General features: G+C 35.0%; 3 protein-coding genes, 1 long non-coding RNA gene and 1 pseudogene across 9 annotated transcripts; 2 read left to right on the top strand and 3 right to left on the bottom strand.

The window, feature by feature from the left end:
• Positions 1-3,175: 3,175 nt before the first annotated feature.
• LOC126713548 (uncharacterized) lies at positions 3,176-13,660 on the bottom strand. Of its 6 annotated transcripts, none has more exons than XR_007651373.1 (4): positions 12,665-13,660; positions 9,575-9,711; positions 6,270-6,327; positions 3,176-5,953 (listed from the first exon to the last, which is right to left on the bottom strand). It is a non-coding gene; the product is annotated as an uncharacterized LOC126713548 (long non-coding RNA). The 6 variants fall into 6 exon arrangements; XR_007651376.1 differs by having other exon boundaries at positions 3,176-6,327; positions 12,665-12,725; positions 13,457-13,660; XR_007651374.1 differs by having other exon boundaries at positions 3,176-6,327.
• A 16,702-nt stretch (positions 13,661-30,362) lies between these two features.
• LOC126698457 (uncharacterized) lies at positions 30,363-31,247 on the top strand. Its single transcript, XM_050395691.1, has 2 exons — positions 30,363-30,551; positions 30,666-31,247. The coding sequence occupies exons 1-2, from the start codon at positions 30,363-30,365 to the stop codon at positions 31,245-31,247; spliced, it is 771 nt and encodes a 256-aa protein (XP_050251648.1).
• A 10,505-nt stretch (positions 31,248-41,752) lies between these two features.
• On the bottom strand, positions 41,753-61,192 carry LOC126698444 (laccase-14-like). The gene is given in 12 exon segments (XM_050395668.1): positions 41,753-42,079; positions 42,557-43,501; positions 45,680-45,808; positions 45,921-46,165; positions 46,254-46,405; positions 49,744-49,935; positions 57,742-57,917; positions 58,151-58,509; positions 58,890-59,098; positions 59,100-59,497; positions 59,794-59,919; positions 60,959-61,192. Coding segments are annotated over 12 exon segments (3,114 nt in total). The 5' UTR covers positions 61,011-61,192; the 3' UTR covers positions 41,753-41,948.
• A 12,797-nt stretch (positions 61,193-73,989) lies between these two features.
• Positions 73,990-77,277, bottom strand: LOC126698436 (protein FAR1-RELATED SEQUENCE 5-like). Its single transcript, XM_050395659.1, has 5 exons — positions 76,743-77,277; positions 76,433-76,670; positions 76,063-76,240; positions 74,123-74,173; positions 73,990-74,019 (listed from the first exon to the last, which is right to left on the bottom strand). The coding sequence occupies exons 1-5, from the start codon at positions 77,275-77,277 to the stop codon at positions 73,990-73,992; spliced, it is 1,032 nt and encodes a 343-aa protein (XP_050251616.1).
• Positions 77,278-93,062: 15,785 nt separating this feature from the next.
• On the top strand, positions 93,063-95,487 carry LOC126713547 (uncharacterized; annotated as a pseudogene).
• The last annotated feature ends 12,808 nt before the right edge of the window (positions 95,488-108,295 follow it).

Genomic DNA, 108,295 nt, shown 5'->3' with positions numbered 1-108,295 from the left:
AAACACAACTATTGTAAAAAATTTTACAATAGTGCTACGGTACAATTCTATCTTTAGAATTGTACTGTAGCACAATTGTAAAAAAAATATATATATCTTAATCCACCGCCATTTCTCTCTCTTCACTCTCTCTTTCTCATTTGCTCTCTCCACTCTCTTCACATTCTCTCTGCTCTTTCCTCTTCCAAACCCAAACATCATCTGCTCTCTCCGCTCTCTTCATTCTCTCTGCTCTTTCCTCTTTCAAACCCAAACATCATCATCTCTTTCTCATCTGCTTTGTTTTTTTGGCTGTGACCGGTGCTTAAAGGAAGTGGTGGGTTTCAAACCCAAACATCATCCATCTCTTTCTCATCTGCTTTTTTTTTTTTTTGGCTGTGACCGGTGCTTAAAGGAAGTGGTGGGTATGGCTGAGGTGAGTTGTGGGTCACGGAGATCGAAGTGGGTCATGGTGTGGGTCACGGAGATCGGAGATCGGAGTGGCTGAAGTGGGTCACGGCGCGGGTCACGGCATGGGTCGCGGAGTTGGAGATCGGAGTAGGCTGAAGTGGGTTGTGGGTATGGCTAATTGGTCACGGCGTGGGTCACGGAGATCGGAGATTGGAGATCGGAGTGGAGATCGGAGATTGGAGATCGGGTTCTGTTGTGATGCTGGTTTTTTTTTTTTTTTTTAATTGGGATTTTTGTTCTGGTGGGATTTTAGAGAAACTCATTTGTACATGTCGCCGGAATCAGTTAATCGAATCGCCGGCGGATATTTGGATTATGTGTGTTTGTTGCTCTGTTTAAGGTTTGATGGTTGTGTTTGTGCGTGTGTTTGTGCGTGATGGTTCTGTTGTGATGCTGGTTTTTTTTTTTTTTTTTTAATTGGGATTTTTGTTCCGGTGGGATTTTATAGAAACTCATTTGTACATGTCGCCGGAATCAGTTAATCGAATCGCAGGCGGATATTTGGATTATGTGTGTTTGTTGCTCTGTTTAAGGTTTGATGGTTGTGTGTGTGTGTGTGCGCGGTGATGGATTTGGAAAAGCGTAGGAAAACAGAAGTTACGGTTAGAAAAAAAAATAGTAAAGAAAGATTATAAAATAATATTTTAATAAAAATAGAGTTTTAGGATGTAGGAGGTATTGTAAAATGGGATGGTATAAGTAATAAAGTGACTTTTTGAGATGGTATAATAGTATAGCATAGCATTCTTTGATGCTAATGCTCCAGAGACATAGATCAGTGTTTTTTGCTTGCCCACTTGTCTTACTAGTTGCTACAAAAATTCAAAAGCTTTGAGTATGACATACCAAGAATTTAGAAAAATCTAACGATGCGTGATTCCTTTTGGTAATATACAGATACAGATACAGTTGACAGAAAAGACAAAAAGAATTGGCTCATCTATGAACTTTATTTGCTCTTAGGCTACTCCGGGCCAAGCCTTGAAAATTTTGAAACTAAGAATTCTTTTAGACTTTTCAAACTCAAGATGTTTGGTAAAGTAACAAAACGAGTACAATAAATCGCCTGTTCCACATGTGAGATTATTTTTCATCATGGCTAACGTCACAATCTGAAATGAATAACAGGACATTTGAAAAGTATCAATAACGTTATTTCTTTATTTATTGACTTGTATCAATAACGTTATTGGATTCTGAGTTTTGAAAGATACTAATCTCTTACTTACCGAAACAAACCTACGCAACCTGTTTTATAGCTTTTGTCTCCTATCTAAAAATCAAAAATCTTAAACTAGGCCTTCTATAAGATTGCTTAAAGGATCTGTTCTCTTCTCCCTTAAGTGAATTTGAAAAGCCTGAGAAACAAGCCTCCAGTCATGAGTTTTATAAGGTTGCTTTGTGGATCTGTTCTCCTCTCCCTTAAGCGAATTTGACAGAGCTGAGGTTGAAATTAGGCTTTGTTGTTTCTTAACCAACAATTTGGTATGCCTAGGCAAGAGGCTTATAGCTCACTAGCATTATAAAGTTGAAATTCTCTTGTGGGTTCCAAGCTAATCTACACTAAAAACTAATTTGATATCAAGAAATGGATGTCATTAGTTGATTTTTTTTTTTTTAATAGAAAAAATAGATTAAAATCCCGTATTTATTGTTACAATTGAATTATTATTATAAAAGAAAATACGGTACAAATGACTATGGCAGTCATATGAAGAATCCAAATTGGATTAACATTTGCTTCAATTCAAATTTGTCAAACAACAAACATGGAGTTCATAGTGGTGCACAATGAGGATTTTATTTATGACTTCTCTCATAGAGTTATTTGGTCATCATTATCGGAGACTAGTATGTAGCCCGTGCTACCGCACGGAAATAGATATATTATTAATCATTAGTTTATTCATGTTTAAAAGGCTCAGTTAAGTCTAAATTCATATTATTAACCAGAAAATTTCATTAACAAAACTTAGTAATATATATATTTGTTGATGAGAATGAGTGGTGGGGTAAGAATAGATGAAAGGAGGAGGGGAAGAGGTGATGATAATTAAGCACAATTTCAGTCGAGCAAGCCAGCAAACCTTATACGATATGGCTTATCAACTGGGGCTTTAGTTGTAAGTGCTTATAAATAATTGGCATAAGAGTGGTTTGTGTGCATAGGTGAATTGTGAGTTGGGCGTATAGGAAATGTTGTTTGTATTGTCTATTCTAGCTTAGATGAGTATATTTTGATTGGATTTGTATAATTTATTTGTGAGAGCTATGTGATGTGTCATTAGAGGATTGTTTACTTTTATTTTATTATATTGTGTGCTTCCACATGAGTATGGTTCACTCTCATCACAGTGACATAAAATATGCTTTGGACAAGAAAGATTGTGCTTTATTATTTAGCAGGTATTGTTTGGTAGATTGGATGTAAAAATGCAGGGATTTTTAGTTAGAACTGTAGGGATTTAGAAAGAGCTTACCAAACAAATGCAGAGATTTAGCAGGTATTATGCTTACCAAACACCACTTTATCTATTTTACCAACCTATTTTTAGAAAGAGCTTGCAACTCGTGCAAATGCACGGGATTTTTAATTAAAATTTTTTAATAATTTTTTTGTTGTATTTTTGTAGCATCTCAAAAGTATTTTTCTTTTTTATATAACATCATCAAAATTAAATCAAATCATACTTCATTATAGTAACATATATTAACACACTTTGAATAAGCGGGAAAAAATTAAACTTACAAAAGTGGAAAAACAAATAGTTTTCTTCATAACATCATAAAAATTTAGGTACATAGCTCAAAATAACATTTATAACCTTAAAATGAACCAAAAGTCAAATAGTTTAACCCCCTTAAAAGTTTATGGGTCTAATGTTGTGAGCAACCAAGCCATTGATGATCTTTTTGCATACCTGGACATATCAGAACTTTTAAAAAAAATATGTTAAATTGATTCCAAATGAAGAACACATATAGATGCGAAATTAGTTCTACCATCTCAAATCTAAATCACATGAATCAATGTTAGATAGCTTATCATTTCTTTTTCCTTTCAACACGTCTAATAAAAATCTCTAAATCGGAAAAAATAAATAAATAAATAATTATTTTTATGGTAAGCATTAATCCCTTGGACAATAGTATCATTAAAAGTACATAATCTAAGCATGAATCTCCATTAATACACCAAAGAAACCATGCATAGATTATGCAGTCCTCTCCAGTCATCTTAAGGGTCACATTAATATATATAAAAAAAAAAAAAAAAAAAAAAAAAAAAAAAAAAAAATCCTCTAATTTCCTTTTAAGTTGTAAACTTATAGTTATTTCTTTCTACAGATTATGCATGTGTGGTCCTAACAAAAATTAAAGGTTTAGAGATTAATCCAGAGAGATCCTAAACCTTCCTACTTTTTGAAAGGTATTAGAAATAATGCATTGAAATACTGAAGGAGAAAAAGGGCACAATATTGTAGTGGGTAAATAGACATTCCTCACTATGATTAAAAAAGCATCACATGGTCCAAAATAACGCTGAGGCACCCTGGCCAATAATTTTCCTTCAAATTAAAGTTTTGACTACTTGCAATCCACACAACATAACCCAAAAAAAAACACAATTAAATGGTAATAATCAAGCTGTATCTCTCTTCAATAACTACCTAAAATCTAAAAGATAGAACAGCAAGGAAACATCTTAAAGAAACAAACTTACCTTCTTCCTTTTTTCCAAACAGTTGCATAATTTTTTAATGGTGCATTGGTCAGATCCAAGGCAAACTTCACATATGCCACAAAATCTCTTTCTCGTGATTTGGCTTAGTTGCCCTCAATTCCTCACATAAATCAAGTACACTCAATTTGCATAGAGTAAGAAAATGTAAATATTAAGTATTCAAAATGGCACAATGGATTCTACATAGCCACCTTCCCTAATCATATCAAAATATGCCCAAAGGATCCAAAAGGCAAGACAAAGTATTCAAATTAAAAACTTTCACCCCTAACCATAACACTATTTGCCTTATAAACAACTTTTGCATGTCAATTCCCAATTATTAAGACTACGAATCTTGGAGCAAAGCAAATGAGGATGGCTATTTTTCAATTACCGATATACGTCTTAAGACAACTGCAGGTTTTTTTTTTATCAAATTTTATTGTTTCTCTTTCTCCTAATCTCCCACTAAGTTATGCATTAAAATATGAACTTTGATAGTTTTAGTGACATGTAATGCAGCGTCAAAATTGATTAAGAAATTTAATTGATTTTAAAAAATTACGTGTCCTGTTTTATTCAGGTCCAATTTCTTTGTCATATTTATTCCCTTTAAGAACAAAGAATGGTTTTGGGAAATGTTTATAGATTTTATTTATCAGAACCTATATTTGTTCTACGTATTCACTGAAAAATTTAAACAAACACACAGAAAAAACACAAAGATAACCAAGACAAAAGTTATTTTAAAAAAGTGCAGATAGTTATTCAAAACAGAGTAGATTTAATGAAATAGTGCAGTGCAGTGCAGACTTTTTATGAATCAGTGCAATGTAGATTTTGTGAAACAATGTAGCGAAGATTTTAGATGTGTAGCAGTGCAGATACTTTGTAGAAGAATAGTGCAGAAAAATAACATTTTGAAGAAGAAATCTTTTTAACAAATTGGATCCATAGAACAAATTTTGTTCACTGAGAAATTTAAACAAACAAATAGAGAACAAACACAAAGATAACCAAAACAGAACCTTCAAACTCACATTGCTCATTTTATAGAACTTGGCAAATGAAACAAAAATCCCAAAGCCAAAGCTTATTAGTAAAATCACATACCAAATAAAATGGAGGTTATAATGTGGTTTTGGAGAAGGAGATGGGCAGAGAAAAAAGAGCGGATAGACTAACAGAACACAACGTATTCAAGGCCTAGTGATACCCATTGAGAAGCTTCAAACAGGGCAAAAAAAATCCTTTGAAAAACCTTTCTTTTAAAGGTATAGATAATAGGTTATACAATATCAATTGATTTTTTTATATTCTAGATAAAATTTGATTTGTGGTCAATTATGATAAAATAAGCTTCAAGACCCCTTTATTTATAAACCACTTAAGTCAAAACGTAAATTCCCAAAGTCATAATCTATTCATTCTAAAGATAAACCACACACAAAGACATTTAATGTTCTTTCAAACATTACCCTAACAAAAACATGAGAGAGACAGAGACAGAGACAAAGACAAAAAGGGGGTAATTATAGAGAGACAATGTGAGAAAACTGGTGAATCTATTGGACAAAATTCTGTTTTGATTAGTATATTAAAGCCAATGAATGTTTTAGAAACCAAAGAATGTTGAAGGCTGATAGCAAAGGGGTTTTGAAGAGACCATTGTTGATTTATTTAAGTTTTAATTTTCTTTAAGAATACCTTACAAATTGGCTCCTTGACTAACTCTCCTCCCTTGCTTGGTTGAGTAACTATTCTTGCTGAAAGAAACTGATACAAAGGGAAAAATACAAAGGCGTTTACAATATAAAGAAAACAGGTTGAATAGCCAAAATTGATGATATAAACTTTGCAACATTTTCTAATATTGCAAAGCAATAAAACAAAAAAATAAACCAAAGAAAACTTAATTTTGCAGAGAACTATCCCAAATACATCAATTGGCAAAATGTAATCCAATGGATGAATCCAATGATACTGATATTGAGATAGAATAGAGAAGAAGTCCATTGGAGAAACAACAGAATCAACCTAATGGAAGTCATAGGATAGAGAATGAGAAGAATGATAGTTAGAATCTCCTAACCTGCCAGTTTTATCCAGCAATATTTCTTGAAAACACCTGGTGAACATCATAAATCTGTCTAAACAGAGGTAATTCAAACAACAAATACATAATGGATAGAATCTATTACAAAGTATAAGATAAACGAAAGAGAAATTAGTCTTTCATAAACAATGCTGACCTAATCTCCAAGTATGTTTGATCATATCTAAAACAAAATAATAAAGTACCAATATACCTCATTGTCATAGTCAATCTTTCTTTAAAAGACTGATTTTCAAATGGTAATCTTATCACTTCTATGATACCAATTCTATTAAATGCTCTTCAATTGGCATATCTCATCCACATATATATGTAAAGAAATCACACTGGGTTAATTTGCATATTTTAGCAAGTAGCAAATATTGATTTCGGAGTTTAATCAAACAAATTGGAATCAAAGATAGACTATATACCAATTATGAATAGCTACCACATTGAATTCAAACCCACAATCCCATTGATTAAATAGTACAAAAAAATTAATATTTTTTGGTCAAAGTAATTTCTCTTTCATGAACAACTTTTGTTATATTTTTTTGGAACATAGCTTTTTATTTATAACGAGAACATATAAACATTGTAAATACCAAGACAAAGAAGAATGTACAATAGAGGGAAAATGTGAAGTTACAGGCTATAGATTAAATTAGACAGATATTACAATTTTATAGGTCAATTCAATCCAAATACTTGAGGAAAAAAAACCTAAAATATGGAAAATAATTATACAACAAAAAAGGGCATGAGTAACAATAAAGAAAACCCAATTGGATAGCAAAGCAAAAAACCAATCCCGATACGCAAACAACACTGGTTACAAATCATATAACATGGAAAAATAAATAAATAAATGCAACTTATGCACAGGTTAGTGCTTTTTAATTAACTTTCGTATTTATTTGTTTCTAATTTCAGCACAAATGAAAGTCAATTATAAAGTCATCAAAGGATAAATATAATTAACAAATTAGTAAATAACAGAATACTGGAATTGTTCTTCCATGAAATCTAAAGACCAAAACCAACAAACACCAAAAAAGAATAAATGCTATAGAGACCACAAACCAAATATAAAACCTGATTTGAAACTGAAATTAATGATTACATAATCATCACTAATAGAAAACTCAAATCCTTCAAAACCAACACAATGTAATCATTGAGCTACACTGAATAGTAAAATTGCACAAAAACAAATAAGCCAAATTGATTGTAAAGCAGAGCAAACATAAAAATAAAGATCCATGGACTAATCAAAAACATTAATGTGTTCACAAGATTTTAGTTTCAAGTTTAACACTTTTACTACTGCTTTGGTATCAGTTTGGTAAAACTGCCATTATTTCCGATTGCTCAAAAAATAAATCATAGCAGTTTTAAATTGCAGCAGAGAAAAATGAAAGAAATATTGTAAAAAAAGCCTGAGAAAACATTGAACATATGGGTTGAATTGTCAACAACACACCATTTAATCAAATCTATGTCATTTATTTCTATGTTTCTATTTCAAAGAAGGCAGTAAATAAACGAAGAAAACAATAATTTCAATTTGGAAAAGATTATAATGTTACTAAAACAGGAAAAACAAATAGTATAATCTGAGACCAAATCATTCAAAGAGAGAGAATAAACAGCCGGATTTTAATTCAAATTTGAATAAGAAAAAGTACCAGTGAGCAGTTCCTGAGAAATTAGTGCATACCTTCTGAATACACTGGGTTTTAATACGCAATAACACCAATCAAGCAGCGACAACCAACAAAGAAAGCATACCACCTTTTAAGCTCGTGAAAAGAAAAAGAAAACACAGACACACACTCTTGTTTAGAGAATGACCAACCTGGCATCAACACATGATCTAGAAAAAATTATAATTGAAATCTCATAAGCTATAACTAATGCGGATTTGAAATAAGTAGAAGGGAAAATTGGCTAAAAAAATCAATTTGTAAAGAAAAAAGCTGGCTAAAGCATGCAAATCAGAGCCAATTGAAACACAAATACAGTAAATTGATAAAATCTAATACAAAGTATGAGATAAGTAGAAGGGAAATCAGACTATCCTAACCTATCAGTTTGTTCCAACAACGTTTCTTACAAAAATGCCTGGTGAACATTATAAATCAATCTAAACAGGACATTCAACATGTCACTTTTGATATATAACTTAAGTATTAAGCATATGTCAAAGCATAAAAAGGAATCTTCCACTCAAACCTGAGGCATTTAGTAATTTAAGATGCCCAATAAAAACTCACACACCGTGACTGTTGGGTCAATTGGTATCTCTTGATGTCCCTAACTTACACGTTTAGGATTTGCACCTCCTCTCCTCCTCTCTTAAGCTTAATGCAGAAAAGGAAAAAAAAAGTTCAAATCCCACATGGAAAAAAATAATCCAATCTCTCTCTATTAGTTAATGAACCACCAACCTCTCCTTCAATTTCACATACACTGTCTGTGGAAGACACTAACAAAAACTTCATAGACACAAAGGAACTGTTTGGGTTTAATTAATATCAGATCAAAAAAAAGGGGGAAAGATTTGCTCTAATTTAATCAAATAAAATATATGGCACTTGCGATTTGCAAATAAAACAGTAAAAGAGAGACCAGAGAAAAGAGAAAAGAGTTTGAAGTAATCGTTGTAAAAAACAGCGCCTAAAAATCTGTTGCAAAGTGTATAACATACTTTAGTTATCAATCTGTTTATTTGTTATTTTAAAATGCAGTAATTAACCCAAAAAATCCCATAATCCCACTTACAAAGAACTTAAAATTACTATACACTCTGAAGCATCCATGTTGAAATCTGTTTATAATCCCTAATGTATAATACAATAGACCAAAGAAAAATAACTGTTTATACCTTGTACAAAAGAGCAAGTGTATAATACAATAGTCAAATTTTGGCCGAATGGCTTTCACAAATGGTTTAATTATTCATAGCCCGTTGACCTCATGTAAACATTCCCAGCAGAACTCCATTCAAGCAAACTATAATAAACTGTAAAATGGTTTTATTTTTCAATAATCTTCTCAACGTTCCCCTTAAATTAAGAGATTGGTCTGATTTTTCAAGAATCACCATATCTAGATGTCAGTCTGATTTATATATAGCCATTATTATATATGTCCTTTGGAGATGGCCTCTCATGATTCTAGGGTTCTACCATTCTTGTCCATGCCGTAAGAATTAATATTGACAACAAAGCAACTAAAGAAAGAGAATAAACATCCAAATTTCAATTCAAATTCAAACACAAAGAAGTGATGTGTACCTTTCATCAGTCTGTGTTTATTTCCAATTATATTGGTCACGGAGTAGTGCTGATCCTCAATCTCAATCCCTATTGCTTACGGATTGTATCTATCTCTCTCTATTTCTGTCTCTCCATTTCTCTATATCTGCATCTCTCTATTACCGGTGCCAGTTAAGAGAAAAACCCAAAAAAATTGCAGCAACCACTGATTCAATATTTCAGGATAGCTAACAAACTTTAACAACAAAAATTATTCAATAATCTTAAACAGGTAAATATCATAAAATTATTATTTTAAAAAATTATCTCATTGGACCCATTATAATAGCTTGACATATCAATGGCCAAAAATATCATTCAGATGCAATTAATAACATATCAAACAAACATAAACACACAAATAATAATAATAATAATAAACAAACAAACAAAAAACAAAAACAAAAACAGAATTTCTTCTTTTTTTAATTTCCCAAATAGTTTTAGCCATGAAACTAAATCATGGTTTGAGCAATATTACAATAATAAAAAATTATTTTAAAAAACTCTTAAAAACTGCCAATCTAAGAACCAAACACAGAGGCAATTGTTTGACAGAGCCATCCGTAAATGGGTTAGGGGAAACGATGGGGAGACTAAGAAAATAAGGAGATAGAATTGTGTGAAGAAGAAGAAGAAGGTCATGGGAGTGCATTAGAAAGAGAGAGAGTTTGATCGGGTGGTTCTGTTATCCAAAAGAAAAACCAAATCTAACATAGATATCTGATATTAAAAACCATTCTATCCCAAATTCCTTACTCAAAACTGAATCTAAGCCAAAACCTAAATGCAATCCAATACATTCCAATCCAATACAATCAAAATACACAGACCTAGATCATATTTAAACCCAAATTTAAAGAACCAAAAAACAGAGACTAACCGATGGAGGATATGGATCTGATGGTCTTTTATAGTGAAGAACCCTAATTTCTTGTCTGCCATTGACAGAGAGAGAAAGAGCTGTCAAAGATTTTAGAAAGAACCCACCTCGTGGCGCAAGGTTTTCTTTTTTCTCCTTCCCTTTCTCTGTATCGCAGTGTCGCTAGGGTCTTCTAGTTGAAACGCTTTTTTATTTTATTTTAACCGGCAGAATGTTTTATTCAGCCAAATCCAAAAAAAAAAAAAAAAGAACCACAGCGTTTAATTGACTCTAATTTCATATTGAAATTTGTGTGTATACGTGGCACACCATTAGAGTTCTAATTGGAATTACAATTTCACATTCTCTCTGCTTCACCTATTATTTTATACTAGTGTTTAACCCGCGCGATGCGCAGGATCATTTAAAATCTTATAAGTAGAAGAAAATACAGGTAATTACTTTAAATATATATTATACATTGTTAAGACTCTTAGTCATTACAACTCTACTGTGTATAGCTATAAAAATGGTTTCATTAGAGGTAATAAAGTTGTAAGAATTAGATATCTTTATATTTCTTTTAAAATAAAAAGAAAGAGAGGAAAAGACATGGAAAGAGAAATTATTTAACTTATTATATTTCTTAGGTAAAACTCCATAGTGTTCCATTAAGCAATTGAGAAGGAAAAATAGCACAATTGACATTATAAGGAAAATTTTGATGTATTCAAGCAGATATATAACTGATCCAAACAGCCATAGTACAATTATATACACTATATTGACATACATAACTTTTTACTTTACAATAACAGAACAATAGGGGAAAATCCATTTATTTTAATAAAGCAAATACTGTTGTCTACATTCTTCATTCAGCTTATACACTTTGAAATCAACCATTTTGGGCCATACAGTGTCTAACATATCAAATTGTGAAATATAATTACATTTTATAGTATCACTGTTCTAGTCTGTCAGCTTTATTCAGTAAATTCAGTTTACTCTTCTAAAGGCAAAAAAATAATAATTAACAATACTATGAAATACATAAAGACTCGTAGAGTAAGGTAGTATATGCAATAGAGTTCAGTTTTTTTTCTTCTTTGTAGCAATTTGCTTAGTACTTTTTTGACGTTTTTGAAGCATTTGGAGCGGCATAAATTATGCAGATAATCCTGAACCTATTCTGCAGAAATCAGAATATGCAGCAACAGAAATACAACCCGTGGACATACATAACAGAAACAACAACAATACTTCTTAAACGAAATTATGCAGGAAAATTCCTGTAGAAATTTGAACAATCAATTTTCACAACAAAGCACCAAAAGGGGGAAAATGAACACAAAGAATTGATGCGTATATTTCGTCCAATTTTCACAACAAAGCACTCCAAAAAGGTAGAATGAACACACAGAGAATATTCCGCAAATTGACGGAAACAGGGGAAACTTATCCCGAAATCACAGAGAAGTTTCAAAACCAAATCAAAACAACAAAAACTCATACAGAGAAGGAGAGAAAGTGAGGTTATTCCAAGATTATATTCCTAACAGATTATATTCCAGCTCAAACACAATAAAATGGCACATTTATTCATGACCAATCTGCAGTTAGATCCTATCCAGAAAAGAAAAAAAAAATCTGCACTTAGAAAACATTGAGCAAAAGAATTAAAATTAAATCTATAGTCAACTAAAATTTAGCAAAAAAAAATTGCTATAAGTTTAAGAGAGGGGCTGTCAAGGCCCTTAAATGCCAACAACTGGCTCCTCTTTCATTTCCTAGTGAGTTTTCATTTTAATTTTTTGTACTCTTCCCTCACCTTCACTAATTAGTCACATAATAGATAATCTTCATTTTGATGTTGGCCCATATGCTTAATAAACTTTGTCATAAATCTATGTTTTGAAGTTTGGTTTTACTCCCCATTTGTTCAATTCCTTCCTCTCTCCCGACAATAGTTCCTCCAATGTTTTCTAACTTAAAAGTAAAACCTTGAATGTACCCATCTATTTTAAGTTCCAGTTAAGTACTCAAAATCTCTTTTTTTAAGATTTTCTTTTCCCATAAAACTTTTGCACTCATAGTTATATTAGTGTTGCTGTTAAGGAAATCTTTGTTCTAAATCAAAGCAATTGCAAATGGAAAAGGGATTTCATTGAACAATGAAACAAAGAGGAAAATTTAAGCTATCATACCTTTCATTTTATTGTAGAAAACCCAACGGTAATTCTTCTATTAGAGAACCCAGTAACTTTTCTGGTAGGGAAAAAATTAAATTAACAATTGAGATAAATGACATTTGAAAGTTTGAGAAGATATTCTAACTACCCATGAGGCGTTCAACAAAACCAAACGATGCCAACAAATTGCAGTTGGCAGTACTTACGAAGTTTTTTTTTTTTTTTTTTTTGAGATAAAGATAGAAATTTTATTTGATAAAAGGGAAATACATGTACAAACACAACAACCCTGTAAGCATAAATACAGGGGAACAAAGACCTGTTCTGCCGAAAACAAAATATGCAACAAAATAAATACAGCCCAAGGACATAAAATACAGAAACAGCAACAAATATTACAATTACCCCCTGTAAGCACAAATTATGCAGATAATCCTGAACCTATTCTGCAGAAAACAAAATATGCAGCAACAGAAATACAACCCGTGGACATACATAACAGAAACAACAACAATACTTCTTAAACGAAATTATGCAGGAAAATTCCTGCAGAAATTTGAACAATCAATTTTCACAACAAAGCACCAAAAGGGGAAAAATGAACACAGAGAATTGATGCGTATATTTCGTCCAATTTTCACAACAAAGCACTCCAAAAACGTAGAATGAACACACACAGAATATTCCGTAAATTGACGGAAACAGGGGAAACTTATCCCGAAATCACAGAGAAGTTTCAAAACTGAATCAAAACAACAAAAACTCTTAGAGAGAAGGAGAGGGAGAGGGAGAGAGAGAAGAACGTACCTGGAAAACTCAAAAGGGGATAGCGATGATCAATCGAATCTCCATTGTGGCGCAAGTAATTTTTTTTTTTTTTCTCCTAGCGGAGTTTGATGTGAAGAGATCGCCTCTATCGTAGTACGGCTAGGGTTTTTTTTAGAGAGAAAAAAAGTTAAGAAGACTGATGTGAAGAGGGTAGGATTTTTCCCTTTTTCCCTTTCTCTGTATCGCAATATTGGCATTTTTTTTTTTTAAGAAAAAGAAAATGTTAAGTGGTCTGAAGAGATCGGCAGATATTTTAAAATTTCTATGTTTTTTTTTTTTCTTTTTAACAGGTTTTTTTTTTGGTTAATATAAAAAATTACAGCCAAACGGTGTTAATATTTTGAAAACAATATAATGTATCGCTTTTTAAACTTATACATGTCTGAATTTTAAGTAGGGACTTTTCCTATTTGTCATTACCTCCTTAATTCTAGGAACTCATTTTCTCTCAGCTTCTGCTATTATATATAATATAGATATAGATATAGATTAAAGGCCCATTTTAAGCCAAACTTGTTGAACCATCTTTGAACCTTGTATTTTGCTAGGTTAGTAGCTTTGAATAAAACTTGATCATAGAGGAGTACCAAAAAAGTGGATCTAATTAGTTTGAAGAATTTGTGTGCGGATCAAGTTTGATCATATCATCTAAAGCAAACCTTGTAAGCAGGGGTACATGGTGGCTTAGTACAATCTCATTTTGTTGGGTAATAGATTGACTACAATTAATTAACCAATTATCCAATTTGAGGAGAAAATGGGCTTTTGCCCTTTAAAAAAAAAAAAAAAAACCAGCATTTTGCCACCTTTCCCAAACTAATTGGGGAAATGGCCCTCTTTTGAAACTCGATTTTCTCAAAATTGAGTTTTTTTTTTTTTAATTTGGAGTCCTATAATGGCGTTTTAAGGAGCCTATAGTGACGTTTTAAGGACCTATAGTGGCGTTTTGGAACTCGAGCTCCATGAACTCAATTTACATGCAAGTTTTTTTTTTTTTTTTTTCTTTTTACCTATAACTCGTGTTCATGGAGCTTGAGTTCCAAAACGCCACTATAAGCTCCTTAAAACGTCACTATAGGCTTCTTAAAACGCCACTATAGGGCTTAACTTGATTTTGAGAAAATTGAGTTTCAAAAGAGGGGCATTTCCTTAATTAGTTTAGGAAAGAGGACAAAATGCTAGATTGTTTGATAGAAAGGGGCAAAGGCCAATTTTGTCCCAATTTGATTAATTGAATCAAATTACATATAAATTAAATTATGGCACAATCAAATAACCAAACTAAATTAAGTGTAACAGAAAATAAGTTTGACATGGCAATTTGATCACGGTGGAGGAAACATTCTCAGGTAAAACCCCATCAGGTGAATTTTAAGTCACCACTCCTGAAGAATCCACTAACAAGAATAAATGTTACAAATACAATAAATCTCATACTATTCTGAAGTAAATACCTACAGTAGAACCTACAAATCTATGAGAAAGCTCAACTTCGGTCTCCAATCTATCTATATATATATAATCGAAATTTCTGCTGGCACCACAATTTTTCTCATCAGCATCATTTAAAAAAAAAAATCTGATTTTTTTTTTTCTCTAAAACCCGATAATACATAAAACCTAATAAACCTAAGAAGATTTAATACCCATGGTCCCAACTTGACCTATTATTTGACTCATTCTCTTGAGAGATTGATTGGAGATTGGAGAGCAAAATCTGAATCCTAGCGCTAAAATCAAAGAATTTGCAATTGAAGCCAGCCTTCTTTGAAGAGCAAATTCTGAACCCGAGGTAAGAATTTCAATTGAAAGACTATCTACATGTTATTATTTTCAGCAATCTTACTTATTTTAGGATAAGTGCTCCGCATATTAGGCCAAGAGCAACAACTTTTGTATTTAGTTTTTTTTTTTTTGAGATTAGTGTGGACTTATGCCTATGTCTTAGCTGTAAAGGATTAGGAGTTAAAGTTTTAATTTTGGAAGCTAACAACCTGTTGAAACACAAGAGCTCGTTTGGACCCCCAATTTAAATTACGGCTTGGTTGTTTTTACACTAACTTAATACTAAATGCGGAATAGTGTAAACGCAAGCAAACATGCAAGAGAGCTACTCTAATCCATATTTAAAGCAACACAGTAGTAAAATGAAATGAACAAGAGTAGGGAAGAGAGATGCAAACACGGATAACACCGAGACGTGTTATCGAAGAGGAAACTGAAGAACTCAGCGAAAAACCTCTTCGCCGCCCTCCAAGCGGTAATCGATCCACTAGATGATCAGTTGGGATACATGGGTAAGCAAGAGACCCTTTAAGCCTAATCTACCCTCTCGGAACCGTGTTTTGTCTAGCTCTCCGGATTCTGCAACAAGCACCATGTTGCATCTGCCATCGTTGGCTTCTTCCAATGTTTCCCAGCAACACCAAAACCTCACTCGACACTCTCAAAAGGTGTGGTAAGTGGTTGGGCTATATACCTCTCAATGATATCGAAATGGAGAGGTAGGAGATGAAGAAATTCCACAAACAAAATGTGTAGAGAATTGTTGGTATAACAATTTCTAACTCTCAAGTGTTTTAGCTAGGGTTTTCTCTTAGAAGCTCTCCTTCACATTTGTGGGTAATATAGGTATATATAATGAGGGTACAGAAAGCATGTATCAGGCAGTACAGACTGGCAGAACAAAATGTCTCGCAGGTGTCTCGCGGGAAGGCTTTACCCGCGAGATACTCACAAGACACAGCTGTCTCCATCTGTACAGACTCTTTGCATTTCAGTCATGTGTAGGGCACATGTATCTTTTCGCGGGATGCTTAGTTGCGAGATACCCACGAAAATCTTTCTTGCTTCAATAGCTTGAGTCTTCATACTCTCTCTCATTATCACACAACCCTTACAATAAATTCCCACAACAAATATAGGATACAAAAGATTGAATAAAATTATAATCAAATTTGGCACAGAATAAAAGCCAACAAAATACATATTTGTAAATCACAACTTTATAATCTCCCCCTTTGGCTATTCCATAACAAAACCCCTAAAACAGACTCTAGACTTAAATGTGAGTTTAGGAACAATGACAAAACTCACTCACACCTAATCTAGAAATTGTGAAGCACTTATAGTTTATTCCTGTAACCTGAAACACTTGCACACAAACAAAACTTTCATTAAGCTTATGACAAGTTGAACACAAGATATGAACCAGGGCAAGCATAGTACGATCAAGTATGTAAACAATAAATATCATGCAAACAAACACTTGATCAAACAAGGGCAGTCATTAAAGAATGACTCCAATGAACATATAACAAGTAAATATTCATTCGGACATGTACACCGAAGCAATCACTTATGATTACTTGCATGTCTAATCACACAACCAATGCAACATACACGAAGTATATGCATCTAGGAACAATCCTACTAAGGGCACAAATGTGAAGTACTCAAGACATTATAGCAATATCTAAAAGTACACAGAGAATGCTACACAAGCATTGAGAAAGTCACAAACACAATATACTAAAAAAAACGCTGAAATTAACTAAAACAACATGTGCTGAGGTTTTAAACAAAAGCAGTAAAACCATAAACATAAACCAGTAGTTGTAGAAGCTAAATATAAGCACAAGTAAACCAAACATTAGGTACTGTCTTCTTCTCCCCCTATTACTACACTCCCCCTAACAACGACATCTTCTCCCCCTTTTTGTCACGGGATAGCTAGTCTTCATGTTCCTCTAGCTTCCTCTGAATTTGGTCCAGTTGAGTTTGAAGAGATGTGAGCTTGGTGTCAAAACGATTTTGTTGGGAGTACATGATGGTAGCTAGTCCGGATATCTTAGTAGTAATCTCTTGGAGAGTATCCAAGATGCTGTCTAACCGTTCATCATAGACATGTGATGTAGAACTTGAGCTTCCCTGAGTAGCAGGAATTTCTTGCTTAGGATTCTTTTTAGTGTGACTCATGCTTGCATGGAGAGTGCGAATAGAAATTGGACTTGGCCTTGGATAGGGGTGCTCATTTTTTAAGGATAAACACCTTTGAGCTTCAAAATCCGTGAGATAAGGCGACAGAAAGGAATGCAATTCCTTAAGGCAGTCCGGTCAACTGTTTTTGCCAGAATGTGGAAGATATGAGAACACACATCAATCTCGACATTAGAGATTAAATCATGCAAGAATAGTGCTTGATCGAGATTCATGAACCCAGTGCTTGACAGAGGGTAGAGGTTGCTACACATGATTGTTGTAAGTAGTCTTAGTTCTGGAGAAAGAGATGCCACACTTATTGACATCCCATTGGAGGAAAATTCCAAATTATTTCCTAAGGCTTCTCCAAGAATCTCTTCATCCGGATTCAGCTCATCATATACTGGTGGTATGGGGAGTATTGGCCGGTTGATGTGTAGGATTTCCGCCAAGTAAATCAGTGACACTAAGAAACTTTTTCCTCTAACCCAACATTTAATCTCCTCTCCGTCAACAGTGGCATTGGCATAAAATTCTCTCACCATGTTCTCATAAGCATCCTCAAGAGTTGATAGAAGAAAGTTCCAATCCTTTGTGGCAAACCATATGGGAATATTGGTGTCACATAGAGATAGCTGGTCAACAGCTCTTTCAACCAACAGTGGAGCTTCCATAAAGTACTTCTCAAAGTTTTGAGATGCAGCATAAGATCTGAAATAGTTCTGATAAAAAATTCCTATTGATGATCAAGTCCTCTTTGGATTTGGAGAGAGATTATCAACATCAATCACATGCTCGTTTCCTTTGTTGCTGCCTCCTTTCACAGTTGAGCTTTTAAATGGAGACATCTGCACAAATGAACACAGAACAGGAACAAAACAAGTGCAAAAGAAACACAAAAACAGTGCACAAAAACTTGATTAGATTCAAGTTAGTTCAAAACAAAATTGACAACAACTCAAAACATATCAAAACATACGTATAACAGAGCACACAGACAAAAACAACAAGTTAAAGATGATAAGCCATGTAAACAAACTCACAATGCATTAGTGAAGTGAGTATAACAGTGTGTGCATATGTGTGCATGTGCTGATGCATGTGTGTGCATGTGCGTGCATGTGCTGATGCATGAGAAAAGCCTAGAGATGCCTAAAGTGTGCACAATTTATGCAAGGAATGGAATTTGAGAACAAAGCGAGTTAAACACATCCAAAACATGTGAAACAAGTTCAATCAGAGTAAACTCAAGTAAAGGAACTCATTTGAGACCAATACAACCAAGGAATGTCACTTGGACATTCTGTCAAGTACCTAGCATGCAACAATGCACAACAATGATGGAAAATGCATGAACATAGTGAAAATATGCCTCAATACATGTTAGAACTGCCACAAGGGGCCAACATAGATGCATAAACACCAAATGGGACTAAGCCCAATCAAGAGATTGAAAAAATTTTCACAAAAATTAGAATCCTAACCCAATTTTCGAAAATCCCCAATTTTCAAAGCCCTAAGCACAAATACCTCATAATCCCAAAATAAAAGATGAAAATGGTGTTAGAAACACATACCTTGAAAGGATTTTGCAGAGATTTTGCTTGAAAATGATGGGGTTTGAGTGAAATAGTGATTTGGGTTGAAAGGGGTTCGAGCGACTTATGTAAGGGAAGTGAAAGGTGTTGAAAAACTATCACATCTGCTACATAAAAACTGTAAACACGCGTTTTTCGCGGGTTAGGCAGTGGCGAAGCAGTCGCAAGACAGTAGCGAGAACGGCCATTGGAGCTCAAAACCTTTCGCGAGAAGCTTTAAGTCGCGAGACAATAGCGAGACAATCACGATAGCTTCTATGTGATTTTGAAAAAAAATTCAGTTTTTGCCTAAAAACCATTTTGCAAGAAGAGGGTAGTCATGAAATACCCGCGAGGAAGTAGCGAGAATTTCTGTATGAAAAATATGACTTTTGATTTCCCTCAAGCACATTTCACGGGAAGCTCTATGTCGTGAGCTTCTCGGGAAACAACCTCTGAACCAGTTTTTGAAGAAAAACACAAAAATGCATTTTGAACAAAAACTAAAAACACAAAAGTATAAAATCACTTTCAAAAACAAATAAAATACTCAAAAATCTTTTTGGGTTTGATCATCAAGTACTTGAGCATACACATCACATTTGAACATGTACAATCACACAAATGAGATAAGCATTCATTGAATCAAAGTCTTGTATGTTGTGGGTGAGTATCAAGTGTGAAATAGTCCTTAGACCAGAGTGAAACTTCAATGATCAATTCAATCAAGTCATACACAACTAGTACTAAGTCAAGTGATCAATCTCAATTATAGAAATGAACATATATGACCTCCTACAAATTGATTACACAACTTAGAAGATTTTCATTTGGCTTCTGCATAAATCATGACATTTGATCCTTTTTGGATGAATACATCTCTTTTTGAGGTTGGAGCTTGAAATTTTTGATATTTCAACATTGAGGATTAGATTTTGGCTTTTTGAGCACCATACATTTCAATACAAAAGTCGCTTTCCCTTTTTCCTAGTCAAATACTAGTATGTGCGACAGGCTTTTGCAGCTCAATATCTCTTTTTCACTTTGAGATTTACATTTGGAGAGCTCAATTGCAAAAAAAATAAAAAAAATAACGTGGGAAGAGATATAGGCACAAGTCTATGCAAGTATCAAGACCATCAAGACAATTGACCAATTATTCATGACAAGCTTGAAAACCTATTTACAACAATCACGCATAGTTTTCAAGATTTCTTCCACACAAATTGATGTGCATATAGAAACAAGCTAAACTCGTAAATGCACTACGCCATTAGTACGAAGGTACTAGGCCAAACTCACATGTGATATACACAAAGACAAGCGATCAAACTTTTTGAAGATTTTTCAATTTTTATGAGTTTTTGAATTTTGAACACACTCAAAAACAGAGCACGAATTGAAAGAACACAAAAAAAAAAAAAAAAAAAAAAAAAAAAAAAAAAAAACTTTTAAAAAAAAACAAGGTATAAACAGAAAACAATGCATGATATGATGCATGAACCTATGATCCTAAGCACTGGATGAGTAACAAGAGTAGAATAGGTTCACAGAAGTGATAGAGTTCAAGGAATGATATCGACACCAATGGTCTTACGCAAGGACTCAAACCTTGGACCATCAAGAGGTTTGGTAAAAATGTCTGCCTTTTGGTTGTCAATGTTGATGAACTCCAAATACACAGTCTTTTCCTCCACCAAATCTCAAATGAAATGGTACCGGATCTCGATATGCTTTGATTTTGAGTGTTGGACTGGATTTTTGGACAAATTTATCGCACTCATGTTGTCACAGAACACACACATAGTGTCTTGAGTGATTCCATAATCATGTAGAAGCTTTTTCATCCATAATAATTGTGCACAACAACTTGCCGCTACAATGTACTCAGCTTCAGCCATTGATAGAGAAACTGAAATTTGCTTTTTGCTCATCCATGACACTAAATTATTTCCAAGATAGAAGCAACCACCTGAAGTGCTTTTCCTATCATCAATGCATCCGGCCCAGTCAGCATCAGAATATCCAGCTAGGTACTCATTCGAATCTCTTGAATACCAAATTCCATAATCAGATGTGCCATTTATGTAGTGGATAATTCGTTTGACTGCTGTCAAGTGAGACTCTTTGGGTGCTGCCTAAAAACAAGCACATACTCCTACACTGAAAGCAATGTCCGGTCTGCTAGCAGTGAGATAGAGAAGACTACCGATCATGCTTCGATAAAGTGTTGGATCCACTTCTACACCTGCTGCATCACAACTCAATTTTGCTAAAGAACTCATGGGAGTGGACGTGTGTTTCTTAGAGTCTAGGCCGAATCTTTTTACTAGATTTTTGGCATATTTTTCTTGAGAGATAAATATCCCATCTTCCCATTGTTTCACTTGAAGCCTTAGGAAGTAGTTTAACTCTCCCACCATGCTCATCTCAAACTCCCTTTTCATTTCTTCTGAGAATTCATGAGCTAGGTGATCTGTTGTGGATCCGAATACAATGTCATCCACATAAACTTGTGCAACAAGGAGAGATTTCTCATCTCTTTTGACAAACAAAGTTCGATCGGTTTGACCTCTCTTGAAACCATGATCCAGAAGTTATGTGGTAAGGCGATCATACCAAGCTCTTGGCGCTTGTTTCAGCCCATATAATGCCTTCTTCAGTCTTAACACATGATCCGGAAAGTGAGTATCTTGAAACCCTTTTGGTTGCTCAACAAACACTTCTTCGTTTAAAAACTGGTTCAAGAAAGCACTCTTTACGTCCATTTGATATAACTTGAAGTTCATAATGCATGCTATGGAAAAGAGAATTCGAATTGACTCTAGTCTTGCAACTGGAGCAAAAGATTCATCAAAGTCTATGCCTTCAACTTGCTTATATCCTTAAGCCACCAATCTAGACTTGTTTCGAACAATTTCACCATCTTCATCAGTCTTGTTCTTAAAGATCCACTTGGTGCTGATTACATGTGTATCCTTGGGCCTTGGTACCAACTCCCATACATCATTTCTAACAAATTGATGCAACTCTTGGTGCATGGATTCTACCCAATTCTCATCCTTCAAAGCTTCCTCCACTTTCTTTGGTTCAAATTGAGCAAGATAGCAGTTGTATGTCACATGATTCACACTGTAGGCAGGTCCTTTTCTTAACCGAATTCCATCATCTCAATCACCAATGATATTACTTGAGGGATGATTGAGAATTACCCTTGACGATGGTCTTTTAGAGGTGGAAGGTTCCTCATCACGAGAGATTGGAGGTTGAACTTTAGGAAGGGTGAGTGGACTAGACGGTCCTTGAGTTGATCTGGTCTCCCTTCTTGATTTAGGAGGTGTAAACTCCTTGTCCGATGATTCTTTCTCAGCATCCTCACCTTGAGAAATGTTGTCATCACCTTCATTTTTCTTAAGATTCAGTTCATCACCATCATCAACAATATCCTTTTCAGAGATAGTGTCATCAATGACAACATTTATTGATTCCATCACCGTTTTAGTGCGCTTATTGTACACTCTATCTACTCGACTATTTGTTGAGTACCCTAGGAAAATCCCTTCATCACTCTTAGCATCAAATTTTCCAAGATTCTCCCTATCATTGAGAATGTAACACTTGCTTCCAAATACTCGAAAGTATTTCACCTTCGGCTTCTTTTCTTTCCAAATTTCATATGATGTCTTCTTTGTTCCTGCCCGAAAGTAAATCCTATTTCCAATGTGACACGAAGTATTCATTGCTTCAGCCCAAAACTTCTGTGGAATGTTTTTGTTTAGTAACATTACTCTTGTCATTTCTTGAATCACCCAGTTCTTTCTTTCAACCACTCCATTCTGTTGTGGAGTTTTCGGAGCTGAAAATTCCCTCTTGATGCTGTGTTCATTGCAGAATGTTTCAAACTTTGCATTTTCAAATTCCTTCCCATGATCACTTCTGATTTTAAGTATGGGAACTCCCTTCTCATTTTGCAGCCTTTTGCATAGCCTTTCCATCTTGTCATATGCTTCCGACTTCTCTCTAAGAAATTCCACCCAAGAATATCTTGAGAAATCGTCAACCACCACCATAATATAGCGCTTTCCACCCATGCTTTCTGTCCTTGTTGGACCCATTAAATCCACATGCAATAACTCCAAAGGGCAAGAAGTAGCAACCACATTTACCTTCGAATGGCTTGACTTTGTTTGTTTTCCCAATTGACATGGACCACAAAAGTTCTTCTCAATTTTTCCAAACTTTGGTAAACCAATCACAGCTTCAAGTTTTGAGACTTTTGCCACTTGTTTATAATTAGCATGTCCAAGTCTTTGATGCCACAACTCCAAAAGATTCACTCAAGCACTTCGACAGGCTATGCTTGGTTTGGGAATGACCCCATAACAATTGTCAGTGGTCCTAAGTCCCTTCAAAACCTAAACTCGTTCTTCATTTAGAATTAGACATCCTTTCTTTGAGAATTGGACTAAGAAGTCTTCATCACAAATCTGAGTGATACTCAGCAAGTTCACTTTCAATCCCATAATGTATAGCACATCAATTAACAAAGGCAGTCTTGGAATATCCACGGTTCCCTTTCCAAGAACTTGTGAGTGACTACCATCTCCAAATGTCACAAAGCCATCTTCCTTCTCTTTAAGAGTTTTGAACAAAGATTTGTCTCCAGTCATATGTCTTGAACAACCACTGTCAAGATACCACAAACATGAATTAAATACTTTCAATGCGGTATGAACAAAAAGACAAGCATGAGATAGGCATTCTTGACCATCAAAGTAGGATTCATTTTTCTTTACTTCATCCATCGATGAGTGAATCTTTCTTTTAAGAAAATCTAGTTTGTCACACAAACGTCTATTCTTTTTCTTATATTTGTCGATTAAGGCATTTGACTCGCACAAGCTATTATGAATATCATGATTCTTATGAACTAGTAATTTCAGCATGTGTATAAAGATTCTAGCATGTTTCTTTGACTTGAATAACTCTAAAAATTCATTGCTAGAACAAATTTCAACACTGCTCATAGAGTCATTTTCACAAACACCTTTACTATGCTTCATGTTGGCCTTTACCATATCACTTTCCATGGCAAGCCAAGAGGGTCTAGGATCACACTAAGGTATTTAAACCACAGTGAGTGTACCAGCTCTGATACCAATTGAAAGCTCGAAATGTGTAAAAACACAAGAGCTTGTTTAGACCCCCAATTTAAATTACAGCTTGGTTATTTTTACACTAACTTAATACTAAGTGCGGAATAGTGTAAACGCAAGAAAACATGCAAGAGAGCTACTCTAATCCATATTTAAAGCAACACAGCAGTAAAATGAAATGAACAAGAGTAAGGAAGAGAGATGCAAACACAGATAACACCGAGATGTGGGTATTCGATCCATTAGACAATCAGTTGGGATACATGGGTAAGCAAAAGACCCTCCAAGCCTAATCTACCCTCTATACCTAAGCCCTCCAAGCTCCTACTCCAACAAGGCTTCTCGGAACTGTGTCTTGTCTAGCTCTCCGGATCCCGCAACAAGCTCCATGTTGCATCTGCCCTCCTTGGCTTCTTCCAATGTTTCCCAGTAGCACCAAAACCTCACTGGACACTCTCAAAAGGTGTGGTAAGTGTTTGGGCTATAGACCTCTCAATGATATCGAAATGGAGAGATAGGAGATGAGGAAATTCCACAAACAAAATGTGTAGAGAATTGTTGGTATAACAATTTCTAACTCTCAAGTATTTTAGCTAGGGTTTTCTCTCAGAAGCTCTCCTTCACATTTGTGGGTAATATAGGTATATATAATGAGGGTACAGAAAGTGTGTATCAGGCAGTACAGACTGGCAAAACAGAATGTCTCGTGGGTGTCTCGCAGGAAGGCCTTACCCACGAGATACTTGCGAGACACAGCTGTCTCCATCTGTATAGACACTTCGCATTCCAGTCATGTGCAGGGCACATGCATCTTTTTGCGGGATGCTTAGTCGCGAGATACCCACGAAAACCTTCCTTGCTTCAATAGCTTGAGTCTTCACACTCTCTCTTACTATCACACAACCCTTACAATAAATTCCCACAACAGATACAGGGTACAAAAGATTGAATAAAATTACAATCAAATTTGGCACGGAATAAAAGCCAACAAAATACATATTTGTAAATCACAACTTTACAACAATTTTTATTTTGTAAGTTTCACTCAAGCCATAAATTCAACGTTTTTGTTTCTTTTGCAGGAAAAAAAAGTTTACATCATTGGTATTGATTTTTTTTTTTTTTTGGTATCATCCAACTTAAAATTCATTTAAAAATATGTAATATGCCATTTGATTTTGCATAATGATAGAGGCATTCATTAAAGCTTGCTATTTGTTAAGTCTCTCTCAACCCTCTCTCTGAATCTCTTCCTCATATTTATAATATCTAATACCATGCCCATCTTGCATAATCATATATAACTGAGTTATATAACTTATATTTTAGACTAAGTTACAATTTCAACAACAAATTAATACTGACATAGGAATTATATTTGTAGCCTTTTGTAATTTTCAGTGGCTGAATTATTTTAAAACAGAGTTCCAAACATGTTTATATCTGTAATTATTTATACTTATGAATTGATTTTCTCATGCTTAACCTTTACCACTTCGATGCAAATAATTATTGTAGTTCTTAGCCAGTATTGATCAAATCATTTGAGTTTTGCATTTGCCTTTGTCTCTGTTCTTCTGCTTGCAATATCCTAACTAAATATGGACATTTTTATTTCTCTGTATTACTGCAGTTCTTAGCATGAATGGATCATTCTTCAATTGGTTTATAATCATTTAATGCTTTCATAATTTTCTGCACACTTTGTGTTAGCGTCATTAGAGATGCTTTGGTGAGAAAGCATATAAAGTCTTTGGAGGTTATTTTCCTTACTTTGAAAAGAACAATGTTAGTCGAAGATGCATATCAGTTTTTTGATGAATTTATTGCAAGAGAATGGGTGCTCAATGGCACTAAATTAAGTGATCACATTATATTTTATGGATATGACTACCATCCTTTCACTTCTTTCTTTTCGCATGTGTGTGTGTGTGTGAATCATGTTGACAAAATTGTAAACCATGATATTACTAAGAATAATGTCCTCCTAGCATGCAGCTGAATCAAAATAAATTAGAGTTTTTTTTTCTTTTTATTCTTTCATTTATTGTAAAAAAAAAAAAAAATGTAGGAAATGCGGGCTATTTAAAAAGAGAATTTGTGATTTTGCTTATATGACAAAAAGCTTTAAGTTCGCTTTTGAATCTTTTGTTTTTAATCCGTGCAATTATTGATGCTCAGTTGAATTGTAATTCTAGTTAGAATTTTACGCATTAATTTTGTTTTAAAATCGTTCACTTCATAGAAATAACATTATCTCATGCTAATTTTGTTTGATGATGTGCAATGTTATAAGATGTCAAAATCCAAGAAAGTCTAAGGTGTTTTTATTTTTATTTTTCTTTTTTCTGCATGGTAAGAGCACACAACTACGAAAAGCAAAACCTACTCATGTGCATTTTAAAGAGTAAAAGTTTTGTGTATTGAGTACGACCTTTTAATGAGCAAGACGCTATAGTTGTAAAATGAAATTATAAGATTTTATTAGCTTAATTTTAAGATGTAAGGTGAGTTAGGTTGCTTAGATTTTGTGTAAATGTAATATTTGCTAGAAATCACTTTTGACGTGCAGGTTTAAAGGAAAGAAATGATATTTTAGAAGGAGAATGCTTAGGTCAAGATTGTCTAATTGTAGTTGCTATTGGCTTGTGTTTAAATTAAATGTCTAGAACAAAGATAGATTTGGCAATAGTGTTTATCGAAATTCTTGACACATTGAATGTTTAGGAGCATGATCTCCAAAAATACAGTAAAGCGAAAATTAGATTCGTGTAGTGAGGTTGATTTACAATTAATATGAAGTTGTATGTTTTTATTGTTGCAAAATTAAATTTGGGTTTTGGCTTTGAACCAAGCCAAGTAAACATACAAACAGTTGTAATTCTTTGTAGATAGTTTTCCCTTTCTTTTTTTCTTTTTTTCCCCCTTCTTTTAGGTTTTTTCTTGATGGACAAATCAACCTCTTATCGATTCTTTTAACCTTTTCTTTTACCGTGAGGTTGATTAATTATTTTTTTATTTAACTATCCCATGCATCACACGGGTTGGCGACTAGTTAGACTAATTCTTGTAATAGACTTCTTTGCACAAATTTCCAATTTGTAAATTTGTGACTAACAACACAATAGCCCTTTTGATTTTTGTAGCTTTTCAAAGTTATTTAATTCACACTTTGTTGAACCATTAACAGCTTGGTACAAAACGCTAAGTGCACAAATGTCACTGCAACTCCTATTATATGTGTTTTTCTATGTGTTTGTGATGACGGCTATAAAATATATATATTTTATATGCTCTGAAACCCTAGTGCACATTCTAAGGACAACCTAGATCTAACATGCTAGCATTCAAGAACATGTGAGGAACTAGGAATAAAATGCATACTTGATTCAAAAGAACTATAGAATAATTAAAAGATCAAAACTACTAACGCGAGAGAGAGAGGGAGGGAGAGAGAGAGATTTCATATTTTTCTTTGAAATTTGGGGAGTATGTGGAAATATGGTGTGCTTTGGTTTGATACTAGAGATGGGTATTTTATACTACATGCTAGGGGCCAGGAATGAGTCTCTAGGCAATGTGAAACTTCGAAAAATTTGGATTTCTGTGTACAAAACATTGGGATTAAGGTCAAATTGAGTGGGGAACAAGACAAAGAAAAACGGAAAGAAATTTGGAGGTTTTGGCCCAAGTGTCGATCGACATTTGGCTCCAAACCCTTCTAGATTTTTTCCTTTTTGGTATTTTTTTTTGGTTTTAATTGTGATATGATTTCCTCCGAATTTTGACTTTCTTTTCAGACTTCCTTGGTCTCCAAGCTTAGCAAATTAATTCCAAAGAATTTAATTAAATCAATTAAATTTAAATTAATCGATTTTAAGAAATTAATTAATAATTTTTTTCTAGGATTGAATCAGGTGCATACAACCCTATAATAAATCATATCCTCAACCAATAGTGTTATGACACATTGTTAAATTTGATTTAGAGTAAAATACTCTAATTAAAATCAAGAGTTAATAATCACGTGTGATGAGGATTTAATTCATGCAAGTGCATGTTATATTGTTAAAACTTGTTTTCTTTAAGTCTTTCAATCCAATGGTCCAATTAAGGCACGTGAAATGTTGTTTTAATTGTTATGACTTCAAGATTTATTTCATACAATGCAATTGAAAATCAAATGATCAAAATTATAGTTTTACCCATGTGATGTGATGTGATGATGATATGCACATGAGATGCAAATGAGGTTAAATGAGATTGCAAAATGGGATGTTTACACACGGCTGCCAAGTCACACGTCTTTTTTCTAGCACAACTTGTTGATTTATATCAACAAACAATTATAGTATAAACAACCATATATATTTTGAGAGGGTTTCAACTTATGACATTTCTTATTCAATTATTAGAGATTTTACCAGTTAAGCTAACTAGAACTCACAATTATTTTATTATATAAAAGTATTTTATCTAAGGGTTTCTTGCTATGGACCGTTTTCCAACAAAGGAACTTTGATTTTTTTAAAATGAAAGAGAGTTCGCTTATTAAGAGCTACAGATAATTAATGCAATACAACAATAAACTTGTTACATAAAGTTGATTGATGCATTTAGCTAAAAATTGATTCGTTATCTTTTACATGATCCGATCCAACATTGTTCTGAAGCCAAGATCTTAATGGCACTTTGCAAGACGGCATGTGAGGAGGGGGTTCGCGAATGCTTGTCTCAGTAGTGCCTCCATTCTTCACAATAATAACAGCAGCCATTCCCAAAGTTATATGTATATCTAAATGACAATGCCAAAACCACACACCTGCCACCAAATATGATGGGAGTGACGAGAATGCATTACCTTGACGAAGCCAACCTAGTGACGAGGTCATCCCTAGTGACGAGCAGCCATCACTGACGAGGGAAGGAAAGTCATTCAATGATGCCAGCAAGTAGCCTGGGCTACGAAACCAGCAAAACAGACTGTTGGGAGCCTAATAAAAGCCCCATAATTGGGCTGGAGGTGTTACTAAAGAGAGGCATTAACACCCCAACGGCTAGCAATCAAGATCACATATATAAAGCCCTTACATTGGTAGCACAAGGTACACACATACTGATGCTCTAAGAAAATACCTATTACTTTCTAGTTTGGCGAATTGCTTTACTGTTCTAACTTTGGCATCGGAGGCGTTGTGGCAGGCACCACACCGGTGACCTTTTTAGAGGATACATTGGTGTTGATAGGGAGTTCCAGCTGCCTACTTCGATTGACACGAGTTTACTCTTCGTCAGTTTGGCGCCATTTGTGGGGACGACATTCTCAAATTCATATTTGAAAACGTAGTTTCCATCAACTCTCTACATTTAGATGGAATCCAACCCAGATTCAGCAGCCTTGGCCCAGCAAGTCCAAGCCCTTGCAGCCACCATTGAAGAACTCACCAAACAAAACCAGGAAATGAAGTTACGGCTCCAGTAGTTTCAACAGGCTTAACAGGAAGAGAACCGGTCCAGGGGTAACTTGGAAGGAGAAGGGGATAGCCACATGAGAGGTACCCCTCAGAGGCCAACTACTCCAGACAAGCAGAACTCGGATCTCCTTCGAGAAATGAGGAAGGAAATGGACGAACTGAGGAGCGCCATTAAGTAGAAGACGGACCGAAGCGTAGACAAAACGGTAAGGGCTACGGATTCACCTTTCACCGCAGCGGTACTTGAATGCCTTGTACTGTCAAAGTTTCGCTTACCTCAACTTGAGCCATTCGACAGACTAAAAGACCCTCAGGATCATCTTAATACCTTTAAGACAACTCTAGGTCTTCAACAACCACCTGACGAGATACTGTGTTGTTCCTTCCCAACCACTCTCAAAGGAGCTGCAAGAGAATGGTTTACGAAGTTGCCAACCTTGTCCATAGACAACTTCGATCAATTAAGTAGTGCTTCTTGCGCCATTTCATAGGGGGGCAACGTCCAAAGAGGCCGGTAGACTACTTACTCACCATAAGACAGGGAGAGAAGGAAACTCTGAGGTCGTATGTCAAACGATTCACCCGGGAGACTCTGGAGGTGGACGAAACCGATGACAAGGTGCAGCTGACGACCTTCAAGGCGAGGCTGAGGTCCAGAGATCTCGTGGCCTCCCTCGCAAAGAACCCCCCAAAGACGATGGTGGAAATGCTCCTGAAGGCACAGAAGTATATGAATGTTGAAGATGCTTTAGCTGCCATAAAGGATGCCGAGAAGCCAGGCGACAAGGCCAAGAGGGAAGACGATCGTAGGGGGCAGAAGAGAGATCGACCAGATCGTCGGAACAATGACGGGAACAGGAGGAAAGATGATAAAAATCCTCGAACAGTAAGATTTACTCCTTTGGTTATGCCTGTTGAAAAAATTTTCACGCAAATCAAGGACGAGCATTATCTCAAATGGCCCAAACCATTGCACTCATCCCCCAATGTCTGTGACAAGAATAAGTACTGCCGGTTCCACAAAGATCATGGCCACAACACGGAGGATTGCAGAGACCTAAAGGAGCAAATAGAGGAGTTAATACGGAAAGGGAAGTTACAGAAATATGTGAAGAAAGGAGAATATAGCAAGTTCAGGGACAACAATAAAATCCAGCATGAATCCTTCTCCCAGGATGACGACCGTCCGTCCCAACCTCCACACAAGGTGATCGGGGAGATAAACACGATTACAGGAAGGCCGTTTTCAGGAGGATCATTTAAATCACTCAAAAAGGCATACCAGAGACAGGTGAACAGCGTCCACGCCATACCTCCGTCCAAGCACCGACGAACATACCAGGACATTTCCTTCAGTGAAGGAGACACCATGGGAGTGAAGCAGCCCCACAACGATCCCTTGGTCATAATGCTGAATATAGAAGGGTTCAATACCAAGAGGATCCTCATCGATAATGGAAGTTCCGCGGACATCATCTACCTCCCAACCTTCCAGCAGCTGAAACTAGATCCGAAAAGACTACGCCCTTTTGACTCTCCACTCATCAGCTTCAGCGGAGACAGGGTCTACCCAGGAGCATAGTGACATTGACGGTGACAGCGGGGGCCTACCCAGTACAGTTGACCCGACAAGTAGACTTACTGGTGGTAGATTGTCCCTCATCCTATAATGTCATCATTGGGAGGCCCACACGCAACAAGTGGAAGGCGGCGACGTCAACCTACTGTTTGAAGGTAAAATTCCCAACAGATAATGGCGTCAGTGAAGTGAAAGGAGATCAAGTCCTGGCAAGAGAATGTTATCAAGTCGTCCTAGTTGGGAAGGAGAACCACACATGGATGATTGAAGAAAAGGAAGAAGATAGGATAGAAGCCCTAGAGACGGTGGAATTGGTAGAAGGAGAAGCGAACAAGACGACCAAGATAGGAACGACGTTGAGCCCCGAGATGAGAACAAGACTCATAAGGTTCCTTAAAGAGAATCTAGATGTTTTCGCATGGAGCCACGAGGACATGCCGGATATCTCCAGAAGTCATCCAGCATAAGTTGAATGTGGACCCAGAACGGAAACCCATCCAGCAACGACGAAGAACCTTCGCCCCAGAACGAGATTAGGCAGTTGCAGAGGAAGTTACCAAACTCCTGACGGCTGGATTCATCCGGGAGGTGTATTATCCTGAATGGCTCGCAAACGTCGTCCTGGTAAAGAAAGAAAACGGGAAATGGAGGATGTGTGTAGACTTCACCGACCTGAACAAGGCATGCCCAAAGGACAGCTTCCCTCTACCAAGAATAGACCAGCTCGTGGACTCCACAGCTGGGCACAAGTTACTGACATTCATGGACACCTTCTCAGGGTACAACTAGATAAAGATGGCTGAGGAAGACCAGGAGAAGATCGCTTTCATCACAAGTCAAGGACTCTACTATTACAAGGTAATGCCTTTTGGGCTGAAGAATGCTGGAGCTACATATCAGAGGTTGGTGAACAAAATGTTTAGTCAACAGATTGGCAGGAACATGGAAGTGTACGTGGACGATATGCTTGTCAAGAGTAAGGAAGAGCTCACACATCTGGACGACTTGAAGGAAACGTTTGCAACCCTTAAAAAACACCAGATGAGGTTGAATCCAAGTAAGTGTGTTTTTGGGGTAGCCTTGGGAAAGTTCCTGGGATTCATGGTGTCCTAGAGAGGAATAGAAGCAAACCCAGAGAAAGTGCGAGCCATCATCGACATGGCCTCACCCAAAACCGTCAAGGATGTTCAAAAACTCACAGGAAGGATAGCGGCTTTAAACAGGTTCGTCTCCAGGGCTACAGACAAATGCCTGCCCTTTTTCAGGACCTTAAAGCAGGCTTTTACCTGGACCGACGAGTGCGAAGCAGCGTTCCAGGAATTAAAGCGTTATCTGAGCAGTCCACCTCTCCTAAGCCCGTCCAAAGAAGGGGAAAACCTATACTTATACCTGGCAGTGTCAGCCTCGGCAGTAAGTGCAGTCTTGATCAGAGAAGAGGGCAAGAAGCAACTCCCGGTTTACTACGTCAGCCAAGCCTTCTAAGGAGCTGAGTCCAGGTACCCAAGGATCAAAAAGATCGCCTTTGCGCTAATAGTAGCCTTGTGCAAGCTAAGGTAATATTTCCAGGCAAATCCCATTCTTGTAATGACGAACCAACCAATCAAGAAATCAATGAACAAGCCTGAAGCAGTAGGAAGAATGGTCCAGTGGGCAATTGAACTTAGTCAATTTGACACCGAGTACCATCCCAGAACGACGATCAAGGCGCAAGCTCTGGCGGACTTCATCGCAAAGTTCACTCTTCCAGACAAAGGCAGGATTACCGACGAGGTAGATAGATGGACAATACAAACTGATGGTTCGTCAGCCCAGAGGAATGGGGGAGTAGGGGTCGTCATAACCACCCCTAATGGAGAAGTGCTGAAATATGGGGTCCAACTAAAATTCCCAGCCACCAACAACGAAGCTGAATACGAGGGGATACTGACAGGACTGAGGCTTGGAAAGGCACTTGGTGCTAAAAACTTGTTGATCCAAAGTGATTCAAAGCTAGTGATCGGGCAGATTAGGGGAGAGTACGAAGCAAAGGAAGAAAGGATGCAGAAATACCTCAAGCTGACGAAACATCTAACTCAGGAGTTCGATATAGTGGAGTTCGTGCAGATCCCAAGAAGTCAGAATATGGGGGCTGACGAAGTATCGAAGCTAACGTCATCAGAAGAATAGGAGATTAGCACAGATCTGATGATGGAGGTCCAAAAACACCCTAGTATTGAAGAAATTGCAACATTCACCATCCAGAGCACAGACAGCTGGATGACACCCATAATATCCTACCTCCAGGACGGGCACCTCCCTCAGAACATAGAAGAAGCTAAAAAGATCAAGAAGAGGGCAGCCAGGTTCACGATCCTTAATGACGCCTTATACAAGAGAGGCTTCTCTATGCCTTACTTGAAGTGTGTCGACGAGGAGGAAGCTAGATACATCCTGGAAGAAATCCACGGAGGAATTTGCGGCAACCACGCTGGCTCCAGATCCCTGGTGAACAAGGTAGTACGAGCAGGATATTTTTGGCCAACTATGCAGGTAGACGCTGCTGAGATCGTCAAGAGGTGCGACAAATGCCAGGGATACGGGAATGTGCAACGGCTTCCAGCAAAGAGACTGACGACTATAGCTTCCCCATGGCCACTTGCACAGTGGGGAATTGACATCTTCGACCCGCTACTCCAAGGTAAAGGTCAGGTAAAGTTCCTACTTGTTGATATTGATTATTTCACGAAATGGGTTGAAGTAGAGGCTCTAGCATTGATCACTAAGGCTCGAATTCGGAGCTTTGTGTGGAAGAATATAATCTGCAAGTTCGGGATTCCCTTGACGATCATATCAGATAATGGGAGGCAGTTCGACAGCCAAGGCTTCAGAGAATTCTGTTCAAACCTTGGGATCAAGAATCAGTTCTCATCCCTAGGGCATCCTCAAGCAAATGGGCAGATGGAAGTAACGAACCAGACGCTGCTCAAGATTATCAAAACCAGGCTGGACGATGCGAAGGGAGCCTGGCCAGAAGAATTACCAAATGTCCTGTGGGCTTACAGAACTACAGCTAGAACCCCGACAGGAGAAACCCCCTTCAGGCTTACCTATGGCACAGAAGCAGTAATCCCCGTCGAAGTGGGGGTAATGAGCATCAGACGAGGAACATTCAACGAAGGGATCAATGACGATGAACTACGACTCAACCTGGACTGTCTGGACGAAGTAAGAGACAACGCATCCAGCAAGATGACGAAGTATCAGAAAAAGATGGCCGAGTACTACAATAAGAGGGTTAAACTCAGACAACTGGACATAGGAGACCTCGTCCTGCACAAGACCACCACAGCAACTAAAGACCCTACCTAGGGAAAGCTGGGTCCTACGTGGGAAGGACCTTACTCAAGACAAGGAAGTTACCACCTGGAAACCATGGACGGACAAAGGCTCCCTCGACCATGGAACATTGAGCATTTAAAAAATTCTAGTCAATCATAAGACAAACTAAAGTAACAAGATTCCGCCCTGACGGATGTAAGTTACTGACGACAACCCCAACGGATATAAGACTAACTAAAGTAACAAGATTCCGCCTTGACGGATGTAAGTTACTAACGACAACCCCAACGGGTATAAGGCAAACTAAAGTAACAAGATTATGCCTTGACGGATGTAAGTTACTGACGACCCTTATAACGGGTACAAAGTATATAAAAGCTAAGTGATAAAATTCCTCCAAGACGGATGTAAATCACTGATGAAGACTGAAGTGATGAGATTCCTTAACTGGATGTAAGTCACCAAAAAATGGCCAAGTGATAAGATTCCGCTTTGACGGTTGTAAGTCACTAACGAAGACATAAAAGAAGCAAATGTCCCTAGAACAAGCCGGTGACGAAGACACAATCCTTAAGCCTACGCAAACGGCAAAGTCCCGCTTGACGAACTCAGGATACTGACGAATCCACAAAAGAAAGGATAAAGAGAAAAAGAAGAAGGACAAGAACCCTCCTTAAGGATAAAGAGTGACGAACAAATCACTGACACAGCTAAGAAATTTATGCTAAGTACAAGGTATGGACGAACTTAAACATTACAAACACATGCATGGTCATAAGTACAAGCATAGTCATAAAAACGAGTAAGTACAAAATCATAAAAAGCCCAAAAACAGCGGGCAATTATCCTTGTTCTTCCTACAGGCCCATGAAACAGAGGGCCAAGAGACATTGTTCTGAAAATAGATAAAATATATATATATATATATATATACATCACCAAAAAACCCAAAACATAACGGGCATACATAACAGATAAAATTTCCTAAGTATCAGGTTCAGGTGTCAGGAGCGTCAGTAACAGGATCGTCGGCAGCAACAGGAGCATCATCAGCAATCGGGGCGTCATCAGCAACAGTGGCGTCACCTTCAGGAGCCGATGACTGAGCAGCCTCGTCAACAGCCATCTCTTGATCTACCACTTCTAGATCCAAATTCGGCAGATCAACCCCGGTAGAATGCTTGACGAGGTACCTACGTAGGAGCTCGAAGCCCTTGAAGTATCAGCTGAAGAGCACTGTGGAGTACTCCTCAGTTTGCTGAAAGGCTTCGATGGACCTAGCAGCAATCGTCTTTAGCTTCTCCTTTGCCGCCTGTAGCTGGTCGTCCTTCTCCAGGTTCAGCTGACGCTCGACCCTAAGATCGGAGTTCAAAGCCTTGACCTTCTCCTTCAAAGCGGCAGCCTCGTCCATCGACTGTATGAGGTCCTTCTTCAGTGTGGAGTTCTCCTTCTCCAAAGCCTTCATCCTGGACGCCAAAGAAGCCACCTTAGCCTCTTGAGTGAGACACTCTGAAGCAAGGCGAAGGCTCTCCCCCAACACCTGACAAAGTAAATTAAGTGCGTCAGTAAAAAGAAGGGGTGGGGAAATTTATGTGGAAAGAAACCAAGGAAAATGCATAAGTGGTCTTACCTGCACGATCTTATGAACATGCTGGCTCGCCACCACGTTAAGAGGCACTCCAGAAAAGACCTTAAGGTCCTCAGCCTTCACAACATTATGTGCCCGCTCCACGGCCACACCCTCGTCGTCCCAGACGGACGAACCCACTCTCTCCTTCTCCTTATCTTTGGCTGACGGTCTCTGCCTTTTTGATGACAGGGTGGGGATCTCCTCAACTGAAGTGGCCGGCGAAGCCACCTGTAGACTCTCAACTCCCGAGACGATGGGAGTGGCATCTGCAAAGGGGAGGATAGACGGACCTTTCCCCGTGATGCGAACTCCCTTTTTGCCAATGTTCGCCAAGGGTTCGTCCTTCTTGGACCTCATCTTGGTGTACATATCTTTGTTGAACCTGGTCATCATCTCTAAAAATAAAAAAATAAAATAAAAAAAAAAAGAGAGAGAAACTAAGAAATCCAAAGTACACAAGTGAAGGTCAGTACTGACGAGGTAAACACTTACTCTTCTTCTCCTCGATGTTAATGCTGCGCAAAACGTAAGGAGATGGGTCTGGGCTTAAGCAGTAGAAAGCAAGCGTCCGTGGGTCAAGGAGATCGTCCCAACTCTCAATCGACTTTGCATATTCAATAGCCTTCTCAACACGACCCTGGTACTTGCTCTTCAGTTTGGGGCGTCTTTTAACTGCAAAAGAAAGTGAACAAGTGGTTAGTGATGACCAAATATGCAAAACGAAAATAAACAGACGAGGAGAAACATGGACGCACCTAAGTTTGGGGTTCCCCACCGACGAAGTAACCTTGGGATATCACCCCAAGCCTCGCTAGAAGGGGTCTCAAAGTCATCCCCGAACACGAAAAAGAAACGTGATTTCCAGTACCTGAATGACGAGGCTAAACCCTTAATGATTCTAGTCCTCCTCGTCCAAGGGACTAGTTCATAATACCCATACTTTTTTGATTCCTTTAAACGGTAAATGTGGACGAGCTCACTCACCTTGATCATATCTTCGTTGGTAGCCAGCCAAATCTCCATACTGTTGATAACTATCCTCTAGGAGTTAGGCATGAGTTGCCCGGGGGCAATGCCAAAATAACCCAAGAGCTCCATCACCAAAGGATGGATCGGTAGCCTAAGCCTAGAAGTGAAAGCAGCCTCGTAGAAGCATACTTCACCAGGAAAGAAGTGGCAAGCCCGATCCTCAGGACTAGGCCGACGAACGCAGACTCGCGCAGGAAACTGGAACCTATCCTTAAACCTAGCCACGGTGTTGGCATCCAGCCCACACTCTTCGTTAAGAGCGTAAAAAGCCCTAACCTGACGAGGGGTGGAAACGGCCATATCACCCTCAACCAGGCCACCGCTAGACGACAACCCAGTGTCTAGTTCACTGGATCTCACCTCCGACATCCTCCTCGTCTCTCCCTCAAACCAAGCCAATGATTGGCCTAAAATTGGAGACAGTTCCCCTAGAACTACACTCAACCCACAACCTTCAAAAAGATAGTCCCCAATCAAAGGAAAAAAGTCCCCGGAAACACCAAAAGCCGCCCCTAAGCGAGCAAAAAAGAAAGAAACTGAGGGGCAAGCTACCCAAACCTCAGAAGAACTAACCATGAAAAGGGGTACACAATCCTAAATGCCCACATATCAAACACAAAAACAACAAAAGCAAAAGACAAAGGAAAAATCAGGAATTTATAAGGGGACCATTAAGAAAAAGTATCTGAAAGAAATCAAAGGAGTAGCGTACCTTGAACAGCGGAACGGTCGAAGCCGGAACAGCTGGCTGAAACTTCCTAGCTTTTTGTCATGTCACCTTAGCTTTATGTCACATGAGAAATGATGGAATTCAGCTTGGCAAGGAAGGGTTTAACCCCTGCTGGACACGTGTCCCTCTTTTGATCTAATTAGACATGTTGGAACTGATGGTTTAACCCATACATACATATTTAGAAACAAATAACAATAACTAAGATGAATTTATTTAATAAAAAATATCATATACAAATGCAAATGTGTAAGTTACAACCTAGAAAAAAAAAAGTGGGGTGAAAGAGTGATTTCTATTAAAAGATTAGTGGTGAATATATATAAGTTTTGAAATTTTTATAGTAGATTTTTAGTTGGAGTAGGATTTCAATTTTAGAAACTTAGATGATAAAGTTTTAGTTAAATTAAATTATAATAAAATCTTATCCCTCGATTTGAGGATACATATGCTAACAATTAATAAAATAATTTTTTTTAAACAATATATAATAAAAAAAAATGAAAAAACGTAAGATGCAACTTGAGGGGAAAAAAGCGTGGGGGGTTGTGTGGGATTCCGAATTTCGGTTTAGAATTTATTTATTAGTATCTGTTTCCACGGAAGGAAGTTCAAAAAAAATTATAATAGACTTTTAGTTTAAATAGAATTTTAATTTGTTAAAATTTAAACGATAGAAATTTACAGAAGTTAAACTATTGTTAATTTTATCCCTTAATTCGAAGAAATATGTACTAAAAATTAATAAAAAAATTAATTTAATAATTAATAAGAGTAGTTGTTTATTCCGAAAATAATTGTTCCAAAGAGAGAGAGAGAGAGAGTATCATATAAAATTATCAACTCTTATGAATATATACAATATGTATATCCTTCCAACACAAATACATGTGTATGTTGCAACTTGGAAAAAAAAAAAACAAACAAAAAACAAAAACGTGGGGTGTAAGAGGGATTCTATGGAAAGACCATTGGTGAATATATATATATATATAAGTTTTGAAATTTTGATAATAGATTTTTAGTTGGCGTATGATTTAAATTTTTGAAACTTAAATGCATGTTGCATGTTTTATAAAAATAGTTGTCGTTACTTAATCTAAAGAAATTAATAAGAACAAATAAGTTGTTGTCTTTATCAACTAAAACTTAGATGCATGTTGCATGTTCTGTTAAAAAACTTATTGTTACTTTATCTAAAGAAATTGATAAAATGATAAGAACAAATAAGTTGTTGTTTCTATCAACGAAAACTTAGATGTATGTTGCATGTTTTGTTAAAACATTTATTGTTATTTTATCTAAAATACATGTTACATGTTTTGTTAAAACAATTATAGTTACTTTATCTAAAGAAATTTATGATAACAAATAAATTATTGTCTTTATTAACTGAAACTTAGATGCATGTAGGACTGAGTAAGGGATCGACCCACCCGATAACCCGACCTAACCCAAGAGGTTTTGGGCGGGTCTGAGAAATTTGGGTCGGGTTTTAGGTCTAAATTTCGGGTTACTTTCAGTTTCGGGTCAATGTCGGGTATCTTATATATGCTACTTCTGAACCCCATTTTTTTTTTGAAAAAAATCCTACTCTTTGTTGGTCTCTCTCTGCCGCCCTCAGCTACACTCCCAAGTCTCAATCTCACCCGGTTCTATCTCTATGTGTGTAAGTCATCCTTCTCTTTGTTAATTTAGTGGGGTTTTTAATACTTTTAGATTTTGGGTTTTATTCTATGTGAATATCCTGTTTGGGTTTGATTTTCTTGTGTTTTGTGATGTGGGTTTGGCTTGAATTGTACTGACAGGTAGCAAAACTAGTTTTTTTAAGGACCCATTTCGATATTTTTTAGGTTTTTAACTAAAGAGATGTGTTTCTTTAACTAAAGAGCTGTGTTTTTTTTAAGGACCCATTTCGATTTTGTTTAGGTTTTTGTATTTCAAGGTTCCTGAAAGTGTTGGTAGTAAGAGGTTTGAGTCTGTAAATGAGAGAGAGAGAGAGAGAGAGAGAGAGAGAGAGAGAGAGAGAGAGAGAGAGAGAGAGAGAGAGAGAGAGAGAGAGAGAGAGAGAGAGAGAGAGAGAGAGAGAGAGAGAGAGAGAGAGAGAGAGAGAGAGAGAGGAACTAACAACTTCTGGTCATCGTCGATTTCAAGCTTCTTTTGGCACCCAATAGTTGGGTTTGCGATGTTGAACATAACCTTCATGTTGGATGTGAGAGAATGGGGTGGAGTGGAGCAGATGCGGTTGCAAATGAAGATGACACAAAAAGAGGAAGTGAAGCTTGTGCTTTCTTTAGAGTTTTGTATGATGCGCTTTGGAGAGATACTATGTGGGTTTTTTTTTTTTTTTTGGGTTTTGGGTTTCTTCCCAGACGAATGGGGCCAAGGCCCAAACCTTAACAAATGGAGTTTGTCTTTTAGAGAGATTAGACATCAATAGTGGACTCGGCCCATTTAAGGACCCAACTCCAATTTCAGCAGTAGCAAGCCCATTTGGGTGATCCCATGCCATTATCGTAAAAAAATAAAAAAAGAAGCCCAACCTGAGACCCAACTCAAGACCTAGAAAACTGGCCCGATTATAGACCCACTTTTTTAGGTCAGGTCGGGTCGGGTTTTAGGCAACCAAACCCAATTTCTATTAGGTCGGGTTTCAAGTCACAATAAACCCGATCCAACCAGACCCAATATCAATCCTAGATGCATGTTTTCTTAAAACACATATTATTATCTTATTTAAAAGAAATTGATAAGAAAAAATAAGTTGTTGTCTTTATCTAAAAAAATGTTTTTATCCAAAATATTGCTGTAAATTGGTAAAGTCACTTGGCACAACCACAACTTAGGAAAAATTGTTGCAATTTAGTAAAGCCACTTGGCGCAATCTCGACTTCTAAACCTAACTTTTATTATAAAAACATTTATTGTTATTTTATCTAAAATGCATGTTGCATGTTTTGTTAAAACAATTATTGTTACTTTATCTAAATAAATTGATAAGAATAAATAAGCTGTTGTCTATATCAATTGAAATGTAGATACATGTTGCATATTTTGTTAAAACACTTATTGTTATTTTATCTAAAGAAATTGATAAGAACAAATAAATTGTTGTCTCTATCTAAAAAAAATATTTTTATTTAAAATATTGTTATAATTTGGTAAAACTACTTGGCGCAACCATAGCTTAGAAAAAAATGCTACAATTTAGTGAAGTCATTTGCCACAACCTCGATTTATAAGCCCAACTTTTATTATATAGTATATGATATGATATCGATTTTTGACCACCCTAGCCTAAAAAAAAAAAAAAAAAAAAAAAAAAAAAAAAAAAAATCATGAACATCCTAAATATAAATTTGAGCCCATTAAAAATAAATTTTAATCTCTCCAAAATTTTTGTCGGTGAAAGGTTGAACCAAAAGTTGCAAAAAATGCTATGTTTAAAACACTTTTACAACATATTCATAAAACTTTCATAATAAATCTTAAGTGGCAAGTTGATTCTGGTAGACAAAAAAAAAAAAAAAAAAAAAAAAAATAGTAATAGGCTCAAATTAGAACCAGTAACAACTTGCGACTTAGACTTTGTTGTGAAAGTATTGCGAAAATATTGTGGATATTGCATTTTTCAAAAATTTCTCAAACAAATAGATTAATCTAAAAACCCAATTCAAATGTTTAATTGTAATTGTTAATTTTTTTAAAATAAAAAAGAAAAAAGAAATCAAGAAATTTATTTATTATATTATTGAAATGGTACTAATCACATCAATTTGTAACATTTTATTTATATAGTAATTAAAAAAGAAAAGCTGTCATTTCTTATTGATACAAATTTTTGGAACGCTTGATATATTGTAAGTTGCCAAGACCAATATTACAACTAAGAAACTTATCGATACCCACAATTGAACAGAAAGAAGAGAGATAATGAAAGCTAACAATCACAAGAATATAGTAAACGAAATCACGGATAAATAAATTCACTGCTCATTCAACATGGCGGTAAGTCTGATGGTGGAGGTAGCAATTGCGCTTCTGGGTTAGATCCATTTTTGACAATGAATGTCATGTCCATGCCCCAACTTAGGTGTCGTTCTAAATGGCAGTGCATGAACCACACTCCTACAATAAATTGAAACCGATGTCAGCTAAATGATGGCTAACAGCTGAATTAATAAAAATCATCTGTCTCACCTTTTATGTTCAACTTTATATATACCCCATTGTAGTATGTTAAGTGTCTAATTTTTTTTTTTGTTTTTTTTTTGTTTTAGGTTTTTCTATTTCAAACTTTACTTATTTTAATAAGAAAGAAAAAAAACATGGTAGATTATAATTGATAGAGTATAAAATGAAACATAATGAGTGAAACATTGTATTTTATCCTTAACAACAACAACAACAACAACAACAACAACAATATTAGCAATTTGTCTGAATTTTTTAAAAAAGTTTCTATTATTTTATATGGAAAGAAAAAAAAAAAAGCATATGGTAGACCGTGATTTGTAGGATATAAAATGGAATACAATGAGTGAGACATATGATTTATCTTCTTAACAGTAACGACAATAACTACATCAGTAATTTGCAATTTACCTGGGTTGTCTGCTTTGAATCTTATGGTAGCCCAGCCATTCTTAGGGACAGCAATAGTATTCTGAAGAGGAGGATCAACAAGATTATATCCCAATGGATCCTTGTCTTTGTCAAAATTCCCAAATCCCCAACCAACTACGTAAAAACTATATCCATGTATGTGAATGGGATGATCTGTCCCTGCAGCCAAGTTCGTTCCTTGCAAAACAAGCTCCACAGTTGAGTTATATTCAAGAACTTTCACTTCTGTGCCCCTTTTTGGTGTCTCTAGAGCCAATGGGAGATCCTCTGCTGTAAAATTAAATATAAAAGGTGGAAAACTTGGAAATTGGTCTCCATAGACGCCACTAATATGATTATAGTATGCTTGTAAAATGTCAATGGATGGGAACTCAAAGCTTATGTTGTTCACGCTTGCTGCAAGGCGACTTCCATTAGGGCCTTGACATGAATTAGTACTGCACGGAAAAGTGTTTACAGAAACTGTAAACATTAGTTGAGTGCTTATGTTTAAGGGCACATGAACAGGATGATTATCATCAGCTAAACTTCTGAGGCTACCAGTGAAGTTAGCTGATGCATTTGTGTCATTGTAGGAAGGAAGATTAGGTAATTGAGGTCTTGAAGATGCATTGTAGTTTTGGTTGTAGTGTACAATAGCAGTGGTGGTGGTATTATCGTAGAGTACTCCATTGGCACTGGAATATACTTTTGCAGCCATGTAATAGTCACCTAGTGCTTGGTTTGTTTCTAGCAAGACATCGATCGTTTGTCCAGGGGATATTGCAATGTAATCCGTTTTCAATGGCTTGGTGTAGCTAGCGTCTGTTCCCACGACTGTGATGTTGTGTTTTGCAATGGCAAAGAAAAGAATATCTTGAAGAGCAGCATTGATTATGCGGAGTAGATAGGTCTTTCCGTAGTCCACCATTAATTTGAAAGTTTCTACAATAAAAGGAGGAAAACTTCGTTATCAAAAAACATAGTAATATTCTATCTTTTATCTATATAAAAAAAAAAAAAAAAATTGCAATATGTATCATAATAAAAATTTTTCCCCACTATTTACTGATAAAAACAAATAATAGCATGACATATTGCCATATGTCATTTTTTTTTTTTTCATTTTTAACTTTTGATCATATATATATATATATATATATATAAAGGGATACATGACAAACTGTAATTGTGGAATATATGATAAAACACTTATTGTGGGATAAAGTATTTTTTATTCATTGTAGTCAAGATCCTCTTCATTTATATTAAATATGATATTTAAAATGTTATTTAAATTTTTAATTAACATGATATTATGTATATTTTCAGATCCAATAAATAATTTAAAGTAAAGTGGAAATAATTGTGTTTCTATTAAGGTAGTTCACCACAGAGAAATACATGGATCCCTATCAGTGGCGACTCTAGGAATTTTTCTCAAGGTGTTCCTTAGGTACGTGGTTTTTTTATTAAATATTTGTCCATAATTCTACCAAAAAAATAAACTATAAACTATAAATTTATTTGAAATATTAATAAAATTAATAATTATTGTTGTTTAGTTGTTTCATTAATTTGTTTGTCTTTTATAAATTATAATTTGTTATATTGTTATTTCATTAATTATAAAATTATTAATTGTTGTTTAGCATAACATAATTTAATTTGTTTGTCTTTTATAATGTATTGGTTAATTAAATTATTAATTATTGTTTATTAGTTGCTTCCTCCCATTAATTATTGGTTAATTAAATTATTGTTTATTAGTTGCACTAGCACATACCCCATGTGCATTTACTTCCCCTAATTCAAGTATCCCACCCCGGCCCCATGCCCCCATCCGCCCCCCCCCCCCCCACCATGGTTTTAAAAACCGGTACGGTGAAAAAATTGAAAAATGGACTGATTACAGGTTTTCTAGTCGGACTGGGGTCCGACCGGTGATCAAACCGATGACGTCATAAATAAATAATTATAAAAAATTATAAAATTAAATAAATAAGAATATAGCTACTGATATTTACTAAAAAAATATATAAAATTTTAGAAGTATTTTCATGTTAAATTTAACTCAAATTAAAAGAAAAATAAATTATCATTTTTTTAGAGGAAGAAAAAGAAGTTAACCTAAACAAACTACCAAAAAAAGAAAAAGGTTATGGTTTTGAAGTTTTATAATCATATATAATTTTCAGTTTTTTTAACAAAACCATTATTTAATTTAAAATATTTATCTATGTTAATATAATTTCATATCTAAATATTTCTTCTAAAAAAATTGTATTTATTATAAAAATATTTTATGCTTGTCTTGAATATTGCAATAACCTTACTGGTGTACGAAGGGCAAACAATTTAGATTCTTTGCCTTTGATTGACCACTCAAACCCACGTAAGCCATATCACAAATGTATTTCTCATCAAAAAAAGAAAAGAAAAAGAAAAGTAAAGTGGTTTGCCTCTCCCACCTAACCATTAACGTGGCCAAAGGATATTCACCCACATTTATACCAAACTTTTTAGAAAGATTGTCCTCTCCTCTCCTTATCTAAAAAGTCTAAACAAATTGCTCAAATCTCTCTCTCACTTTGAAGAAGAAGCAATGGCTGAGCTGCAGTTTCCTCTCTTTCTCTGTTTCCTCCAAAGCCTAGTTTGGCTCTTAACCCAAATTAAGAGATATTTCTTATTTCATAATCATTTTCTCACATATTCTCACATATTCTCTGTTACAATTTTTTTTTTTTTTTTTTTAGATTCTCTTTTATAATTTTTTTATTTTTTATTTTTTATAGATTTTAGTTCAAAATTTGTTTGGCATAAAAAAAGTTTGAGAGTGTTTCTAATTTTTTTGAGGGTGTTCCTAAATTTTTTTTAAGGGTAGATAAGTAAAAAGTTTTAAATTATTATATATATATTTTTTTTAGGCCAGGGTGTTCCTGGTAACACCTTGAACCAAACGTGGCGTCACCACTGATCCCTATATCTTGAACTCTTAATTATCGAAATTAGCGAAAAAATAAATAAATTTAGAAACTTGAAAGAGATTTTTTTTTTTTTTTTTTTTTGTGTGAATAATTTAAGAAGAGAACTTAGAGAATGGATAACCAAGTTCAAAAATACCAGATTTTGAGCATGGATATAGATCTCCAGGTTGACCATTGATAGTATATGCATCAGAAACATTGGGGTCTCCTCCACTTTCACGGAATTCATTGTAAAGCTCCATTATATCTTTCTTCCACCACTCTCCTGCATTTCAACAAAACGTTTAATCATCGCCAGAGTTAATTTTATATCTTGTGCTACAAATCATGAATAAATGGAAAGGGTAAGTGTTTTTGAGTTAGCAAAACTTGTATACCCAATATGATGGGCACTTCAGCATGAGGCTTGGGAAATGGATAACTAGTTCCCTTCTTGGGATGGATAATAATAGCCCCATAGACAGTGGCCCTTGTCCAATCACTATGAGCATGCCACCAAAGAGTTCCTTCTTCAGTAGAAAATATGATCTTTTGGCTAAATTTTTGTCCTGGTTGGATGGGACATTGTGTAATATATTCAGGACCATCTGACCAAGGATATCTTGGTTGCTTCACTCCATGCCTACATTATTGACATTATAATCACAAATTTAAATTTAAATTATCATAATATGATGAATTTAATTATTTAATTGATATTTTAATATTACCAATGGATAGTGATGTTGTAATTGCCTTTGTTAAGAACATCAACCACGATAGTATCTCCTTTGTTAACGTGTAGAGTTGGTCCAGGAAATTGTCCGTTTACTGTCAAGATGTTTTTTGTGCTGCAAAGTCTTGTGTATGGAACATCTTTTACCTTTAATGAGAAGTTAGGCAAAACTGTACTTAGATAAATAAATATAAGGACGATACAAAACAGATTCATGCATGCTTGCACTGAAATGCAAAATATTCATTGACTGACAAACTTAGGATTTTAATTCAGATGTAGTTACATTAAAATGCAAACTTCAATTACGAAGTTAATATAAAGATCTTGTTTTCTTTTTTCAATCTTCACTAACTACAATATTTCTGATTTAATTACTACAGAAGAAGGAACCTAACATGCTTTTTATGCTTACCTAAGGATGTGCGCATGACCTTTAGTGACAATTAATTTGTCATCATGCTGCATATTTATCTTTTAAAGCAAACATTAATTAAACTCACATAAGGAATATTCTAGAAGCTACTATACAACGAAAACCTTGATAAATGTATTTGGAAATGAATGTGATTGGTGCAAAAATATAATAAATGATTGTTAGAATTACTTTTTTCTAATTGGTAACATATTATTTTATAAAAAATTATATATTGTAAAATTTGTAATATTCATAGCATCATTGTTCACATAATTAATACTAAAATAGTGGCGGCTCTACATGCAAGCCGAGGTGGTTACAGGACCACTCTGACTTGCAAAAAAATGTACATATATACTTGCCAAAAAAAAATTTATATGCTAAACATATCTATTGTGACTACCCTAATGAAAATGTTGAACACCTTGACTTAAGAGTTGCAAAAATTTGGTTTCAAAAAAAATTAGAGCAATGCTACTACATTCACAACATTTTCACAATAAGTTGACAACAAATCTAATATGTACTAATTCTAATTTGAGCCCAATATTGATATTATTTCTTTACCCACCAATAAAAGCTTTTTGCATAAAATTTATCTAAAAAATGTTGTAGACATAGCATTACTCCAAAATTAATTTTTCCCTCCAAACATAATCCTTAATCCCTTTTTTAAAATAAAAAAGCTTAAATAACAACAATAAATATTAGCCCAAATAACAACAAACATAAACCAAATAAAAACAAAACAAGACCAAACAACAAGAAGTGAACAAATTATTTAACAAAAAGCCTATTATAAAACAAAATGATAAAATTTGTAACTCGTTCAACATATTCAATATAAATAATATTTAATTTCATTTTTCTTTGAAAAATGGTACCAGGAAAAATATTGTGGTTATGAGTTCTCCTTGATGGTGACTAAAGTTATACTCTTTTTGGCTTTGAATTCGTAACAATTTTGCTCTCCTTAGTGACTCAACTCGTAATTGTAACAAATATTAAAGTTATCACTTTATTAAATTTTGCATAATTTAAATTTTTTAGTACTACTCTAAAAAAAAAATTCCTAGAGCCGCCATTGTACTTAAAAGAACAATTATGTGAATTTTTTTTTTATATTGCTTAATATATTAAAGCGATAATATCAAGGAGAAATCCTTTTGGATCTAAAAGTTAAAAAAAAAAAAAAAATCACTATTTTAGAATGAGAATCATTAAAAAAAAAAAATCAATACTAAATGAATTCATGTAAAATAAAATTACTACCTATTTAGTATTAATAAATTATAAATGAAACAATAAATAAATAAAAATTTTAATAGATTTCAACTTATCATTAGGAAGCTATAAGTTGACATTTTCTTTAAATCATGAAAATCATCTATCATTGATTCTACTATTAAATTTTCTAACCTAGTACTCTTAAATAATAAAAAATTATGTTTCCATATCTTATTTAGAACCTAATTCTGAACACCCCACCCCCACACACCCCCCCCCCCCCCAAAAAAAAAAACTTTGAGGAAAAAAAAGCGATGAATTAATTACTATCACAATAACAACGAGAGAAAAATAGAAATTTGAAAAAAAACAAAACAAAACAAAATCAATATAATTTGACACAAAAATAGTGCTTTTAATTTGAATTTTTTAAAACAACTTGGTATTATGTTATACTCACCAAATACTTCGGAGAAAAAAGGATTTTCATAACATATATCCCTACTATCTTAACTATATTCGTATCCAAACATACGAAAAAAATTAGTCTAAATTATCTTTGTTATTGTTGTTGTTGACTTTTTTTTTTCTATGTAAAATTTTATCTCCTGATAACTAATAGAAGTAAATTAACTAGGGAAAAAAATAAAATAAAATGGAAAGAAAGAATAGATTTTGCAATCCCAAAATTTAAGAATTTGGTATAGTCAAGAAAACCCAATTATTAATAAGATTGATCCAAAATTTTCTTTTTATGAGAGAGAGAGAGAGAGAGAGAGAGAGAGAGAGAGAGAGAGAGAGAGAGCCTCTGACCTAACTAATATTGTGTGCAGTACTAAGGACATCGAGATATCGGAGATCTATGCATGAGTTGGCAATATTTCTTGAGGTGCTTATTGCCTCCAGTGTGACAGTATAACTTACGTTTAAGTGTATTAACTTTTTTCCCCCCTAGAATGGGTCATTAGTGTAAGTCAATTGGTTATTTCCATTTGTTAGAAGTCTTTGGGCCATCTTGATTTTTAAAAAATAATTAGGTATAATCATAGAAAATATAACTTCAAATTTCATCAATATATATATATATATATATTAAAATTAACTACATATTCAAAAAAAAAAAAAAAAAAAAAAAAAAAAAACGAAAAAGAGAAGTGATTCTAACTGTAATGCCTTTGCCAATAGGCTTGCTGTTCATATTGGTATTATCTGATTTTATTCATATGGTTACACGGGGTTTGAAATTTGAATCCCTTTCTCCGTTTATTGTATCAAAGTAATTATTAAAAAAGACTTTAATTTCTTCACGTAAGTTTACTCTAATAAAAAATAAAAAATAAAAAATCTGTAAGTGCACAACAGATCATGGATGGAAAACAATAGCATGTAAGGTGTATGTTACCTTTTTTTATTTTGAGGAAAATTGTTCTCAGGCACTCGTAAATTATACTCCATACACACGTCCATAATTTTACATGTAATGTCAACAATTTTTATAAATGTTTACATTTTAAAATGTAAAATGTGTAATGTGTACAACTATGTGTGAGAATAGATGCATTTTTGTTTAGTCACAGCTAGCTAGGAATAGGAGGAGAAAGTCTATCTTGCTACTTGCCTGAAAGCATGTTTGCAACATATGTGTCCCTCTCTCAAATGCAATTGACCGACTAAGTCTAGTTAATCTTTAAATTGCCCTTACCACCACGTCACTTAAGCATAGTGTTCACTACAAATGAGTTTATATAGAGCATATATTGTTTTTGTTTCCAAGCTGGTCATTTATTATGCTACAGACATGCATGCATATCCATTTTCATAGAAAACAACAAATACATACCACAAAAGTATGGCGAGCCAAACCTTGGCAATGCAGGAGACCATCCAAGATCAAAAGCCCTAAAATTTGCAGAACTGAAAATTTCATTATTAGAGACATTTTGTAGCAATGAGATATTATCCTTTCAATAATTTTCTCAATGAGACTTTGAAAATTAGAGGTAGTGATGTATTTATAGACTTTTAGGAAGAGCTAAGAAACCAAAATTGGTGAAGCTGCCACTGTAGGAGGCAAAATTTTAAGCCAATTATAAAATGCCACATCAGAATTCTCTTGTGGCATCAAAATTGGGTTAGTTATACTTATACCCTTGTCTGTTTCAATATTAATGCAGTGCAAACCACAATTTGAACTAAAATTCTCTTTATAACAGAGACATAGATCAGTGTTTTTTGCTTGCCCACTTATCTTACTAGTTGCTACAAAAATTCAAAAGCTTTGACTATGACAAATACCAAGAATTTAGAAAAATCTAACGATGCGTGATTCCTTTTGGTAATATACAGATACAGATACAGTTGACAGAAAGAGACAAAAAGAATTGGCTCATCTATGAACTTTATTTGCTCTTAGGCTTACTCCGGGCCAAGCCTTGAAAATTTTCAAAATAAGAATTCTTTTAGACTATTCAAACTCAAGATGTTTGGTAAAGTAACAAAACGAGTACAATGGTTCATAAAAAAAAAACAAAACGAGTACAATAAATCGCCCTGATGTTTGGTAAAGTATTAATTAAGCTGTTCCACATGTGAGATTATTTTTCATCATGGCTAACGTCACAATCTGAAATGGATAACAGGACATTTGAAAAGTATCAATAACGCTATTCATTTATTTTTTTTTTTTTTGACTTGTATCAATAACGTTATTTTATTTATTTATTTATTTTTTTTTATGGGTATCAATAACGTTATTGGATTCTGAGTTTTCAAAGATACTAATCTCTTACTTACCGAAACAAACCTACGCAACCTGTTTTATAGCTTTTGTCTCCTATCTAAAAATCAAAAATCTTAAACTAGGCCTTCTATAAGATTGCTTAAAGGATCTGTTCTCTTCTCCCTTAAGTGAATTTGAAAGGCCTGAGAAACTAGCCTCCAGTCATGAGTTTTATAAGGTTGCTTTGTGGATCTGTTCTCCTCTCCCTTAAGCGAATTTGACAGGGCTGAGGTTGAAAATAGGTTTTGTTGTTTCTTAACCAACAATTTGGTATGCCTAGGCAAGAGGTTTATAGCTCACTAGCATTATAAAGTTGAAATTCTCTTGTGGGTTCCAAGCTAACCAACACTAAAAACTAATTTGATATCAAGAAATGGATGTCATTAGTTGATTTTTTTTTTTTTAAATAGAAAAAATAGATTAAAATCCCGTATTTATTGTTACAATTGAATTATTATTATAAAAGAAAATACGGTACAAATGACTATGAGAGTCATACGAAGAATCCAAATTGGATTAACATTTGCTTGAATTCAGATTTGTCAAACAACGAACACGGAGGTCAAGGTGGTGCACAATGAGGATTTTATTTATGACTTCTCTCATAGAGTTATTTGGTCATCATTATCGGAGATTAGGGGCCCATTTTAAGCCAAACTTGCTGAACCATCTTTGAACCTTGTATTTTGCTAGGTTAGTAGCTTTGAATAAAACTTGATCATAGAGGAGTAACAAAAATGTGGATCTAATTAGTTTGAAGAATTTGTATGCGGATTGAGTTTGATCATATCATCTAAAGCAAACCTTGTAAGCAAGGGTAAATGGCGACTTGGTACAATCTCATTTTGTTGGGTAATAGATTGACTACAGGTCCGTTTGGATTGAACTTATTGTTGCTGAAACTGAAAACTGAAAATACTGTAGCAAAATTATTTTTAAATATGTGAATAGTATCGTGAGACCCATTTTTAATATTTTTTAACCCGTGAACAGAGCCAAACAGTGCTCAATAGTATGTGAACAGTACTCTTGTCCTCTTAAAGCAGAAACAGTGCAGGAAAAAAAAAAAAAAAGTAAAACGCAAAACACAGACTTGACTTTCAACTGGATCCAAACCGGCACTACAATTAATTAACCAATCATCCAATTTGAGGAGAAAATGGGCTTTTGCCCTTAAAAATTAAAAAAAAAAAAAAAAAAAATACTAGCATTTTGCCCCATTTCCCAAACTAATTAGGGAAATGTCCCCCTTTTGAAATCTGATTTTCTCAAAATCGAGTTTTTTAAAAAAAAAAATTCTGGAGCCCTATAGTGGCGTTTTAAGGAGCCTATAGTGACATTTTAAGGATTTATAGTGGCCTTTTAGAACTCGAGCTCCATGAACTCGAGTTACATGCAAGTTTTTTTTTTTTTTTTTAACCTATAACTCGAGTTCATGGAGCTTGAGTTCCAAAATGCCACTATAGGCTCTTTAAAACGTCACTATAGTCTCCTTAAAACGCTACTATAACTCAAAAGAGGGAAATTTCCCTAATTAGTTTGGGAAATAGGACAAAATGCTGGATTATTTGATAAAAAGGGGCAAAGGCCAATTCTGTCCCAATTTGATTAATTGAATCAAATTACATACAAATTAAATTATGGCACAATCAAATAACCAAACTAAATTAAGTGTAACAGAAAATAAGTTTGACATGGCAATTTGATCACGGTGGAGGAAACATTCTCAGGTAAAACCTCATTAGGTGAATTTTAAGTCACCACTCCTGAAGAATCCACTAACAAGAATAAATGTTACAAATACAATAAATCTCATACTATTCTGAAGTAAATACCTATAGTAGAACCTACAAATCTATAAGAAAGCTTAGCTTCGGTCTCCAATCTATCTATCTATCTATCTATATATATATATATATATATATAAAACCGAAACTTCTGCTGGCACCACAATTTTCCTCGTCAGCATCATTAAAAAAAAAAAAAATCTGATTTTTTTTTTCTCTAAAACCCAATAATACATAAAACCTAATAAACCTAAGAAGATTTAATACCCACGATCCCGACTTGACCTATTATTCAACTCATTCTCTTGAGAGATTGATTGGAGAGCAAAATCTAAATCCCAGCGCTAAAATCAAAGAATTTGCAATTGAAGCCAGCCTTCTTTGAAGAGCAAATTCTGAACCCGAGGTAAGAATTTCAATTGAAAGAATATCTACATGTTATTATTTTCAACAATCTTACTTATTTTAGGATAAGTGCTCCGCATATTAGGCCAAGAGTAGTAGCTTTTGTATTTAGTTTTTTTTTTTTTTTTTTTTTGAGATTAGCATGGACTTATGCCTATGTCTTAGCTGTAAAGGATTAGGAGTTAAAGTTTTAATTTTGGAAGCTAACAACCTATTGTTGATGATTTGATGCTTGTGTTTGTCAGCTTTTGTATTTAGTTTTTTTTTTTTTTTTTTTTTTTTTTTGAGATTAGCGTGGACTTATGCCTATGTCTTAGCTGTAAAGGATTAGGAGTTAAAGTTTTAATTTTGGAAGCTAACAACCTATTGTTGATGATTTGATGCTTGTGTTTGTCAGCTTTTGTATTTAGTTTTTTTTTTTTTTTTTTTTTGAGATTAGCGTGGACTTATGCCTATGTCTTAGCTGTAAAGGATTAGGAGTTAAAGTTTTAATTTTGGAAGCTAACAACCTATTGTTGATGACTTGATGCTTGTGTTTGTCCTTTCATCTTTATGATTCTAAGAGTTGGTTTGACTAATTTACTTTGTTCAAACACAATTTGTATTTTGTACGTTTCACTCAAGCCATAAATTCAACGTTTTTGTTTCTTTCACTCATATTTATAATATCTAATACCATGCCCATCTTGCATAATCATATATAACTGAGTTATATAACTTATATTTTAGACCAAGTTACAATTTCAACAACAAATTAATACTGACATAGGAATTATATTTGTAGCCTTTTGTAATTTTCTGTGGCTGAATTATTTTAAAATAGAGTTCCGAACATGTTTATATCTATAATTATTTATACCTATGAATTGATTTTCTCATGCTTAACCTTTACCACTTCGATGCAAAGAATTATTGTAGTTCTTAGCCAGTATTGATCAAATCATTTGAGTTTTGCATTTGCCTTTGTCTTTGTTCTTCTGCTTGCAATATCCTAGCTAAATATGGACATTTTTATTTCTCTGTATTATTGTAGTTCTTAGCATGTATGGATCATTCTTCAATTGGTTTATAATCATTTAATGCTTTCATAATTTTCTGCACAATTTGTGTTAGCATCATTAGAGATGCTTTGGTGAGAAAGCATATAAAGTCTTTGGAGGTTATTTTCCTTACTTTGAAAAGAACAATGTTAGTCGAAGATGCATATCAGTTTTTTGATGAATTTATTGCAAGAGAATGGGTGCTCAGTGGCACTAAATTAAGTGATCAAATTATATTTTATGTATATGACTACCATCCTTTCACTTCTTTCTTTTTGTATGTGTGTGTGTGTGAATCATGTTGAAAAAATTGTAAACCATGATATTACTAAGAATAATATCCTCCTAGCATGCAGTTGAATCAAAATAAATTAGAGCTTTTTTTCTTTTTATTCATTTAATTATTGTAAAAAAAAAAATGTAGGAAATGCAGGCTATTTAAAAAGAGAATTTGTGATTTTGCTTATATGACAAAAAGCTTTGAGTTTTGCTTTTGAATCTTTTGTTTTTAATCCATGCAATTATTGATGCTCGGTTGAATTGTAATTCTATTTAGAATTTTACGCATTAATTTTGTTTCAAATTTGTTCACTTCATAAAAATAACATTATATCATGCTGATTTTGTTTGATGATGTGCAATGTTATAAGATGTCAAAATCCAAGAAAGTCTAAGGTGTTTTTATTTTTATTTTTCTTTTTTTGCATAGTAAGAGCACACAACTACGAAAAGCAAAACCTACTCATGTGCATTTTAAAGAGTAAAAGTTTTGTGTATTGAGTATGACCTTTTAATGAGCAAGACGCTATAGTTGTAAAATGAAATTATAAGATTTTATTAGCTTAATTATAAGATGTAAGGTGAGTTAGGTTGCTTAGGTTTTGTGTAAATGTAATATTTGCTAGAAAACACTTTTGACGTGCAAGTTTAAAGGAAAGAAATGATATTTTAGAAGAAGAATGCTTGGGTCAAGATTGTCTAATTTTAGTTGCTATTGGCTTATGTGTAAATTAAATGTCTAGAACAAAGATAGACGTGGCAATAGTGTTTATTGAAATTCTTGACACATTGAATGTTTAGGAGCATGATCTCCAAAAATACAGTAGAGCGAAAATTAGATTTTGTAGTGAGGTTGATTTACAATTAATATGAAGTTGTATGTTTTTATTGTTGCAAAATTAAATTTGGGTTCTAGCTTTGAACCAATCCAGGAAAACATACAAACAGTCGCAATTCTTTGTAGATAGTTTTCCCTTTCTTTTTTTCTTTTTCTTTTTTTTTTCCCCTTCTTTTAGGTTTTTTCTTGATGGACAAATCAACCTCTTATCGATTCCTTTTTTTATTGTGAGGTTGATTAATTATTTTTTTATTTAACTATCCCATGCATCGCACGGGTTAGTGACTAGTTAGACTAATTCTTGTAATAGACTTCTTCGCACAAATTTCCAATTTGTAAATTTGTGACTAACAACACATTAGCCCTTTTGAATTTTGTGGCTTTTCAAAGTTATTTAATTCACACTTTGTTGAACCATTAACAGCTTGGTACAAAACTCTAGGTGCACAAATGTCACTGCAACTCCTATTTTGTGTGTGTTTCTATGTGTTTGTTATGACGGCTATAAAATATATATTTTATATGCTCTGAAACCCTAATGCACATTCTAAGGACAACCTAGATCTAACATGCTAGCATTCAAGAACATGTGAAGAACTAGGAATAAAATGCATACTTGATTCAAAAGAACTATAGAATAATTAAAAGATCAAAACTACTAATGAGAGAGAGAGAGAGAGAGATTTCATATTTTTCTTTGAAATTTGAGGAGTATGTGGAAATCTAGTGTGTTTTGGTTTGATACTAGAGATGGGTATTTTATACTACATGCTAGGGGTCAGGAATGAGTCTCTGGGCAATGTGAAACTTCGAAAAAATTGAATTTCTATGTACAAAACATTGGGATTTAGGTCAAATTGAGTGGGGAACAAGACAAATAAAAACGGAAAGAAATTTGGAGGTTTTTGTCCAAGTGTCAATCGACATTTGGTTCCAAACCTTTCTAGATTTTTTCCTTTTTGGTATGTTTTTTTTCTGGTTTTAATTGTGATATGATTTCCTCCGAATTTTGACTTTCTTTTCAGACTTCCTTGGTCTCCAAGCTCAGCAAATTAATTCCAAAGAATTATTTAAATTAATCGATTTTAAGAAATTAATTAATAATTTTTTCTAGGATTGAATCAGGTGCATACAACCCTATAATAAATCATATCCTCAACCAATAGTATTATGACACATTGTTAAATTTGATTTAGAGTAAAATACTCTAATTAAAATCAAGAGTTAATAATCACGTGTGATAAGGATTTAATTCATGCAAGTGCATGTTATATTGTTAAAACTTGTTTTCTTTAAGTCTTTCAATCCAGTGGTCCAATTAAGGCACGTGAAGTGTTGCTTTAATTGTTATGACTTCAAGATTTATTTCATGCACTGCAATTGGAAATCAAATGATCAAAATTACAATTTTACCCATGTGATGATGATATGCACATGAGATGCAAATGAGGTTAAATGAGATTGCAAAATGGGATGTTTACACATGGCTGCCAAGCAGTGGCGACGTCACTTGGAGGGCAGGGTGTTCCTGGGAACACCCTGCCTTGAAAAAAAAAATTATATATAATAGTTTAAATTTTTTTATTTGTTTACCTTAAAAAAAAAAAAAAAAGTAGGAACACCCTCAAATTTTTATGCCAAACAAATTTTGAACTAAAATCTAATAAAAAAAAATGTAAGAGAGAGAGAGAGAGTGAAAGAGTGAGATGGGTAAAAAATTGAAAGTGGCCTTTGATAATTCTTTGAGTTTGAGGTGGATTACTCATGAAACTTCAACCTTCACAATGTTCACCTATTTGTAGCACAAAGAGAATGGGTGGCAGAGAGAGTGTGGTGCCTTGTAAGATAGAAGTATAAAACACAGAGATAGAGAATTTGAAAACTAGGGGCTCTATTCGGGTAAAAATGGTGGGATTAGGTGGGGATAGGTGAAATATTAAATGGGCACCCAAGCAAATATTGACACGTTTTTTCTTTTCTGGCAAATAGTGTCCTTTAGGCAAAATTTTAACATCAGCTGACAGTTAAAAATAGGAGTACCACTTGTTTGAAAAAAAAAAAAAAAACACGTTAAAAAAGACACCCAATTAATGGTATATAAACCACATTGTTAATTTTTTTTTTTTTTTTTTCCTTTTGAGATTTTTTGGTGTATAGAATGTAAATTTGTTTTGGTTTTAATTTTTTTTTTTTTTTTTTTTTTTTTTTTTTTAAGTACAAACTTCATGCCAATCAAATTTTGAATTTTAGCCAGTATTTACTGAAACGTCCTGAAATAGACCGAAATTACTCGAAATTTTTTCAAAGTGAAATAGGAACACCTTGGACAAAATTTTTAGAGTCGCCACTACTGCCAAGTCACACATGTCTTTTTTCTAGCACAACATGTTGATTTATATCAACAGACAATTATAGTATAAACAACCATATATATTTTGAGAGGGTTTCAACTTATGACATCTCTTATTCAATCATCAAAAATTTTACCAGTTAAGCTAACTGGAACTCACAATTATTTTATTATATAAAAGTATTTTATCTAAGGGTTTCTTGCTATGGACCGTTTTCCAACAAAGGAACTTTGATTTTTTTTAAAATGAAAGAGAGTTCGCTTATTAAGAGCTACAGATAATTAATGCAATACAACAATAAACTTGTTACATAAAGTTGATTGATGCATTTAGCTAAAAATTGATTCGTTATCTTTTACATGATCCGATCCAACATTGTTCTGAAGCCGAGATCTTTATGGAACTTTGCAAGAAGGCATGTGAGGAGGGGGTTCGCGAATGCTTGTCTCAGTAGTGCCTCCATTCTTCACAATAATAACAGCAGCCATTCCCAAAGTCATATGTCTATCTAAATGACAATGCCAAAGCCACACACCTGCCACCAAATATAATTGAGATTAGCATCCACAAAATACAGAACAACCAAAGCCACATGGTTAGATCATCAACACATTTAACGCATCCAATCAGTTGCAAGGGAGCTAGGTTGTTGGTTACAAGATCTTGAGCCAAAGTATATTTAAAGCCCACGACCGTGGTATCTCCAATGTGCATGCATTTCTTTTATAGTGACAGTAACTAAATATGTAAAATAGAAACGTAACTAACCTGGATTGTTTGCCACAAATCTGATGGCAAGCCATCCATTCTTAGGAACTGAAAAGGTATTCACTTCAACTGGATCAACCAAATTAAAACTTTTTGGATCGGTTTCATTGTCATAATTCCCAAAACCTTTTCCAACCACGTAAAAACTATACCCATGCAAATGCATTGGGTGAAATGCTGAGCCATCCAACAAATTGGTACCTTGAAAAACTATCTCAACTTCTTCATTATAATTCAACACCTTCACCTTGGTCCCAGTGTTTGTTAATGCTAAATCTCCTTCATAATCGTCACCTGTAAAGTTATAAAAAGACGGGGGAAAGTCTGGAAAATCTGTAGTATAAACTCCACTAATGTTCCTGCATGAAAGTTCTTAATTTAATACATTTTCCAAATCTATAGTCATCTATAGTATTCTCATGTTACGTGTAGATGAAATATTCATAACTAGTTATTACCTAATGTAATGTTTGGGAAAGTAATTTACTAAAATAGTCCCTAAAAATCAAAAAAGAGAATTAAAATTAAAATTTATTACATATGAGAGGACCATGTATCGATCAATCTCTGACTGGTCATTTGAGTAAAAGCCACAATAGTTTGTTAATATCATTACTAAGACATCGTAGGACATGCGATCGTAGAGGAGCAAGGGAAAGGCATTGAAATTGCATACCTTTTTCCATCACTAAAACAAAGCAATGTATATTTAAAGTAAAAGAGGGATAGAGTGAAAAACCTGTAGTAAGCCAGTAGTACATTACTAGAAATTGGGTTGGACCAACTCATGTTATTAGCGCTTGAAGCCAACATATCTTCTTCACTTGTAGATGGTGTAATGTTTCGAAAAACAACTTTGTTGATGGAAACTGCTATAAACATTCTGGTAGTCACATTTAGAGGGACATTTATTGGATAGTCTTCGCTTGCTAAGCTCCTAATTAAATATGCTTTGGAATTTTATGGCAGCTTTTAAGTCTTTGTAAAGAGGAAGCGTATTTGGAAAGGTAGGGGATGATGGGATAGGATAATTGCCTCTATATTGGAGGATCATGGTAGCATTGACAAGATCGAACTCTATTACTTGTTCTACTTGGCTCCAGAATTGATGAGCAGCTATATAATAATGGCCAAGACTCCGATTTGCTCTGAGTAGAATGTCCATTGTTTGTCCTGGGCTTATGAAAATGTAACTAGTGTTTACAGGTTTGATATAATTCCCATCCGTTCCAACAATTGTGAGGTCGTGTTGAGCAATTGCGAAGAACATATCTGCAGACACAACTTCGTTGACTAGACGAAGAAGGTAAGTCTTGCCTTGATCAACCATCCAACGGTTTGTTGTTTCTACAACATTAAGATAATTATGACTCAATTTATGATTCCAATAGGTGATGATGACAAAATTTATCTGGTTATAAGAAAGTTATCCAACAAGTTATCCTTTGAGCTCCAAAATCTATAATGGTATTGATTCTTTCTCTTTTGTGTACAACTTTCATACTGATCACCCATGTTACGTTTCAAATATGAACATCAATTAAAAAAATATAGATGTCACACATAAAATTATGGACATTACATATATAAAGTGTACATCATTGACGGTAAGAGAATAATTACGCAATAATCTACAACCGTACCTTTAGAGCATGGACACAAATCTCCCGGTTTGCCATTTATGGTGTAAGCAATGGAATGTGGCAAGTCATCACCAAATTCTAGATCCTCATCCAACAAAGCTTTTAAATTTCCACTGTACAACGTACCTGCATACTTAGCAAAACTAAATGAAATATGCGTAGTGCGTTTGGTTCGCTGTAATATTTCATTAATATGATGCACATTACGATAATATGATATTAAAGTTTTTGATTTATTTTATTTTTTTAACATTACCATAATCGAAAATTACAAAATAGATTACATCATCTTAACTTCATAACATTTCTAAACAATGTAATGTTGTATTTTTATATTAAGATTACATTAATGTAATATTACGAGGTAATGTAACATCACGGCGAACTAAATGCTTCCTTATTCTAATCTCAAATAGTTACTATGCTCTAGCAGTTAACTTGCGCAAATGAACCTTACAAAACCCAAAATGACTTTGCAAAAAAAAAAAAAAAAAAAATTTAATTGTACTTTAGTAAGTAAACAACAATTTCTTGTCTGGGTTTAGTTACTGGTTATTACACCATCACTGCTACTGCTATTGATATCATACTCCAAACGTCAAACGTAACACTTAGGAATACAATTTTTTTTTTCCAGAATTTAGAATTTATTTTGTTAATTGACAATTCTTTTTATCCATTATAAAGGATAGGGCTGCTTATGGCCATAAGTTTTTTTGGATTGTTATACTACTCAAATTTTTATCATAATATCTCAATCAAAATATCATTAATTATTCCTTTACCCGGATCGGACCGTACAGTCTGACCCGGTTAATCGTGAACTTCTCACTATTGCAGTTCTTTTAATCCTAAGAACCCCTCTATGAGATAAAAGCATGAAACAGTTCGAACCGTGGTCGAACCGTACGGTTTTGAGAACCGTGGCCAGTTTCTACGATTAGCACGATTCCTCTTTTTTTCAGATCTGGAACCATTGATTTGTAAGGATTAAAAATAAAATAAAAAAACACAAAGAAGAAGAAGACGATGAAGAAGAAAAGAAAGCACAAATTCAGGTCTTTGTGGATGAAGCTAAAGTTTGGTCGCCATTTGAAACTCTTTTCTTCAAGGCTTGTGTCTTTGGAACTTCTAGAGCTGATATGAAGATAGATGATTTCAGTACCTTGTCGTTGCTTTGAAGGCTGAAATTGATTTGGAAGGTGGAGAGAAAACATGTTCTGATTCTTGCAAATGGATGAAGAAACTGCATCCGTGTGCTAATTCTTGCAAATGTTAGATTTGCTTTTTCTAGTTTCTGTTCTCTTTTGATTTTGGTCAATTAGATAATTTGGTGGTTTTGAAATATGTGGTGGAGAGTGATGTTTTGTTTGTCAAATTTGTGGTGGTGTTGATGAGTTGTCAGAGTGATAATGCAACCTAGGGAGTAGGAAAGAGTAGGACATGCAAAGTATCTTTAGCATGTAGGGATGAGTCTGTCAAATTATTGTTAATTTGTTAGCACTACTACTACTATTATTTATTATTATTGAATTGATATTTGGGCTTAGAACATTCCCATCAGCTGTTCTATAAAAAATGTCATTTTAACACATCAAAAGTCTACTTTACTATTTTACCACATCATTTTACAACATCTAATTTATCAGATATTCTATTCTTCCATCTCATACATTAAAATAATATATACAACACATTAAAATATCATTAAAAAAAAACTTCAAGCGGTAATATAATGCACAGCCCCCCACCACCACTGCCCATAGTAACCGGCCACCACCACCACCACCACTGCCCCTAGTAGCCGGCCACCACCCACCACCATAACCCACCAATATCAACCCATTAAAACCCACGAAACTCAACCCACATCCACAAAAAAAAAAAAAAAAAAAATCCCAGGCGATTTGAGATGGGCGGTGCTGCGTGGTGGACACCGATCTGCCCATCCGAACCCACCCACCACCGATCTGTCCATTCGAACCCACCCATCGCCCAACCCAACCATCAAACCACAGCCAAAAAAAAAAAAAAAACCCACGCGATCTGATCTGAGAGTGTGAGATGGGCGGTGCTGTGTGGTGGACGCCGATTTGCCCATCAGAACCCACCCACCGCCGATCTGTCCATTCAAACCCACCCATCGCCCAACCCAACCATCAAACCACAGCCAAAAAAAAAAAAAAAAAAAAAAAAAAAAAACCCACAGCTAGAGAGAGATCGGCGTGGAATTGATGCGTCGGCGTTGGCGTCGATGTCGGCGTCGGCGTTGGCGTCGACGTCGGCGTCGGCGTCAATGTCAATGTCGGCGACGGCATGGAAGGGAACTGATGGTGAGGAAGAAAATATGAGGGGATGAGAATGAGAGAACCGATCGGTGTTTGAGAAAAAAATAGGAAGAAACTGACTGAGGAATGAGAGAGAAAAAATAAAATATTCATTAAAATTATAACACATATGTCCGTACGCTCTCAAATATGAGAGCGTACTGTTCATGTGTTCCAAATTTTTTAAGATTTAGAACACCTCATGAGAGATGTTTTTTGGTGTTTGGTGTGCCAAATGCCAAATATGGCACACCTGATGAGAGTGCTCTTAGAGATTGAAATATGAACTTATAATTTTAAGACTATATATATATATATATATATATAAATTAGTAACTCTAAAATTGTAAGTCAAAATAAGAATATATTTATTTATATTTTAGTTAATTTTTTATTTTTACTAATTTAATATATATATTTATATTTTAAATAATTATTAAATTAATTATGACGTCATCACAGTTCGACTTCAGTCCGACCTTAAAAACCTCGAACCTTTCTCTTTTACGGTTCAATGAACGGTCCAGGTCTAAAAACCATGATGAGTGGGTGAAGATTTTATTATTATGATTATTATTAGTTTTTGAAATATTAATAATTTCATAACTAAAGTGTCTCGAACACAATATATTTTTCTCATTTGAGTTTGAAGTGCAAATTGCAAGTAGATTCATATTGTTATATATCGTTGGTTTCTAAAATCTAAACTCAATTCCAACTTGGAGCCTACTAGTGGAGAAATTATAGAGTCTTTTGGTAGACCACGTCATTTGTCCACCATTCCACTAAAAGACTTCCACTTGTTTAAAATTGCTGAGTCAGTAATTAGTTTTTGTTTTAAATTTTTTTTTTTAACTTAACAATTTTAAACAGGTGAAAGTCTTTAAGTGAAATGGTGGATCACGTCACTTGTCCACCATTAGGACCTTATAATTTCTCCTACTAGTGAGGATTTGGAAACATAATATCAATATGTTATATGTGGAGCAGCTTAGAAGTTGAATTGGTACTATTTGTCAAGCACGTCAATAACCGGTCTTCAACTTAAATTAAGCTAGCTTATTTTATTTCCTTAAACTCAACTTATTTAAGTAAACTTTTATTTAAAAAGCCCCATGTCAACATCATTTGCTTTGGTTAAATAAAGCTAGCTTATTTTATTACCTTAAACTCAACTTATTTAAGTCAATTTTAGACACGTATAATATAATACTTAATTAACGGACTTAGAGCATCTCCAACAGCTTCTCCAAATTTTTGTACTATTTGGAGAATGAACAGTGATATTTAGCTTTTACCTACCCACTTTTTCAAATACACTTATATCTCATTCTCTATCTCATTTAAATATTATTTTTTCATTCATTATTTATTCTTTTTTTAACAACTATACATCTTCCAACATTTTTTTTATACAACACATACTGTTCATTAGCCAAAAAAAAATTCATGTTTGTCGAAGCTATTGAAGCATCTACAGTGCACCTCATTCTCCAAATTTTAGCTACTAAAGCCGGATGCCCAAACCGTTGGAGATATTCTTATATCACTTTAATAGAGAATAGAGATACATTATGTATGCAGGGTGATCAGTTAAAAATAAAAATAAAAAAAATAGTGCAGCGTGCTCTATTATGACAATGTCTCAAGCGTTCAACCTATATTAATTAGGTCAGCGTGGTCTGAAACTTAATTATTTTAGGTACCAATATATTAATGGATTGGGAAGAGGTCACCATGTGCGATTGTTCTCATTTATACTTGAATAAAAAGAAATTTTAAAGGGTAAAAACAAAAAAATGAAAAATTTAAAAGTAAAGAAGTTTTTTTTTTTTTGTTAGAGTGAGCGTAGTTTGTTTACACAATGCACAAAATGATTAATGAAGCAGTGTAAAAAAATATTATTATTATTCAAAAAATAATAGATAACAAAAAATAAACTTTTATTCAAGAAATAATAGATCATAAAAATAGTGTTATAACTTATAAGTCATACAGTGAGATCGAATCACAAAAGCTTATGAATAACATTAATTTTTCATTGGCCAGGCTTCAACCAACAAAGGGGAGCAGTCATGCCAATAAGAAAAAGATAAATTAAGGGCATGTTTGGTAGACTATAATGATGATTACATAGGAATAGGAATAGCTATTACAAGGAATGCAAGATGTTGTAATGTAATAATTATTCCTATTCAGTTGTTTGGTAACCCTATAGTAATAGAACCCTGAATATGTATTCCACATGTTTGGAACAACATCTTAAAACGATGTAATGAAAGCTTTTTAAATCAAATTGCCTAAAATGCCCTTATTATAATAAATACATTTTTATAAGGATTACTTTAATAAACCCAATCTTGAATGGAGACCTCTAATGAATTTTTTTTTTTGGATTACTTTCATTTCATTGCATTAAAATTAACTTGTCTTTTTTTTTTATTTTTTTATTCTCAACGTGTCTTCTTCTCAACGTTGCCTCACACCTGTAAAATTTGCCCAACAAACATTATCACTATTTCATTATTCTTTCAACTGTAAATACTACAAACAACTATATATCTCAGTTTGAAATCTCATTCATTCATTTTTATTGATGTACGTTCTTTCTTTCTATTAGGAGCTTAGGAAAAAAAAAGACTAAATCTTAGACCCTACCCCAATATTAAAGGTATCTTTTTTCCCTAATATATATATATATATATATTTATATATGTGGGGGCCAGCTAGTCAATAAAGTTATTAAAGTTAAGTTAATTGGGCTTGTGGCCCATCCGAGGACGTAAAGCTGTCCGAGGATGCCCATGTCAAGTTGTAAGGATAACCAAACGAAAGGAAGAGTAGATATCACGTAAGGTGAGTTCAATATTCGTCCGAGAACAAAATCCTTCTCGACAATATGAGTCCGAGGATGACCAGAGCACCACCTTATTACAAACGTACTTCGGAGCTACGTTACCACTAAAAGCGGGATATGGGACCAAGGGTAAGAAAGAAAAGGCAAACAAATATCTATAACAACAGCTGCCACGGCATTAATTGCCTCTCAACCAACTCTCTGGCCACATTAATGTGGAGGTGATGCCTGAACAGTGATGAAGCAGCCTTACAGCTGCTAGTTGGAGGTTCTAGAAGGTGTTAGATGGGACAAAAAGAGATCCCCTGAACCCAACTAACACGTGTGCGGTAAAGATGATATGAGGAGGACAGTATATAACACAAAAGAAAGCATTGAGGAGGGGGATCAGGACAGAAAAAAAAAGAAAAAGAGTACTTAGGAGAAAGCCTTAAGAACAAAAGAACTGAACTTGTTTCAAAGGAAAAACTAATTGTTATATCAGTGCTAATCCATCTATAAACATGGGATTTAATCATTTTTCTTTTAAAGTTTACCTAGTTCTTGGACACCCATGCTCTAAAAATTTTATTATTTAGACCTTTAACGTACAAACCCAATATCAGTTTGGGATCGTCACAAATTGAGTCCTTACAATATATATATCTGGTTAACAAGAACTAGAAGTATCTTGGGACAAAAGCATAACTAGAAGTATGCTTGAGCAAATTCACCAGACTTTTTATTTCTTTTTACAGAGAAGAAAGAAATAAAAATCTTTTGTTAAAATATATATAAATATATATATATATATATTATTGATACGCTTTAGATTGGCTAGTTGATCACGGTCATTGTTTCTAATCTCTGTTTCACAGAACCTTACAGCTATACAAATATCAATTATGGCAAATTTGATATAATGTCAAAAAAAAAATGATATGGATAGCAGAAACAGAGGGTAGTACTTTTAGAAATTGCAGATCTATGGGCAAAAAAAAAAAAAAAATCCTGAGAAGAGAAAGCAGCAATTGAGGGTGAGTAAAAGGAAATACCCATACAAATAGATGAGAAAAGAAGAGAGAGAGGGTGCAATACCTGTGGAAATCACAAACCTAAGGGAAGAAGGAAAAAAAATTTCCTTGAGAAGAGGGAGCAGCAACTGAGGGTGAAAGAAAGACAATACCCATATAAATAGATCTCTAGTAGCGGGAAAATAAAATTTTAGAGAGGAGGGAGATGGAAAATTTAGGAAGGAGATGAAATTTTGGAGAAGATGCAGGTAGTGAGGGATTTTGGAAATTTTGTTAACAGAGCAAGGAGAAGTTTTGGAGAAAATACGGGTAGTGGGGGATTTTGGTATTTTTGTTAACAAAGCAAGGAGAAAATTTTTTTGGAGAAGACACGAGTAGAGGGGGATTTTGGGAATTTTGCTTAAGCAGAGCGTATTACGTTTAGCAAGGGAATAGGGATTCAGTACTTTTAATAAGGAATGTCTATTTCTCATTTTAAGGAATAGAGATTCATATGGAATGATTATTACAAGTGATAAAAACATAACCGAACAATTGTAAAGCTGAACCATAGGTATAACTATTACATTACAGTTTCTATTATAGTCTACCAAACTTACCCTAAAGGTAAAACCATCCTAGGCCACGTTAGCGTGGTGATGAGCATGCAGAGCGTACAAGAAGAAATATTACAATGTGTACATATGACCAAATATTTAGTTTATTGTATATATAATATAGAAATATTTAATACTTTTAAAGAAAAAAAAATAGTATTGTTTGCTTACTTGTTCAGTTTTTTTTTTTTTTTTGAAGAACATAAACAAATATTATTGGTATGATCGCACCCACATAAACAAATGGAGAAAGTTTCTCTACAGTCTGAATTGGAGGAAGTCTCTCCAAACTACAACGTGTCAATTTCAGAGAGTGACACCTGTCCAACCCCACTAAGACTCAAATTCAAGAGATAACTACTGTTAACTCAAACGTTAGCCACTTTTCCATAACTTTTTGGCGTAAATGCACTTTTAATCCATACATTTTACACTTTTTCCATTTTAGTCCCTACATTTTAGTTTTATCACTTTTAGTCTCTAAACCAATTAACGCTTGACATTTAGGTCATTTCTGTCACCCAACTAACAGCAAAAGCTGACATAGCTGACGATAAAATAAAAAAAATAATATAATCACACAAAATATAATGCCACGTCAGCATAAAAATTAAAAAAAATAATTTCTTAATTTTACCTAAATAAAAAAACAAAATTAAAACCCAAAAATCACTAAAATTAAGATCTAAAAAGTATTTTGAACAAAATTAAAAAAACAAAATATTCGAAAAATTCGGAAAAACATGTTTTTTTCCCAATCTTTGGTTGGACACATGTTCAGACTATCTCTTTCTTCCAATTCCATTTTCAATTACAATTCCTAACTAAAACCAAACAAATCCTTATAAACTAATTTCTCTTCTCCTTTTATCAAAAAAAAAAAATATATATATATATATATATATCTTCTTCTATCTCTGAGCTATTCCACAATCCCCATCAAATCTCTCCAAACCTCTATCTTTACCTCTTGATCTCGCCCTCTTGGCAAGGGTGATGATAGTGGCGAAGGTGACGACAGAGGCTTGAAGACTAAAGGTGACAGCGGCGGCAGCTTGAAGATTGGTTGTTCTGGGTTTTGCTCGCATGGGTTTTGGATATAGATCGATGTTTTTGTGCTTGTTCTGAGTTTTTCTGGGTTTCGAACAGATACTCCGCTACTGCTTCGCCGCCGCTAAGCCCATCACTCTAACCCCTCTACCCTTTTTTCCCTTCGCGATTTCTCTCTCATGAATGCATATTTGCTCTCTCTTTTCCAACCGAACCCACTCAAGACAAAGAAAAATAAAAAACAACAAAAATCCATAACAATATCCATGAACCCAAACTCTCTCTCTCTCTCTCTCACGAACCCAGATTTGCTAACAATATTTATCAGCTCCTAGAAAATTCTTTTTCTTGTATATTATTATTATTTTTTGTTGTATTTGGGTTCAGATCTGAGCTGCTAATATGTTTTTGTTTTTATTTGTATGTGTGATTTCCATTGTAAGATGTCTAGGAAGTGTGTTGATGTAGTTCGGATCAAATGTGTTCTTTTCATGTGGGTATCTGTAAAAATTTAGGATTCTATGGTGTCTCGATGGTGGTGGCGACTAGCTTTTGGTGGTTGGGTTGAGTTTAGGTTGTTGTTGGCTTTGGTGGGTTGTTGGTGGTGGTGGTGATTACTGGTCGTGGGCATGATGGATAGAACGAGAGGAAGAGAGAGACGTGTGTTCTTGAATTCTTTGATCTAGGTTCAAGTTCTTTGATCTGGGTTCGATTTCTTGTGATCTTCATGTTCTTGAGTTTTTTTTTTTAATTTTTATTAATTTTAATATTTATTTTTAATTTAATTAATTAATGTGTGTGATTATATTATTTTTTTATTCTATCGTCAGCTTTTGCTGTTAGTTGGGTGATGGAAAGGACCTAAATGTCAGGCATTAATTGGTTTAGAGACTAAAAGTGATAAAAATAAAATGTATGAACCAAAATGGAAAAAGTGCAAAATGTAGGGATTAAAAATGCATTTACGCCTAACTTTTTTTATCAAAAAAATAATTAATTATTTCTTACCACCATCACCTAAACGATCAATCCTTTCTCTCTCTCCTTCAATGCAAATCAGTTCCCCATCTCTCTGTTTTGTTCCAAACCCTTTCTTCCTTTATTCGATCATTTTCAACCCCAAACAAAGCTACCTCCGCCGATCCCCCCGATTTGTCTCTTGTCTCCGACGATCCCACCCATCCACCACTCTCCACCATTCCACCCATCAAATCCCTCATTCTGCCGTTCCCATCCCTCACCCACACTGTCACCGTTGAGAACCACCCCTCCAAACCCTTCTTTTTGTGGCAATCCCTATGTGATGAAGATGATTATTTTCGCGGTTATATTAGTGACGAAGACAAATGCGATTCTTTTCACAGTTATCTCTATGACAAAGACAAATGATTTCGTTCGCGGTAATCTTTATGACGAAGAGAAAGACGACTGCTTAACCTTTTTCGAGGTTTGTTTTCCATTAACAGATTTGAGATTTTTATACGTGGTTTTGTTATTTCTATTGTTGTTCATTGTTTGTGATTGATTTTCGAAGTTTGAACATTGGAGTTTTCCTGATTTTAGTTGAGTTTTGTAGCCCCTAGTACCGGTGGAATTGTGTCTAAAATTGATGTTGTACTATCTATTTAATTTTCCTATCAGTTTTTGTTGGTAGTAATTATCAGTGGTAGTTGGGTTTGTTGTGGATAAACTTTGATTACCGGTGGTAATTGGGTAGGGATACTAGAAGTTGTGAAGGAGGGTGGCAGGATTCTTGGAGGAGGATTTGATGGTGGAGTTTGGGTTGTCAGCCAATTGTTGTACAAGGGAGTTTCTTGCTTGCTGGGTGGGGTTTTAGGAAGGATTACAAAAAACATAATGAGAATGAAAATAAAAAAATTGACAGGAAAATTGAAAGGCCATTAGAGACTTGTGTTAAAGCAAAAACAATTAGCCAATACTCCCTGTTACTGCATAATTCAGAGTAGACTTAGGGGAATCGTTTCAATGTTCAAACTCTTTTTTTTTATAAGTAAGAAGAGAATATTATTGATAAAAGAATAGCAAGAGAAACACAGAGAGTTCACGGTAGTGAACAAAGGAAAAGAAGAAACAAAAAGATAGAAGCATCCCCTAATCTATTCTAATAGATGAAAGAAAATCCAAAAGGGTATAACAATCCGAATAACCCCAGCATCGCGACCAATCAAAGAGGGTCCGCTGGCAATACTCTAATAACTGAACCACAGTTTTTCTCTCGTCCTCAAAAGATTGCCTATTCCATCTAGTCCAAATAGTCCACATTAAACAACTTGGAACCAAATCCCAAATATCATATCTATGCTTCCCAAGCCAATGATACCAGCAAAATAATAAGTTCACAACTGAACCTGGCATGACCCATTCGATCCCAAACAACCGAATCATATACATCCACAAAGAATGAGCTATTGGACAGAAAAGTAACAAGTGATCCACAGATTCCGCATTGTTATAGCACAAACAACAACGATTCGCCAAAGGGCGACCACGAAGCATAAGATTATCCAAAGTTAGAATCTGACCATAGGCTGCTGTCCACATAAAGAAAGCCACCCTTTTAGAAACCTTAACTTTCCAAATTCCTTTCCAAGGGAAAGTGGAAGGAGCTGCATTTTGAATCCTATGATAAAAGGACCTAGTATCAAACTTCCCACTACCATCAAGATCCCAACAAAGTCTGTCACACTCTCCAACCCTAAGAATTTGGGTTTGGATGAAATGAAGAAAGGAGTAGGAAGCCGCCTCCCAATCATTGAATTCCCTAAGAAATCTTAAACTCCACACTTTGTCATTATCACCCACTGGAGGACTTAACACCTCAGAAATACAAGCCTCCTTAATAGCTGAACACAAAAATAATTGAGGATACAGAATTTTTAGTGGAACATCCCCAATCCACTTATCATGCCAAAAAAGAATACGAGAACCGTCCCCTACCACAAAAGAGAAATGCTTAGCAAAAGTTTCCTACCCTTCACTAATACTCCGCCATAACCCACAACCATGAGCCCTACTACAAGCTCTAGTGCACTAACCCCCTTTTCCTTCCCCCATATTTCATGGCAATGAACTTACGCCACAAATGCGAGGTTTCATGGCCATACCTCCAAAGCCATTTCCCTAATAGGGCTTGATTAAAAGGCACCAACTTCCAAACTCCCAAACCACCCAACTCACGCAGTAAGCAAACCTTTTCCCAAGCCACCAAATGGATATTTGAAACACTCAACTGTTGAACCCCACAAGAAGTTCCTTTGAATGAGTTCCAATCTAGTCACCACAACTTTAGGGATAGTAAAAAAGGAAAGGTAATAAGCCGGAAGGCTTGAAAGGGTACTCTTCAGCAAGGTGAGTCTACCACCCTTTGAAAAATAAAGCCACTTCTACCCTAAAAGCTTCTTATCCATCCTCTCAAGGATCGGATTCCAAATAGAGGGTGTTTTGTACAAAGTGCCCAAAAGCATACCCAAGTAAATCATAGGCAAACTTCCTACCCTGCACTGAAGGATATTAGCCAAAGACTGAATGTTACACACCTCCCCAATAGGGAAATTTCACTTTTCCCCACATTCACCTTTAAACCAGTAAAATCTTGAAAACAAGTCAAAACCAGCCTAATAGAAAGAGTACGGAATGGGAATGGGAGGACGGATGTAAGCAAGGGTAAGCAGGAAAATGAAAAGAAAACCAAGAACTGAAAATGAGGGATAAGACAAAAGTTATTTCAACTTTGTTGTGTGGAGTACATGGAAGAGCAGAAATTCATACGTCTTCAACAAGAAAAATCCAAATCCAAATCTGCCTATGGAGATCTACAACCAAACATTGGAGTTTATGCATTGTGTGACTTCACCACAAAATCCAGTCCGTAAAACTAGCAAAAGAATCCATTGGGAGAAACCTCCATCAAGGTGGAAGAAGTTGAACACTGATGGATCGTCTATAGGCTGTATGGAGCGGGCTGGATGTGGAGTTGTAATTAAGGATGAGCATGGAAATTGGGTTACAGGATTCACAAGACACGTTGGAGCATAACAGCTTTGCTGCTGAACTTTGGGGGCTTAGGGATGGTCTTATGTTGTGTTGTAACTTGAATATACCTTGCCTTATTGTTGAGTTAGAATAGACCCTGATCTGATGGCTAGATTAGGTGCTGACCAAGAACTAGATTTCACTTTGTTTACAAGTCCACCTGTGGACTTAGCTAATGCTTTGGAGGATGACTATAATGGTGTATTTTTTAGCATACTTTGTACTAAACTGGATGTAGCTTTTTAGTTTAATGTTATCGTCTTTTAACCCAAAAAAAATTCCATTGGACTTTGTATATGGAATGTGCGTTAGCTAATATTCTTAGAGATGAGCACAACTTAAGCCATAATGCAGATATCAATGCTGAAAAGTAAGAGATATTTTCCTCAATTTTTCACCTCTACCAACAGTGAATTATGCTAAAAGTGGGAGATATGGCCTCAAGTTTGCACTAGAGATTGGCTAAAATGTTGTTGAATAGCCTTTTGGTTTCCTTTTAGTAGTTTGTTTTGGAAACTGTCTTGGCCTGTAATTGCTTGTATTCTTGTTAACATTGTTTAGCTTGTTTTGGTAATTGTACTTGGATTTGGATAGCCTATAAGTACTTTCTCTATCTATTTTTGCTTAGTTCAATAAAATATTCACTTGTTTTGAAGAATTTGCAAACATAATGTGCAATCTGAAAAGTCATAAAGCTTCTGTAATCTATCACTTTGTTCTAGTTTGTAGATTCTCCAGCATGAAATAAAGCCATCTTGAAATATAAAATCCAAAAATGAACACCACCTAGCAATGAAACAAAAAAGGCATATACAAAACTTTTTCATTACATAATATGCAGTTATGCACATATGGATCTTAACATATAGAAATATACATTTCCATTGCATTTAAAAATATTTGTCATTTTATGTATATCATTAGTGCCTAACTAGAAGCTACTCAAACATGCAAATATAGAACCTAACATGTTTGAGTAGCTTCATTAGTTACAAAAATTGTTAGATATTATTTCCAACAAATTGTCCAATATGTTGTTGTCCACTAGCTGTCATTTGTATGTGCCATATATTGTCCATTAGTTGTGTAAGGTTGAATTTATTCAACCATCTAATTGGCTTTATTCCGTGCCAAATTTGCTTGTAATTCAGCATTTAGTAACCCTGTATTTAGGTGGGATTGTTGTAAGGGTAGTGAGTGAGATAGTGTGAAGATTGCTCAAGAGTGTGCAAGAAAACAGAGTGTCGCGGCTGGGACTCGCGGCTGGACTCGCGGCTTCAACCCGCCAAAAGATGCACACGTGCCAAGCATGCTGGAAGATGAACAGTCATGCTAGCTGGAGCACTACAGGACAAAACAGGACAACTGGCCATACGGTTAACTCGCGACTGGAACTCGCGACTTAGTCAAGCCGCGAGGTCAAGCCGCGAGCCACCCCTGTTTTGGAAAAACCTGACGTTTCGCATTCCTCTTCACTCCAGTATAAATACCCTTTTAACCCACGATTGAAAGAGAGCTTCCAGAGAGAATTTTGAGAGAGAAACCCTAAAGAAAAACCAGATTGTTTCACCCACAATCTCTACCTTAGAGTCTCATCAAATTCCCTCACTCTCTTCCTCTCCATTGTCAAATCCTTGAGAGGCCATTATACCAAACCTGGTTCTCACCATTATCATCTCTGTGAGACAGACGTTTGGAGTTCTGGGAAGCAGTTAGGAAGGAGCCAATATTCATTGGTTGATGCTACGGTGTAGTAGCGGAATCCGGAAAGCTAGAAAAGAAAAAGGTTCGGTGCAACCTCGTTGGAGCAAGAAGCTTGGAGGGCTTAGGTGCATTGGGTAGATTAGGCTTGGAGGGTCTATTGCTGTTCTTGTATCCCAACTGTATTTTCTAGTGGATTGATTACCGCTTGGAGGGCGGCGGAGAGGTTTTTCGCTGAGGTCTTCGGTTTCCTCTTCGATAACACATCGGGTGTTATCTCTGTGTTTGCATCTTCCTTCCTCTCTATCTCTGCCTTTACATTATCTGCTGTGGTTTTATTTTGTTATGGCTTAGATAGTTGTTTAACCAATTTCATATTATAGCATATGTTAAGTTTCCGCACACTTGTTGTTTGACATATTGCTTGTGTTGGTTTAGTTAATTTTTGGGGGTCTAAATGTTCAAAAGTGTTTTGGTACACGTTTTTGAACTTTCAAGTTGTGCAAAAAATTGTCCAAAAATATTGACTAGCTTGCCAAGTAAGACATACTCTACAAAAATATAATTCAAAAAGTCTCCAATATGGTACTCTTCAAGGATTATAAATTATCATCAGGAGCTACTGAAACCTGCAAATATGCCACCAAATATAAATATATGTATTAAAAAAAAAAAAAACTTAAGAAAAATATAGGTTCAAGTTGTAGCAAAAATCACAAGGAATATGCATACCTGATTTGTCTCAACAATTTGTCCAACAACATAGTCTTGCCAACCAAATGACTACAAAAGACAGATTCCTACATTTTACATTTTAACAAATTTACGTTAATGACATGTTTATCTTATTATTTCAAGTAGTGAGGTGTTCATTCAAATATATATATATATATATATATATAACTAATTCTCCCACAGTCAATTAGGCTTTGTTATGGGAAGGAAACATTTCCTTCTTTTTCTCCTTCTTAAAGAGGGGGGTGGGGGAGATGCAAGATTAGCTTATAAATTCTAGTTACAATTCTAACACACATTCATTGCTTCCCCCAAGCACAAGAGATGGATAAAGCGTGACCAAATTTCCTATGAAAAAGACAACCAAACCTTACTGAAATTGTGGAACTTCTTAAATTACTATCTATCAAATGGCTAAGTTCTTCAAGAGAATTAATGTGAAACTTGTTTGAGACCAATGGACTTAAATTCCTCGATATTTTCTGTTTGGAAAGGAAAAATGAACCATCAAAACATGAGTTCCCTTGCAACCTCATGGAAGTGTGCTTTTGTAAATGGGAGAAGTTGTTGGATTATTGTTTTGAAAATTGGCATTGGAAATCTGAGTTTTCATTTTGTTACCATCAGCATGCATTCCATAGAAGCTATCAGGATAATCAAAGCAATCTTGTGGTGATCAAAAGAACTACCCCATCTACTGCTATTTACTGATTTGTGGCCCATCACATATTCCAACCACTCAGCCAAACAAAAAAAAAAATGCAACAAGCAAAAAATTACAAGTGGGCAGTGGCCTTTTCATAAGTTGGCATTTTGACAGCACTTCATTAAAAGGAAAATGTAGATGGCACTAGGATTTAAGTAGTGTTACAAGTTGGAAAAAAAAATGATAAAGATAATAAAAGGAATAATAGATTTTAGGAGATGAAATCTAGACTTAAGTATAAGTAGCTCTATCTAAGCCTTGTTTATTCACAATCCAAAACACAAGCGACTCCCAATCAATTTCAAAATTCAAATAAATCTAATTCCATTTACTGTGAAACTTGAAAACTCAAACCCAAAGATTCATAACTGAGTGAAAGTATCCACCAACTGTGAAACTTGTTCAACATTACTATGTTCTTCAAGAGAATTAATGTTAACTGAGGAATTGGCTTATAACATGTGCAAAGAATAATTGTCACATAAACTTAAAATAAATTTATAGACATTTAGATTCATATATTATAGTGCAATATAGCATATCTTACTTTATTTAGGCATCCAAGTGATTGAACTTGTCTTGACTCACATGCCTTTTTTCTTTGAGATTTAGGATTTCTTGGCCGTTCTAACACACCTTTAAACCTTGATTTTGGACGTCCATTAGTAAGTTTTGTTTTAATCCCACGTATATCTTGAAAATTTATGCCCTCATAAGATTGGCATCCATTATCACATTGTAAAACATCCCCAAGAACAATTTCATCATGGACCTCTATCTGATCCTCCATGCTAAGGGAATAACATTTTTTCCTCATTTCTTGCAAATCCTTCAATAATGTGTCAAAACATCTTTTGGCATAATCGTACATTATCTCAGACTCTGCTGCAAGTATGGAAACTTCACAAAAATCGTGACATAAATGAGAGTAACGCTTTCCCAATGACTCTTTAGCATTACCTTTAATATCAACACCATGATAGTTCTTGATAGAACCAACCTTTGCATCTTGTGTGTATCCGTTCAATATATTATGAGTTGGAAGTATCTTAATGGTTTTTTTTTTTTTGTCAAGAACCATCAAAGCATGGACACAAAGAATTCCTACAAAGTTGAACTTCATGCAACTACATTGAACATTAGTTGTTGAGGCTTCATATTCAACTAGCTACTCTTGAGTTTTTTGCCAATATTTAACTTTGTATTCATTGATAGTATTAGATTTACTAACCTTGAAAATTGTACAATCCCTCATCTTCATATATTCATCTTGAAACATTTTGAACATTTTTGGGGTGTACAACTTTACAGCATGTCTCAATATCTCTACATCAAGTTGTAAAACTGGTGTTGTCTGCCTCATTTTGAACTCAGCTTGCAATTCTTGACGTCTCCTATCAGCCAAGACTCTAGTGTAATGTCTCAAAAAAGGCAAAAGATTATATTTCAACTTCAAGTATTTCTTCAACACATTGTTCATTGACTCACTACGTTGGGTGTTTTTCATATCAGCAATAAACATATGTCAACCATATACCATGGCCCATTTTTCTTTTAAATCAAATATCCCACACAACCATTTATTATTAGTAAAATTATACTTCTTAAGCATATTATTCCATGCAACTAGCCATTCATCTTCATCTTCATAATCATACCTACAATTGCCTAAATCAGTTGTAAATTGCTTTGATGAATGAAATACATGACTTAGTTTCTTAGCAGCATTTTGATAAATATGCCATACACATAAATGATGATTCGATTCAACAAATACATTTGCTATTGCCTTAGCCATTGCAGCAGACTGATCTGTAAGTATAGTTTTTTGCTGCTTCCCTGACATTGCACTCAAAAAAGTTTTAAACAACTACTTAAATGACTCTATGGTTTCATCATAAAGTAAAGTACCAAAGATGATTGTTTGTTTATGATAATTAACCCCGATGAATGAAGCAAAGGGTCGATCATATTGATTTGTCCTATAAATTGTATCGAAACACAAAACGTCTCCAAAGTGGCCATAATCAACTATTGATCTAGCATCAACCCAAAATATGTTCAATATTAGACCATCATCATCAACTTGTACTGAATAAAAGTAAGATGGATCTTCTAATTGCATATTATGAAAGTATTCCATCATAGCACGAGCATCACCTTTCTTCAAAGCCTTTCTCCTCTCACGATGTACATGATTTTTATAGTCATAATACAAAAAACCAAGATTTTCATGACCACCAACTTGCATGCTCAATAAATCTATAGTTTGTTTTATTGATATTCCAGACTTCTCTGCATCATTTGCAATAGCTTTTTGAGCAGGTGCAATTTTTCTTTTTGATCTTAACATATGTTTCATTAGTGAAGGAGCAAACTCATGACTATGTTGTTCATGAAAAGAAACAACTTCTAACATACCATCTTTTTGAAGTTGACATGTCATTTGTGTTAAATAACCTACTCATGAGATTGGGCGAAGAAAATGTACCTGTTCTTGGTGTTTGTCAACACCTCGTTCACCCTCTTTTGAGCAACAAAATGTTCTCCTTATGACTTGTCCCATATTTCCTCTCTTTATAAATGGTTTCCATACACTGAAGCCAATTTGGTGGGCATTATCTTTGTAAAATTCATATGCACTATCATCACAATCAAATTTCATGTCAATTTTTGGAGTGTCTATTGCAATGCTTGATTTTTTTGGGCTTCCATGAGTAGGTACTACTTAAGCCTCCTTTTGAATAATTTAAAAAAAAAAAAAGTAAGCAAATTAGGAAAATAAATTTGCAAATGAAAAAAAAATAATAATAAAAACATGTAAATGAGTTGATGCACAACAATAGATCAATGACATGATTAAAATTGCAAAATAGTGTGACTGATAAATATCAAAGTTCATTTGTTGATATGGTTTTCTTTTCTATCAACCCTATATAAATTTTACTCAGAATTTGACAATGATGGTTGGGAAGAAATTATCATATCCTGCCTAAAAAAGTTTAATTTCCTAGCAGATTAAGTAAAGGAAACAAATACTTCAACAAAGATACAAAACTAACATTTTCATATAGTTAACATAACTCCAAATAACAAAGAAAGCCTCAAATCTAAGCTGAAATCAATACCTGTTTTAGTAAGTATATACTTTTGTTTTCTAGATACCCAGTTACCAAATAAATAAATAAATAATAAAAAAATACTTAGATACACTTGGTTCAATGTTGTGCCTTATGTTCTCCAATTAAATTTAATTATGTATTTGCCCCTAGATTCTTGAATTTAATTAGTGAACTGTTAAAAGTGCAAGCAACATCCCACAGCAGAGTTGCATAACCCAAGCCACAGAGGTAGCAAGTGGTGCAGCAGCTACTGATGAGAGATGCACTAGCCAAGCCAAAAGAGTAGCAGGCAGTGCAGCAGTTGCTAATGCTAGATGCACTGGTTAAGCCACAAGGGTAGCAAGTTGTGCAACATTTGCTAATGAGGAGTGCATTGCTCAAACCACGAAACTTGCATCAGATGTCTTGATTAGCACAAAAGTCTTGGAATTGATTGAGGCAGTGCCACATCATGAATTCTTCATCCAAGAGCATTGAAGGAGTTAGTTCCATGAATCAAGGAGGTTGTCACTCAAAGATTGACATGTGTACAGTTTCTAGAAGTTTCAAATAACTTTTTTTTTTTTTTTTTTTTTTTTTGGCGCCTTTAGGGAGTTAGTTATATTTTTCTGTGTATATAAAACAGAGCACCTTATGTATTGATTTCATTCATTCTTTTCCCAATTCTTGTAATTCTCTCTCATTCAATGAAATCCTCTCAATTCTATTTAGATTTCTCAGTTTTTACATGAACCTAAGTAAAATTGTAGCTAAGTTTTTTCAACCCCAAAAAAAGCCTCAATTTTCCTTCCACTGTTATAAAGATTTCCAATCCAAACAAACAAAACCTCAAAAAAATTTCCCATTTAAACATTTTCCTCCAAAAAATTCTTTTAAAAGAAAATCCACAAGAATCAAGAAAAAACCCAAGAGCAAACTTTGAAAATCCACCAGAATTTGAAGCTACAAAAATCAACTAAGATTAAGCAAGCTCCAATATTCAAACTTTGAACATCAATCACAAACAATGAACAACAATAGAAATAACAAACCAATGCATAAAAATCTCAAATATACTAATGGAAAACAAACCTTGAAAAAGGTTAAGCAGTCATCTCTGTTTTTGTCATAAAGATTATTGCGAAAGGAATTGTCTTTGTGTTCGTCACAGAGATTACCACCAAAAGAATCATCTTTGTCTTCATCACAAAGATAACTGTGAAAATAATCATCTTCATCACTGAGATTGCAACAAAAAGAAGGGTATGGAGAGGTGGTTCTCGGCGGGGACAAGTTGGGTGGGGGATGGGGAAGGCAAAGAGAGAGAAGGGGGAAGGGAGTGGGAACAGCAGAATGAGAGAGGTTTGGAGGGAGTGGCACCGAGAGGGAAGGGATTGTATGGGTGGAATGGCGAAGAGTGGTGGATGGGTGGGACTATCGGAAACAATGGAAAGATCAAGGGGGACAGGCGGAGGGAGCATTGGTTGAGTACGGCTGAGATCAATTGAAGAGAGAAAGGGAAAAGAACGAAAGAGAGAAATGAAGAAGGGATTTGAGCTGTATTAGGCTGAAGGAAGGAGACAAAGAGAGTGTGAGTGACTGGTGTGGTTTAGGGATTAAGCATTTTCATTTGGAGAAGTTTTGGTTATGGTGGGAAATAATTGCTGTTTTGATAAATAAATAATAATAAATAATAAAAATAAAAATAAAAATAAAAAAGAAGAGGGAAATATAGCTCAGTCCATTAACGGGAGAGAGGCTAACGTTTGAGTTAACAGGAGTTATCTCTTGAATTTGAGTTATAGTGAAGTGGGACAGGTGTCACTCTCTGATAATGACACGTCACAGTTTGGAGAGACTTCCTCCAATTCAGATTGCAGAGAAACTTTCTCCTAAACAAATATTATTGTTAGGACAAATATCGTCAATGCGAAAGTGAAAATATACTGTTTTAATTATCTTAGAAAACATAGTCTACTTAGCAATGTTATGAGGGAAACTTAAAAAAAAAAAAAAAAAAAAAAAAAAAAAAAAAAAAAAAAAAAGCCCTTACTTACTATTTATATGCATTGTGAATTCTAAAGTTTAAAAAAAAAAATTGATTCTCAAAAAAAAAAAAAAAGTAAAAAAAATTTTAAATATAGATAGTAGTATGTTCGTATGATGCTAGGGTTAATTTATTGATATATGTGATGCTCGGGGAAAAAAAAATTAAAATATATATCATTTATATGTAAGCAATATTACGTTAATTATGTTGTAAAAAAATGAAAATTTCTATTTTTATTTTAAAGAAGGAGAAATAATTTCGTTTTTATTAAATTAAGAGAAAACGCGCCATTTTATATAACATAAGTTGCGATTGGAAGTATTACTTCTCGATAGTAATGGCAATGATTGTTAGTTATTATAATTTGCTAGCACTTACTTCTTGCATGTATAAGAAAGTTAGTAACATTATAATTATTCTCATGACAAAGTTTTCCTCCAAACAAACTTAGAAAAATCCATTCAACCTATTATATGGTGACTTATAAAATCATATATACATATTGTAAGGACATAGGTTGGGTACCCGGTCCAAAAGATATATGGTCCTTGGCCCAAAAAGCCCCAAAACAATGAATTTGTAGAGAATGAGTTGGAAATCTAGGTTCTAATGAGTTGGATAGTTATTATCGTAGATTCAAATGACAACAAAGTAAGAACAGGCAGCTTATATTTAAAGAAGGTAGCCCTCGACCTGATCCAAGGAGATCAATTCTTGCTTGTCTTTCGAATTAGGTTACCAGTCCGATCCATATTGCTACCGTCTTCTCTTTCTCGATTTTTTGGATCCTCTACTATCAGGGTCTATCCTTTATTTTATACTATCCTCTTCCTCCTCTTTCCACCTTCCATGTGTAGATTTAGATTGGTAACTCTAATACTTGTCCCATCAACCCGTCCCTAAAGTCTTTGGAAGTAACTGTAAGGCTGAAAAGCATGGTTCAGTCAACTGCAGAGCATTCAATGCCGTGGTAGCAGCCTTATCTTAGATATTTTATAGCTTTCCTTTGTCCTGTCCCTCCTTAATACTTATCCTCTTCCCTGGAATGGTCCGGAATGTTGCTCTTGATGGCAAACTATGCCCTCTGTCCTCAGCCTTGCCCAGCCGAGGAGGGATTCTTCCTCATTTTCCTCCCGAGTGGCTCTGGTCGGATTCCATTTCTTCTCTCCTTGGCACAGACCCCTCTGGAAGTGTTTAACGTCCTCGGATTGGGCCCCTGGCCGAACATATATATAAATATGGGCTCTTTGGCCTTTCACCCCTACATCAACCATTCCAAAATTTTCTCTCTCAAACATCTATATCTAAACTCAATCGCAATCAAAATACATAAGAAGTATACATGTGTGGAGGAGAAAAAAAGAGTGAAAAAAAAGAAAAAGAAAAAGAAAAGAAAGAAACATATGGATGAAAAAAAGTACAATATAAGAGAAAAATAAAATAAAGAATAAGTAATTAAAATTGAGAAATGCTACCAAAATATTTTCACAATAAATCTTAAATGGTGGGTTATTATTAGCTAATATTGGTGAGAAAAAAATAATTTTTTTAGAAAGAGAAAAATAATAATTTTAATAGTACGTTCAAATTAAAATCAGTATAAACTTATCATAAATGATTTTTTGTGAAAGTGTTGTAAAAATATTATGAATGTAGCTTTTAGGAATGAATGAAGTAAAATTGAAAGGAGAATAAAGAAATATTAAAGAAAGAATGAAAAAAATAATATTTAAATGAAATAGAGAAATGATAGAGATTAGAGAGTTTGTTAGAAAGTGTATTTAAAAAAGTAAGTAGGCAAAAAAATATATGTATTGTTCATTCTCTAAATAGTACAAAAATTTAAAGAGTCTACTGGAAATGCTCTTATACCAAGGTTTTTGAGAATAGAAAGGAATCCTTTACAATCTCTATTAATATGTTTAACATTATAATATTTTATTCTTAGAAAATCTTATCAAAACAATTATGGGTATGGTTGCATTACTAAGTCTACGTATCCTCTAGCATCATATTTACCAGAATATGAATGTCAGAGAGTACTAGATTACTTAAACCAAATACCACTCAAGAATATGTATATGGACGATAATGTGATTACATAGTCGTGTTTATGTAGTGAGAGAGTTAAAATTAGAGTTAGAATAGAGATTACCAGAGAATGGTTACCCCATAATATCCTTGGTTGTGAACATTAACATATGTCGTGTCTCCTCTATGAACCCGTATTACTGGTCCTGGAATACTGCCATTTACAACTAACGCACTTGTTTCGTTACACAACCTTGTGAAATTTTCCTATCTAAGCTACAAAAGAAGCATACACTCTTAATTAATTGATGTAACTGTAAACACAAAATTTATCAATTGCAAAAAATCAAACAATTGAAAAGAAATATGGTTTGCAAATATAAATTTGTATTGATGAATAATGAGTATAATCTCTATTTCAATTCTTTTACAAAAGAATACCCTTTGATTCTATTTTCATTGAACTTGACTCGAACAAGAGATCTTCTTGACTTTGGTTGGAAGATGGATTGAACGGTCTTTACAACAAATCTCTAGTTTTGAGCTTGTTAGAGATTTATTGTTCTTCAAGTCTTCGAATGTAAAGGCTTGTAGGTTGAAGTTCTTCGAGGCTTTAGAGGCTTGATCCATTGAGCTTCAAAGATGATAGGCCAAAAATGAATTGACCCCTTGTGATAAATTAACCAATTAATTTAGCCAAGTGAATTAATTAAGTTAATTAATCATGCAAATGCGTGGTAGCACAAACAAATCACCAATAAATTAATTATGCAATGAAAAATAAATAACACAGTGATTTGTTTACAAATGGGGAAAACCTAACGGCAAAAACCCTATCGAGTGATTTTCAAGTCACTACTCCCGAAATTCTACTATTATCAAAACAAGCGATTACAAGTAAAAGAATCTCAGTACCTTATACCAACCTACAGTTGAACCCTTACCTCAATACCTAATTGGACTTATGCTGTAGTGACAATTTCCCCTTTTGATGCACGGCTCCCAAGTACATGACTAACCAATGTGCGGATCCCAGTACGCGACTTCAATCACCAACTAGAGAAGGTTGTTGGCTGCAAAGTTCTTCAATTCATCCCAACGATGAAGATCAAGAAGATGCTTGGTCATAAAATCCTACGGTGCACATACACAACAACTTTTTCACAAGAATAATGAACTAGGGCAAAACTTTGTCTCCAGTTACAAATTGCTTAAACAAATTTTGCTCAACACTTGTGCAACTTGCATACCCATCGATGGCCCTTAAAATAATCTTTTTATATGTCTAGGGTTATAAGAAAAGAAAACCCAAACACATAATTCCGGATTAGAGTCAAAACAGAACTGGAATTCTGTTTTTCATAAAGCTTGATAGATAGCTGTCTGTCGAGATGCTATTGAGCAACTGTCGAGCCTCGGGACTGGAATAGCTTCTTAAGCTCGATGGATAGCTAGCTGTCGAGCTTTAATGAAGCACTTCTTCAACTTGAATCTTGGACAGACTTGCATGTCTTCAACACTTGATCTTAAAACACAGTTTCTTGAAGTATTAAACACATCCTAGATCTACCCAAATACAAGTAAAGTGCGTTTTGTCAAAGGATAAGCCAATTACATAAAATAGTGACATATGTTCCTAACAAGTGAATCACATATGTCCTAACAATCTCCCCCTTTGGCAATCCGTGACAAAACCACAACAAACAAATGAACATATGAGAGAAGTCATAAATCACTCAACTTATATTCACTTGTTGAATACAATAAAATCTATCCTAACACAAACTCTTGAAAAATTTTGCAAAAAGAGAGTTTATAGCAAGTAGACTTTGACAACATGTATTTCGAAAACAATTTAAACAAAACTCATCAAGGTATCTTTGTGTGAAACAGAAATAATAGATTGCATATATGAAATAAGAAGCATATGCATAAAGAGAGAAAAGAAACAATACATGTAAGGGTAGGTGAAAGAAACATACATCAACGTATATAAAGAAGATAAGTATAATGTATGTCAAAAATGGTCACAAGACCCATGTACAAGAACTCATGTATCTAAAGTAGAGAAAAGAAAAAGATACAAATAATCCTCACTACATCCCTCAGATATCAACACTCCCCCTAACAAAATGTCTTATACTAACTCTCCCCCTAAGAATGACTACTCTCATATCCAAAACTACTTCTCCTTTTTGTCACAAGTGACAAATGGTAAGAGTGTCAAGTAGACATCTCATCGGTAGAGCTAGCATCTCCATCATCATCATCCGAAGCATCATCGTCATTACCATCATCATCATCATCACCCTCAGACTCAGAAGCCACTAGAGGAGGTGGAGGAGGAGAAGCCTCGGGAGCATAACCACCCATGGTCGCCTGTTGCCATGCAATATGACCGACACGAACATTCACCTGATACAACTCTGCAGAGAGGGTATCAAGGCGAGCATCCATGCGCTGCAGCTACGCCATGATGTATCCTAGAGTCACATTGCCTGAAGAAGAGGAGGGAGCGGATGTGGATGGAGCAGAACGAGATGGAGCAGAATGGAAGGGAGGAGCTGCTGAATCCTACTGCCGAGACCAAAACTGCACCTCGCTATGTTTAATGGTAGCGTAGTCTATGGCACACATAATAGAAAAATGATCGGAAGAGGGAAAAGGAATAGAAAAATGGCATATAATCCAAATGATAGTTGAAGGGAGAATAAGCTTATCACGGATAGCCATATTCCAATACACATCTAAGATAGAAAGAATGAAATGTGAAGGAAAATCTATAGTGAGGTGCTCTAATAAAGAAAGCAAAAATCGAGCACGAGGCTCTGTGATAGAGTTATAGTGAGAGAGTGAGTGTAAAACAAAAGTTATCACCATGTTCATGAATCTAGGACCTTTAGTAAAAGGCCTACATGGTGTGAACTGACGATCACCCTAATCTGTGGGACGCTCACAGAAAGCGGAAATCATCTCGTCTTTGGACATAGTCCTCAGACGCTCACAACCGGGGTAGTCAGGATGCTCTACCCTTGGAACATGAAGCACATCCGTAACAAGCTGCGGTGTGATGACAATGCGCGTACCTCGAATGCGAGTAGAAAAGAGAGGTACTGAAAAATCAAAACCATGCATGTTGGAGTAAAACTCCAGGACCAGTACGGTCGGACAAGTGACCGAAACATCACACAGTGACTCCCATCCCCGACTGTGAATAACAGTGGGAAGGTTAGCGTCGGCGAAGTCCGCCAAAATGACTCAGCGTTCCGAATGAACACCTCGTCGAGAAAACTTCTCTGAGAAGTCCTTTCGGTTATCCTCATCACGGAACCAAAAATGAGAAGGAGTAGGATCAGAAGAAGATGATGTCCTAAAACGCAAAGGGTTTTGGGACGGAGCTGACTTATGCTTAGGTGCCATAGACACAACTAACGTAAACAGAAAGAAAGGGAGAGAAAGAAAGACAATCAAATATAACAAGTATATTGAAAAGAGAGTACGTATGCATGGGGAATGCATGAACATATGATATGCAAAAGAAATTGCATCATGGGCTCAGCCCAATCCAATCCTGCCAGTACACAATCAATTTGCACACATCTAAATGCATGATAATACTGTTATTATGCTAATGTGATGCAATGCATGAGATCTTAAACTCATTTAAGTGAAAACTCATCCCAAAATTTCAATAATAACTCATCAATTTTGGAAAATCCCAAAATTTCTCAAAAACCCCAAATCCTAGGTTTTAAAACATGAAATGCATGTAAATTACCAAGTGTAGAAAAAGCCTTGAAAAATCTTGAAAATCACTTTGGTAGAGGTTTGGAGTGAGAGAAGGTGTTTTGGGAGGTGAGGAGACAAAGGTATCGAGAGAGAGACCAACAGAAATAAGAACCGGATCACGAAGAAAGAATTTATAGATCCTCAGTAATTCTCGACAGATAGAGGTGTCGAGAGGTGTCGAGCCATCTGTCGAGGAAGGTGTCAAGAAAAACAACATCGACTGATACAGTTGTCGAGAAGGCCACCAGGTATCGAGAAGCTATCGAGGGTCCAAGAACTTTCTCGTTCGATTCACCAGCTGTCAAGGATCTGTCGAGATTGCAATAAGAAAAGTCCTTAAGAGCTCGACAGATAGCTAGGTGTCGAGGAGGTATCCAGGAGGTGTCGAGATTGCTTAAAAATCATTTTTCAAGAAGAGAAAAACACAAATATGAATGCAATCAAGCGTGCAACTTAACCAAAGATCCAATCAACATTTTAAGCTCTCAAAATCATCTCTCAACAAAACTTTAAGCACAATAATCCAAAAACACACACACACTAAACAAGTCTAACCAATTTTATATTTCAAAAACAAGTCAAGACAATTTAGTAAGCATACATTAACACATGTAAAACCTTGTGATGGTCAAATCACATTATACCTACACATGTATCAAAAGTAGCAAAGAATATTGCGTGTTGTATGTGAAAAACATCGCAAGATTGCATAAGTGTATACATGTTATGACGATTTGAGATATGAGAAAATCACTTTAACTCACACACAATCATAACTGTTTGATGGGGACTATCACTTTTGAGATACATCCTATAACTCCCACATCTCCTAGAATACACGCTTGCAATCATATTTAAAGCATTTTTAATCTTTTTGCTTTTCATCTTCTTTGCATATTTTTTCTTTAAGCAAATCATGCATGGACATATAAGAGAGAGAAAAGAAATACCCAATGATGGTAAGCATTTGACATTCCAATTTTGCTTTGCCGAAGCACACAAATGTCATTGACACTGCATTTTTGCTATGCCGAAGCATACAGATGTCATATTATGATTGGCGGGTAATAGTGGTGAGATGGTTATTTATGGCTTTCTCTTAGGATTTTTCAGTCCTTCCCGTCAAAAAGAGTGATACGAATGTTAAGTACAAGAGATAACTTAATCTTACTCATCACACTGTTTTTGTATTTTTCTGATTTTTCAATTTTTTTTATATTAAAAACAAAATAATCAAAACTAAAAAAAAAAAAAAAAAAAATGTTAAACAATGCAAAGTATAAAAACTAGACTGACTCAAAACTTGAAAGCAAAACACACAAGGAATGCACACACAAAAATAAGAAGAGAGAGAAAGAAGAAAAGTAATAAAATCACTTGGAGCCCTTTTTCTTCCACACCCTGGAAGAACCTTTCCTTTGATTAAACCCTTGAATTGGCGGTGAGGGGAAGAATTAAAACTGTTCAAGTTTGAAAGGAACATAAGGGTTTTGAGAAGATCTCCAAGGGGAGCAAGAGAGGATTAAAGTTGATTCTGGCTTCCAGATGCTATCATGCCATTGCTCTATTAAGTGGCAAGTCACTTATAACAATTTGGTCGAGTATGACCAGCAACTCCATAATGATGACAGAGATGCTGCTTCTTTTGTTTAGGCTTTTGAGAGTTAGCCTTCTTAGCCCTAGGGTTCTTAGCTTCCTTCTTATCTTGCTTAAGGGGTGCTCCTAAGATAGATTTTCCTTTGTCTAATTTCTCACTAGCTAAATCAGTTTTAACATCATTGCTCTCAATTTCAACATTATTGCTAAGAGGAACAAAAACAGTAGTACTAATAGAAGTATTATTAGAGGAAAAGAAACCATACCCTAAACCTGTTCGATCAGAAGCAAAATTCTAAAGACTAAGCATCTCATCAAGCTTTGCACTTGAAGTCCTCTCCAATTGAGCTTTGACTTGAAACAGCTCCGCTTCAAGCTTCTTGGTCTTCTCAGCCAAGAAATTGTTCTCGTACCTCAGTGCTCCAATAGTCTAATTAGTCTTATCAATCTTTATGGAAAGCTTTTCACGATCAAATTCCACATCACTGAGCTTCTTGGTGGTTAGCCTGTAAAGTTTCTCAAGTTTCTCAGAAAGCTTGTATAATTTCTCATATTCTGTATAGATATCATCTTGATCATCCATCTTCTCAAACTTGGATTCCACCAATTCCTCTTCTTTAATCACATCTTCAACAATCCTATCAGTAGGATTGACAGTGGCAATGAAGGCATTCAAGATTCTGTCATCCTCATTGTTGGAATCATCCTCAGGCTCGGTGTCACTCAAGGTAGCAACAAGTGCCTTGCTCTTCCCAATGCTCTTGAGATATGTAGGACACTCTTGTTTCATGTAACCGAAGCCTTGACACCCAAAGCACTTAGGTCTTGCGGGAACAGTGTATTGACCGCCATCCCTTGCATCCTTTTTCCCTTTGTCTTGGATCTTGAACTGAAAAGAACTGGATTACCTACGGTCCTTGTCGAAGCCCTTTCCATTGGCATTCTTCATAAACTTCTTGAACTGCATGGTGATGTAGGACTTCATCTTAGAATCTTCATCATCTGAAAACTCATCTATCTCACTGCTCTTGGCTTTCAGTGCCATGCTCTTACCTTTACCCTTCTTGCCAATCCTAGTCAACCCTAGCTCGTAGGTTTGCAGATTTTCAACCAACTCTGTCAAAGGAATCTTGTCAATGTCCTTTGATTCCTTGATTACCGTAATCTTGGCATGGAATCTCTCAGGTAAAGATTTGAGCACCTTTCTTACAATCTTGGGTTCAGGAATGGTTTCCTCAAGATTGAAAGATGAGTTTACTATGTCCTTGAGCTTGGCATAGAACTCATCGAACAACTCATCCTTCTCCATCTTAATCTCTTCAAAGCTTGTAATGAGCTTTTGAAGTTTTGAATCCTTAACAGCCTTTGTTCCCTCATAGGTTGTCTGGAGGATGGTTCATGCTTCCTTAGCAGTTTCTGTAGAGGATATCTTCTTAAACTCCTCATTGGTGACTGCACTAAATAAGGCATTCAACGCTCTACTGTTGAAGTTTACTGCCTTTATCTTAGAATCATCCCAGTTGACTAGCGCTTCCTTCGGCTTGGTCTAGCCTATCTCAACAACTTGCCACACTATCTCATCTACAGACTACAAGAAAGCTCTCATGCGTACCTTTTAGTATGCATAGTTAGTGCCATCAAATAAATGAGGTATGATTAATGACTGTCCTCTATCCATGACAAACAGGGGTCAATGGATCAACACAGCAAAGATTAAACCCTAATCAGAGTGTGCCTGCTCTGATACCACTTGATAGGCCAAAAACGAATTGACCCTTTGTGATAAATTAACCAATTAATTTAGCCAAGTAAATTAATTAAGTTAATTAATCATGCAAATGCGTGGTAGCACAAATAAATCACTAATAAACTAATTATGCAGCGGAAAATAAATAACACGGTGATTTGTTTACGAATGGGGAAAACCTAACGACAAAAACCCCAACGGATGATTTTCAGGTCACCATTCTCGAAATTCCACTATTATCAAAATAAGCGGTTACAAGTAAAGGAATCCCAGTACCTTATACTAACCTACAATTGAAACCTTACCCTAATACCCAATTGAATTTGTTTTGTAGTGACAATTTTCCCTTTTGATGCACGGCTCTCAAGTACGTGACTAACCAATGTGCGGATTCCAGTACGCGACTTCAATCACCAACTAGAAAAGGTTGTTGGCTGCAAAGTTTTTCAGTTCATCCCAATGATGAAGATCAAGAAGATGCTTGGTCACAAAACCCTACAGTGCACATATACAGCAACTTCTTCACAAGAATGATGAATTAGGGCAAAACTTTGTCTTTGGTTACAAATTGCTTGGACAAATTTTGCTTAACACTTGTGCAACTTGCATACCCATTGACGGCCTTTAAAATAATCTTTTTATATGTCTAGGGTTATAAGAAAAGAAAACTTAAACACATAATCCCGAATTAGAGTCAAAACAGAACTGGAACTCTGTTTTTCATAAAGCTCGACAGATAGCTATCTGTCGAGATGCTGTCGAGCAACTGTCGAGCCTCGGGACTGAAACAGCTTCTTAAGCTCGATGGATAGTTAGTTGTCAGGCTAGCTGTTGAGCTTTAATGAACAGCACTTCTTCAGCTTGAATCTTGGACAAGCTTGCATGTCTTCAACACTTGATCTTGAAACACAGTTTTTTGAAGTATTAAACACATCCTAGATCTACTCAAATACAAGTAAAGTGTGTTTTGTCAAAGGATAAGCCAATTACATAAAATAGTAACATATGTTCTTAACAAGGGAATCACATATGTCCTAACAAAAGATTTGGGTTTGTTGAGGTTTATGGAGGCCTTTTAGCTTAATTCCGATAGAACTTCAAAGAACTCGAACAAGAGATCATCTTGACTTTGGTTGGAAGATGGATTGAACGGTCTTCACAATGAATCTCTAGCCTTGAGCTTGTTAGAAATTTGTTATCCTTCAAGTTCTTCAAGCCCTTTGAATGTTCTTCAAGTTCTTCAAGCCCTTTGAATGTGCTTCAAGTTCTTCAAAGATTCTTGAGACATAATTTCTCTAGAGTTTGGGCCTCTTGAAAACTTGGTGTGAAAAATGAGAGGGGATGTCCTCTATTTATAGTGATTTTAGAGGATAAACTCTACTTTGAATTGATATACTTGAAAGTATGTAGTAGACTATTGATTGGCCCAAATTCTTCTTAGAGATAATTATATTTATTTATCTATTTTGATAAATATCATATTTTGATAAAGAAAATAATCAATAAAGATAAATAATTATCTTTATTTAATTTATTTTAATAAAAATAATTATCTATCAATTTTGAATAGAAAATTTTTCTCTTTATTTTATTTATTTATTTTAATAAAGATAATTATCCCTAAATTTTGAATAAGAAATTTATTTTTATCTTGTGGGCCCAATGACACGTGACAAATTTCAGTATGTCAATGTGATATCAATTTGGATGATACATGTCATCATCTAATTTGATTAATTTAATGACATTAATTTAGAATTTGCCACTAAATTTTGATGTGGCATTTAATAATTGGTTTAAAATTTTGTCTCCGATAGTAACCAACAAAAACATCAAGCTTCTACTCTGAGAAGTGTATCTGACAAATTTCTTCCTAAAACGGTGTCAGTTATGGTCGCAACAGCTGATGCTGCCTCCACATCAAACTTTCTTCCTCCACCTGCTAACAACACTATAGAGGAAGAGCTGGCACAACTGCGGAGGCGATTGGAAGAAAAAGAAGCTGAAGTTGCCAATTTGACGGCACGTATGGTTGGTGTGAACAATCAAGCGGGGGCGGAGCCACATAGTGGCTTGGGGGGGCCGAGGCCCCTGCAAAAAAAAAAATTTTCCCATTAGCCTATGAAGAAAAAATAATTAGGCCCCCCCAACCTTAGGCAGCCGGCCCCCCCTCCCAATTTCTCACCCATTCTCCCAGGCCTCAATCAAAAATTAGTAACATCCTCAGATTAAATAATAAAAAAAAAAAAAAATTATCTGTTCTACTTTCAAGCAAAAAAAAAAAAAAAAAAAAAACCCAAAAAAATTGAACTAAAATCTGAAAAAAAAAAAAATTCACAGAGAAGCCCACGGCAAGCTAAGCCCACGGTGAGCCCAGTAGCTCGCTCACGGCAAGCCCAGTAGCTCGCTCACGGCAAGCCCACGCATTCTCAACCGTGAAAAAAAAAAAAAATATTACAGAAAATCCAACCATCACCTCTCAACCGTGAAAAAAAAAAAAAATATATTACAGAAAATTCAACCATCACGTCGCTGGCAGAGAAATCAAATCGGTGGCAGATACCACAATGCCCGATACTGCCTATACAGAGCAAATCAAGCTCAACAGCAAACCAAACTCAACACTCAACAGCAAACCAAAACAGAGAGAAACACAACGAACACAGAGAGACAGAGACAGAGGTTTTTATCTATAAAAAAAAAAAATTCCCAAATACACAAATAAAAACCAAACCCCAGCAAACCCACGGTCACGTCGCCGCGACGCCGCAGCTCGCTCGTCGTCGCCGTCGTCGCTCGTCCCTCATCGCAGATCGGAGATCGGCCTCTGCTCCGGTGCTCCCTCCGGCCCTCCCTCAAGGGTATTTCTCTCTTTTTCTCTCTTTTTCTCTCTCACTGTCACTAAAATGAAAAATGGAACGAAATCTTTGTAGATCGTCGACGCCAGACGGTAGATCGGTCATCACTCATCGCCGTCGGAGATCTGCCGTTGACTAGTTGCTTCCTCCGCTCCGGCTCCGGCTCCAGCAGTCCGGCCCTCCCTCAAGGTTTTTCTCTCTGACTCTCTCTCTCTCTCTCTCTCAGTCTCTCTCTATCTCACCGAATGCTTTAGAGTTTATGATGTTTATGAATCCTGTTCAGTTCTGCCTAGCCCTTTTATTCTTTTAGCTTTAATATCATCTCACATTCTCAATCATTCATTGGTTGATTTTTTTTTTTTTTTTTTTTTTCCTGTTTGTCTTTATCTTATCCGGTTATTCCTCATTGTTGGTCAATGGTCAATGGTCAATGTGTTAGTTTTTAGTGTAAACCAATATTATTAAATAATAATTAATATTTATTCAAAAGTTAGTAATTAAATTATTAGCTATTATTTATTGCAAATTTTTAAGAATTGTTTAATTATTTATTGCTATATTTTAGGAATTGTAACAAAGGATATGTTATGCTAAAATTAATGACAAATAAATTAAAACTATATTGCATAATTACCAACTAGGATTAAAGCATTATAATTAATGACAAATAAATTAAAATAATATAGTTTATTGTTATGCTAAACAACAATAATTAAAGTTATATAATTAAATTAACCAATACATTATAAAAGATAAATTAATTAAATTATTTGAGGGGTTATTATTAATTAAAGTTGTATTAAAAATGGGTTGACTGTTTAAATTATAGTAAAAATTTTGTTTTTTCCTTGAGTATGAATAATATTCATATAACTAAGCAAAAATTTCTAATTAAAATTTTATTTTTTAAAATTCTTTTCAGGTTAATTGAGTCATATTCTTAAAGTTAAAAGAATTATGAGCAAACGAAAAACAATTGATGCATTCTTTAAGAAAAAAGATGTTAGCAATTCAGAAATTAGGACACCTGTGGCTGTAAAAACAAATGTTAATACTTCGATGCCTGATGAACACACCTCCAAATGTCCAAAACTTCAATCTGAAGAGATAGATCGTGATCCAGGAACACGTAAACAAATATGTGAATTTCCTATCAACAAACAAGATGAAATTCGACGAGCTTATCTCATAGAAGGTCCATACCAACCTGAAAATATAGTCTTTCCATACAATGATGATACTCATCGTCGTCGATTTCAACCTTCATGGTTTGTTTCACATAAGGATTGGTTGGAATACTCACCTACAACGGATGCATTATATTGTTTTCCTTGCTACCTTTTTAGTAAGAAACCAATAGGTCGTCCCGGATCAGATGTGTTCATTTCAACAGGTTTTAATAATTGGAAAAAGGTGAAAGATGGAATGAATTGTCCTTTAATTCGTCATGAAGGGAAAGAACCAAACTCTCCACATAAAAATGCCGTGAAATGTTGCGAGGATTTATAGAATTATTCACAACATATTGACAAGCTAATTGAGAAACAAACGTCAAAAGAATTAGAGAATAATCGGTTGCGGCTCAAAACCTCAATAGAGTGTGCTCGATGGCTAGCATTCCAAGCTTGTGCTTTTAGAGGTCATGATGAAAGCCTTGATTCAAAAAATAGAGGCAATTTTATTGAATTGATAAAATTGACATCAACTTTTAATGACAAAGTAGCTAGTGTTGTCTTGGAAAATGCTCCTGGAAATGCCAAATATACATCACCCACAATTCAAAAGGAGATTTTGCATATTCTTGCTAATAATGTGCGAAATGCTATTCGTGAAGAAATTGGAGATGCAAAATTCTGCATTCTTGTTGATGAAGCTCGGGATGAGTCGAAGAGAGAGCAAATGGCCATCATTTTGAGATTTGTTGATAAAGAAGGTTTTATTAAAGAGCGTTTTTTTTATGTTGTGCATGTTAGAGACACTACTGCATTGACTTTAAAGAATGAGATATGTGCTGTCCTTTCTCGTTATAACCTCCACATTGAAAATATTCGAGGTCAAGGATATGATGGGGCTAGTAACATGCGTGGTGAATGAAATGGATTACAAGCTCTTTTTCTTAAAGATTGTCCATATGCTTATTATGTACATTGTATGGCTCATAGGTTGCAATTAGCTCTAGTTACAGCATCTAGAGAAGTAAAAGATGTTCATCAATTCTTTGATCATTTGGTCAATATTATCAATATTGTTGTTGGTTCTAGTAAGCGTAGTGATGAATTGCAACATGCTCAAGCAGAACAAGTTGAGAATATGATTGCTTCTAATGAAATTGAGACTGGAAGAGGTGCAAATCAGATTGGTACTTTGCAACGAGCTGGAGATACTAGGTGGGGATCTCATTTTCAATCTATTTGTAGTTTGATTAAAATGTTTGATGCTACTTGCAAAGTTATCAACACTATTTCTGAGGAAGGAGCTAATTATAAACAACGCGGTGATGCCGAGGGAGCTTATCAGGTATTAACATCATTTGAATTTATTTTAATCTTGCATTTGATGAAAGAGATAATGGGAATTACTAATGTTCTTTGTCAAGCTTTGCAACAACAATCTCAAGACCTTTTAAATGCCATGCATTTAGTTTCAACTACAAAATCACTTATTCAAAAGTTGAGAGATGATGGATGGGAGCCTTTACTTGCTAGTGTTATATCATTTTGTGAGCAACATGAAATTGATATTCCTGATATGAATGCTCGTTACACTAAAGGTCGAGGTAGATATCGTCGTCAAGATGACAATTTAACAATGGAACATCATTTTAGAATTGGCATATTTACAGTTGCAATAGACTTTCAATTGCAAGAATTGAAAAGTAGATTTTGTGAGCTAACAACGGAACTTGTCGTTCTTAGTTCAGCTTTAAATCCCAAGGATGCTTTTAGATTATTCAAGATTGTTGATATATGCAATTTGGTTAAGAAATATTATCCTCAAGATTTCACTGAACATGAACAAGAACTTTTGGAGTCTCAATTGCGACATTATGAGCTTGATGTGATAAAACATCCAGATTTTCAGAATATGAGTACAATTTCCGAGCTATGTAGGGGATTAAAAATTTCAGGAAAGTCTCAAATATATTTTTTGATTGATAGACTTATTCGTCTTGTGTTGACCCTTCCAGTTTCTACAGCAACTACAGAACGAGCTTTCTCAGCTATGAAGTTGTTAAAAACAAGACTTCGCAATAGAATGGAGGATGAGTTTTTGGCAGATAATATGATAATTTATATAGAGAAGGAAATTGCAGGGAATTTCACTATAGAGATGATAATGGATGAATTTTATTCCATGAAAAATCGTCGTCAGGCATGATTTGATTCGGTTGATGACCCGACCTGACCCGAATAATGGAAGATTTACTGAGGCTTAGTCCATGGAGCGGAGGCTTGGGCCGACAAAAATTTTTTGGCCCGTTTTGTAACCCATTGTGAATCCTGTGCGCAGGATATAAAAGCTGTTTTTTTTTGTGATTGGGGTTTTGTCTTGTTGTTGTTTTTGAGAAAGAAAAACACTGTAGCCGCACATTGTAATTTTCTTTGATAATAGTGAAATCCCTGCAACTCTGTGGACGTAGGCAAATTGCCGAACCACGTAAATACTGTCTTGTGCGTGTGATTGTTTTACTTTTGGCGTTTTGTTTTTTCTATTTTTTTTGTTTCTCACAGGTTTGAAATTTCGGTCGAATTCCCAACATGTTCAAGTATATAATAATATATAAAAGTTGATAATTTTGTATCCAATAGACTTAAAAATTATATTTGGTATATCTCTGTTACAACCCGGCCCCCCCAAGCATGTATTCCTGGCTCCGCCCCTGATCAAGCCCAACAAGTGGCGGGTCAAGCTCAACAAGTGGTTGGTCAGACCCAACAACCAATGGGGGCACCTCTTCCGTCGTTTTTGGGTAGTATACCCCAAATGCCACCACCACCATCTATCTACCCTAAAAGCAAGAGCTTGGAAAACGGGTGCCAGCAGTTCGGTTGAAATTCGGAATTAGGTAGTAAGTGAATACTTGGGCTTTTTCTTTCTCAATGGATTTTGAATTACATGACTGGCCTTTCATCGGTGGAGGCTACTCTTTATAGAGGTTATTTCCGATATCTTGGACTCCATAAAGGAATGAAAAAATGACTGAGCGACTATATCATGGGAATATTCCATTGCTGAACGGCGAGAACTTGGCTAAGCCCATTGAGAACTGCTTACTCGAGTATAATCATTCCATCGTAGACGGAAGACCAGCTCCAGTCTCGAGGCAAAAGAGTGAAAGTGGGAATCGACATAGGGCGCTGTAAAGGCCATTCTTTAAAAGAGAAAGGTGAAGTCCTCCGTTGGTTTTACCTCCAAGAAGTGGGTTGGGACGGGCTTTGAAGATGGGTGTACAAGAGCTTGTTTACAATTGATCACATGATCGCATGCAACTCTCCTAGTCTCTTGGGACGCTTTGGTTACGAAGGTTGCCGGGGTCTAGGTTTATGGATGGATTCAGTCAGCGAAAGTCCCTCAAACTCAATCAATATCAACAACATGTCGTGACCGGTTAGGCTTGATTGATTTTGTCAGAAAAGAAAGTAGGTTTCGGGGGTTCATTGATTGGTACACCTCTAGTGCTGGTAAGGTCGGGACCATGGTCGTCTGTCTCCAGGTTGCCGGCTGATAAGATCGCTGAGATTGACCAGCCAGCTGGGTTGGTTTGGCTATTCCTTTCTATTGAAAAGGAGTCAGCTGTCTGCGCGAACCCGGGAGGCAAGCTAATGTATTCAACCCCACAGTATTGCAAAAGCACCTTAATTTACTAGTATAGGTAATTTTTCAGTGATTTTCAAGCCAAAATATAAAAAGGCAAGTATAATATAGTAAGTACTTACAACAAAGTCATAGAAATGGACTTCGCCTTCGACCATGCAAAGACACTGTGCAACAAGAAACAGAAAGCACAGAACCAGTGATTCTTTGTTTTTTATATTCATGTTTCACTCTCTTCAGAACGACACTTTTTTCTTTGGAGAAATCTACGTTGTATGTGAGCTATATATATATATATATATATATTATAAACAAGTCTAACGGGAAAGTGTTAAAAAAAATGTAAACATGGCCTGTTAGTGAAATTATATATTTGCAAAAGTTTCACGTCCAATCATATGTAAAATACTAAAGAACAAAGTTTTTCTCCAAACTAGTTTGGAGAGAAATCCTACAAACTCATCATATATATTTATATTGAGTGTGAATTTTAAAAATCTAACCGTTAGATTGCATGTTCTTATTACATCCTTAATACTTACAAAATTTCAAGAAAATCAAAGATCAATTACTATGTCATCAAATAAATGTTATAATTTCAAGTTTTTGTAATTTAAAGTTGTATATAAAAAATAAGTTAATTGATAAAATAGTAATTAATATCCGATTTAAATGAAATTTGATATACATGTTAAGAACATAAGGAATATGAAATTCAACGGTTAGATTTTTAAAATTCACATTTAAAAAAAAAATATATGAAAAGTTTGAAGAATTTCTCTCCAAACAAGTTTTGTTCAATACTAAAATGTCATTCTACTGTCTCACTTAAACAGTCAAGGCGTGTGATTCGAACTTGCACGTGATTTACCTACCAATTCAATTCAAAAACGGCATGTGTTTCGCTTAAACAGTCAAGGCATGTGATTCGAACTTGCACGTGATTTACCTACCAATTCAATTCAAAAACGGCATGTGTTTCGCTTAAACAGTCAAGGCATGTGATTCGAACTTGCACGTGATTTACCTACCAATTCAATACAAAAACGGCATGTGTTTTACTTTCAAACTGTATAAAGTCTAAACCCCCTTTCATGCGGTTATATTGGAATATATGTATTGTACCTAACAATCTAACAACAACAACCCCAACCACCCCCCCCCCCCCCCCCATATATAGATTAATTAAATGGTTATTTCAACTCTCTAAAAGTTTTGAATAATTTAGATTTTGATTCAAGATCTTCTATTCATGTTCAATACTCATGTATATGTGAATTGCACCCTAACCTGTCTTGTTATATATGCTAGTTAGGCCAATCAAATAATGTTAAGTCCGGGATATATATATATATATATATATATTTCCTAATTGATCTCATTTATTATCTCTTATTTAATACATTCTATACTTATTTCTTAGCCCAAAATATTTATACGGTTGACTCTCTCTCTCTCCACTGGACGTCTCTCTCTTTCTCTTTGCACGCTTTTTCCCTCTACCTCCACTGTCAGGTACCCTATAGCCAAAAAAAAAAGCCACAAATGGTGCAAATTCAATCTATTGCTTGAATCTGCGTAATCTATAGCAGACACAAAAATATTAAACAAGCAATAGATTGTAGAATGATTGACAACTCAAATAAACAATGTATCCATTGATAGTTGGCTTAACGTGCAAAAAGGTGATGAATCATCAAGGCATTTTGTGGAGTACTATGGCAGGTCAATGTTGTCAGTAGTGTTGTCCATACTCCATAGCTCTTGTTCTTAAAAAGCCAAATGGACGAGTTTTCAACTTTGACGTGGTTAACAGATTGAGTTGATAATGTTGCTTGCTTTCTTCTTCTTTTTTTTTTTTTTTTTTTTTTTTTTTTATCATATCAAAGTGGCATATAGATCAATGAAAGAGGAAAAAAACAAAAGCATGTAAAACGGAAACCACATGTGGTATTGTATTTGTGTTTGGAAAACTTTCAAATCCTTATACAATCTGGAAAATTAAGTGGTCAATGGTTGTGTTGTGAAATTTTAAAGTACTCGCAAGTGTACGAACCGTATCGAAGTATAGTTGGACAAGAACGAGGTCGAACCCACAGGGACTTGAATAAACGTAGGAAAATTAATTAAATCTTAACCAAACTAATCCTAATCTAGTTTAATAAAAACTGGTTTTTTTGCAATTAAATATACTAAACAAATAATAAAATTAAGCAAATAGTTAAACTAAGCAAAAGATATAAAGCAATAAACAGATGTAAACAATCAAGAGAAAGGAATTAAGGTTTTGGAATCCATCTTGTAAGTCATATCAATATATATTTATGATCATTGATTTTTCCCAACTCATTACATGATAATCTAGAAATCAATCTTGCTATCATGGAAAATATCATCATTAAAACTTATGTTTAAAAATCTAAAGCATGTTCTTCTTCGCTTCTTAAGTATAAAACCAAATCATCAATTGTATCCGTAGTCAAACAAATCATAAGATATATCAAATTCTAAAAATCAAATCATAAATTGTACTCATTGACAGACAAATCACAAGCGATATCCAATTTTATAATCAAGAATTAATAAACCAAACATTCAATTAATTAAGACAAATCCTAAATCATGAGAAAAACATGATTGAACTCATATCTAGAATTCCATCTTAGTCAATTGATATGAAGCAAGAACAATTTAAATCATTAAAGAACAACTATTGTGGGAAAAATCAAATCACATAAATATTATTGATAATCCTTAACAAGGTTTCATCCTCAACCCTAATTATAAATTTAGCTACTCATAGTAATTGAAAGAAAACACAAAAATAAAATACTAAACATTAAACTAGACAAATAAAATAAAACTAACTGTCATGGAAAAAAACCAAAGAAGTAGTCGCACTTTCTATGTACAGCCCCCAGCCCTAGCACTAGCCTCAGCCCCCCTGAATTTTGCCCAAAAGAGCCTTTAAATAGGTTAAGAAATCCTATTACAAGTTGAATTCCCGTTTGGAGAAAATCTCAGATTTTTAGGTTTCACTTAACCGACGATTTTGGCCCATTTAACATCAGAATTTGGACTTTTTTCTAAACTACAAAGTTTTAGCCCTTTAAGTTAACTTTTCAGCCCAACTTGAATCATCTCGATTGGACATCTGAGCCGAAAGTTATGACAAAAATACTAACTGATGTGCAGTTTGGAATCCTAATCCGAATTGGACTTGGATTTGGTGCAAATTTCATTTGATTCCTTGCTCCAATTGGATTTAAATTTAATTGGGTTGGTCTTTTCTTGAATTCATGCCTGGCTTGATGTAAGTTGACTTGATTCAATTGGCCTAGCCCCACTTTGCATGTAAAGCCCTTGTTACCTACAACACAAAGATATTATATAATCAGTCACAAAATAACACAAAAGTAAGGCTAAATATGTAGATATGTGAGTACTTTATTGTTGTTGAGGGCCATTTGTGGAAGCTCAGGAAGACAGAAAGAAAGCCCAATAATAAGGGCAACAAAGAATTGACAAAATAGATAGCAAAAAACCATTAGGCCCAAGCAGCAGGAATAATGGATCACAGGCCCAACAAATAAACAAATGGGTCTTGAAGAGGCAAGCGGGCTCAAAGAAGTCAGGAAAGAAAGAAATAGCATCCCATGGGCAGTGTATGAGGTAGAAAAGCGAGAAAGGGCCGCCGCAGGCCCAAGGCAATGCAAACTAAGAGAGTAAGGGGTTTATGGCAGGCCCATGAAACCCAAGGATGAGAATAAGGCTATTGGACCGGGGAAGCCCAATGAAGTTAGTAAAAAGCCTATAGGAGTGTGGAATTAAGCAAACGGGCCGAGGAAGCCCAGAGAAAGCGATCGGGCCGTAGATGCTCAAAGGAAAGCCTAAAAGGACATAGGAGCCCATAAGTAAAAGCAAAACAGTGCCCATGACAAGCCACTGAGAAAAAGAATAAACGGCTGATCCAAAAGAGGTCCAGTAGGATTAAGTTATTACGGCAGGAATAACAGTTCAATAACAGTTTAACGTTGCAAGAAATAAAGAAAATCAAGAGTGGACCAAAGAAATGTAAGGCCCATCATCAGACAAAGCCCAACTCTTGAATAGAGCGGGAAACCAAAGAAAAGCCCACATAAAAGGTCAGAAAACACAGACGGAGAATCTCCAGATCATGGCAAACGCATGAGCAGTAAGCAAACTCTTGAACATATCTGAAAGGAAAGCACGAGCAAGGCCCAAGCACCACCAGCTTGTACCCAGCCAATATAGGATGTGGTGGGGCCATGAGCCAGAGGTAAGAGGTAAAGGGGGTATGGTTTGGTGGTGGGGAGAGGGGAAAAGATCTATTTTGCGGCTCCTGCCCAAGCCCTTTTGGGAGGTACGTCCTGCTGGGATGACAGACCACCCAAAAGAGGCAAGGTTGAGGGGGAAACCGTTGGGTGCATGCCTTGAGGGAAAAAGAGAGAAAGCATTTATACCGTGGCAGGAAAGAAGTGCTACATTAGACTAAGGAATGAAACAAACTTGTCTTTGTCTGGCGAGGGTAGGTGTCACACACATTTGGTGGTCGGCAAGTACGCCCAGACCAGACAAAGGCAGTTAAGGGGCAAAATGGTAAAATATTGGCCACGACAGGCACTATAAAAGGGCCCTTGCTTTGCCCTGAAAGGAGGATCGAAAAACAGAGCATTTACGGAGTAAAAAGAAAACAGAGTAAAAGAAAAAAAAAAGATAAGAAAGAAAACAGAAAAGAAAAGAAAGGAAATTGAGGAAAAATGAGAGGTAATACAATGGGCATGCACCAGTAGGTCGGTTTCCCTTTCTCCCCCTTCAAATCTTGCTCTCTTCCAAAACGTAACAAGGACTCCTTTTGGGCAATAACCATTCAGGTCTGACTCCCTCAAAGCCATTAATCCCCATGGCAGGATCTTTTCCTAGGAGATTATTTGCATTGAGAAGAGGCATTCTCCCTTCTTTGGCTTTGCTTCAGCAGACCAAACTTAAAACTTGGTTCATGCCCATTCTTGATTGGTTCATATAATTTTCTTTCTCCTTTGCTTTCTCTGTGAATGACATTATCATGACTATAATCATGCTTTATAAGTAGGGATTACATAGCCATTTATTTAAATAGTTAGAGTACTCTGTTTTAGCTATTATTATTATATCTGCCTACCGTAATTCATCTGAAACAGTTCTGCTTGCCGTAAGCCCACTCCTGGCAGACAAGGCATAGTTTGTGCACAAACCGGCCCAAATTGGGTTACAATTGGACCGGCCCCAACTCCCTTACTCAGAAACATTCAAGCTCATTACCGCAGGAGGCAGCCCAGCTCAATGCACAATACGCAAAAAAGGCCCCCACAATTGTATATATTTCATGCACATCAGGTTGTTAGAGTTCCCAATTAATATTTAATTTTAATGTTAAAAAATGACTAAACAAGAGTTGTTCTTTTTAAATATTTTTGTGCCTACAATAGATTGTGCAGATTCAAGCAATAGATTAAATCTGCACCATCTGTGGCTTTTTTTTTTTTTTGCTACCGGGGACCTAACCGTGGAGGTAGAAGAGCAGTGGAGGAGATAGAGAGAAAGAGAGAGAGATGTGCAGTGGAGAGAGAAAGAGTCATCCTTATAAATTTTTTGGGCTTAGAAATAAGTATAGAAAAAGCAATAGATTAAATCTGCACCATCTGTGGCTTTTTTTTTTTTTTTTTTTTTTGCTACCGGGGACCTAACCATGGAGGTAGAAGAGCAGTGGAGGAGATAGAGAGAAAGAGAGAGAGATGTGCAGTGGAGAGAAAAAGAGTCATCCTTATAAATTTTTTGGGCTTAGAAATAAGTATAGAAAAAGCAATAGATTAAATCTACACCATCTGTGGCTTTTTTTTTTTTTTTTTTTTTTTGCTACCGGGGACCTAACCGTGGAGGTAGAAGAGTAGTGGAGGAGATAGAGAGAAAGAGAGAGAGATGTGCAGTGGAGAGAGAAAGAGTCATCCTTATAAATTTTTTGGGCTTAGAAATAAGTATAGAATGTTTAAATAAGAGATAATAAATGAGATCAATTAGGATATTAGCATTAATGAGGATTTTTTTTTACCGTTGGATCTACTTAAATCCAATGGTTTAAAAAATGTGTAATTCTAAAGAGTTACACCAGGTGTAACCTGAACCCATCTCATATATATATATATATATATATATCTGATACCTAACAATATAAACTACCTTCATACATATATATATTTGGATATTTGAACTGCTTGCTAGTAGATGGAAGAAGAAATCTTGTTAGAAGCCGGTAGCTTAGAGAGAAGAGTTTTCATAAGTTACAAAAGAATCGGACTAGATTCTTAAAAAAAGAAAAAAGGAATCAGACCACTTTTAGTGCTACTAACCATGTGTATATTTAATGGCTCGAAGCACGAAATATTTGAACCACATCTACAATTAGACATGGCAAAAGGGACGGGTCAGGTTGGGGTCGAGTCGTGTCAATCGGATTGCAGGCCAAATGGGTTGCAGGTCAAAAACGGGTCATTTTAAGCGGGTTAAAAATGGGTTTGGATCAATTGGGTTATGGGTCGGGTCAGGTTAACCCGTATTTTTCACATGAATTTTTTTTTTTTTATAAAGAAAACATGTATTTGCCATTTGAAAAGTCATGCAACAAATTACTTGATGTAAAATTCATTACTTTGAATTCACTACTTATATCAAGAATGAATTCAGTTAAACTTATTAATACTTATTCAATAATTTTAAAATTATACAAATCCTAACATTGCTATCTAAAACAAAATAACACAAAGATAAGAAAACAAATACGCAACTTTTATTTCTACACAATCTCAACATCCCAAAATATAAAACAAAATTACAAATGACTTATTGGATAACTCATTTGACAAAGAATAAAAACATATAAGAAATTTACAATCTTGAAAATTAATTTTATAATCTATTATCAATTGTGGTTGACACTCTATTTCAATTTGAGATATACATTAAAGTTTAATTGTTTACTTATTTATACATGGTCTCTTTTATGAATATCATATCATTGTTAAACAATACACACTTTAGGAAATATCATAATCTATTTTGAAAAGTCATTTATTTTGGACGTAAATTGTTAAAAAATAGGTCCAAGCATTCATAATTTATGCTAATTTGATACTTTGGCTTCACTATTTTCACACTTGTGAATGTTTCTCACACATGTCTACAATTTTAAATTTATGTTTTTAACTCTGCTGTAACTAGATTATCTTGGTATGTACTTTGTTATTTGATATCTAAAAATCTTTACTCATTACAAAATACTCAATCATTCATCTTTCAATTAATTTGCATGTAATTATGTAAATGTCTCAATTGTTTCCTTAAAGCTCATAACAAACAATTAAACCAATATTATCTTTATTTTTTTTTATTTTTTTTTTTTTACTAAAAAAAAAGTTTAAAAAATGGTTCGGGCTTGGGTTGGGTTGGGTTGAACCGCAAAAAACATGGGTCGGGTCACAGGTTAACTTGTTTTTGCTTCGGGTCAAAAAAATTAGGTTTAGGTTGAATGTTTTTGGGGCTGCGTCTGAAAATTTTGACCCATTTTGCCATGTCTATATACAATAAAAGGACTTATAAGGGTGCCACACACAGCACATGCATAGTGGGAGAAGAAAGGATCGAAGGATTTATGAGGGTGCCACACACAGCACATGGTGGGAGAAGAAAGGATCGAAGCATGTGCAGTGGTGCACGAGGTGGTATACCATTCATCAGATGAATGTTTCCTCCCTCTCACATGGAAGTGGACTACACATGAACCGAAGCATGTGCCATAATGCACGAGATGGTATACCATGCATCAGATGTATGTTTCCTCCCTCTCACATGTAGTTTCTTAATTGGGTGTGTTTTTTAATATGTTAAATGCCTACTTTTTAAAGCCAAGCTTTTTGGACACACTTCAAATTCTCTTAAGTTGGCTGTTTTTATTGTGAGATTTAAGAGTGTATCCCATAGTTAATTAATAGAAAGATTTTTAATTTTATTTTTTTAATTTGTGCATTGGTCATTTTAAAATGTCCACTAAACCCTCCACAAAAATTTAAAATTTAATATATACCAATTTTTCAATTTTGATGAAATTGGGTTTTAAAAAATTAAGAATTATCATGTTCAAATGCCCAAATTAATAAATTTTATTTTTAAGAGAATACAACATGAAGCCTAATTTCTTAATTCGAAGAGGGAGAATGGTGAGAAAATATGAGAATTATCATCTCAATTCCCGAAGAGGAAGATGGATCAGCCAAATATGACAACAATCCTTAAAATCACCCTTTCAAATAAAACTAAAAAATACAATTCATAAAATCACCCTTTTTACAAATCCAAGTGATGACCCTAAAAAAGTTCAGCATCCTTGGAAACACTTGCATCCACATTTTCAAGTCTCCTAACTCCCTCTATCCCCTCCCTAAAATATTTGATCATGACCCAAACCTAGCCACTATCTAATCCCCTATCACCAATGGGTCCAATTCAATCAACCCCAAACTACCTCTCGTTGAAAAGGATAATTTCATGGACGTATTGTGTGAAGAAGAGGAAGCCACAAAAGTGGGGTTTTCAAGAACAACAAAGATGAACTTTTTTGACAAAATTTTCAAGAAAAATGAAATTAATCACACTTGAAACCCAAAAAATTGAAGTTTCTAAGCTTGATTTTGAGTTTGGAAATTGAAAGTTTGAAAAAAAAAAAAAAAAAAACTATAAATGGTGGAAGATGAGATAAAGTGAGAAAGAAAAAGAAAGAAGAAGATGATGGGGGAGACCAAGTTTCACCCCCCACCCCCCTTTTACTAACTGAGCCGACTCAGTTTGATCATGTTGAGTAGGTCAAACTTGAGTTAACTCACAAATTTTTTTTTTTTCAAAAATTCATGTTTTCTTAAAAGGTTATTATGATAAATCATCAAAATTCAAAATAAAAATTCTCCCCATATCTTTCAAAGCAATCGTTGGGCCTCTAAGAAGTTAAAAATCTCTTTCCTTGTGGACTTCTAAGAAAGAAGTTCTCCCCATAATCACAACCTAAGAAGTTCAAGATCGTCTTTATTCTTGGTCTCTATTGAGATCAAGATCATTTTTAATTCTTTTCTTCGACCTTCAAGTCCAAGCTCCCCAGTGGACCTTTTCCTAACTTAAAACCTTAGTGGATATCTAGCAAAATTCAAGATCTCTAGTGGAAACTTGCCAATTTAACTCAATTTCAATTTTCAACCTTTGGACCTGTAGTCTGCATGTCTAGTTTAATTCAATTTTAAATTGCCTTATTTACTAAACAAATAAAAAGTTAGGTTGTGATTATGTTATGCTTTTAAATTAAACTTATATCATTATCATTTTCATTTTCACCACGTTTTCTGATAGTCATTGTTGGAATTATTTATTTATTTGCTACATTAGGTTGCAAACATGTCTAGTAGTGCTATATTTATTTAATAACCCATCATTTCTTTCGTAGGTTCTTATTAGTTCAACTAGTAAAATTTTTTATGTTTAAATAAGAGATTTAGAGTTCAATCCCCTCCAACACCAAAAATTGATTGATATCATTGTTGTAATTGAAAAATGTTTGACTTGTTTAAAATGAATCAAATATTCGATTAATTTGTATGATAAGTTTGCATATTGTAATTTTATCAATGACATACTTTAAATCTTTATCTTTGTGATTGTGTTGTAGGTAAGAAACATTAGTGACAAGCTTGCATTTAATGCGTGACTGAGAATCATTATTTTTTAATGAAGACACGAATTGAAAAGATTGTGCAGCCTATTGTTGAATTTTACAACGTTATTTATGCTTTATACTGTGTATAGATGAAACTTGTAATAAATTTATCTGAACAAATATGAATATTTATGTCAATTTAATATTTGGAGCATTGTATATGAAATTTAATTATTTGATCATCGATTAGTAATTGCAATTAGATAATGGATGAATATTGGTTTATGTAAGGTTGAATTTAATCAACCATCTTGTTGGCTTTATTCCGTGCCAAATTTGCTTGTATTTCAGCAATTAGTAGCCCTGTATTTAGGTGGGATTCTTGTAAGGGTAGTGAGTGAGATAGTGTGAAGAAATGCTCAAGAGTGTGCAAGAAAAACAGAGATTCGTGACTGGATCTCGCGGGTGACTCGCGGCTGCAAGCCGCCAGAAGCTGCACACGTGCCAGGCATGCCAAAAGTTGAAGCGTCATGCTAGCTGGAGCACTATAAAACAAAATAGGACAACTGGCCATTCAGTTATCTCACGGCTGGAACTCGCGACTCAGTCAAGCTACAAGGCCAAGCCGCGAGCCAGGCCTGTTTTGAAAAACCTGACTCTTCGCATTCCATTCTCACCCTAGTATAAATACCCCTTATACCGACGAAAGAATAAGAGTTTCCAGAGAGAATTTTGAGAGAGAAACCCTAGAGAAAAACAAAATTGATTCATCCACAATCTTCACATAAGAGACTCTTCGAATTCCTCTACTCTCTTCCTCTCTATTGTTAAATCCTTGAGAGGTTTTTTACCAAAACCTTTTTCTCACCATATCCATAACTGTGAGAGGGTTGTTTGGTATTTTGAGAAGCGGGTAGGAAGGAACCAATTTCACATTGGTTGATGGTATAATCAAGTAGCGGAATCCGGGAAGCTAGAAAAGAAATAGGTTCAGCGCAACCTCGTTGGAGCAAGAAGTTTGGAGGGCTTAGGTACACTGGGTAGATTAGGCTTGGAGGGTCTATTGCTGTTCATGTATCCCAACTACATTTTCTAGTGGATTATTGTCCGTTTAGAGGGTGGCGGAGAGGTTTTAAGCCGAGGGCTTCGGCTTTTCTCTTCGATAACACATTGTTGTGTTGTCCTTGTGTTTGCATCTCTCTTCCCTTAATCTTTGCCTTTTATTTTCTGCTGTGGATGTGATTTTAATTGGCTTAGATTGTTTACCAATTCTGTTTATAACTTGTGTTCATTTTCCGCACACTTATTGTTTGTCATAAAGCTTGAATTGGTAATTTTGTTATTGAGAATCTAAACGTTCAAAGGTGTTTTATATACTATTTGAACTTTCAGTTTATATATAAAGTATTGCTTTTTATAATTCAATTTGAAAATTTTAGTAACAACATCTAACAAAACGCTACATTATGTTCTCTAATGTAGCAGTTTTAAAAACCGTTACATTGGATTTTGAATAAACAAATTTAGGGTTTATTGGTTTTTTTGACCACTACGAAGCAAAATTTTGTAAAAGTTAAAATTTATTGCAACATTTCTAACAAACGTTTCAATAGGGATATTGCTACACAGCTCAAGTAGCGGTCAGAATTGATAAGTGTTGCAAGAAAACATTGCAAAACATTTTGCGGCATTTTTTGGGGAGTTATGCAGTGTTTTATAACCGCTG

This window comes from Quercus robur, chromosome 2 (assembly GCF_932294415.1).
Source record: "Quercus robur chromosome 2, dhQueRobu3.1, whole genome shotgun sequence".
NCBI lineage: Eukaryota > Viridiplantae > Streptophyta > Magnoliopsida > Fagales > Fagaceae > Quercus > Quercus robur.
The sequence above is the reverse complement of the archived record's forward strand: the minus strand, read 5'-3'. Positions and strand labels throughout refer to the sequence as shown.

What these genes read in the sequence shown, in the direction of transcription:
- LOC126698457 (XM_050395691.1), top strand. Translation starts at nt 30,363, where the DNA reads ATGGTGGAAATGCTCCTGAAGGCACAGAAGTATATGAATGTTGAAGAT. An exon ending in ATGATAAAAATCCTCGAACA is followed by an intron (nt 30,552 to 30,665) that starts GTAAGATTTACT and finishes GTCTGTGACAAG; the next exon opens with AATAAGTACTGCCGGTTCCA.
- LOC126698436 (XM_050395659.1), bottom strand. Translation starts at nt 77,277, where the DNA reads ATGACATGTCAACTTCAAAAAGATGGTATGTTAGAAGTTGTTTCTTTT. An exon ending in TGGAATAATATGCTTAAGAA is followed by an intron (nt 76,241 to 76,432) that starts GTATAATTTTAC and finishes ACATTACACTAG; the next exon opens with AGTCTTGGCTGATAGGAGAC. An exon ending in GGGATTGTACAATTTTCAAG is followed by an intron (nt 74,174 to 76,062) that starts GTTAGTAAATCT and finishes TGTCTTTTGTAG; the next exon opens with TCATTTGGTTGGCAAGACTA.